Source organism: Stegostoma tigrinum, chromosome 7, assembly GCF_030684315.1.
Source record: "Stegostoma tigrinum isolate sSteTig4 chromosome 7, sSteTig4.hap1, whole genome shotgun sequence".
Lineage (NCBI taxonomy): Eukaryota > Metazoa > Chordata > Chondrichthyes > Orectolobiformes > Stegostomatidae > Stegostoma > Stegostoma tigrinum.
The window spans coordinates 34,911,470-35,039,422 of NC_081360.1; the positions used below are offsets into that span (position 1 = coordinate 34,911,470).

Genomic DNA, 127,953 nt, shown 5'->3' on the forward strand with positions numbered 1-127,953 from the left:
TGCCAAGCATCTACACCATATTAATGGTCACAACTGAGTTAGACTGGCCATGGATAAGTATGTCTGACAATCGTTTACCAAAGCAAATCTTCTATGAAGGCACTGAGTCTGGGTGGACACTCATGGTGGTTAAAAGGACATGCTAAAGACTTTACTTTGAGCTTTAATAATAACATTGAATTCTGGGAGAAGTTTCCCAGGCTTATTATATCTGGCATAACCAACCCATCAACAATGGAGCTACCCTTGAAAGCAAGTGTAAATCAAAGACAGAAAGAAAATGCAAAGAGAGGAAATCCCTAACCAGTAATTCCTCCTGTATGCATTCATCTGCATTATCTTCTGCTATCTGAAGCACAACAACCCAGGTGCCGATCAGCCTTAGCAGTCATTTATGTAATTATTAAATATGCTGCTCTTTGCCTTGAATAAATAATAACTGTTCTTATATAGAAAACAACTGCCAGTTTTCACACTGCAATGTGATAATGACCAGTTAAACCTACAAAAGAGAATTCAGCCATTTCAGTCTGCCCAAAATAAAAATTGGCAACAAGGTGTAAATATTCTACATTGGAAAGACATGAAATGGGTCTACAATAGTTGATTGAAATGAGTGCACAGTGAAATGAAGCATTTATTCTCATTGAAGTTAATAGTAAGGAAAATTAATTCATGTGTAAAAAGATGTTGTTGTTCTATTTTGAGTCTATGATGTGCCACTGAAATAAACCAGTTGCAAACCTGTCACAAACTGTTCTCTAGCCATTAACTCTAACCCTTTCATGGCAACCACCTGGGGCTGAATTTTTCAGATGGAGACGGAGGAACTGAGAGAATGGGATGGAGTCTTTACATCATGCCACTAATATCCATTACAAACCCACCGACTCCCACAGCTACCTGGACTATACATCCTCACACCCCACTTCCTGTAAACACTCCATCCCATTCTCTCAGTTCCTCTATCTCCATCGCATATGTTCACATGAGGCCAACTTCGACAAGGGAGCCTCCGAAATGTCCAGATTCTTAATCAACCGAGCAATCCCCAGCTCCGTTGTTGACAGGGCCCTCATTCAGATCCGACCAATCTCCCCCACTTCTGCTCTCACTCCTTCGCTTCCCTCACACAACAGCGATAGGGTTCCCCTTATTGTCACCTACTATCCCACCAGCATCCACATCCAGAAGATTATCAGACGCGATTTCTGCCACTTCCAGCAAGTTGCCACCACCAGACACATATTCTGCTCCCCTCTCTTGTTCGCCTTCTGCAAGGACTGTTCCCTCCAGGACACCCTGGTCAATACTTCCTTCATCCCCAACACCTCCCCACGGCCCTACGGCACCTTCCCCTGTAGGCGGCGAAGGTGCATTTACCTCCTCCCTCTCCAGTATCCAAGGGCCCAAACATACCTTCCAGGTGGAGCAATACTTCACTTGGGCTCCCAACAATCTAGTTGACTGCATTCGCTGCTCACAATGTGGTCTCCTCTACATTGAGGAAACGAAGCATAGATTTGGTGACCACTCTGCAGGACATCTACGTTCTGCTCGCAAAAAAAAATCCTGAATGACCTGTTGCCAGTCACTTCAATGCACACCTTGCTCCCTGGCCAACATCTCTGTCTCCGGCTTGCTACAGTGTTCTAGTGAAGCCCAGAACAAGCAGGAAGAACAACACATCATTTTTCGCTTGGGGACCCTACAGCCCTCTGGATTCAATACTGAGTTCAATAATTTTAAGGCCTAAACTCTCCCACATCCCAGCCCACCCAACCCCATACATCAGGCCTTGTTACCACATAGCCTGCCACTACACACCCCCTGTTGTTAGTCACTAACAGTCTCCATTCACAACTATTCACCCTACCAGCCTGATCATTAGCAACTCCTTTGTCTGTCCAACTGTCTTTCCGTCTCTTTCGACTCAATTCTATTGTTTACTCTCTACCCCACCCACCTCCTTATTTTCTGCATATAAGCTTTGACATTTTCCCAGCCACAATCAGTTCTGAGGAAGGGTCACCTGACCTGAAACATTAATTCTGTTTTCTCCTCCACAGATGCTGCCAGACCTGCTGAGCTTTTCCAGCAACTTTGTTTTTGTTCCTGATTTACAGCATCTGCAGTTCTTTTGGTTTCCAAAGAAGAAGTGGCTGTGTGCTTATAATGAGAATGAGAAGTGGCATAATGTCATCTTGTGAAGGAAGAGAGGGAGTTGTTGACAGCACTGTGGAGAAAAAGAGTAAACATTTTTGTCATCAGTCAAGAGAGATACAGAAAAAGAGGAGATGTGCTCCCTTTTTTGTTGCTATCATGCCTCATACACTAGATACATATTTTAAGGCTACTACCCCTGATGCTGGCAGTCTCAGCAACTTCTCTCTATACCTTGGGAACTATGTTTTTTCCAGATCTGCCTGGCCTGGTGGGAGACACACGAGAAATTGCACAATGGAAGTGAACAGTTTTCTCAGCTGGACAGAAAGTGGTGTGGGAAAATGATTTCCATTTAACCACAAGAGTTAAAATTTCTGTTGCATAGGACAGAAAGTTAAGTTTGCACTCATCCTATTATACAACTCACTAATCCTAAAAGGCTTAAAATTATGCCCAGAATCTTGACCTTTTGTTTTTCATTTTACTTATAGGATATGGGCATCACTGGCTAGGCCAGCATTTATTGCCCATCCATAGTTGCCCTTGAGAAGGTGGCAGTGGGCCACCTCATAAAAATCATAAGGTGGCACAGTGACTCAGTGGATAGCACAGCTGCCTCACAGCACCAGGGACCCAGGTTCCATTCCAGCCTTGGGCGACTGTCTGTATGGAGTTTGCGCATTCTCCCTGCGTCTGTGTGGGTTTCCTCCAGGTGCTCCGGTTTCCTCCCATTGTCCAAAGATGTGCAGGTTAGGTGAATTGGCCATGATAAATTGCCCTAGATTAGGTGGGTTACAGGGGTTTGAGTCTATCTGGGATGCTCTGAGGTTCAGTGTGGACTTGTTGGGTTGAAGGGCCTGTTTCTACACTGTAGGGATTCTACGAAGTAAGATGAGATTCAACATTAGAGTTCTCAAATGTAACTAGGTAATGAGCTCATCCAACTATATGTCATATTATTCAACTGGCAGCAATATTCACAACCATATTTGCACCTTATATTTTCACAAATGCCTTCTAGCATTTTAATTTGAGGTTTATCAAATTGTGAAAAAGGACACTGGTGTAACTGATTTTGGGTCACCGTTTACAATGATAGAAAAAATGACTGAGGCAGTAAGAAATGCTTCTAAATTACGGCATTATCATTTGCACAAGATTATATTTCACATTCACACACTTGCCATGAGAAAACTCAAAGTTACACTTTCATTTCAAGCTTCAATATTCCATTCTCCTCTTCATATCTAGTCACCTTGGTCTGAACCAACCACTTAGCAGCTGAAACCTGAGTAGCTATAGTTCCTGAACTTTGCGGCTCAAGGAAAAATATTTGTCCACTACTTCATGGAGGAAAGTTTGATATCAATTTGTAAGATCTTTACTTAGATTGCTAAGTAAGTTTGGAGTCTTCAGTTCTCATATATGCAGTTCTCACTCTTGCAGAATGATTGTTAGAATCACCATTTTGGGGTGGTCAGTAGCAATAATCCAACAGCACATTTCACGAATTATTTCTTGCTTTAAATGTCTCCTTTCCTCTCCAATGTTGGTTTATGGTGTTTACTTGGAAGATTAGCTCAATAAACAAAATTAAGTGGTTATACCAAGTATCCTGGAACAACCCCACCCCTCAATTCTCCTTATGAATGTGAGAATGAGGCTCCACAGATGGTATCAGCAATTGAAAGAAAGTTTAAAGATCCTGACAACTGAGTCACAGCCTCATTCATTCATTCATTCACGGATGTACACACAAATTATTTGGTCAGGTTTTACATTAGACATCCTAAACCAAGTGGGCATCTACCAATTATATTTAAACTCGGGCATTGTTATGGTTACAAGATCTATTTTAATTGCTGGAACGTGTCATTTGTCAGTCAATTAAGCCACAAATCATCACAACAATACGAGGGCATGATTTTCTAAATCATTTGAAAAAATCATTGATTGGTTTGTGCACATCACTGGTTAGTTCATTTGAATTGCAAATATATTTGCTTTGCTGTCTTAACGCGAAAGTGTGAGCCAAAATGTTATCTAGATGTATACATTGGAATTTTGGCCAACGGCTTCCAGCAAAACTTCCAGTTAGATTTATGGGATGCCATTATTGCTGGACGGGGAGGTCGGAATCAGCACGCAACAGTCAAAATGCTAAATGGAAAGAGAGAGGCACAAAGACTGGAGCTCAAAGGAAACTTTACCCGATAAGAATGCTAAACCAGGAATTTCGTTACTGCAGGGGCAGTGAGCAGAAGTATGTGAGAAGTTTCCACTTTATCAGGAAAGCCATCAGAGTTTGGTCATCATCTGCAAAGCAAATGCAGCACATAAATTCAGTGTATTTCATCCTTTCCTACAGTTTTGATATGCATGGCTTAGGATTTTAAACTGGAGATCATTCTAGGTGTTTCAGGCGGCATCAGCAACATCAGTTATCTGTACTGCATGTTTGCAACATGCAGGTGAGGGATATGCTTCTTGCCAGAATCAATCTCTGCATCTCCTTCATTTTGAAGGATACAAAGTAGAAAATCAAGACTCTCAGCTTCGCCATGACTGCAAGCTTCACCCAGGTGCACATTGCCTTAAATGCTCTCAATAAGATCTTGAGCTATGTACAGACAGGAAGCACTTACATACATGAATTAAACAGATGCAATGACAAGCAATACAGGTATCCTTGCATAATGAGATAACAAGATGTAGAACTGGATGAACACAGCAGGCCAAGCAGCATTAGAGGAGCAGGAAAGCTGACGTTTCAGGTCAAGACCCTTCTTCAGAAATTATCTCAGATTCTCCAGTGGCAGCAGTTCCTACTATCTAAGGTATCCTTGCAATTGTCATGTACATAAATCACACACCAGACATTGGTTCCCTAGCTCACTCTCATTCATACAGAATTAGGTCAGAGACTGGCTACTTGGGATGTTTCCTAAAATAGTGATTCATGACATATATCTAGAATGTGTGCACAGAGGGCAAAATGAGACCCAACACCAAAGCTCTGATAGGTCTTCAAGCAATGGTTGCAGATATTCTGGAGTACCGCATCCGGACATATTCCAGGATAGATACTTCTGCTAAACTGCATTGCTTGATCTATAAATAACACCAGCTAAACTTAGCACACCAAGAATTCCGTTACATATTCTAAACATTCTTCTAGTTATTCTGGAATATCTAAAATGGGATAGACGAGAAGAGAAAACAATGAGAAGGCCAGAATTGCAAAAATAGCAGCTTTGTTCTGCAGCCTTGCAGCAATTTACTTTTTTTTCTAAATCTGCAGTTCTGTTCTGGAATCTGCACTTGAACATTAAATCTATTTAAAAGTTAGACAGTCAGAAAACAATTGCTCTTTGTATTTTCGTTTGTTCACTTATGGTAGATTGACATTGATATCTGGATCGACTGGATTCATTTTTCTGCATCATAAAGTGGCAGAATAAATCTAGATTTTACGTAATATGTGACAATATGGCTGTACCAAACTAGAATTAATAATCTAATACTAATTGCAGCATTCATCTCATCAGGCAACATCTTATTTTATGCAAGCTGACTGCCATTGGAAACCTAACTGGTAAAGAGGCCAGCGCACTCCTACATTCAGGCAATAACAAATCTCAACAATAATGGTCTCAATTATAAGTCAGGTTGTAAATTGAAGTCCTAAGAAATGTGAGCATCAACCCTAATCTAACCATTCCAATGTAGTGCTGAGGGAGTGTGGCACAATTTGAGGTGCCAACTTTCAAGTGAGATGTCAAATCATTCCTTTTTCAGATGGATGTAAAAGTAGACATTATATTATTGAAAGAGCAACACAGGTATTCTGCCTATTCTGGTAAACACTTATCTCTCCAACTTTATTAAAACTGATTATCTGGCAAATATCACTTTGGTGTTTTTAAGAATGTGTGTGCAGGTTGGCTTCTGTTTCCCGGAATAAAGTAATAACTGTGCTTCAGAAGTATTTGATTGGCTGTTCAGCTCTTTTAGAAGTCCTGAAATAGTGAAAGGCATTACATAAGTGCATGATTTTTGCCTCTCAGTTCAAATTTAAATATTTTGAGAGTATGGGTAGTAATTTCTACACTCTATAATTAAACCATAATTTTAGAAAATTCTTAAGTAAGGTCTGTGAGCCAGGGTTCTATTTTGCCATTAAAGTATACTCCGTGCTCAGTCAAACACAGGCACTAATAAACTGTTCTCCTCCAGGGAGTTTTCAACAGCTTCAATTCAACATCAGGTTGAAACTCTAAAGTTATACTATAACTTCAGAATAATACAAAAGCAGAAATTATTTGGCAGTGATGTTAAAGTTGCAACATGAACATCACCTAAGTGACTGACACAAGACAATGATGTTTTGAGAAGTCTTCATTTCTGTTTGCTTTGTTCTTTGTATTCAATTTAATGAAAAGAACTTTAAGGCTGGATAAATTTCTTCCCCATCTGCAGCAGGCTGACCAAACCTCAAGGGAAAACTCTCCTTTGGTTTGGAAAAACCTCCCCTTGTACATTTGGCAGTCATACCCAATATCAACCACCGCCTTCCCCAAATAACAAGAACTGGCTCTCCCAGCATCTACAGTGGCCTCTTTGTCTCTACAGCATTCTTGTCATATCAACATGCTTGCATGTGTCCAGGATAGTTTTCTGCAGCAGTATTTCCTAGAACAAACAACGGAGCAGCCTATCTTGGATGCGGTAATAAGTAATGAGCCAGGTTTAGTTAGCAGCCAAACAGTGCACAAACATTTATTCAACACCATCATAATACAATGAAGTTCAACATAGCCTCTGAATGACTAAAACGTGAAACAGCTATTATGATACCAGATTAAGTTTGGCTAACCTGTATAAGATAAGGCAGAGATCCTCCGTACTGGATAACACAATGCAAAAACCAGTGGAAAGCATTCAAAAGAAATCCAATGTAATGTGGAACCAGCTAGTAACCCAAAAGACCAAGTTTCCTACTTGCCAAAAAAGATGCCATGATAGTCAATCCAAGCAATGTACACTCCAAGTATTGGGTTATTCAAGAAGGTAGCTCTCTGCCACCTTCTCAGGAGAAGTTAGGAATGGGCAATAAATGATATATGTGTTAGAATACCTAGATTCCTCTGCAACACAGAATTCTGCCATTATTCTCCATTTACTGCTTTTTAAATTTTCTTGCTTCCCACATTACACTTCATCTGCTGGATTTTTATCCACTCACTGAATCTATGTTGATCTCTAATCCCCTCATATCCACTTCACAATATACATTCCCATCTATCTTATATTATCTGCATTTTAGCAAATCTTTAGTCCCCTTATCTATGCCTTTCATAAAGTTGAGGCCATGGAATAGACATCTATGGTGTGTCACTTGTTGCATCAAACCCATATAAAAATGTTTATACATACACTCGTTTCTACCAGCCAGTTAATCTCGTATCCCTGATAGCACATTACCCTCTACATCATGTATTTCTAAGTTGTGCAACAGTTTTATGTGGCACATTGTTAAATGCCTCTGGAAACCCAAGGACAGCATCAACAAGCTCTCTTGTTTTCACAATGCATGCTACTTCTTCGAAGAACTGCAATAAATTGGTCAAACACGATTTCTCTTTCACAAAACAATGTTGACTCGTCCCGACTGCCTTGAATTTTTCTAAGCACCAAGCTTTAATCTCCTTAATGATCAATCCTAGCACTTTTCCCATGACAGACATTAAGCTAACTGACCTATTGTTTCCTGCTTTTTTGCCTCCCTCCTTTTTGAATAGAGGGGTGATATTTGCTGCTTTCTAGTCTAAAAGAACCTTTCATGGTTCGAGAAAATTTTGGAAATTTAACACCAAAGCATCTATAACCACATGAATCACCTCTCTTGATACCCAAAGATGAAGTCTATCAGGTTTCAAGAATTGTCAGTTCACAGCTCCGCTGGTTTGCTGAGTTCTGTTCTTAGCGATTGGAATTTCATCAAGTTCCTCCCTTCCTTCCACATCCTGATTTACAGCTATTGTTGGGAAATATTTTGTGTTCTCTCCAGTGAAGAAAGAAGAAACATACTTGTTCATTTCATCTACAACTTAATTCTTATCTACTATTAGCTCTCCTTTCTCATCCTTCAGAGGATCAACTCCCACTTTATTTAAACATTTTCCTTTAGAAACCCAAACATTTCAAGCTAGTTTCCTTTTATTCTGTAATTTCTTTCTTTCTATGGATATTTTGGTCACTTTCTGCCATTCTTTAGATTTTGACTAATTATCTGACCTGCCAATCATCTTTCTGCAATTTATTTATTTTTCATTAAGTTTGATGTATTTCTAAACTTATTTTTAGCTAACCGTGAATGGTGGGTCTTCATCTTGGAATTTTTCTCAATAGTATGAATATACTCAACTGAATATTCTGATAATATCGATTTAAATTCTGTTACTGATTCTCTATTGATCTATCTCCAAATAAAATGCAAAAAGAGTGCTGTTTTCATATCTAAAGGAATAGAATACACAAGAATAGAAATCAAATGTCAAAAATGAAATTTAGAATTCTGCAAGTGATTCTAAGCATCAGACCTTAGAAAGAACATATTGACTTGGAGGGACTGCAGTGTACATTCTATATAATCATTCGTAGACTCAAAGAATTAAGCTGTAAACAAGAGATTTAACTATGGTTGTTTTCTCTGGAATTTAAAATAGTTACAGAACAATTTAATCAAAAAAATCAAAGTATTAACAGTATAGAAAGAACTATTTTTGCTAGTTAGGGAAATTTCGGACTAAGGACAGTTAAACATTAAGAATGATATTAAGAAATACTTTTTCACACATAGGGTGGTATACATTTGGAATTCTTCTACAAACAGCAATTGATGTTTAAAAGTGAGACTGACTGACAAAAATCTATCAAAGACCTAAGGGATGTAGAGCAAAAATGGGAGTTAGTTCACAAGTCATGATCTGTTTGGATTACAGAATGTACTTGAGGGGTAAATGGCCTTCTCATGGTATTCCCTCCCTAATAGCATTGTGGGTCAACCCACAGCTGGAGGACTGCAGTGGTTCAAGAAGGCAGCCCACCACCACCTTCTCAAGGGCAACTAGGGAAGGGCAAAAAATGCTGGCCAGCCAGCAATGCCCACATCCCACAAATGAAAACAAAATTAAGTAATATTTCTCAACAGCATTATTTTCAGCTTCCACTGTATCTGCTGTTGCGGCCTTCAAGTACTTAGAAGTGCCTTTTGCAGGACCTGAAGTTTTTCCTCAGTATTTGCAGCTGCAGTAGCCTTCCTCAATATCTGCACCTGGCGTTCCCCATATTTACTTTTGCCTTTCTCAGTATCTGTAGCTACCTTTCTCCGGTATCTGTGTTTTATATTCACTCGTGGGATATGAATGTCTCTGTCTGGGCCAGCATTTATGGACCTCCTTAGTCACCTCTGAGAAAGTGGCATGAGCTGCCTTTTTCAATTATTGCAGTCCACGTGCTTTAGGGAAACAAACAATGCAGTTAGGAATGGAATTCCAGGATTCTGACCCAGTGACAAATGATGGAATGGCAATATATTTTCAAATGAGTGTGGTGTGTGGCTTGGAGAGGACCTAGCAGGAGGTGATAATCCTGTATATCTGCTGCCTTTGCCTTTCTAGATGGAAAGGTGCTGTCTTAGGATCTTTCACAATTTTTTGCAGTACAGCTGGTAGATCCAGTCTGACTACTAAGCAGTGGTGGTAGAGGGAGTAGATGTTTGTGGATATAGTGCCACTCAAGTGGGCTGCTTTGTCCTGAATGGTATCAAGCTTCTTGAATGTTGTTGCAGCTGCACCGATCCAGGCAAGTGGGGACCACTCCATCACACTCACAACTTGTGCCTCTCAGATGGTGGACAGGCCCTGGGGAGTCAAGTGGTGAACTCACTGAACCAGTCCTAGCCTCTGACCTGCTTTTTTAGCCATGCATTTATAGGGAAAGTCCAATTCAGTTTCTGGTCAATGGTAACTTGATGTTGACAATCTGGGTTCAGTGATGGTAACAATATTGAATACACAGGAACAGGTTATCTCTTCTTGGTGGTTGTCATTGCCCGGCATTTCTGTTGTGCAAATGTTACTTGATACATTTCAGCCCAAGCCTGGATATTGTCAGGTCTTGTTGCATTGGGACATGGATTGCTTCAGTATCTGAGGATCACGAGTGGTGCTGAACATCAGCAAACGTCCCCATTTCGGACCTTATGACAAAAAGGTCATTTATGAAACAGCTGAACATGATTGTGCTGGGGACATTACCCTGAGCAACTCCTACAGAGATATCCTGGACCTCAGGTGGCTGATCTCCAACAACTACAATCACCTTCTAATGTGCCATTTATGTCTCCAACCATCAAGAATTTCCCCTTTAACTCCAGTTTTGCCCAGGCCTCTTGACGTCACACTCGGTCAAATGTAAGCTTGGTATCACTGTCACCTCACCTCTGGAATTCAACTCTTCTGTTCATGTTTGAACCAAGGCTCTAATGAGGTCAGGACGTGATTGGTCCTAGTGGCATCCATATTGGGCATCAGTGAGTAGGTTACTGTTGATCATGTGCTGTTTGATAGTCCCATCCTTTATCACTTTACTCATGATTGACAGTAGACTGATGGGGCAATAGTTGGCTGGGTGGGATTGACTTGCTTTAGTGCACAGGATATACCTGGGTAATTTTCCACAAAGTTGAGTAAATGCCAGTGCCGTAACTGTGCTAGGAGGCTTGGCTAGGGCTGTGGCAAGTACACGAGCACAAATCTTCAGTGCTATTGCTGGATTTTCATCATGAACCATAGCTTTTTCAGTATCAAGTGTCTCCAAGCATTTCGTGACGTCATGTGGAGTGAATTGAATTGGCTGAAGACTGGCATCTGTGACGCTTGAGACTTGTGGCTGCAGATTATTGAAAATTCTTCAGCCTTTTTCTTTTGTAATGATGTGCTGGCTCTCCCATCATTGAGTAAGAGATATATGTGGAGCCGCCTCCTCCAGTGAGTTGATTAATTGTCTGCCACTATTCACAACTTGGTGGTGGCAGGACTGCATAGCTTGGATCTGATCTGTTGGTTGTGGGATGTCTAATCGGTTGTTGTTCATACTGTTTGGCATGCTGTTTTGTAACTACACCAGGATAATACTTCATATTTAGGAATGCCTGGTGCTGCTCTTGGCATGCCATCCTACATTCTCCATTGGACAAGGCCTGGTGATAATGATTGAGTGGGGCGTTTGCAGGCCATGGTATTGCAGATTGTATTGGAGTACGATTCTGTTGATGGCCCACAGCTTTTCATTGATACCCCATCTTGAGTTGCCAATTGCACTTGTAGTCTTTCACATTTTATATAGTGATAGTGCAACACAACACAATGCAAGACATTAACAATGTGAATGCAGGACTGTGTCCCCGCAAGGACTATGCAGTGGCCACTCTTCCCAAAACAATCATGGACAGACATATCTGTGGCAGGCAGATTAGCGAGGATGAGGTTAGGTAAGATTTTCCCTCTTGTGGTTTCCCCTACCATCTGTTACACACCCAGGACAGCAGCAATAGTCTTTCGGGCCCGATCAGCTCAATTAATAGTGTTGCTGCCAAGCCACTCTTGGTGGACATTGAAATTCCCTGTTCAGAATATATTCTGCCTCCTTGCCACCCTCAGTGGTTTCACCAAGTGTTGTTCACAATGGAGGAGAACAGAGTTGGCAGCTAAGAGAAGACGTCCATAGTAATCAGCAGGAGATTTATTTGCCCTTATTTGACCTGATGTCATCATAAGAATTTATGTTGTCCAGAGTCAACGTTGAGGACTCCCAGGGTCACTCCATCCCAAGTGTATACTACTGTGCCACCACTTCTTTGGTAGCTGTCTTTTTTGTGGAACAGAACATTTCAGGAATGTTTATGGTGGTGTTTGGCACATTATCTGTAAGGTATGATTCCATGAGTATAATGATGTCACGCTGTTGCTTGGCTAAGCTGTGAAACAGCGGTCACAATTTTGGCACTAGCTCTTAGATGTTAGTAAGGGGGGCTTTGAGATTTGACAGAGATATTTCTGTCATTGTCATTTCCTGTGTCTACGTCAATGCCAGGCAGTCTGTCGAATTTCATTTCTTTTTTGAGTCTTTGTATCAATTGTTACAACTGAGTGACTTGCTTCGCCATTTCAGAGGGCAGATGAGAGTCAATAACATTGCTGCGGATCTGAAGTCATATGTAGGCCAGACCAGATAAGGATGGCAGATTTACTTCCAAGGCACATTAGTGAACCTAGTGGTTCTTTCTGACAATCAAGTGGCTTCATGGTCATCAGTAGGCTCTTAATTCCAGATATTTATTGCATTCAAATTCTACCATCTGCATGGTGGGATTCAAAGCCAGGATTCTAGAACATTACCCGAGTCTTTTCTGGATTAATCATCTAGTGATGATCATCACTTGGCATCTACCTTCCCCTAGAACCTATCACAATCTCCTCCAAATGTGTCCACCAATCTTCCAATTATGTATGGCAGTCATCTCCAGTTTACGGTAGCCATCCAGTATTTCGGGCAGGCGTCTCTTGTATCAGTCTCAGTCACGTCTATCAGTTGTAATGCTCTCCCAACAACTGGAGCAGGTTACTACATGATACTGACATTCTTATTTTAAACCCTGCTTCAGTGTCTGAAATCTTCGCACATCTGATCGAATATTTAATATGGATCATATAGAAATACAAGGGCATTGATTTACTCAGCCTCTTATTTTACTCTATCACTTCCTTAGTTAATTGTTTTGAATTATTTCACCAAATCCCACTCCTGAATTTGATTGCCTGTCACACATGTGAAATATATGAGGAAGAGGAAATAAATATTCAAAAACTACAAAAACAAAAAAATATAATTTGCTGAAGCATTAAGAATAGATTAATAGCATAATTTGGCTATCCATGGATAATGCAAAAGAATACTGCCTCAATGGAAGGTCATACCAACACCCTTGCAGCTGAAATATAGCTTTTGTTTAAATGTATCAATTTATACTGACTTTTCAGTGTGGTATTGAGTGACTGTTGCACTCTCAGAGGTCTTATACCTGAAGACAGCCTTCTTAAGTAAATAGAGTCATAGACTCATACAGCACAGAAACAGACCCTTCAGTCCAACCATTCCATGCCAAACATAACCCCAAACTAAACAAATCCTACGTGCTTGCTCCTGGCCCATATCCCTCCATACCTTGCCTACACATGTATCTATCCAAATGTCTTTTAAACATAATTGTACCCACATGCACTACTTTCTCAGCAAGTTCATTTCATGAGTGAACTACCCACTCTGTAAAAAAATTGCCTCACATCTTTTTCAAGTCTCTGTCCTCTCACATTAAGAAATGCACACTCTAGTCTTGAAATCCCCATCCTAGGGAAAAGACAACAATCGTTAACTGCATCTATACTTCTCATTATTTTATAAGCTTTTACTGGGTCGACTTTCAACCTTCTACGCTCCAGTAAAAAAAGTCTCAGCCTTTCTTTATAACTCAAACCATCCACACCCAGCCATATCCCGCAAAAGCTTTTCTGAACCCTCTCCAACTGTAAAACATCTTTCCTATAACTGGGTGACCAGAACTGGACACAGTATTCCAGAAGAGGCCTCACCAATGTCTGTACGACCCCAACATGGCATCCGAACTCCTATACAGAAAGGGCTGAGCAATGAAGGCAAGTGTGTCAAACACCTTTTTAAAAAAAACACCCTGTCTATATGTGATACAAACTTCAAAGAATTATGCACTTGCATCTTACATCCTTTTGTTCTACAACACAATTCAACACCCCAATTGTGTAAGCCCTACCCTTGTCAGTTGTACCAAAACGCAATACCTTATCACATTTATCCAGATTGAACTCCACCTGCTTTTCATCAGCCCATCAACCAATTTGATCAAGATCCCTTTGTAATCTTTGAAAACCTTCTTCACTTTCTATCACGTCATCAACTGGTGTTATCCGCAAACCTACTAACTATGCCTTCTATATTCTCATCCAAATCATTTATATAAATCACTGAAAAAAGAGGAGCTAGAACCAATTCCTGTGGAACACTCCTGGGCACAAGGCTCCAGTTCTAAAAGCAACCCTCAGCTATCACTCTGTCTCCTGCCATTTAGCCAATTATATATTCAATTGGCAAGCTGACTCTGAATCTCATTTGACCTAATTTTACTAATTCGTCTACCACACCTTGTCAAAGACTTTACTAAAGTCCAAAAAAAACAAACGTCTACCACACTGCCAACAAACGTTTTGGTAACTTCCACAAAAACTCAATCAAGTCTGAGAGATACAATTTTCCTTGCACAAAATTATGCTGATATTTCGAATCAATTCTTGCCTCTCCAAATGTCTACAAATCCTATCTTTTAAAATCACATCCAACAATTTACCCACAATCCAAGTCAGGCTCACAAGTCTATGGTTGCTTGGTTTCTCCTTACAACTTTTCTTAAACAAAAAGGTACAACATTATCCAACCTCCAGTCATCAGGCACTTCACCCGTAGTTATTGATGATGCAAATATTTCTGGAAAGGGTCTCACGATTTCCTCCCTTACTTCCTACAATGTTCTGGGATACAATAGATTAGGTCCCAGGGATTTATCCATCTTCATAATCTTTAAGACATCCTGAATTTACTCTTCTGTAATGTGAACTGTTTTTAATACATTACTTTATTGCTCTGCATTCTCTAGACTCCATTCCTTTCTCTACAGTAAAAGCTGACATGAAATATTAATTTAGTACCTGTCCCATCTCCTGGGGTTCAATATAAAAATGATCTCCTTGATCTTCAAGAGACTCTACCCTCTCTAGTTACTCTCTTGCTTCTAATGTATTTGTAGAATCTCTGTGGATTACCCTTAACTTTATCCCTCAATGCTATTTCACATTGACACTTCCTGATTTCTTTCTTAAGAATGCCCCTACACTGCTTATATTAATAGATTCAATTGAACCAAGTTGTCTATATCTAAAATAAGATTCTGTTATTCTTGATTAGAACGTCAATATTTTTATTCATCCATTGTTCTTTAACCTTACCAGCCTTACCTTTTACTGTAACTGAAACATAATGCCTCTAAACTCTCATCATCACACTCTTGAACACTTCCCACTTGTCAGGCATCCTTGACCCACAGTCTATTCCAATCAACTTTTTCTTGTCTCATACTATTAAAATTTGCCTTACTCGAATAAAGAACATTGAAGATTCCATATGCATCTTGGGAAGAAGAGCAGGGGAGTTCTGCCTGGCCAAATTCTATTCTTTAACAAATAATAATACAGATTACTATGTTGGGGGTAACTCATTGACACACATAGAAGATTGGTTGGCTTGCAGGCAGCAGAGAGCAAAAATAAGTGGGTCTTTTTCAAAGATAATGGGAACTGCAGATGCTGGAGAATCCAAGATAATAAAGTGTGAAGCTGGATGAACACAGCAGGCCAAGCAGCATCTCAGGAGCACAAAAGCTGACGTTTTGGGCCTAGACCCTTCATCAGAGAGGGAGATGGGGTGACGGTTCTGGAATAAATAGGGAGAGAGGGGGAGGCGGACCGAAGATGGAGAGAAGATAGGTGGAGAGGAGAGTATAGGTGGGGAGGTAGGGAGGGGATAGGTCAGTCCAGGGAAGACGGACAGGTCAAGGAGGTGGGATGGAGTTAGTAGGTAGGAAATGGAGGTGCGGCTTGGGGTGGGAGGAAGGGATGGGTGAGAAGAAGAACAGTTTAGGGAGGCAGAGACAGGCTGGCCTCGTTTTGGGATGCAGTGGGGGGAGGGGAAGAGCTGGGCTGGTTGTGTGATGCAGTGGGGGGAGGGGACGAACTGGGCTGATTTTGGAACAGCAACTCATATTCTGCTTGGGAGCCCTGCAGCCCAATGGTATCAATGTGGACTTCACCAGCTTCAACATCTCCCCTTCCCCCACCGCATCCCAAAACCAGCCCAGCCTGTCTCTGCCTCCCTAACCTGTTCTTCCTCTCACCCATCCCTTCCTCCCACCTCAAGCCGCACCTCCATTTCCTACCTACTAACCTCATCCCACCTCCTTGACCTGTCCTTCTTCCCTGGACTGACCTATCCCCTCCCCAACTACCCACCTATACTCTCCTCTCCACCTATCTTCTTTTCTCTTCATCTTCGGTCCGCCTCCCCCTCTCTCCCTATTTATTCCAGAACCCTCACCCCATCCCCCTCTCTGATGAAGGGTCTAGGCCCGAAACGCCAGCTTTTGTGCTCCTGAGATGCTGCTTGGCCTGCTGTGTTCATCCAGCTTCACACTTTATTATCTTGGGTCTTTTTCAAGCTAACAGGATGTTTTGAATGGTGTGTCACAGGGGTTAATGTTGGGTTCCCAACTCTTTACAATTTATGAAAATGGTTTGGATGAAGGGCATTGGGTAGCTAAATTTGCTGGTGATACAAAGATAGATAGGGAAGTGAATTATGAAGAGGCATAAGAAGTCTAAAAAGGATAAAGATTTGCCAAATGGAGCGCAATGTAGGAAAGGGGGAATTTATCCAGTTTAGCAGGAAAAATAAAAAATGTATATCATCCAAATGGTGAGAGGTAGCAGAGTTCAGAGGCACAGCAAGCTCTGGGTGTCCTAGCGCAAAACATTTAGAATGCAGGTACAGCAAGTAATAAGAAAAGCTAATAGAATGTTGTGTTTATTTCAAGAAAAATTGAATGCAAGAGTGGAGAGGTTATTCTTCAGTCGTACAGCCCATTGGTGAGACCACATTTGGATTATTGTGTATAACGTTAGTCACCACACTTACAGAAGGATGTTGATGCTATGGAAGCAGTCTAGAGAATGGTAACTGGCAAATACTTGGAACAAGATAAGATTGCTTTATGAAGAAAGGTTACATGCTGGGCCTGTATCCTCTGGAATTTACAAGTGTCAGAGATTACTTAATTGAAACATAAGATGTTGAAGGGATAACAAAGTGTAGAGCTGGATGAACACAGCTGGCCAAGCAGCATCTTAGGAGCACTTGACGAGATGGACATAGTAAGGACTTTCCCTTTTGTGGAAGAGGCCATGACTTAAAAATAAGGGATCACGAATTGATGACAGAGACGAGGAAAAAATAACTTCTCCCAGAGGATATGAGTCTTCAGAATTGTTCTTCAAAAGGTAGTGAATGCAGAATCTTTAAAATTTTGAAGGCAGTGATAGATTCTTGATTATCAAGGGCTGGAAGATTATTAGGAGTGTGAACGAATATGGAGTTGAGGTTAAAAATCAGATCGGCCATGATCTGATTGAATGGGGAACAGTCTGGAAGAGCTGAGTAACCTAATCTTGTTCTTTATGGTTCTAAGTAAAAATAAAACTCTCAGTGTTTAAATTTTGAAATAGAAAGACAGAAATAGAATCTGTTTCCATTGGAAAGTCATATTCAACTGAAACGAATCCTGTTTCTCTCTCTACGGATGGTACTAGACCTGCTGAGTATTTCCAGTACTTGGTGCTTTTAATAAAACGTCGTCATTTATCTCGTTGCCGTTTTTGGAATCTGTGCGTAAATTCACCTTTATCTGTCCCACATTATAACAGTTTCTAGATTTTAAAAGTACTTTCTTAATCGGAAGACCTGTTGAGACGTCTTGAGGTGAAGGGCGTAAATGCAAGCTGCTTCCATAATTGTAAATTTCGCTTAATTTTAGGGCTGATGTAATCTGCTAGTAAAGGGGGGTGAGGGTGAAGCGGAAGGCAAAAGAGTAATGTTACTTCGGACATAATTTAAGTCATGCACAGTATAATTTATTTTATAGAATACAATTTAATCGTTTCAATAACCCTTTCTGCTAGAGATGTACCTGTCAATTTCGGGCCAATTTCTCATCCTCTCAACTCGGCCTAAGTGATTGTCGCTTTTCGCTGCGCGGAGTTTAGAAGTACTGCCATCAAAAATAGATCGTGGCAGTAAAACGTAATTGCTTTTTCCTTAATGATCAGAGTGACACGCGTAATGGAAATTTAAAAATGAAACATCCGATGTTCTTTTGTCGCAGTTGGAAGGAGATGATGGTAAAGCCCTTCGGCCCTCGATGTTGTGCCGACCTGTCATACCGATCTGAAGCCTATCTAACCTACACTATTCCATGTACGTCCATATGCTTGTCCTGCTTTAAACAAAAGTTGCCCAACAGCGTTTCACTATGTACTCATATGCTAAATGACACCCCAGACCAGCCAATGCCCTAAAGCAATGGCAGACGATCAACTTGTCTATTTTTTTTAAGGTTTTGTTTTAATGCTTCATTATAACTTCTCTCGATCACACAACCTACAAAATCTGCAAGGCAGGTAGCGTTTTACAACGAGATCACATGGTTGCTTAATGCAAGCAGCCCACGATTGAAATGAACCATAATTTTTCATTCAAATATTTACTTATCCACATTTATCATTGTTTCATATTCGATGATCAACATCTTGTACCAAAACCGAATCGCAGTAAAAAAAAGCCAGATCATGTTTAATTTACTAACGGGAAGATGAAGCTGAACATATTGTACATGATGTTGTAATCAGCTATTAAATAATCTTCGACACAAATTCGACATATACTAATATACACATATTGATGATGGCTACCGTGTATGATGTATTGGAACGTACTAACACAAAACACATTCCAACATATACTATAAAGGAACAACACCGAAGCCTATTAATATCTTCATTGGCCGTCAATAATTGTGGAAGTTAATGGCTGTGATGCGCATTATCTCTATACGGTGTTTAAATCACTTAATATGCACGTTACTTTGACGTTGTGACCAATAAATCTGGATGGAGATTGTCAATGTAGCCTAAGAGTTAAGAAACCAGCACAGGGTCCATCCCAAGATCTGCGGTGACACAATTTCCTAATTAGACACATCAAAGCCCGGCTGACAGACCTCGCGGATTTCGGGAATTTTCACAGTGCACAGCGCCTACCATTCAAAACTCAGCTTCGTAGTTTTCAAAAACGCGTTCGGATCCTGAGCTAGGAAGGAACCGTCCTTCGCGTTTTGGCGAGAAGGACAGCCCACTGAAACACCATTTACAAAGTTAAAAATGTTAAAATGTTAATTCCCACTCACAAAAACAAAACCATTTACGTCTCCTTGTAACTGCCGTCCTTATATCTGTGCATGGATGCTTTTCAAAGTGTCAGAGAGCTTTTAAAAAAGCTCCAGCGACCTCATTTGTTGCAACGTATGCCTATGTAATTCCTTAGAGTATTGGGATTGGATGTTAAAGGAAGCGGTTCATTTTCTCAGAGGCGGTAGCATAGGATGCAAATCCGGTCATTAAGGCTTTTCGATTAACAGGGTAAACTATAGGCTGGTGAAACGATATCTTTTTCGAAACGGCTGAGCATGTGACGTGGAAGTAATTATATCCCACAAAAATGAATAACTGTAAATCATCCTAATTCGTTCCTAATTCGATGGTTACGGAGTCATAAAGAATTCAATAGGCAGACCAGATATTTCACCGAAATAAACACATAAGAAAGTGGTACCAATCATTTTGAACTTATTTGGACACCTATTGTTCGAATATTCTTTTGAAACAGTTCATTTGAACATGGCAGTATTACTTAACCATGATTCGTGGCAGAACTCCTATCTTCGAGTCGGAGACAATAATGACTGCAGATGCTGGAAGTCAGAGTCCATGGTGCGAGGCTGCAAAACACAGCAGGTCAAACAGCATCCAAAGAAGACGTTAGTCAATGTTTGGGACCAAAGCCCTTCAAAAGGCCCAGGGAGGGGTGGGGCTGCGATGCAGGAGCGAAGTTCTTGTGATTGGTCAGTGGGAAGGGTGGAGCAAATACGTGTTTGTTTCTGGGCTCCCTTACCCCTCTCCAGTCCTGAAAAGGGTTTCGGCCAGAAACGTTGACCTACCTGTTCCTCGGATGCTCTCGGACCAACTGTGTTTCTCCTATTTTACGTCTTCTGATTTAAGTCCAGCTCCAAGAACTTAAATAATTAAGTCTAAACTCAGGTTCTGAGAAAGCGCTGCATTGTCAGGCGAGCCACCTTTGAGATGAGAGATTCTCAGTGACCACTGCACTGTGCGAAGTGCAAACTTTCAGATCATAGATAATAGATTCCCTACGGTGTGGAGGGTAGCCGTTCGGCCCATCGAGTCCACACTGACCCCCTGACGAGCATCCCACCCCCACCCTAGCCCTTAACCCTGCATTTTCCGCGGCCACTTCGCCTAACCTGCACACACTTGTGGGAGGAAACCAGCACACCCAGAGGAAATCCATGCAGACACAAAGAGACTGCACTGAGATCGCCTGAGGCCGGAACTGAACCAGAGTCCCTGGCGACGGGAGCTTCTAAGGGAATGTTGCACTGTTGGGGGTGCTGATCTTCAAGCTAGAGGTTATGAAGGAGTGCTACACTGGTGGAGGCGCCATTTCTGAGATTATAGGTTCTGAGGGAGCACGACGCTACTAGGCATGCCATATTTCAGTTCAGAAGTTAAACGGAAATTTTCTCTGTTATTTTGGATGGATGTTAAAGATTCATGGACACTTCAGAAAGAAAAGCAGAGTAACTCTCCGAGTCACCCTCAAAGCAATTTCTCTAAAATCTGATCAGACCACATTGCTATATGTGGAATGTTAGTTTGATTTGATTTATTATAGTCACATTTACCCAAGTACACTGAAAAGTGTTGTTTTGCATGCAGTACAGGCAGATCATTCTATGCAAGGTCATACAGATCATAGAGTGATTGAACCGAACCAGGCATACAAAGTTACAGCTGCACTGAAGGTGTACAAAAAGCAAGATCAACAGTTTATTTGAAAATTGAGAGGTCCATTCAGCTGTTGAATAACAATGAGGAAGAAGCTGTTCTTAAACCTGTTGGTACCTGTATTTAAGCTTTTGTATCTTCTGCCTGACTGGAGAGGTTGGAAGAGATTATAACCAGGAATGGGAGGGGGGCAGCTTTGATGAGTTGACTGCTTTACCTTGGCAAGGAGAAGTGTAGAATGGAATCAATAGATGGGAGATTGGTATGAGTGATAGACTGGGCTTGTTCACAACTTTCTGTAGTTTCTTACAGTCCTGGGCACAGCCGTTGCCAAACCAAGCCTGATGCATCCAGATAGAATGTTTTCTATGGTGCATCAATAAAAGTTGGTGAGGATCCTTATGGACATGCCAATTTTCCGTAGCGTTCTGAGGAAGAAGAGATATTGTTGAGCATTCTTGACTGTCACATCAACAAATGTAGTCCAGAACAGGCACTCCTCTTAGACTGACCCTCTGGGCCATCTCCACCTCAGCTCCAGTGATGTGGTTTGGGGCCTGGGCTCCTCCTTGCTCCACGAAGTGGATGATCAGCTCTTTAGTTTTTCTGACACTGAATGAGAGATTGTTTTCTTTGCACAACCACACCAAGTTTACGGAATGGTAGCAGCTTTACTTACAGTACAACGCGCAACATTGAAACTAGGAGCAGGGACTCTTAAGGCCTTTAAGCCTGTCCCGTTTTCTGTATGATCATGGTTGATCCCCATCTCAACGCCATATTCCTTTTCACTATCCCCCACATTCTACACTTCAAAAGTTTAGAATTGATCATTAAACGTACTGCGATTGAGAAAAGCTAAGTGAATTGGAAACATAAGTTTATTAGGTATGTTTTTGTATTGTTACGATTGTTAAAACTTTCTAGATCTGTTCACGGTTTTAACCGTTCAGGCAGGGTTAAGGTTTAAATTGTGCAAATGAGGTTAAGTTGCGACTTTTAGAACTATTTTCAGACCACAGGGTTTTGCTTCTCAATTTCAACACCAACAAAGTACTTAAGTTAAAAAAAATGTACATCTCGAATGATTGTTAAAATTATGTAAGTGTCTAGTATTTAAAGTATTGCCGAAATGATGCATTTAATCTACAATGATTTTCCTATCATACAATCAGTTTCTTATTTAATGTTAGTACAGTTCAATTCTGTGATGTATTCGTCTGGTTAGAAAAATGTAGTCTAGACTCCGGATTCTTCTGACACGTTATGACATGAGAATGATACCTGATGAATCTAAACTGATGTAGTCTATCACATCTACGCCGCACCTCGCCTCTTCTTCAAGAATGACACTAAACACCATGTGTTGTTCAACTCGAACATTCTTCAGTGGAACTGATAGTTTACTACCTGCTATCCCTTCTACTTGACAATAAAATGAGGCGGAACCAGTTTTTCGGACGGACAACGTTTCTACCAGTGAGAGGAGAAAGGGTTAGATCCAATACAGTTTCGCACACAGCCCGTCCAGTCTCCTCCGCATCATTCCCTCGCACTACATATCACAAAACTGATGCTGTCAACTGTGGATAAATCCTGCGCGAAAGTCGCGGTCTTCCCCAATGATCTCTCTATTTTCTAATTCCACAGATGCTGTTTTAAATAAAGTGGACAATCCGAACAATGGTGGACAAATTTAAGATGGATGTGCCCAAGGTTATCTCCACTGAATAGTGGTGATTTGTGATTGTTTTTACCGTGGTTTTCTAAAATAGCTGTGATAAGATAAATTTTCCTCGTTGTTACTTAACATTAATAGAAAACGAAAATGGGAACAAAGGTGTAGTTATTTGTTTTCCTTGCGCTTCACTCCGTGTATTGTAAAGCACCAAAAATGTGCGGCATGAAACGGTAATGCTAAGTGACTAAGTTGTTCAGATATTCTGGCAGTTTTAGCTAATGCAGCATAATTGCATTGATGTGACATAACCGTGAACTTTGAAAGGAACAAGGAACAAGGAAAGGACCTGTGAGCACTATATATTACATTGTTATGCTTTATAATTTTAGCAAAGAGCCACTTAGATAATGCACATTCAAACAGATTGTATAGCTTGGAATATGAATATAGAAAAAAATGAACAAAAGTTAGTGACAAAAAAAATTCTCCTTCACAGGTAAGTTGGTCTTTGCAACTGCCTCCCAACTAATGCAGATCATCTTTTCTTTGGAATTAAAAAAATTCCAGGTCTAACAATAATACACATTATTTTTGAACTTTAGTAAAACAAACCATTTTAACATGTTTTATGCTGAGGATTAGGCCTAAATACAGGAAGGAGGATAAGGAGAGTGTTCCATAACCAAAGTTGGGTCAACAGATGTTGAAAAGGGTTTTAAAGGTTAACAGGGATGTAGTAAACCAGAAAGTATTTAGGGAGACAAAAGTACCAAAGAATGGGCAAGATGTCCAAAGGTTTTTCTACTACTAGTGAAACAAACCAGAAAGAAGGAACATGGTGTAGAGTTGAGTGCTGAGCAGACAGAAACATCAGTCTTGACCAAACTGCTTATACGAGAATAAGCATGCCATGGAGGAATTTCAAAATTACTATGAAGATGTTAAAATGAATACATTGAGGAACAGACAGCTAATAGAAATCATAAAGACTAACAACAGTAGTTGAACAGGATTTAGTGTGGAACAGGAAGTGTTTGTACCTCAGAACAATATGAAAGCATAGAAGAGCTCATTCGCCCCATTTTGTCTGTGCTAGCTCCTTAATACAGTAATCAATAACTAATCCCACTGCCAGGTTCCCTTTCTCCCTGTGGTCACAATGCTTTTCTCTCATTAAAGTTTATCCATATTTTATTGAAAGAAGCAATGGTCTCTGTCAGAATGGCAAGTTATTTCTACTACACAAGCTGTGATGATTTTCAACTTTTAAGTTTTTTTTCTCACTCATATTGATGAGTTCTTGTCACTCAGACAGAACCAGAACAATTCATTGTACAGTATCTAGTCACCTATTTTTAAAGACTTCTGTTGAATCTCCTCTTAATCATCTTTGTTCTTGCTGAAGTAGGTTCACCATCTCAAGTTGGCTAAATCAAAATGGAGTTGGAAGGAGAGATAAAGCACTCCCCGCCCCACTTCCTCACCCACCCTGGAGTGCCCACCTTTCTCTAAAGGCATCATGATGATCTCTTTTAATTGATAACGCCTGTAATTGCTAGAATATAAGAATTAGAAATAGGGTGGTCAAAGCAGAAAAAATAGGTCACATGACAGACATGATTCTTGCGAAGACTGATGTGGAAATAACAGCATGTTAAATTAACGACCCTCTGATGAAGGGTCTAGGCCCGAAACGTCAGCTTTTGTGCTCCTGAGATCCTGCTTGGCCTGCTGTGTTCATCCAGCCTCACATTTTATTATCTTGGAATTCTCCAGCATCTGCAGTTCCCATTATCTCTGATGTTAAATTAACGTCTGGTTTTACCAATCCTTGTGAGTTTTTTTTAATTGGAAAGAAATTCATGAGGGAAGAGAACTGGCATAGTTTCTGATATGCACTCCTAGAAAGAATGTCACTTCACTACAAGCATTTTAGATGCTTTTTACATCATATTGTGATTTGAAGCTGGACAAAAGTTGAATTAGGATGGTTAGAGAAAACACAGGGGCCACAGGAAGTTAAGGCAGCTGAAAGGAGTGCTTCCATTTTGGAGATTAAAAAACTCAAGAGTTTTGCAACTGACATAAATTTGAAAATGATGGGTACAAGTGGCTTGATTGAGGTGCTTAATCATGAAAATATTTGTTTTAGATTTTTTTTGTGTCCAGCATGATTCCCATTATGAAATAACCATAAGGCTATGATGCAATTTTTTTGTGCAAGTACTATGATACTACTTAGTCTCAATTTGCCTTATTTGGTTGCATTTTTCTCTCTGGATTAGAATGTTGTGTTACAATTTCATTCTAGGGCTTGCACATTTAATTTAAACTGACTATTTCAGTGCAGTATTGAATGAGAGTCACTTTATTGATAGTGATGTAGCAGTAACCAAGGCCATGTTTAGCTGTTCAAGAGAATGCATGGGATCACATGGCATAATTCGACAAAAACATCAAGAATAAATTAATTGGTGATTCACCTGATTTGTTGTTTGTAAAAACTTCTTGTGTGAAAACTATTCCTTTCATTTGCCTAAGTAATACTTTATATATATTTCAATGTGGAAGATACCAGAGTATTTGTTAAATGATCAGAAAATAAAATATCATGAGATGAACAAAAGGACAAGTTAGTCACCATGGTTTTCTAAAAGGTCATGCTTATTTGATGATAGACCAAAGATGATCAAGTGGATGTAATGTACCTGGATTTTCAAAGACCTTCAATAAAGTACCACATGACAGCAGATTATCTGTTGTGTGGTATTGCTGATCTGCATGCACTAAATACAAGAAGACATAAACTGATTTGCAAAGTAGGTGCTAAATGGCAAATTAAAATTAATGTAGTAAAATGTTCCTTAAATCATGGAAACACAGTTGAGTTTTTAAACATTAAATTATCTAAATATTGTAGAATGTTACATGACTTATCTTTGAAAGATGAGTCAAAAACATTGCTAAATATTTCATGGAATGAAATGGCTTGAGGAGTCCGGTTAAAATAAATTGTGCATAGTCCATGAATGGAACAATCTTAATAAGTCAAAACATATGCTCGACTTTTTTAATGCTTTACATTGATCTAATATTATCCCCGATGCTGTCTAATCTCAAGTCTCCAGGAATTTGTTGTCCCAGTATCCAGTTTCATATTGTTAAAATTACCTGTTCTCCATTATCTAGTTGCAAGTTCTCTGAATTCACTGTTTCCTCATACCTACACCTATGTCTTCAGAATTTAGTCTTCTCTGGTTTATATTCGTATGTTCTCTGAATTTACTGTACACTGTTATTCAGTATGCTGTCCTCTGAATTTACTGTCCAGTCATCCAGTGCCATGTCCTCTGAATTTACTGTCCAGTCATCCAGTTCCACATCCTCTGAATTTATTGTTCACTGTTAGCTGATCCTGTCTTCAGAATTTACCGTTCTTGATTTCAATTCATGTTCTTTTTTTTACTGTCCCCTACTTTGTAAACCTTTGCTTTCATAATTAATTGACCTGTTATATAATTTGCATAAAGCAGTCACCGGTGCGGGTATCGTTTCCTCGTTTCTAATCTAATGTCTCAGAATTTTCATTCTTCTGGTGCCTAATCCTGTGTACACCTCGGCGTCCACACCGGTTACTGGTATCTAAAACAATTTCCCCAGCTTTCAGCGGTCGTTTCACACAGCATCCTGTGTTCAGGGTAGCTGGGAGATGCAGTGAGATTGAGAATTCTTTCTCCTCCAGTGCTCTCAGCGGGGGCATGTGACAGCATCAATACTGATTTGGTCTATCGTATTTTAATCCAATCCCTCGGTATATGGTTTTATTATATCTGGCCTCTTCGTCAGTAAAAATAAAAAAAACAATAGTCTCATGTAACTTCTGGTAATGCCACCGCTCTGGAAGGCGTTCGAGCGAATATGTATCTCTTACATTTCGCTCTTCTGAGATAGAAATCGAGGTTCGATCTGATGTTAATCTCTTGCCGTCTTGCATCTTTAGCAGTGAAACTTGATCTGCTCCGAAACAGTGTCAGAAAATTCGGGTTGCAGTGTGGCTAGCACTGAGGGCGCAATATCTCCCAGCCTCGGACATCAGATGGAAGGAGCTTGGATCTGATGGGAGTTTTCCCTCCCGTTACCCGCTGAGCTGTGCTACCTGCGGCCGCCGCCGCTAACCGGGTTGAGGCGGGCATCCTGGCTGTGAAGACGCAGGAGGGGAGATGCCGACAGCTCATTCTCTCAAATCGCTTAGAGGGGAGGAGGGCACCGGCATCGGATGTTTGCTCTCCCCACCCATTCTCGCCCGCCCCCGCTCTAAATCCAGGAGAGGACAGCTTGGCGCTAACGTCGGGATGTCTTACGCGGTATGCATCCCAGTCCAAACCGAGCCGAGGGTCCATGTGCATAGATCATCCGCGCGGTATCTCGCGCTCCACGGCCGAGCTCCTGGGTTTGAGCTGGGTCCGGATTTGTGGGGAGGAAAGGGGCGGAAGGTTTGGAGGTTCTCAACTTTGTTTTGGGGAGCGGGGGAGATGGAATCTCGGTCCAGTACGTGGGGGTGGGGCAGAGATCCCGGCCGTTCACGCCGCTTCAACCTCTCTCGTCGTTTCCAAACCCCCAAAACCCCCCACCCCGCGACACACACACACGCTTACTCCTTCCCCCTTTCTGTCCCACTCCCTCCTCACCTCCTCTCGCCGATTTTCCTTGCCTCGCTCGCCTCGCCTCTCAGCCGCCAATATCCCGGCGGGCCAATCAGAGGCGGGCGCGGAAGCCCACGTGGCGGCCCCGGTGTCGGGGCCGCTCCAATCAAAGGCGAGCAAATGCCTGAGAAAAAGCCGGCGCGCGCCCGGGCGGCTCATCAATAACAAGTTTCCGAGCGCGAGGGGAGACACAGACGCAGAGACTGGGGGAGAGCGAGCTGCCAACCGACCGCGAGAGCGCGAGCGCCCAGCCCAGCCCGGCCAGCCCCAGATTCACTGACAACTACACACACACACACACACACACACACAGGGAGAGACGAGGGGCTAGAGCCGCGGAGGAGCCTTCGCCGCAACCATCACCGCCGCTGGACACACATGTGGTGGTGCTGCTTGCTGCGTCCAGGATGCGTGATGTGCCCTGTGTAAGATGGTGGGGTCGGAGAGCCTGGGATTGAGCCGAGCTCCGCGATCCGCCGCTGCCTGTCGACATGGTGGAGTCCCACCCGCCAGGCTGGCCACCTCTTCACCCGGACCACCGCGCGGGCTTGCTGCTGGCGATGCTGACCCTGTCCACGCTCCCCGTTCAACTCTCTGCTTACCCCACCTCCCTGAGCGACTGTCAGACACCCACCGGCTGGAACTGCTCGGGTAAGGGCAATGTATGGTGCCAACCGGGATGGAGGGGACGGGGGTGAGGGAAGGGGACGGGGGAGAGGGGATGGAAGGGGAGGTGGGGGAGATGGAGAAGTCTCCTTTTAACTTCCAGTCACCAGCACGACCCGGGCACTGATGCTGAAAGTTAGTCTGTGGTTGACTGGCTTGCTGATGGCTTCAGGTGAAGTATTGCAAAGATGTTGCAGACGAGCGTCTGGGTTTGGGAAAAAAAATCTGCAAGCGGAGCATTTCTACCCAGTGTTCCGAAAAGTGCACAACGTTTCTCCGCGCATGTTATCTGATCTAAGAATTTCCAACGTTTTCCTTTTGTTTTACTGAATTCGATTGATTCTGGGGATTTTTATTCGGGGTAGTGTGATTGTTCTCCCGCAGCCTCCACCTTTGCGCTGGTCATTTTATATGTGCACGCTGCCTGTTTCTCCCCCATCCCTGAACTTAAAAAAGAAATTGATTGCGGGGAGCGAAAGCCCTGGGTGCTACCCTCGAAAGCATCCAGGCACCAGCCGGGTTTTAGCGACTGCTTCTTGCAGCAGATCTTCAGCGCCCCGCCGAAGCCGGAATGTGAGAAGGATGGAGTGATGTGAGAAATAAACTGCATGTTCTAATGCAAAATAAATTGGTTCTTCACCCCCACCCCCCGTAGTTGATATTTTATGTCGCAATCCCACAAAAAAATTGGGCTGCTAGCGATTTTTGTCTGCGGGTTCAGACTTGCGATTAACCACATCTCCAGTGGCAAGATTTAGGTCATCAATATTCGTTAGAAACAGACAATGACAGCCTTTCACTTAAAAAAAAGCCTTCTCTATCTTGTTGCAACTTGATCATGTCACCTCTAGATTCCTGCCCTTGCGTGGATATGTTTGTGTACGTATGTGTGATATATTTGGGTGTAAATGAAGCATTTATTGATTAAGAATTAGACACCGAGAAGGCGATCGGATAAAGCGTGAGGGAAGAGGACCGCAGATGTGGAGTGGTGAAATTCAATTTAAAGATACAGTGGCGTGTTCAGAGGAAACTGCAATTTTTGGGCTTGAATGATGTTTCCGAACGCTGCTGTGGGATTGTTTTTCGCAACTCTTGGCCGTCACGACAAGGCTGCAAATCTGCCCAGTAAAATCTCTAACATTCAAGAGGGAGAATGCCCCCTTCCCCAGCAAATACTCGGGAACAAAGTAGATGACAAACCCTTTCCAGCTACTTATTTTATACACCGATGCCTTCCATCTGCTAACGAAAAAGGTTGGCGTCAGATCTTCAACAGCCACCCAAGTTCTGTCAGTACTTGTCTTTTCTCTTTCTCTTTTTAATATTTCAAGGTTTTGATGACCGAGAACACGACTTGTTTCTTTGCGACATTAATGCGTGTCAGTTTGGTGGGGAGTGTTTGCGGATCGGTGAGACGATAACCTGCGACTGCCAACTCAAGGTAAACGAACAGCATCGCTGGTTCTGCTTTCTTTTGGCTGCTGTTTTAATGGGGCTCCGTTTAGTCTGGGTGAACTGGGAGAGTCTACAGTCTGTCCTGTTGGAAATGTGTGCAGCGTGGACCTTGCAGAAAGTCTGGCAGATCCTTATCATGAATTGTTTTTATTTCAGTGCAACACTGATTATGTACCAGTGTGCGGCTCCAATGGCTATACCTACCAGAATGAGTGTTACCTGCGACAGGCTGCGTGCAAACAGCAAAGTGAAATAAAGGTGCTGGGGGAAGGATCCTGTCCCAACGGTATGCATACAATATTGTGCATTATAACAACTACCACACGCTTTTAACCTTGGTTTTTTTTATCAATTCATAAAATAATTCAGTTTATTTGGCGTGATTTTATTTGCAAGGAGTTTCTGCATGGACAGGCTGAGGCAACAGCCATGGCTCGTTATCACGTTTCAAAGCTATTATTGAAGCATACTGAACGGAAATGGGATCTGGAAGTACACAGTATTAGGCACTTAATCACCAATCCACCCACAATGAAATACATTCGTGTTACTGAGAGGGCCACCGTTGGTATTTGGACATTTGTTCTTCAGTTTAATTGTCGCATAGTGGACAATAGAAGCTGTATGCATAGATTTCAACAATAGACTATAACCAGTATGAGAATGAAGAAAAAAATCCTGTAAGTCCCTGTCATATTACTGTGCCTTCTAATTAGATCTTTTCTCTCTACAGATATGGGATCAGGTTCTGGAGATGGAGGTAAGTGCCTGTCGTAAATGTATTTTTAATCTAATCATAGAATTGTTATAAACGCTACCATGTCATCTTTAAATGATGCATCTTATGATATCAAGTTATTTTCTCCGCTACAGTTTTTCTCCTTTTATTTTACTTTAGATCCTGTTTGCTTTCTGGCAACCTTCTTTAGCTGCAAGGGCTAGACAGTCTGAGCCACTCTGCAACAACAGGCAATGTTACTGCATAATAGATGGACAGGAGTGGACCTGAATTGGGTAGATCTGAGTGACAGTTTTGTTTTCCTTCCCTTCATTCACTAAATGTTGAGCACTGCTGAACAAAACTGAAGCACATTCCAACGCGATGCTCAATTCTGAGACTTTAAGCCTCAGCCCCTGAGTTTAGAGGAGGCTGTTCTTACACTTATACAATGTCCAGTGAAGTATACAGGTGAAACCTTGCAAAATTGACTACTTATTGAAAATAGAAAACTGAAATTTTAGTATATTCTCAATGACAGTTTGCAATATGGCAATAATTCTGTGGCTTAATGCTATCATAGAACAACCAAGCACGGGAGGAGGCCATACAGCCCATCGTGCCACTGTTGATTCTTTTGTAGACCTGTGCTATTTATCTCACCCCCAGGGGTTTATTCATAATTTCAAGTTTTCCGTATCTTTGGTATTATTAGTCTGAGGAGCAATGCTCCTTTTATATTACATTCTACTGCAAATAAATCTATTTATGTGTATATTCATTATTTGAATATTGGATAACACTCATAAGAAGACATTCCTCAGCCTTTGGCATTCTGGAGGTCTAAGCTCCATAGAGATCTGTGTGCTTTTCATATATCAAAAATGAACTTTGATCATTTGAATTTTGGAGAAATATAAATACGTATAAAGTTAGTAGGAACAATCAGAAATGAATCTCCAGGATCAACTACGGATGTACTTACACGAAAACATCTACAAACAGATTCTGCCATTCACATTCAGATTAAAGGTGAGCAAAGACTAACTCAGCCTCCTATATGAACATTTTATTTATAGTACAAACTTTATTATTTAGTTTCTGTCATATGGTTGCCTCAGTTTATTTTCAGAAAATGTCTACTAAATATTTTTAATATTTTAAAAACCTACGAAGACTGAAGGGTGGCTTGATGGAGGATTTAAAATTGTGAAAGTATGGATAGATTAAATGAAGAATATGTCCCCATGACTCAAGTAATACAGCATAGTAGCCATAAATATAAGTTAGTCATTAGTAAATCCAAAAAGAAATTCAAAAGAAATTTATTTTTTCAAAGTGGCTAGAAAGTGGAACTTGCAATCTCTTGCAGCCATTGCATTAAATGGCATAGTTGGATTTAAGAGGAAGATAGAAAACACATGAGAGACAAAGGAACAGCAAATGATGCTGATAGATTAACAGGATGTAAGAAGACTAGAGTGAAGCAGAATGACTAGTACAGACTAGCTGGGCACCATTATCTATTTTTAAGCTGTAAACCGGTGTGTAAAAGATGCAATTTAGTATATGACATCACTTCATAGGCTGAAATTTTATTTTTACTACTAATAGCCAGACAAGCTATTCAGCATTCTTAAGTAACTAGTGCATCACTATTGGTATATATTCTCAGTGGTTAACAATTGTATTGTGAATTAGCTGAATGGCTAGGTATTGAGGCCCAATGAATCAAAAGTCAAAACCATCTTGGTGGACAGAAATAATTCCCACAACATGACAAGTAGTGTCGTTTCTTGGAGTTAATCATAGCAAGTATGAACTCAGTTAATATGGCAGCTTTTCACAATCACTCTGGTAAAATAGTGGCAAAATTGCTTCCTTCTGCCATTCTTTTCCATTTGTGTCTTATATTATTGCATCCATGCTTCATTTATAATTATAAAATAAAGGAAGATCATCTGGCTCATCTTGGTACATCCACCTGGAATAAGGGAAGAATACATGAATTTCCCTATTACAGTATCTGTCTCTAGATGAATATAAAATTTATTGGCCGACCAAGCTTTCCAGCAAACACCCAAGAATCAATCACTGATTACACGAAGAATTTGCTACTGCTATCTGTTCTAAGTTTTCATTTCACCAGTTTTGCCTAAACTGCCTTGCTTGTATACTGTTCAACGCATATACCACTCCTAATCCACCCATTGTGTTTGATCATCCCTTTTATCAATTTGACTACAGTGGTCAGGGAGCTAATGAGAAAGTGGTAAGGATAGGGCTAGAGTCTGTTATGTTTATTGTCTTTCTGAATTGTCTCAGAAAACACAACTTTGTGTGTCTACTTCTGATAAACAATGTTAAGCACTCACTTTTTTCTCTGGATTTGCAGTAGTGAAGGATGATATGGTTAGTTGAATGAATAGTGTGTGCTCTCGACAACTACTAAGCAGAGATAAAAATTGGTGATAGAAACAGTGTTGCCTTTGTATTACTGGTAGCATGATAGTTGATTCCTTGTGTAACCTCGCACTATAGAAAATCACATTATAGAAAATTGCGTTACAGGGAAATTGCTATACCTGTACAGCAGAAAGTTTGCATTATCCACACAGTGTCCACTGTTCATCAATCGCGTTACAGCCAATTCACGTTAACAAAATGCGTGTTAGGACATAGAGAGCATAGAACAGTACAGCACAGTACAGGCCCTTTGGCCCATGATGTTGTGCTGAACTTTTACCCTAAACCTAAGGATTATCTAACCTCCACTGCTACGTTACACTATCATCCATCTGCCTATCTAATAGCCACTTAAATGCCCCTAATGAGGCCGACTCCACTACCCTCTCCAGCAATGCATTCCACGCCCCTACAGCTCTGAGTAAAGAACCTACCTCTGATGTCTCTGCAATATCTACCTCCTTTCACTTTAAAACTATGTTCCCTTGTAAAAGCTACCTCCACCCAAGGAAAAAGTCTCTGGCTGTCTACTCTATCTATACCTCTGATCATTTTGTACACCTCTATGAAGTCACCTCTCATCCTTCGTCGTTCTAAAGAGAAATGCCGTAGCTGTCTCAACCTTTCGTTGTAAGACCTTCCCTCCATTCCAGGCAACATCCTGGTAAATTTCCTCTGCACCTTTTCTAATGCTTCCACATCTTGCCTGTAATGAGGTGACCAGAACTGGTGTTATAGCAGAACTACCTGTAGTATTTATTGACAAAATCTTTTACTATGCTATGCTGTCAGTAAACTTAAACAGCCTTTTTTAATGCTCTAAAGGATCAGTGGATAGAAGTTCATTTCCTTGTGAAATGTAAATTGGTGCAATAACAGCCTGTTGATGCTGGTGTTATTTCTGTGTCATCCTCCAAGACTGAAAGAATTCAGTTGTGTAAACATCTTTTCAAAGAAGATTGAGAGGAAGTTTACTGTACATGCTCAAAATTGAAGCATTTTGGTAAGATAAAGAGGAAGAAATTGTTTCCAGGAGAAGATGAATTAATAAGGAGAGGTACCAACCAAGATAATTGGTGAACCAAAAAGTGGAGGAATGGACAAAATGTTTTTTGGTAGATCAATGAGTTTGATGTGCATTGCAATGTCTGAAATGAAGCAAATCCAAAAACAGTTTTCAAAGAGGAATTGGATATATACTTAAAAGCAAAATCTGCAGAGATATGAAGGCGAAGTTTGAGAATGGAATTAATTAGGCAGCACTTACAGGGAGCTGGCACAGACATGATAGGCCAGATTATCTCTTCTCTGATTCTAGATGGTTGAGTCTCGAACAGCAAAAACATAGCAATTCTACGAATGAAAATTCATTGCACAGATGTAGGGAGATTAGTTTGGTTATAGATAACTATATTCCATACAGCTCACCAGTGGATTGAGCAGCTGTGCACAGTCTCAGAAAGGAACCATTTTAGTTTACCACTTGCAGGATTAAAACACACCATTAAACACATATTATCAAGTAACAAATACATTGAATTAATTTAATACTTATTGCAATTTGTCATTCATTTACCTTCGAGAAAATAAACTTTGCTTTTCAAAGGTAAGAGAATACAGAATCATATGCTTAATTCCAGGTAATGGCAAGTCAAATCTGAAATTCAATAACTGTGGTATAGAATCGTACAATAGTAACAGCACAGAAGGAGGCCATATGGCCCATAATGTCTGTGTTGTTGTCTCTGCAAGAGCTAGCCCAAATTCTTTGTTTTTTTCCTACAGCTCTGAAATTTTATTCTCCAGTGCTGATTCAATCCCTTTTTGAAAGCCGCAATTGAATCTGCCCTTACCATGCTTTAGTAGTGCGTTCTGTTTTCTGATGCCTCACCACATAAAGTTTCTCATCATGTCATCTCTGCTCTTTAGTCCTTCCCCTTAAATTGTTGTCTTCTGATTCTCTACCCTGTTACCTATCTACTGATGGAAACAGTTTACGTCCTTTTTCTAAGTCCAGACCCCTCATGATTGTGAAAAGTTCTATCAGACCCCATCTTCAAAGGGATCAATGTCAACTTCTCCAAACTAATCTCTCAACTGAGGTCCCTCACCCTGGAGCCATTCCTGTTAATCATTCTTGCACCCTATTTAAAACTACCACGAGCATCTTTAAAATACAGTGCCCAGAATTGAACACCATATCTTCTTAAACCAGAGCAGTAGTTTTTTAACAAGAATTTCTCACTATCATCTTTGGTTTTGTGCTGTTGTGTCTCTATTTATTACAGCATGGTATTCTGTATGCCATTTTCATCACTTTCTCAATTTGCCCTTTTTCCACCAGTTATTTTCACATATATACTCCCAGGTCTCCCATAAAATGCATTCCTTTAATTTATATTGTCACTCATCATTCTTTCTACTAAAATATAACACTTCTTAATTCTCTACATTATATTTCTTTTTCTATCATTTTACCAGCTTCCCTTTGTCTACTGAAATCTATAACTATCCTCCTCATATTTCACAAATTTTGATAATTTGCAAGTAATGAAATTATGCCTTGATCTCCCCTGCCAAAGTAACTAATATAGGTCAAGAACAGCTGAGGAGCCTCACTGTATAAAATTCACTAGTCTGAAAAACAACTGTGCCTTGTAAACATTATAACCATATTGCCATAGCCCCTTTTATTCCATTGGGCTGCAACTTTGGAGTCAAACCTATGATGTGACACATTTCCAAAGGGCCTGTGGAAGTCCATGTAAAGCACATCACCCTCATCAGCCCCCTCCATTATTAAAAAAGTAGTGCCATTAGTTAATCATGATTTACCTTTAACAATTTCACACTGATTTTCTTTAATTAATCCACATATCATGAAGTGATTACTAAGATTGTCCCACCATCGATGTTAAACTAACTGACCTGTAGGTGCTGAGTTGGTCTTGGCTGTTATTCTCAATAAGGACATATTATGTTTAATCGTTTAGGATTCTGAAACCATTTTTCCAGTTTATATAAAATAATAGTAAGTACCTCCATAATTTTCAGCCTTACATCCTGTTCAGTCCTGGCGCCTAATCAACTTTAGTAATATTATTCAATAAAGACAAATGAAAATTACTCACTTACGACCTCAGCCAAGCCCTCTACCTTCCTGTGTTGTCCCCTCTTTGCTCCTAAATCAGTCACACTCTCCTTACCATCATTTCAGCATTTTTATGCCTATCAAAGACTTTTGGGTTCCCTTTTATGGTGGCTGCTAGCATTCTTCCCTCATACTCTCATTTTCTCTCTTCCTGTTTTAGGTGTTCTCTGACCTTTCTATAGTCAGCTTATTTCTCACTTTGTTTTACCAACCTGCCATCTGTCATGTTCCTACTTGTGCTGTTTAATATTAGTTTCTATCTCTTTTGCCATCCGGGGAGCTTTGGCTTTGTTTGTAGCTTCTATGCTAGAACTGTGTGTATGTGCTTGAAGCCTCTGTGTCTATTTTGGTTCCTTTTTTTTCACTTTTAATAAGCAAACCAGAGTAATTCTAAAGTTGTAGATTAGTACACGATAGAAAAAGGTCACTGACCTTATCATTCCTGCGCTATGAAAGAGCTACCTAATTATCCTCATCCCTTGCAATTTTCCATTACTCTGCAAATATTTAATTTTCAAGGGTGTATGTATGGTTTCCTTCTCAATCATGATTGATTCTTATTCTACCATATTTTTTAGCCTGTGCATTATAACTTGTTACATTAAACAAAATGTTTCTACAGCTCCTTTGCTGTTCTTAAAATCATAATCGTGCAGCACAGTAACAGAGCCTTGGGTCGAACTGGTCAATGCCATCCGGGTTTCCCAACATAAACTAGTTTCATTTTGGATGTGGTGAGTAGAGCTGAGTCTCATAAAGATCCGCCATGATCATATTGAATGGCAGGGCAGGCTCGAGGAGCCAGATGGCCTATTCCTGCTCCTAGTTCCTATTTTCATTTAGTTGAGAAATTGAATGGACTAATAAGAAATGATATCCCAAAGGTTAGTCATTACTAAAGTTGATTAGCTACCAGGACTGGACAGGATGTAAGGGTGAAAATTATGGAGGTACTTAACTATTATTTTATATAAATTGGAAAAATGGTTCCAGAATCCTAAACAATTAAATATAATATGTCCTCTAAACTTTTCCTATTCATGAACCTGGCCAAATATCTTTTAAATGTTGTAACTATACCTGCATCTACCACTTCCTCTGGCATTTCATTCCATATACACATCACCCTCTGTGTGAAAAAGTTGCTCCTCAGGTCCCTTTTAAATCTTTCCCCTTTCATCTTAAACCTATGCCCTATTGTTTTGAACTTCCCTACGCTAAGAAAAAGATCTTTGCTATTCACCTCATCTATGCTTCTCATGATTTTATAAACCTCTATTTGGTCACCCCTCAACTTCCTATAAATCAGGGAAAAACATCCGAGCCTATCAGCCTCCTTATTACTCAAACGCTCCAGTCCTGGAACATTCTTCTTAAATCTTTACTGTACCCTGTCCAATTTAAGAATTTCCATCCCATAAGAGTGACCAGAACTGTAGACAGTACTCCAAAAGTGGCTTCACCAACAACCTGTACAGCTGAAAAATGATGTCCCAACTCCTATACTCAATGCACTGACCAATGAAGGCAAGTGTGCCAAATTCCTTCTTCACCACCCTGTCTACCGATGATGCCACTTTCAAGGATTTATATGCCTAAACCCTTTAGATCTCTGTGTTCGACAACACTCCCCTGGGCCCTACCATTAACTGTGTAAGTCCCAGCCTGGTTTGTCTTACCAAAATGAAATGCCTCACATTGATCCTTCTGCCATTCCTCAGCCCATTAGCTCAGCTGATCAAGATTCCATTGTACTCGTAGATAACCACCTTCACCGTCCACTGTATTACCAATTTTGATGTCACCCACAAATTTAATTAACCATGTTTCCTATATTCTCCAAATCATTTATATAAATTACAAACAACCGTGGACTCAGCACCGATCCTTCTGGAACGCTGCTAGTCATAGTCCTCCAGTCTGAAAATGACTCTCTACTACCACCTTTCATCAGATGATGAAGGGTCTAGGCCCGAACCATCAGCTTTTCTGCTCCTAAGATGCTGCTTGGCCTGCCGTGTTCATCCAGCTCTACACTTGTCTGTGACTAACACATGCATCCTTCAGTTTCTGGACCAGAGCCTGAACATCTCTAGTCATTTGGTGATCCCTACTCCTGCCAGCTTTGTCCTTTCCTCTAACAGGGGCTTGCTGCCTCTAAACTCTTGTTAATTAATCCTTGTTAATATTGTTAATTATCTTTAACTTGTACCCTCTAGTTGCCAACCCTACAATTGGAAACAATCTCAATTATTTTCCCCTCAGAATTTTGAACACCGTTATCAAAATGCCCCTATATTATCTTTTCTATTACACAATCTCAGTATCATAGTCTTTCCTCCTTCTTCCTGGTAGCATTCTATCTGTCCGTTTTGCACCCTCTCCAAGATCTTGAAAGGCTTAAAGTTCTAGAGTTTTCAAGCTAAAGTTGCCATCATTCCAGAGACCATAGAGCTGAACTCTCATTAGGGAGAGATGTTTAGTGGTGAGTTTAACCTGAAGGTCACCATACTTTGAGCAAGGGATGAAGTTGAGAAGACAGCACCTTCAGTGTAACCTCAGCCGATATGAGTATTAAATCTGCACTGTTGTTAGTACAGTGCTGCCGACCAGCTGTCCAGCCAACTGAACTAACTGACTATGGAAAGAAATCCTCGTGTCTCCACCAGTCAGCAAATGAGCTATATACTCTTAGATAACAAGGTGTAGGGCTGGATGAACACAGTAGGCTAAGCAGCATCAGAGGAGCAGGAAAGCTGATGTTTCGGGCCTAGAATCTTTGTCAGAAACTTCCTGAAGAAGGTTCTAGGCCCGAAATGTCAGTCTTCCTACTCCTCTGATACTGCCTGGCCTACTGTGTTCATCCAGCTCTACACCTTGTTATCTCAGATTCTCCAGCATCTGCAGTTCCTACTATCTATGTACTCTTAATTATTTTTCCAACACTTTGTTCCCAAACTTATATTCTGTGGTGATCATTTAAATACATCCTAAGTGTTGTGATGGTTTCTGCCTCTACTACCATTTTAGGCAGTGAGTTTCAAATACCCATCACCCTCTGGGCAAAAAATCTCTTTCATAAACTCCACCTAAACCTCTTGCCCTTTATCTTAAGTAAACGCGCCTGGTTTTTGATCCCTCTAAGGGGAAATTCCTTCCTTTCTACCCTATTTATGCCTCTCCCCATTTTGTACACCTCAATCAGATCCCTTATCTCCCACCTTCCCTGCGCTAAGGAAAACAACCCCAGTCAATTTACTCTTTATTCATAGCTGAAACACTCCAGCCCAAGGAACCTCTTGGATTTCTTCTGCACTCTCTGAGTGCAATCACTTCTTCCTGTAGTGAGGTAACCAGAATTGCACACAGCACTACAGCTGTGGTGCAGTTAACGTCTTGTACAACTCCATCATAACCTGGCTGCTCTTTCCTTTATTAGTCGAGGCATTGACTACAGGTACCACACATGCTTTCTTAATCAACTTATCCATGCAGTTCTGTTGCCTTCAAGGATATATGGATAAGAACGTCAAGAACTTCTTGGGGTCCTAACTACTTGTGTACTCCCTTTAGTAGCGCTCTCAGAATGCCATAATCTTGCACTTTTTAGGATTAAATTCTATTTGCCATTGTTCTCCCTATCTGAGCAGTCCATCTGTATTGTACTGTCATCTAAAATGTTCCTCCTTACTATTTACGACACCACTGATTTTCATGTCATTTGTGAACTTGCTGATCAGATCTCTGACATTCATGTACACTACAAACAGCTAAAGTCTCCGCTCTTATCCACATGTAAATATATTCAGTAAAAGCTGCTAGACCTGATCTCTCACTGACAAAGTCCTGATGCCAATACCCTCCAAGTGGAGGCTAATTTTGTCCCTCAGATTTTTGTTCCAATAGTTTCCTTGCCAAATGCATTAAACCTGTATTTACCTGGTTTATCCCCATCACTCTTCTTGAATAAGGGTAGTCTATTACCTGTCCTTCAGACCTCTGACACCTCTCTCCTGTCCAGACAAGATTTGAAAAGTAATGTCAAGACCGCTGCAGTCTCCTCCCTTGCCTCAAACAGTTAGAGATACATTTCATCTGGACCTGGAAACTTAACCTGTAATATCTCCTCCATCTCAGTTGTAATTTGTTCAAGTACAATATAGACTTTTTTTCCCTGATTTCTGTACGACCTCGTTTTTCTCTATAATGAATATAGATATAAAGTGCTCATTTAAAACTTCACCTACATATTGTTGCCGCATCTGCAGTTTGCATTTGGATCCCTAATGTTCCCCATGTTTTCTATGGTTATATTCTTGCCCATGATACAATTCCTGTGTTTCTCATGCCCCTTCCTCCCTTTCCTAATTTCCTTTCTAAGCAATATCCTGCAGTTTCTATATGCCACTAGGGCACTGGTGTTCTGAGTCCTTGGAACCTACACAAGTTTCCCATTTTTTCCATATCCAATCCTGTATTTTTCATGATATCCAAGTTCTCCAGAACCTTTTATCCCACCCTTTACCGTTCACAGGAATATTTTACTCCTACACTTCCACTTTTTTTTAAGTACTCCCACTGCTTCTTTTTCTACAAGCACCTGCACTGATCTATCCTATTCCTTCTACTGCCATAGATTTTACTAAATTATGATTACTATCACTGAAATGCCGTCCCACTGACACGTGCACCACTTGCCCAGCTTAATTCCCTGCATTTGTGCCCAGCACTGTCCTGTATCTTGTAAAACTTTCTGAAAAGCTCTTCTGGATACTTTTCAAGAACTTCACTCCTTTTGATTCTTTCTTATGTTACGTATTTCAGTTATTATTGGAGAAGCTGAAATAACTTACCATTATTATCATTATTTTTACACTCCTGAAATTTACCTACATAAGTTCCTTTCTATCTCCCAGGAACTTTTGATAGGGCCTGTCGTAGATTGCCAATAATGTGATTTCCCCTTTTTTATTTATTAAGTTGTTCCCATATGGCCTCAATTGGGAAGCCTTGTAAGGTATTATCCTGCTTATTGTAATCAATGGCTCCTGGATGAATATTTTGACACTACCCCCTTGAGCTGCTAATATAGTCCCCCTCAACTATATCTGTTATAGCAATGATGTCATGGCTCCATTTGTTAATCAGCATCTTCATCTACTGTACTCTCAAAACTCCTTGAATTAAAATAAATTTCATCAAACCATCCTGAGCTCCCTTGTGTCATAACTTGCCAGTATATGTTCTGCCTGCCAGACTGACTTGGCTTTTCTTCTACATTTGTCTGTGCATTGCCCCCCATTATACCTTGACTCCATAGTCCATTCCCTTGCCAAATTACTTTTAACTTCCACCTACAACACCAACAAGGTGTTCCCTATCCCCCAGAAAATAGTTGGTCCTATTTTGGTTCACTTGCAACCCCATGAACTTATACAAGTCCCTGCTTCATCGGAAATAGAGATAGTAGGAACTGCCGATGCTGGAGAATCTGAGACAAGATGTAGAGCTGGATGAACACAGCAGGCCAAGCAGCATCTTCCGAAATAGAACATGTGTTCCAAGAATATAAGCCCTCCATCCTACATGTTTTCTTCAGCCACACATTCATCCCTGCTGTCTATCCACACTTACTCTCACCAGCATGGTGCACTGGGAGTAGCCCAAACATTACAACCTTTGAGATCTTGCTTTTTTCAATCTGCTACTTAGCCCCCTAAATTCTTATTTCAGGGCTTCATTCCTCTTTCTACTTAGGTCGTTGTTACCAATATCAACTGTGACCTCAGACTGTTTGCCTTTCCCCTTCAGGATGCCCTGTAGCCATTGAGTGACATCCTTGACCCTGGCCCCAGGGAGGCAGAGTAGAAAGTTTATTGGTCCCAACATTTCTGATTTCTCTGCACAGATACTGCCGGATTGGCTGTGTTTCTCCAGCAATTTCTGTTTGTTTGGCTCTTTAGTTCAATGGATTTTGATTTTGATAAGTTAATTATGTCGTACTTTAACATCTTTTCAAAGTATATATACATGTTAATACTGTTTAATTATTTTATTACAGAAAAACTATCATCTTTGCTAGTCATGGCTTATCATTAACAAATATGTGTTGACTGTGAGTTATCCATGTTTCATTCAGTGAAAATTTAGTTTTATAGCATATTATATATTTCTTGCACCCACCATTGACAGTTAGCTGACTTGACTGTAGTTTATCCCTCTATGCTACCTCAATTACATTATAGCATTTTTAATCCTCCAGTCCTCTAGCACCACTTGCAAAGCCATGGAGGAGTACAACCATATCCACCCCTGCTGTCCTCAGCAACTGAGGATGCAACCCAACTGGATCTGATGTTATTTCCAGTTTTGATTATTGCGAGCAGCTAAATAACCTCTTCCATATCTGTTTTTATATTATTTAATTCCCCCAATACAATGATGTCAACAGCATCACCTTTGTGAAGAAAAATATAAAGTGCATACTCATTTAGTAATTGTTAGGTGCTCTGTATCCCAAGAATGTCTTCAAATGGTTCCATCCTTCCTTTGGCTCTTTTTAAATTTTGTCTAAAAACAAATTTTGTGTTCCTTTTTTCATGAAGTCATGAAACTATTATCGTACGCGGGGTTCTGCTAGAATGTGATAGTTGCATTCCTATTGCATTATAGAAAATTGTGCTCTCGAAATAACGGCACCTGTGGGAAAAGCAGGCTTAGGGGTAGACCACCAAAAAATATGGCTCAAAAATCACTCGAAAGCCTAACACAAAGGATAGCACAGTTTGAATAAATGTTTAATTCATATCTAATAATGAAAAAGAAGTAAATTTATCACCTTTATCTTGAAAAAATGTCAAGATGATGTGATGGGGGAGAAGGTTTTGAGGATGCTCTGTCATTAATGCAGGGGCAGAGGGTCATCATCTTTATCATCATCGCCTTCAGATGCAGTTGTGATTACAGGGTTAGGGCAAAAAAATAGTTAATCCAGAAATGGATGGCTGTGGTTCATTGTCTTCTGACTCTTTCTTGGAGGTTGACTTACAAGAAGATGTCCATTTTTGCTGCTTTGCCCTTTTTCTTCTTTCATGAAGAAGTGGTTCATAGGATGCCAAATAAGATGTTTTATTCCATAAACTGCAAACCCTGCTCTGTTCTGCATTGTAATTGTTATCCTCTAAGAGTTGCAGCTGCTTCTCAATTTCCCCGAGGATAGAAGACAAAACAGAAGTGGAAAGCTCACATAGTGCTGCATCCTGGACTTCTTAATCTTCATCACCATCTTCCACTTCCCCCTCAGCAACAAACTGTAGATCAGCTGTAGAGAGATCTACACAATGGGACTCAAGCAATTCTTCAACATCCTCACTCCCCACTTCTTCAAATCCACTTGCTTTGCAAGAACAACACAATGTTCTTTGACTCTTGGGAGCTCCTCTGACAGATCAAAGGTTTTAAAATCTTGGAAAAGATCTGGGAGAAGTTTCCGCCAAACTGCATGCAAGCAGTCCTTACTGACATCACCCCAGTTCTCTACAATTATGTCATTTGCATTCCTGATGTTAAAACTCTTCCAAAATTGAAGAACACTGGCCTTATCCCCCTCAGTAGCAACAATCAGTCTTCTAAATGTGTGCCTTAAATAATAAGCTTTAAAAGCTACACCCTGGTCCATGGGTTGAAGGAGAGAGATTGTGTTTTGAGGTAGAAATAGCACTTTTTTGTTTTCAGAAAGCACACCAATGGTGGGAGGATGGCTTGGTTCATTATCCAGATGAAGAGAATCTTGAAATCCAAGCTACACACTCCTCCACACACCAATGGAATTGCATCATAGCCAATATTGTTACCCTGTTCGTCAGTCACGTTATAGCCAGTTCACGATGCCAGAACATGTATTACAGCAGAACCCTCTGTATATTCTTTATCGTTTCCTTTCATAAATTCTGTCTGTACTTAGTGCTTTTGGTTCTTGATTGTACGAGGAACCCAATATCAAATGCCACCATGTTGATGTTTCATTTTAATGTCCATTTCTTTAGTCTTCTAGGATACTCCCAATTTTCCATACCCATCATTTCGCCATCTTGGGAACATGTTTAATCACCCAAACTACTTTCCTCTTTAGAATTTTCTTCGTGACAGGGTAAACAGTAAATGAGCAATGATTCACAGAACATTGGTGCTCTTCTAGTTGAAGATGTTCACTGTTGGTTCTCTGTTCCTCTTAGTAAAAATACTCATATTGTGATCACCTGTAAACATATTCAAATAGTCTTGTTAGTTTTCAAAGTGGTACCATAGCAAGTTTTGCTTGTCTTTCTAAAATTAATTGGCTGGGAAAATAGCCTATAGACCATATCAGAATAGCAAAAGCGCTGATTATGAATTGATAGTCATTATTAGGACTAAAAAGCAGCAAAAGCGTAACACTAGGAACAAATAATCAGTACAACTGATACCAAATGATTCTGCTCCTGATTAGTTATCCCTATAATTGTGTTCATTACAACATAAGTGGTCAGGAAGCTCATCAGTCTGGGTTCTCAGAAGCATGAACTTCATCATTATGGCCATTTATACAAGTCTGGTGTGCTGCTTAGGAAGATAATGGAGACTAATTTCTACTTGGATTGCATAATTATTTTGCAAATACTGATTGAGTTAATCTAGTTTGTATCACTGATTCTGCTTGCAGAACTTAGTTCAATTTTTATGTCCAAACAATATCATTTTCAATTTTCTAAATGTTGCTTCTAAATATATATTGGCATGGCCTTGAAGGCAAAGAGGATTTGATAGAAGGGTGTGGAAAAGCAGGAGGAGTGCAGAACTTCTGGGACATGAGAATTTGTTAACATTCTAGTTATTGAAATCAAACGGTGGATGGAAACACAAAGTATTGCTTTGGTTTTAACAGTATTAAATTGAACGTAATTTTGGCATGCCCACTTGCTCATTCTAGGGAGATTCAGAAATAACTTTGGATCAAGGTTAAGTGATTGGAAGTCACGTTATTATCATATGAGGGAACGTGATGCCTCACCACCTGATGATTTGTATGATGAGGTAGCATGCAGATGGTGACAAGAAGGAGACCAAGGATGAGTTCTTGAAGTATACTATAGGGGCATGTGAAGAAAGGCACTGGAAGTAATGTAGAGGCTAAAATTGTGATCAGAGATAATGGGAACTGCAGATGCTGGAAAATCCAAGATAACAGACTGTGGAGCTGGATGAACACAGCAGGCCAAGCAGCATCTTAGAGGCTGTTCTTTTTCATATTGCAAACTAAAAAGATCATTGCCAAAAAAGTGGATTGCAAGGAAAAGATGTTGGAGAACTACATTACCAATTATGTTTAAAATCAGTTTGAAAGGGTGCATGCACAAAGAAGATGTTTCTGATAAAAGATCATTTTATCCACCACAGAATGTTTGTGATTTTGAACCACACATCTTTTTCTGTTAGCAAGGCAGCTGTTAGATCAGCGAATGGCAGCGGCAATGATGAGAAAAGTTGGGTGAGTTGCTGCAATGCAATAGTGCTTTCCAAGTTTGAAAATAGTGAAGTTAGTCAGATGAAGTAGAGTTAATACTAATTTGAAAAGGTTGCAAATTGCAACCTTGAAAAGGTGTGCACCATGCCAGAGAACAATGCACATACGTTTTATCAAGGTTGTTAAGAGAATTCATTGACTATTTACATGGATGCACATAGCAAATCAATAGTATGTATATACTACATGAAAATGACAGCAGGACACTTAAAATGGTGACAGTGGATAGCAGCATCACAACGTCCAGTATTTACAGTGAATCAGAAATTCCCCTATCAATTCCCCTAAGAATCTTGTATGTTCCAATAAGGCTGCTTTTCATTCTTTTTAATTTTAATGATAATAGCCCCAACCTGTTTAACCACATTTTGTAAGACAGTGCCTGCAAACCTGATTCAGCCTTCAGTGATCATTTTCTGAACTGCCTGCCATGCCAGTATATCTTTCCTTTGATAAGAAGCCCAAAACTATTTACTTAAGGTTAGTTAAATCCTAGTTGTCAATCACTTTACTGTGAAAGTGTGTGCCAAAGTAAAGGTAACGAATGCCTGTATGCAGACTTATGATTCAGTTGCATTATCAATGACTGATTGATTACTGGAGTTTTTGGGGGAAGAATATGCTTTACTTCATTGGAGGCTCCTGTGGTGCAGTGGTAGTGCCTCCATCTCTGAGCGATGGGTCCAGTGTTCAGTTCACACCTATTCCAAAGGTGTATAATAACATTTATGAACAGGTCATTTAAGATACTACATGGATACCTTCATGTGTTTAATGGGTTTGACTTTGCTGTGCTGAATTTTGTTAAGTAAAATTACGTAGAGATAGTGTCAAAATTCGTGAAATGATCTGAGTGACAAAACTCTGAGCTGATATTTAACGAGCTGTGCATTTTATCTTACCGGTGTGGGAATCGAATCTGAGAATTGTCTGGTCAGAGTAATAGAGGCCATTACTAATGAACCTACGAAGAAGCTTGCCAATTATGCTAATAATCATACTTTAGCCTTGATTTTTAATACAGTATGGCAGGGAAAAACTAAGACGAATCAGACATTCAGACTTGAACTTCAGAGCTCCCAGGAGAAAAGTTGTAGATTGCCACTAGAAATAATACATTATATTACACTGAATAAGTAAACATTTCATATCATTAGACAACAGCAGAAAAATCATGATCATTAAAGGAGTACTGTCTTGCAATGTTTTTACAGTTTAAAGGTGTTATGACTAAGTAACTTCTGAGAAAACATTTGAAATTTATTTTCAGGAGTGAGGGCAGCTGGAAGAATTACATTCAAATGTATTGCAGTGGTATCTTGGACAAGTGACAGGGGGATGAAATTGTGAATTTTAATGTACTTGTATGAAATCCATTGTCTGTGGCTGTAATGAGGGTGTTGATGCATTAATTTGCCAGTCTCTCCCAGCATGATTTGATTTTGCACTTCCAATGTGATTCAATATATTGAGAAAAAGAAACATTTAAGACTTTCATAAGTGCTCATTTAAAGGCAAACAAATAACATATTTTAGACTGTTATGAATATAGAACAACAGATTTTCTTCAGAATATCTTAACTAACTTAGCTATTGCCTAATCAAAAAAAATCCAGGGTTTTTGCAACTTATTGATTAATTTAGTGTTCAGTTATTTAACTTGTTATTTACTAAAGCTATTATTTAACATTAATTTTTATTAATATCCCCAGTGTCAAAATAGCATTTGATTTTGTCTATTCAGCGTCACTGTTATAATTTTCTCCATTGCCATGTGATTTCTGAAAACTGAATACTAATGAGAAAAACAAAAGTAATTTTGAAAGCAGCTCCATGTTTTCATTTCAAAATCAAACTAAGGAATCTAGTGTTTATAAGGAAACAGGTTTCCAAGGGTCATTGAATTTTGTGCATTGTGAATATCTACAGTGGATTTTACTTGTGATTTGAACTAAAAATTCCTGAATTACTTTCTGAATTTCTTTCAAGACTCTAAATAATGTTGAGGAGATGATTTGATTTTATGGCCATTCAATTTTTTAAGTTATTTTCTGTGTAAAATCATTTGTAAATGAGAAACTTGTGCCTGTTTTAATATTTACTTCCTTGCCTGCCAGTCAAACATACACTTATAGCTGGTAAATTGGTAATGGAATAAAACAGGAACTGTTAAGATTTCTTTGCCATTCACTACAATTCTTCGCTGTTCACCACAAAATGTATAAGATTTATTCTGCAGCTTTTTTGTGAGTGATTTCCATTTTTAAATTTTTGAGTTGTATTAATGATTGATCATTCCTATGATTCCATTTCCAAAGATATCTGAGAACAATTCAGCATATCCTTTAAAACTCCAAGTTCAGAACGTATGTCATTTCCTTTTTATTATAAATTTTATTGAAAATCTGACCTATCCTTGAGAAATTTGTTGTCCTTTCAGCAAGATGAAAGTTATATTTGGATGGGTCAGGGTGGGGCCTAAATTGATAGCTGCCGAAAACAGGCACAAGGATCATAATACACATTATAATTGATTGCGTGCAGCCTGCCAGCCTTGTATTGCTTACTTACTTGAATGTTCTTTGTGTCCCGCAGTATTACATGTGTTGTTCATTGGCTGGGCAATCAGCAGGGGCCAATATGATAGCCTGTACATCTAAAATCAAACGTAATGTCTCTTATGGTGCAGTGGTGGTGTTCTTACATCTGGGCCAGAATGCCTGGGTTTAAATGTGATATGCCGAGGAGGTGTATTGTAACACATGCAAATAGACTGGTTCAAGTACTGTAGTCTGACTGGAAGGACTCATGTGGCACAGTAGTATTGTCCCTGTCTCTGAGACAGATGGCCTGAGTTCAAATCTCACCTGCCTAGAGATGTCAGGACCTTTCCAAACAGGTTATTAAAAATAATACATAATTAATTTAAAAAAAGGTTCTGACTGGGAGGATCATGTGGCAGAGTGGTGATGTTCCTGTTTCTCGGACAGAAGAAGTTTCAAGCTTCACATCAGGATGTTTTAGCTCCGAACATACTCTTAGGTTTTGATTTAAAATGTACGTATCCTAACTGAAAATGTCTTGTGGTGTCCCTTACATTCAGGATTTACCTACTAAGGCAGTGCAGCATAATGGTTGATTAAAAATACTGGTATTCTGACTGGAGTAGGCCCTGGCAGTTCAGGTTAAAGAGTATCTGACCAGGGAAAGAATGAGGAATAACATGACGGGAGAGAGCGAGTTTGAAGATTGTCAGATACCACACTGGATGTCTTTCAAAGGAAGTCAAAAAGAGCAGAAAAGCCTGCATCTTCCAGGCAGGAGAGAGGCAGCCTTCCAAACACAAGATCTAAAGACAATGGAGGCAGACAATGGGAGGTGAATACCAGGAATTGAGCACAGGTTAACTGGATGGGGTTCCACAACAAGTTCAAGGAACCTATGTGTGATTATGGCTAGTGAATGCATTTTCAGATGCTGTATTACATCAACTGGACCATTAACAATAAATACTCTCAATCGGTAACCATCCATCTCCTACCTAACAAGATTTCTATCAATTAAGTCTCATAGTCGGCATTTCATATGCTTCATGTCAAACTCATATTTGGCACTGCAATCTGTGCTGTAACAGGTAATTAGAATTTCAGAGGTGCCACATGATGGAATGGCAGTGGCTGTGTGGAACTAGTGTCTTTCTCAGAAAGGCCCCATTCATCCTTGAAGTACTGTTACTCTGCTTTGCCTTTGCTATTATCTGTTAGCCAACCAACCAGACTGCTTTTGCCAATACTGGGTTGACACAACAAAACCTGCCTGATTTTAAAAAAAAGTTGTTTGGAATTTTTTTGTAGTAGCTTTTGTTTTCTCTTTGTCATCAAGAGGAAGTTTATGATGGTCAGTTAAAGAGAGAAGATTGGGTGTAGAACCGTTAATGAATAGAGAATTGAGGTTGCAGTTACAGATATCAAATGATTTTCATAGAGCCAGCAAGAAAAGGTCAGCCTGGGCTGCTTCCTTCTTTCCTCATTCTACTTTATTGCCAACTATTCCCCAGTAAATATGGTGACAAGTGCTAAACCTTCATGATTGTGATTTTATATGGCAGACCACCATGATTTTGATAGCTACTTCATTGAGGACTGTACATCTTCTCCAGTATGGTCCAGGCCAGCATGCCAGTGATCTGATGTATGACATTTCATACGGTATCATGGTTTCCGTCGTAGGTATGCTGTGCATAGTTTACATACTAGAGTTTGTTTCTCAATTTATGGTCACTCATCAGCTGGATGTTGAGCGAGTTCACTTTTTATTCTAGTAGAAGGCAGACTTTCAATGATACCCAGAAAACTGCGTATGCTAAGTCAGTGACACTCTGCACTATGGGGAAAGCCTGCAATCCTAACAGAGCCAAATAAACGTTCACTGGACAGAGTGACTAGTCAAAGTCTTTTTGTCAGGGTAAGGGTGTCCAAATTTAGAATGCATAGATTTACGGTGAGGGGGTAAGATTTAAAAGGCACCTAAGGAGCAATTTTTTGGTGTAAAGGATGGTGCGTGTATGGAATGAACTGCTAAAGGAGGTGGTGGAGGCAGGTACAATTACAACATTTAAAAGGCATCCAGATGGGTACATCAATAGGAAGGATTGAGAGGGATATGGTCCAAATGCTGGTAAATGGGACTAGATCAGTTTTTTAAGATATCTGGTCAGCGCAGACAAGTTGCACCGATGGGTCTATTTCCGTATGGTGTAATTCTTTATGCTCCTGACTAGGGAAGATGCAGTTATGTCTCTTTAAAATATATCTTTTTGACCTTCTTGATGCAATACTGGAAAAAAATTGTGAGATGTTACAGCAAACTTTCGCTCCAGACTGGAATGAGACAGATGCATAAAAGTTCATGATTATGCTTTACCTTCACAACCACTGGCAGTGGAGTTCTCCCCCTGCTCTGAGGTTACAGTCTTGATTGCAACAAGTGCCAAATTTCAACGCATACATCCTTATGGAAGCACACACGTCATACATAATTCCACACTTTGGTTCAGGCAGGACAGTTGCTGCTAAATACCATGATGTAGCGGTGTAGGTGTTGGACTGGGGGAGACAAATGACACCATGGTTATAATCCAACAAGTTTATTTGAAATCACAAAGTATTGGAGCATTGTTCCAAAAGCTTGTGATTCCAAATAGACTTATTGGACTGTAACCAGGTGTCATGTGACTTCTGATGCTGCTGAACACCTTTATGAATATTACCTCCTGCTGATTTGTGAAGAAGCCTCAAACTCAGTAAAACTCTTCAGCATCTGCCACATTTGTTGCGAATGTTTGCAATTTGAAAGAGTAATGGAAAATACCAAACACTTGTAAAATTCTAACCACAGGGAAAGCCATCAACAACTAGAATTAGGTTTATTGTCACATGTACTCAAGTGCAGAAGTACAGTAAAAAGTGTACAATCACCATTACTGATGCCAACCCAAGTATAAAATAGAGAAGTAAAGAAGGAAGTTACAAGTTCAATAATTACAGATCTTCATAGTACAAAGTAGAAAAATAAAGACATACAGTTAAAGTTCAACAGTTAAATGGTTGCTAATCCTTTTAAATTGAGTTGGAGGGAGGCTTTTTGGTGCTGAACAGGTGAGCAGCTTTGTTTGCTGTAAAGCTGAGCATCAAACAGCATTGCTGGTGTTAAATCAGCATCATAAGCCAATTGACACCACTTGGTGACTCTGTGTACTCAGGGCAGGAATGTCCACTATCTACTCCCTACTTTGGCAACTAGTATGATATAATGCTTCCGGTGTGTGTGTTAATGCTGTGGATCCTATTTGCAGCGCCAGGACATTTGTAATACCCAAATAACTACTAATGAGCCCAATTTGTTACCCCAGACATCCGTCACAGACAGGGGCATGAGCTTTTTGTGCACATGTTTTCGTACATGATTTAATTCTATTTTTGTACACCTTTCTGTTTTCTGCTAGAATATGATTCCACAGACTCCGCCACCCCTTTAACATTTAAGTCATGCTATTTTGCCTTGATGATGCTAACTGACGCATGCCCCACTCCTGGTGAGACCAGTTTCTTGAACTAGGGGTGGAACAAAATATTTCCAAAATTGGACACCAGTTAGTGATCAGGAAATGAAACCCTCGTTAGTTCTTCTTTAGTTCAAGGAGATTGAAGACCAGATTGTATTCCCTACTATCAAATATGGTCTTATCTGTCCTGTGGTTAGATAGATATTATGGTCATTTGATATTTTTAATCAATTTAAGATGTGTTATGACATACCTCTGAAGCAAGTGGGACATGAAATCAAACCTTCTGGCCCAAGAATAGGGATACTTCCACCATGCAATAACAGGCCTGTTTAGTCATTATGTACATGGGGATCGTTCTTAAAAATCTGACAGTCAGTCAGTACAATCTTAATGTTTATCACCCTTCAACTGTAAACTGACCAATTAAGAAGTAGTAGTCACAAGGGTCACGCTTTGAAGAAGGACTGTAGGAGCCATGAAGTGGACAAGAGGCCAAATGAATTGCATCAAGTTTCATCAAATATTAAAGAAATATTGTTTCCAAAAATAGTACGATCAATAATCCAAGAGCAGACAAACTGAGTTATAATCTCTGATATTTTCTAGGTGATTGGATGCATGATGACAATTCAGTTTCAATAAAGAATAGTTAACTAAAAGCTCATTATACATTGCAAGCCATCAACTACATGCATATCTGCTATAAAACAAGGGAATGTGTACTGCAAGGGGATGATTTATTAGCACAATTTATCCAGGAATCGCATTCAGAATAGCACTACAATTATTGGGTTTATTGTTGTATTCATCACCTCTGTTGTGTTAGCTCTCATCAAACCTCAATGGAGTTTTAAAATTTTTTTTAGTGTGAATTGGAGTAATTTTCGTGTACTGGACTGTGAAATTTTAATTGGTAATTATCTATGACAAAGTTTTAATAAAAATGTTAACGCATTAAAGATTGTGTGAGAGTCTAACTCAATTAAATTGAATTCATAGTTATAATCAATTTGTATTTAATAAATTAAAAACTGACAAATTTCCTTATAACTAGACTTGACTATAACTAGTAACCAATAGTATTAACAGATTTATCTGCCTAAGTATTAACAACTAGATTGAATCAGATTTGTGCATATATATTTCTGGCAGAGTCAGTTATATGGCATTTTCGGCTTCTTAATTTTAAAAGATATTTGTAAAAGTTTTAATTGATCACTACAATGTCTGATAGTTGAGATATCACTTGAAAGTAGCAATTATTTAAATTTTTATTTTATCTGATAATACCAGCATTTCATAACTGTGATTAGCTCTTCGACACAAAACCATTCTTTGTAAAATTTGTGGATGAAACAGCATTAAAGATCATGATCACAACAGATTTTTCACTGTTCTTCAACAATTGACACATAAATGCTGTTCACCTTAGGTGGATTAAGTAACAATGAGCTTGCAAAAGAGAAATGAAAAAATGCAATGTCCTATATCATTTAGGGGTTCATTTATATTTAAATTGGCTTATGGGAACTAGTGGTTCTAAACTGGCTTTAGGTATTTATAATAGTGAGTCTGGATTCAGTAGACTGGTGCCATATTTAGATCCAGTTTTACTTGATCAAGAAGAATTGGCTTAATCTTGTTGATTGATCTTAACTGTGTGATGGACTACTGATGCTGTCGCCTATTCATCAACTGTTGGTCTTGCCAAGCTTGTGCAATGTGAACATGTCAGTTCTCCAGTCATTTAGTTTAAGTTCAAAACAATAACTAAATAACTGGAGAACTGATATGTTCACGATGCACAATGCCGGCAAGACCAACAATTGATGAATAGACAACAGCATCAATAGTCCATCACACAGTTAAGATCAATCAACAGGATCAAGCCAGTTCTTCTTGGAAACTCGATCAAGTAAAACTGGTTTGAAATATGGCACCAGTCTACTGAATCCAGATTTAATACTGTAAGCACCTAAAGCCAATTTAGAACCACTAGTTCCATAAGCCAATTTAAATATAGGAGTATAAATATAAATAATATTGAACATTACATTTTTTACATTTCTCTTTTGCAAGCGCATTGTTTCTTAGTCTTTCTATGTTTTCTGTAGAAACATGAACTATATAATTTTGTCTCAAAATATGTTGCATTTTATATTTTAGCATTTAAATAGTATCTGCAGCATTTTGTTAACAGATTAATCGTTAGACATTGTATTTATATTTATGTAAATAATTGCCAAGCATAACTCAAACATTGAGTCAGAAATAGAAACAGAAAGTACAAAAAATGATTAGAGGTCTGGCAGCCTCAGGAGGGAGAGAAAACCATAGATGTTGCAATTCAGCGACCCTTCATCAGAATAACTGCTTAGAAACATAAGTTTTTTTGAGCAAGTGAAAAGAGGAAGCATCAGATGTGAAAGATTGTAATAGGGTTGAAGGCAGCAGAGATTAAATGACTAAAAGAATGATACAAGCTGGTAAATGGAAGAGATAATTGGGACAGTTAAAAGATGTCTGTAGTAGAGGCATAAATTTTTAAAAATCATCAACACCAACTGCCCCCACAAACAAAAAGGTCATGATCTGAAATTGCACTCAATGATTCTGTAAGGCTGTAAAATATCTAGTCAAAAGATGAGCTGCAGTTTCACAAGCTTATATGAATCTTCATTGAATAGTGTCACAGGTCAAGGACAGAGGTCAGGGTAGAGAGGAAAATTAAAATGACAAGCAAGTAGAAAATCTTGAGTTGACCTACACGTTGAACTATGGCATTCTAATCACCTAATGAACTATATAATTTTGTCTCAAAATATGTTGCATTTTATATTTTAGCATTTAAATAGTATCTGCAGCATTTTGTTAACAGATTAATCGTTAGACATTGTATTTATATTTATGTAAATAATTGCCAAGCATAACTCAAACATTGAGTCAGAAATAGAAACAGAAAGTACAAAAAATGATTAGAGGTCTGGCAGCCTCAGGAGGGAGAGAAAACCATAGATGTTGCAATTCAGCGATCCTAAACTACCCAGAAAGCCGCACAATTTTTCAGCTGAAAGCAAAATAGTTTCATTATCCCCAAAACTAAATGCTACAATTCATTATGCATAATCAGGTCAGCTTCAGCCTTATGACAGCAAGTACTGTGGATGATAGAAACCTGAAATGAAAACAAAAACAATAGCAGGTCTGGTTGCATCACTAAAGAGGGAGAATTAACATTTCAGCTCTGGGAATATTAATATTAGATGGCAAATATGCAGCGGCTCAGAACACAACTAGTGCAAGCAATGAGGACAGTGCATCTGTATGTCAAAGCAGAGCATCTAAAAATAGTTGTAATTTTCCATCTTTGTGTTGGTCAGAAAGGGCATGAATTCCTCTGTTTGTCTAATGTCAGTGGAAAAGAAATAGGTGGAAGGAAAAGGTCTGTAGAGTTGTCAATAAATTTTAATGGACTAAATGTATACATCCACCAATAAACTGAGAAGTCATCATCATTTCAATGTAGGCAGAGGTCATTCAACTTCAAGTCTATGCCAGCTCTGCATCTCCAAACGATCTTTGTAGCTAAATACCTTCATTCCCAGAACCATTCTGGTCCCCTGCACCCTCTTGAGGAATGTCTTGTTCTTCCAAAAGTGTCATGACCAAAACAGGATGTAACATGTTTTTAAAAAAATACTAAAAAACTGAAAAAAACTGGGAGTCAGAAACAAAAACAGAAATTGCTGGAAACACTTAGCAAGCCTGGCAGCATCTTTGGAGAGAAAGCTGAGCTAGCCTTTCTTCAGAACTAAAGAACGGTCACTAGTTGATGGAATATTTTGTTATTTCTAAGAAAACTTTTGAAATGACTTAGAAAAGCTGTTACAGACTTATGAATTGATGTATACAAGTAGGCCAGTAAATACAATAGCACTACTGACTTTGACCTCAAACTCACTTTCAGACCCCAGGCTTTTCTGGTGGACAGTCTGTAACTACTGGGGTACCACAGAATTTAGTCAGCAGACCCAAACTGTTTAGAATGTGTACGTACATTCTAAATAGTTGGGGTCAAGCGATTGGCTAACGTTTTCCAAAAAAAAGACATACAGTTGGTTCTGCTGTAACACGATGGTTGCTGTGCAACATCGCATTATAGAAAATTGCACTATAGAAATAACAGAGGGGTTGGGGCCGACTACCAAAAAAAACACTCAAAATTTCTCAAAAATCACTGAAAAGCCTAACACAAAGGATGGCGCAATTTGAATAAATGTTTAATTCACATCTAATAATAAAATAAAAGTAAATTTAACACTCTACCTTGAAAAATTTCAAGATAACTTGATATGGATGTTGTACTGTACCTCTCACAGAAAGTACGTCATGACAAATCCTGTGAAATGATCACGTGGTGTTGGTGCAAGGACTCTTTTGGTGCTAATATTGCATGTATTCATGTCAAAGCCCATGATGTGATCATGTGATTTCAACATGTAATCCTCCACACACTAATGGAAATACGTTATAGCCAACACAAGTTTGCATTTTAGAAATTGCATTTCCCTATTCATCAATCACATTATAGCCAATTAGCATTGACAGAACATGTGTTATAGCAGATCAGACTATATGACCTACGCTGTCTGATTTCTAATCCAATGTACTTAAAAGCCCTTCAGAGATAGCAGAAACTGCAGATGCTAGAGAATCTGAGACAACAAGGTGCAGAGCTGGATGACCACAGCAGGCCGAGGAGCAGGAAGGCTGACATTGATGACTGTATTGGCACTGCCTCGTACTCCCACGAGGAACTCAAACAGTTCATCCACTTCACCAACACTTTCCACCCCAAGTTCACCTGGACCATCTCCAATGGACCTCTCTCTCCTTCCTGGACCTCTCTGTGTCCATCTCTGGCAACCACCTAGAAACCGATATCCATTTCAAGCCCACCGACTCCCACAGCTACCTAGAATACACCTCCTCTCACCCACCTTCCTGTAAAAATGACATCCCCTATTCCCAATTCCTTCCTCCGCCGCATCTGCCCCCAGGATGAGGCATTCCACTCCCGTGCATTTCAGATGTCCTCATTTTTCAAGGACCGCAAGTTCCCACCCCCACCCCCCCCAAGTGGTGGAGAATGCCCTCAACCGTGTCTCCTGCATTTCCTGCAACTCATCCCTCACACCCCCTCCCCACAATAACAACCAAAACAGAATCCCCCTCATCCTCACATACCACCCCACCAACCTTCAGATCCAACACATCATCCTCCGACACTTCTGCCATCTGCAATCCGACCCCACCACCAAAGACATTTTTCCCTCCTCACCCTTATCTGCATTCCGGAGGGACCACTCTCTCCAGGACTCCCTTGTCTGCTCCACACTGTCCTCCAGCCTGACCACACAGCAGGAAGTGCTATACCTGCCCCTACACCTCCCCCCTCACCCTCGTCCCAGGCCCCTAGAAGACTTTCCACATCAAGCAGATGTTCACCTGCACATCTACTAACATGGTACACTGCATCCGTTGTTCTCGTTCTGGCTTCCTCTACATCAGGGAAACCAAGTGGAGCCTTGGTGACCACTTTGCAGAACACCTATGCTCGGTTTGCAATAAACAACTGCACCTCCCAGTCATGAACCATTTCAACTCCCTCTCCCATTCCTCAGATTACCTGTCCATCCTGGGCCTCCTGCAGTGCCACAACGATGCCACCCGAAGGCTGCAGGAACAGCAACTCATTCTGCTTGGGAACCCTGCAGCCCAATGGTATCAATGTGGTCTTCACCAGCTTCAAAATCCTCCCTCCCCTACCACATCCCAAAACCAGCCCAGCTCATCTCCCCGCCTCCATAACCTGTCCTTCCTCCCACCCCAAGCCCCACCCCCATCTCCTACCTACTAACCTCATCCCGCCCCCTTGACCTTTCCATCCTCCACAGACTGACCTATCCCCTCCCTACCTCCCCGTCTACACTCACCTCTACTGGCTCCATCCCCGCCTCTTTGACCTGTCTGTTTCCTCTCCACCTATCTTCTCCTCTATCCATCTTCTATACGCCTCCCCCTCTCTCCCTATTTGTTTCAGAACCTGCTTCCCCTCCTCCATTTCTGAAAAATGGTCTCGGCCCAAAACGTCACCTGTCCCAGCTCCTCTGATGCTGCTTGGCTTACTTAAAAGCCCTGGCTGCTTGACTTCCAATATTGAATACTTTTTAATGTCCATTTGTGATAATGCTTAAATTCACTTCTAATTTCACAAGAAATCATCTGCATGCATCATAAATATATCTGAAAGCTTCCCCTTATTATGCCAGTAAAACATGGCAAGGTTTGCTTTTAACTGAAGACAACCCAATTTTAATTAGACAGATCTTACTAAGGATCAAACTCTGGAGGCATAATTTAGGCAATACATTCATTCAATTTCTAGAGAATCTGTACTGTATTTAGGGTATCATTTGGAGGATGATGAAATACTTCGTTTTTAAGCTGATCTCCCTGCAAAAATGTAGCTTTAATATCAGTTGATGTATACGTCAAAGCCAAAAAAAGTTACAACATTGCTTTTCCTACCACCAGTGAATCTACCCTGTATCTTGATCCTCTAGTTTTAAATGGTGCTACTAGTCTTGATTTAGCCTCAAAACCTATCGGGACATCTTTTCGCTATATGTCCACCTATTTGAGGGGGCTGATTGTCCCCTCTCTAGCACCTCGGAGAATGGTCCAGATTCTGTCCAACTTTGTAATTCATGTTGTTTTGATATCTTTTATTAACTTGTCTTCTGGCTTGCTTTTTGCCACTCAGACTTACTGAACACATGGGCTCCTGCAAGTGTTAATATTCTTGGTTTATTCTATTCTGGTTAAACCACACACTGTATCTTGACTTCTGTCTCATACTGTTTAAACCATGTCATCTTATTTATAGGGTTTCTTTCAACGGCTGATGATTTCTTTCTAATGACACATTTTGTTCCTTTACCTTGGCCTGTTGTTTGATCTTATGCTGCACTTTTTTTGCCTTCCATCTTTGTACTCGTGTTCCTAATCTATTCACCTAACCTTCTGTTTCCCAGCCTCAGCATTCATGGAATTTTTATATATTCCAGTGGTCTTCTATGCTGTACTTAAAAGTCATATTTCTCCATCGACTAGACCCTTCTAGCAAATATTTGACTTTAGAACCCACTTCTGGCAGTTGTCCTTTGGCACTAATTGTCCATCAGAACCGATGTGTCCATCATCAGACAAGTTGTAAATTGCAGCAGTTCGACTCTTATAACTTTGCAAAATTTTGGCATGAGTAGTGCTTGGCTCCTGACTAGTTTTAAAAACTCCTTCAGAATCTGCAAGTTTGTAATCATTGCCAAGGAATCTTGAAGAATATACTCAAACAGTCTAATTCCCATGCTGTTCAATTCAGACTTATTGAAAGCCTTTCCCCCGATATTCAGTGCATTCAAATGCTCTAAAAGATATAATCAGATTCTAACTTTTTCCCAAGCTAGAGGCTGATCACTCATTACTGATGAAACTTTAGGATTCTTACAAAAAAATTAAGTGATACACACAATACCCTCCCACCATCTGCAACCATAAGACATAGGAGTGGAAGTAAGGCAATTCGGCCCATCAAGTCCACTCTGCCATTTAATCATGGCTGATGGGCATTTCAACTCCACATGGACCTTAATTCTCTGCGAGATCAGGAATTTATCAACCTCTGCCTTGAAGACAATTAATGTCCCGGCCTCCACTGCGCTCCATGGCAATGAATTCCACAAGCCCGCCACTCTCTGGCTGAAGAAATGTCTCCTCATTTCTGTTCTAAATTGACCCCCTCTAATCCTAAGGCTGCGCCCACGGGTCCTAGTCTCCCCGCCTAACGGAAACAGCCATGCTAGTTTTAGATGGTAACTTAAAATTTAGGCAGATGATCCAAACTGCTGCCATATTCATAACTTCTATGTTCATATTCGTACACATAAGGGGAGGTGATGGCCTTGTGGTATTGGTGCTGGATTGTTAATCCAGAGACCCAGGTAACGTCCCAGGTTCCAATCTCACTCAGGCAAATGGTGGAATCTGAATTCAGTAAAATCTGGCATTAGGAGTCTAAAAATGACCATGAAACCCCATCAGGTTCACTAATGTCCTTTAGAGAAGGAAATTAGCATCCTTAACTAGTCTGGCCTACATGTGACTCCAGACCCACAGCAATGTGGTTGACTCTTAACTGACCTCTGGGTAATTAGAGATGGGCAATAAATGCTGTCCTGGCCAGTGATGCCTACATCTGGTGAATGAATTTAAAACAAAAAATTGTCATCAACAACTTTCAACCAGATACACACACACACACACACACACACACACATATCAAAGTTCAGTCTGTATTACATCGTCCACAATTATTTTCTTATCTTTACTGTATATTCTTGTTGACTGATAGACAAAATCTCAAGAGCTGTTCGCTTAAGTCTGCATTGCTCCTCCCTATCTTTTCTGCCAAAATGTATTGGACCATTCTGCTCTATAATGATCATCCTATTCCATGAGACTCACGAAGGCAGTTCACCACCACTTTCTCGAGGGCAACGAGAGATTGGCCATGAGCCCGCATACCATGAATGAATTCTTAAAAATTCTGTTTAACTTGTTAAGCATTAAATTCATGCCATCTGTCTGTAATTAACTCAAAACTCTTCACATGCTTCTTCATTTTCCCCTGTTTATTGTTTCTAAAACCTTATCTGCCACTGATTTTGTAAATACAGACCAGTTACTTTACCAGGAATTTTCCTACCCGCTTGAACAATTTATCACTCCAGTCCACTTGCATCTCCCTTGTATCAAGGGAAGATCAGAAGATTGTGACAAGCTACCTCAATCCCTACTTCCTTGAGAAACCTAGAATGTAAACTATCCATACTAGGCAATTTACCCAATCTGAGCATAGCTATCCTTTCCATTATCTCTCAATCTTTCAACAATCTATTATTTCTGCCATCTTGGCTTCTGCTTGGAGGGAGAGACTGGGGAATTAATAATGGGAAACAAGAAAATGGAAGAGGCATTACATTAGTGTTCTGCATCCACCTACACATCAAGAGACCCACAAAGCACCCCAAAAACCCCTGATGGGGTTTCATGGTCATTTTTAGACTCCGATTACCAGATTTTACTGAATTCAGTTTCCACCTTCTGCCTTGGTGTGATTGGAACCTGGGTCATTACCTGGGTCTCTGGATTAACAACCCAGCACTAATACCACAAGGCCATCACTTACCCTTATTCAGAGATATGTGTATGAATATGAACGAGGAAGTTAAATCAAGCAGGTGAAGGAATTCAAGAGAAAAAGTCATGCAAATATTATTTAAACCTATGGCTAAGTAATTAAGTCTCCTGGGTCTAATGGGCTGGCCCTGGAGATTCAAAAGAATTGCCTTTGGAACTAATGGACGTATCAGTTACAATCTTCCAATTGTCCCTAGATTCTAGAAAAGTCTGTGATTGGAAAACCATAAATACAGAAAGTAGCAAACTATACACCAGTTAGCCTAACATCTGATGTTGGGAAAATGCTGGCATCTATTATTAACAGGTTATTATAATAATCATGTTACACTTTGGCAGAGTCAATATGGTTATGTGAAATTAAAATCACGTTTAACATATTTATTGGAGTTTTTGAAGGCTGAAACAAACAGGACAGATAAGGGAGAAATCTGATGTATTTGGAATTGAAAAGACATTTGAAAAAGATGATCCATAAGGGCATACAACACAAGATCTCATGATATTGGGGCAATCTATTAGCATGAATAGAAGAGGGGTAACTGGAAAGTATCAGGAGAAGCAAGTCATTTTCAGGTTTGCAAACCATGCTAGAAGGATGCTACAGGGATCAGTACGAGGCATAAGCTATTTGCCGTCAAATTAGTAAGTAGTGACCCACTATATTGTCTATATTTGAAGATGATACAAAGACAGGCCCAGCCTCTGGGTGAAGGGATAACCCTTTAGAACTAAAATGAAGAGGAATTTCTTCAGCCAGAGGGTGATGAATCTGTAGAACTCATTGTCACAGAAGGCTGTGGAGGCCAAAATATTGAGTGCCTTTAAGACAGTAAAGTTCTTGATTGGTAAGGGGATCAAAGACCATAAGATATAGGAGCAGAAATTAGACCATTCAACCCATCAAGTCTGATCCACCATTCAATCATGGCTAATAAGTTCCTCAACCCTATTCTCCCGCTTTCTCCCAGTAACCCTTGGTCCCCTTGACAATCAAGAACCTACCTATTTCTATTTTAAATGTACTCAGTGACCTGGCCTCCACAGCCATCTGTGGCAGTGAATTCCATAGATTCACCACTATGACTGAAGTTTCTCCTTACCTCTAATTACAAAGTCTTCCCTTTACTCTAAAGCTGAGCCCTCTGGTTCCCAGTTTCTCCTACCAATGGAAACATCTTCCCAACATCCACTCTGCCCAGGCCATTCAGTATTCTGTAAGTTTTAATTAGATCCCCCCTCATCCTTCTAAATTCCATCGAGTATAGACCCAGAGTCCTCAAACATTCCTCATATGTTAAGCTTTTCATTCCTCGGACTATTCTTATGAACTTCCACTGAACCTGCTTCAGGGCCAGTACATCCTTCCTGAGATATGGGGCCTAAAACTATGCACAATACTCCAAATGTGGCCTGACCAGAGCTTTAAGAGCCTCAGAAGTACATCCCTGATTTAATATTTAAGTCTTCTCAAATTAAATGCCAAACTTGCGTTTGCCTTCCTAACTATTAATTCATCCTGCAGGTTTTCCTTGAGAAAATCCAAGACTACAACTCCCAAGTCTCTTTGCATTTCAGACTTCTGAACTTTCTCCCGAGAAGATAGTCCACGCTTCTATTCTTCTTACCAAAGTGCATGGAGAGTAGTCAAAAGAATGGATTGAGAAACATGTCAACCATTATTGAAGGCAAAGCATTCTCAATTTGCCAGATAGTCTAATTCTGCTTCAATATTTTATAGTCTTGAAAGCACATTGTAATAAAAATGCAAGCTCTATTGGGGATTGGGTTGTCTTGTCTCTTTTTTTGGCAGATAAGAGTACAATGTAGAAAAATTAGACTTTCCACTTTTTGCAGGAATAACAAAAGAAACATTCATTATAAACAAAGAAAGAAATGCTGTGGTGCAAAGGGGTCTGAGTGTTCTTGTGACTGAATCACGAAAAGTCAGCATGTTGATACAACAAGCAATTAAGAAGTCAAATGGACTTATTGCAAGGAGAATGGAGTAAATGTCTGGAGTACGTGTACATAATTGATCACCTTATTTAAGGAAAGATATGTTGGAGTGGGTTGTTGTGGTACAGGGATATTGACCTGCTTCTGAGCAGGAAGCCTGGGTGAAGTCCCACCTCCTCCAGTGGTTTTTAATAACATCTCCGAACAGATTGATTGCAAAAATATCTATAAATGTGTCAGAGACAGTTCATAGAAGCTTTACCAGGCTAATACCTGGAACAATGCTGATTTTTTTGTCACTTATATAAATAATTTGGATGTGGATATATGGTTAGTAAGTTTGCAGATGACACCAAAATTGTTGGCATAATGGACAGCAAAGAAGGTTACATCTGAGTATAATGGGACCTTGATCAGATGGGCTGAGGACTGGCAGATGCAGTTTAATCTAGGTAAGTGTGAGGTACGCAATTTTGTTAGGGCAAATATTATACTATTATATTATATCATTTTGTACTGACTCATATGGCAGCCTCTGACCATGGTGGCATGATTGGTGTTGTAACCTCTGGTGTTGGTCCAGGAGAAAGAAATGTCTTGTGGTTGCAACACCCCATCAGCAGGCCCCACAGGTCCCTACTTGCAAAGGGGGTGGTGATTTCCTCCAAAATGACTGGGACAAATGTCAGAAACCTTACAGGGCAGCTGTGGACTGACTGTACTTGCTCAAGTGTACAGTGCACTTTTAAAGATGGCGTGGTGTATGGGATGCAAGCCATTTCGTGGATATCCGCCGTAAGACCATAAAAAGTAGTAACAGGAGTAGGTCATTTTCCCCTTTGAGCCCACTCCATCATTCCATAGAACCATGGCTGATCCAACATGCCTAAAACATACACAAGCATTCTACCACCGCAGCTCTCTGTGGCAATAAGTTCCAAAGACTCTTAACTCTGAGAGAAGAAATGCTTCCTCACCTATGTCTTAAATTGGCACCACGTTATTCTTAGACTACACCCTCTGGTCCTGGATTCTCCCATGAGATGAAACATCTCATCATTTACCATGTCATGTCCCTTAAGTATGCCCCATTCAATGATATTACCTCTGATTTTTCTAAATTCCAATGAGTAGAGTCCCAATCCATTTATTCATTGTCATAAGATTATCTCTCCATTGCCAGCATTATTCTCGTGAAACTTCCGTGAATTGCCTCCAATGAAATAATATTTATTCTTAAATAAAGAGACCAAAACTGCTCACAGTACTCCAGATGTGGTCTCACCAGTACCTTGTACAGTTGTAGTAAGACTTCACTAGTTTTTTACCCAAACCCCCTTGAAATAAGGGCCAATATTGCATTAGCATTCCTGATTCAATGCTACTCCTCTGTGCTAGCTTTCTGCATTTCTTGTATTATTACTGCCAAGCCCTTTGGTGTTGCAGAATTCTACAGTTTTTCTCCTTTTAAGTAATACTGTGTTCTTATGTTCTCCCTTCAACAACTTCACACCGTTCGCAACAATGGAACTTGACAAAAAAATTGACATTCATATTTTCCCACATTATATTTTATTTGTCAACTTTTAGCCCACTTACTTAACCTATCAATATTTCTCCATAAACTGTTTAAATCTTTGTTGCATCCTGCCTTTCTACCTATTTTTCACAGGTATAGATTTGATACAGTACATTCGCTTCCTTCCTCCAAGTCACTAACGTATATTGTGAACAGTTGTCATTCCAGCATTGATTCTTGTGGAACCCAACTGTTTACAGGTTGATAACCTGAAAAAGAACCCTTTATCCCCCACTCATTGTTTCATGCCATTAATCAATGCACTATCCATACCAATATTGTGCCTCCAATACCACAAGCTGTTACCTAATTACTTAAGCATTTGAGAGATACCTTATCAAACACCTTCTGGAAGTAAAATACTCGTTCCTCACTAATCACCCTGGTTGACTCTTCTTTGAAAAATTCTTATTAGTCAGACACAAATTCCCTTTTGTTGAAGCTCTGCTGATTAAATTGTGATTTTCCAACTGTTCTGCTATTATTTCCTTAATTGATTCCAGTATTTTTGCAACAATAGACCATGCAATTTCTGAAGAAGGGTCTAGGCCTGAAACGTCAGCCTTCCTGCTCCTCTGATGCTGCTTGCCCTGCTGTGTTCATCCAGCTCCACACCTTGTTATCTCAGATTCTCCAGCATCTGCAGTTCCTACTATCTCTGGCCTACAGTTATCCACTGTTTTTTCTCCCTCAGTTTTTGAATTGGGGTTGTTTAACATACAAACGTTGGCAGTTTTCCAACCCTTTGAAAACCTACGACCAATGCATCCGCTATCTCTGTATCTACCTCTTTTTGGATCCTAGAATGCAAGGCATCAGGACCAGGGGACGTCTCTGCCTTTATCCTCATTAGTTTGTCTAATACTACTTCTCTAATGATGGTAATGACACTTAATTCCTCCCTGATATTTAGTATTAATGGGAAGTTTGTGGTATATTGCACTGTAAAGACTGATGCAAAATATTTGTTCATTTCCTATGTCATTCCTAGTACCCAAAAACTGTTTCTCATATGCATTAGCGAGTTTTGAGAAGATTTGGGACGCGGACAAGAAAGATTTCTTAGCAGCGTTAGAAACAACACTGAAAGACAACAAACTCACAGAAGAAACCCAGCAAACCAGACAGACAGTCGCACCAACATTAAGCAGGAAAAAGGAAGAAAACACACTCAATACACAAGAAAGGAAAGCCCTAAAAGGACTCAAAAAAGATAAAACATCATTATCCTACCTGCAGACAAAGGACGCTTGACAGTCATTTTAAACCGAACAGACTACATTGAGAAAGCGAACGCACTGCTTGCAGATACCGATACTTACTAACAGGTGGCGATAGACCGACCCCACAACGAGAGAACCGAATCACAGCCTTACTCAAAAAACTTACAAAAATCTGGAGAATTAAACAAGAGAGACTTCCAAAAAAATGAAACCAGACGGATCCAACACACCACGCTTCTACGGACTACCAAAAATGCACAAACCAGGGGCCCCCCTCAGACCCATAGTCTCGCTACCTGGAACACCAATTTACAGATTAGCCAAGGAACTACACCAAAGACTAAAACACCTAGTAGAAGACTCACGCCACTCCACTCGCTCCACCCAAGAATTCCTGAACACCAAAGACACCAAGACAGAAGAGGATGAAATAATGGTCTCCTTTGACGTAGCAGCCCTGTTCACATCCATCAACATCAACCTGGCCAAAGAAACACTGACTACACTATTAGAAGAACCAAAGACACATACACCAGACACCACCAACCTCATCAGCAAGGACAACATCATCAAGCTAGTGGACTTATGCCTTACCACCCACTTCACTTCCAATAACACAACCTACAGACAAACCAACGGTACACCCATGGGATCTCTGATATCAGGGTTCTTAGCAGAGGCAGTAATACAGAGACTCGAACAAACAGCTCTGCCAATCATCCAACCCAAACTTTGGGTCCGCTACGTGGATGACACCTTTGTCATCACTAAACAAACTAATTGGAGAAAACCTTCAAGACCATCAATAATACCCTTTACTGGCATAACATTCACAAAAGAGGAGGAAAACAACAACAAACTGCCATTCCTAGATGTCACGGTAGAGCGAACTGTCAATGGAGAACTTCAAACCAGCATCTACAGGAAAACAACACATACGGACCAAATACTGAACTACAGGAGCAACCATCCCAACACCCACAAAGGAAGCTGCATTAGAACATTATTTCAACGAGCCACCACACGCTGCAGCACAGAGGAACTACGAAGAGCAGAAGAAAATCACTTGTACAGCATATTCAAAAAGAACGGGTACCCAATGAACACAGTCTGCTGATTTCTCAGCAACAAACCCAAACAAACAGACAAAACGGGCCCAGAAACTATAACCACTCTCCCCTACATCAAAGACATTTCCGAAATGACTGCCAGACTACTCGGACCTCTTGGCATCAGGGTAGCCCACAAACCCACCAACAACACTAAAACAGCAGCTAATGAACTTAAAAGACCCTATACAGACAACAAGCAAAACAAACGTCATCTACAAAATACCTTGCAAGAACTGTGACAAACACTACATTGGACAAACAGGCAGAAAGCTAGCCACCAGGATACATGAACATCAACTAGCCACAAAACGACATGACCCACTATCACTCGTATCCTTACATACAGATGAGGAAGGACACCACTTTGATTGGGACAACACGTCCATCCTAGGATAAGCCAAACAGAGACACACACGAGAATTCCTAGAAGCCTGGCATTCCAACCAGAACTCCATCAACGAACACATTGATTTGGAGCCAATCTACCATCCTCTGAGAAAAGGAACAGGAAATGACATCACCAACCCAAGGAAACCTAAACAGATAAATAGAAAGCAGGACATAACACCAGCGCTTCATTGGAGGCTTACTGTTGATGTTACCTAGAATGGTGATGAAATGTCTGAAAACTAACCTTCAGGTCAGCGAGCAAACGCACATCCAGAAATCTCATATTCATTCTCTAAGGGGCGTATGTTCACTTTCACCACTCTCTTTTTATATATTTAAATAAGCTCTTATTGTCAGTTTTTGTATTCCTTGCTAGTTTGGCCTCAGAGTTTATTTCTTTGTCTCTCTATTAATTTTTTAGTCCTGTTTTGCTTCATTCTGAATTTATCCCAATCTTTGGGGCCATCACTGATTTTTGACTGCTTATACGCTTTAAATTTCAACTTAATACTCTCTTTAACTTCCTTGGTTAGCCATAGCTGATTTATCCTTCTCTTGAATTCCTTCCTCCATACTGTGATATTTTTGCTGGGAGTCATGAATTACTTCTTTAGATGTCTGAATGGTGAGTTATTCTGGGAGCAGCATGTAGTGAGATAAGAATAGGTTTGAGGTGAGGGTGGCCATAAAGGCAGGGAAGTTAGTTAACAAGGTGGATTTGGTAACAAAGGGTAAGAATCTTGCTTGGACTCACAATGAAAAACCTTCCACAAAATTCAATGCAATTTGCTTTAAGTCCAAAAAAGGAAACTTCAACTCCTTGAATATTTTTAAGGCAAAGTTCAGTAGATTATTTTTAAACAAGGAGATGAATGATCATCAAGAATAGACATGTGTGCAGGTTTGTTAATTAGAATTCTATCAGCCATGGTCTGAATGGTAAAGCAAGCTTTATGTACTGGATGGGGTACTCCTAACCCTATTCCTTATTTGTATATTTATACAGAAGTAGGGAGGTCTTGCTACAGCTGTACAGCACATTGATAGACTGCACCTAGAGTGCTATGCCCAGTTTTGATCACTTAATGAACTACATACTGCAGTTAAAGGAAGGTTTATTGGGTTGATTCTTCCGATGTTCGAGGGTTGCCTTATAAGGAAAGTTTCAGCAGCTTGGCTGTATCAAGTTTAGAAGAATGAGAGATGATGTTATCGCAACGTAAAATTCTGAAGATGCTCAATGGGGTAGTTCCTGACAGGATGTTTCTCCTGGGAGAGAATCTAGAACTAGGGACCATAGCTTCAAAATAAGGGGTCTCTCCTATCAAAGGAAAATGAGGAGGAATGCTTTCTTACAGAGGGAATATTCTCTGTCTCTCCATCTCTCACACACGCTATTTTGCTCTTCCTCCACTCTGATCCCTCCCCAGCAAACAGTTGAGCTAGATTATGGGATATATTTAAGGGTGAGTTGGACAGATTTTTGATTGACAAGGGAATTGAAGGTTATTGAAGTTGGGCAGGAAAGTGGAGTTAAGGGCACTTCACGTCATTACAAAGTTATCAAAAAGCCGAATAGTGTCAAGGGACTGAGTGACAATCATTTATGTTCTCTAATCCGACCTCTTATTACCTATTTATTACTAACATTGTTGGTAAACCGTTTGGAGGTTACTTTCTATGTTAGCTGATTTTCTACTTCACTTTTCAACAGTATATTTCTTGTGGTTTTCACTTGAAATATTTGCCTAAGATTCTACTCTTTCAAAGATGAATTATGTAAGGTCAACAAAAAAGTCCTTGTTAAAAGCAAACACTAAACTGTGGAACAGCATCATTTAATCAAGAAAAATGAAAAATTAAATATTTAATTCCAGTCAGAGCTGATGCTAGTGAGTCTAAGATAGGAGATGATTCTCAGAATCCTCAGAAGTCAGAGCCTAATTTGAACAGCAGAATCAAGGTTTGATGATACCCTGTGAACGTGCTCATTTGGCTCAAAGTCCACGCTGACCATCCCACCCAGACTTAGCCCACTATCCTGTCCTTGTACCCTGCATTTCCCATGGCTATTCTACCTAGTCTGCACATCCCAGGACACTATGTGTAATTTAGCATGGCCAGTCTATCTAACCCGCACACCTTTGGACTGTAGGATGAAACTGGAGCACCCAGAGGAAACCCACGCAGTCAAGGGGAGAATGTGCAAACTTCACACAGACAGTCGCCCGAGGGTGGAATCAAACCTGGGTCCCTGACACTGTGAGGCAGCAGTGCTAGCCATTAAGCCATCGTCCCACCCACAGAAATGACTCTAATTCTGTGACTTTTCAATTTATTATTCTCTCCTCACCCATAAATTTGCAAATATCTTATCGGGGACGATTTTTATTGGCCTCCACATAGATTTGACCTGTGCTTGCAACATCAGTGTAATTCCGATTGAGTGGGAACTTGGTGTTGGAGCGTGTAAATGAGGCCTGGGACTTAAAACATTAGAACATATTTCAGGAAATTCTTAAAGGTTGATCAACATCTGGAATACAATTTTCAAATGGAAGTAAAAACACTGAAATCATTCCAAAAAAAAATGTGGCAGTCGTGGAGTTGGATATGGGTTTATAAATTCCTAGTAGATGAATCAAAGTGCACTGAATAGCCTTCCTCAATCTCTATCTTGTAGATAGGGTCTGGAGGGCCTGAATTGGCTGTCTGCCATCAGCTGTAACCTACATATTTCCAACCTTTTTTGCCAAATGGTTCTTCTGTTTTCTGACAGGATCTCCAGAGTGAACTCAACGGGTAAAGCCTGTTTCATGTCAATTTTCATTTATTATACATAAACTAATGCATATTTTGAATTTGTCAAAAGTATCCCTTAAAATAAGTTTCAAATGGTCTGATAAATGATGATTACATTACATTTTACACAACATTGCTATTAAAAAAATTGCAGTGGAACATGTTGTGCAGAAGCCAGTAAACAGCAAATTAAAAGGAGACAGGTACATTAGGGTTTCACATTTCATTTCTTCCAGTGGGCAGTGCTATTGGATACTAATATGTCCCGTTGAATATACTTCAGGGATGCAATTTTTCTGATTTTACCAGGTATCTCTTTTTCATTATGAGAACCACACAAATTCTCCAGTGCTCAGACTAATGCGCTATCATTCCCTTTACTGCTTCTCCAATCACAGAATATTTCTCTTGTACACTTGCTGCTAATAGGCTCTTCTGTGTCTCACTAGTGAGCTAATGTATTAGCAGCAAGTGTAGGAGAGAAAAACAGCTTGAGATTAAAAGATCTGTGGGACAGTGAGTGACAGCACTTTTAGTCTGAACATTGGAGCAGCAATGGGGAGAGAACCTGTTTTGGTGTTTTGAGGAGAGGGAGGGACTACAGATACAGAGTGAGACTGTCTGTATGCTTAACTTAGTGTTTACTACCTGTGTTAAAATGGGATTGAATCCAACCACTATTGGGATTTACCTTTAAACTATGGTATGTTACGAAATAGGTTTGAATTAGCTACAAAGGGAGAGGGGTTTTAAAGTATTGGATCCTTGAAATTATATTGGACACAAAGGAATTGGTCAGTTTGAAGCATTATCATTAAATATATTTTGATTTTGTAGTTGATCTTTTATAGTAAGTGGTAATGATATGAATATTATATGATTAATTTCAAGCTAAACTTTGTCTTATCAAACTGGTAGATTATTTCTTCAATGTTACTAAAGTAATACATCAAAGACCCATTTCTATGCAAACATCTGGAAGTCTCTGCACCATAGAGGAGAATGCCCAACGTCCTTCCTCCACTTGGTCACTTCATTTCCTTGCAGGAACAAGTTTCAGGTCCTTTTTCATTGACTCAGTTACACCCCTGATACTTCCAATAATACTTGCCTTACCTGAGGTGAAATTATTCCTTGTTGCATCTACTTAATGCACTGACGAAGTGTCAAGGACCAATGTCACAATCCAAAATATATTGGTTTGGGCCATTTTTTAGATGTTCCTAATGGCTGCCTCAAATATATTTTGGTTCCCTATTCTATAAATGAGGAGCATAATAACGTTTTGGTACTCTTCTATGAAATTGGATAGTGATAATTGCAGCATGAGGGTGTGGTTTCCAGTTTTGTTTTGTTCTCCAAGCAGAAGTAGGATGCTTCCCTTTACAAAACCCACCCACTCACATAACTCCTATTCCATGGCATTTGTGGTCACCATCTCCATCCTGAAACTATTTTCAGGCTTTCAGGAGGCAAAGAACCTAATATTCACCTTATTAAATTGGGTGAGCTACCTGTGGTGCATAAAGGAAGCAGCAGCTAATCCATTGAAAGTTGGAGGCCCCGTTTTAGGTCTGAAATCCAACTGAAAATAATTTCCACCTCCACATTATTCTGTTAGATTAGCTTTGTGATATCCATAACTTATTTCCTGCACAATGGGAGATTAGGAGATAACATTAGAGTGAATTCATTTTATTGAGTTATACAGAGCTATTTATTTCTGTTGAATAGGCATCGATCCTGCATTTGTATCTTGTGAATTGTGACCTTTCTGTACATTTGTTAATGTAACACATCAAATGTTGTGCAGGTCAAATGTAGTAAAAAGTATAATACAGCTCAGCAAGAGGCCCTTCAGCACCTCCACACCTGCATCTAGTAGCACAGTGAGAATGACCGCATAGGCAACAGGCAAGCTTCAGTAGGTTACCAAAGGCATGTTGCCTGAAAATGCTTCGAAATGTTAATAATCATCTTTGATGAACTGGATGTAGGATTGTTGTTTCCTGAGATGGTTCCAGATAGGCAGGACTACGTAACAACATCATGACGACCTGACAATTGAATGCCTTTCGAGCCACTATTGCTGATCTAACTTCATGCACGGCACTGTTGGAGAACATTTTCTCAGGACACACACTGCTATAATTATTCTTTAAACCCTTCCTGGCGCTTGCATGTAATTTGAAATTGATCAGTTGACAGCCCTTCAATCAGATGGTTATGATTTTGCTCTTTGACAAGTATTTGTGCTGAATAGGTATATCTATATCAAATTGAGTTCACTGTGGAAAGTGTGAAGTCATTCATTTTGGATCAAGAAAAGTAAATGTAAATAATGGTGAGCTGCTGGGATGAAAAAAGGCCTTTTAGTATCCATTTAGGTAACTGACTAATACCTACTTTTCAGTTTAGAAAATGTAATGAAAGAATAATGGAATGTTGGATTTTATCTCAAAGAAAATTGAACTCAAAAAGGAGAAACTTAATTGTGTAAAAGCTTTCATCAAAATTGGGTTTGATTCCTGTATTTATTTCCTGTATGTGAGAACCACATCTCAGGAACAATATTTAAAAATTTGTTCATGAACAAATGTTCATGGGGTGGCATGGTGACTCAGTGCTTAGCACTGCTGCCTCAAAGCACCAGGGACCTGGGTTCAATTCCACCCTCAGGTGACTGTCTGTGTGGAGTTTTCACATTCTCCCTGCCGTCTGTGTGGGTTTTCTCCAGGTGATTCAGTTTCCTCCCACAGCCCAGACATGTCCAGGATAGGTAGATTGGCCATGCTAAATTGCCCATAGTGTTCAGGTATGTGTATATTAGGTGGGTTATAGGAGAGAGGCCGGGTGGGATACTGTCAGGGTCAATGTAGACAATGTATATTGAAGGGCCTGTTTCCACACTGTAGGGATTCTATGATCTGTGAACTGTGGCCATAGCTGACTAGGCCATCATTTGTTGCCAATCTCTGTTATCTTGGAGAAGGCGGTGATGAGGTACTTGCAGTCATTGCAATATATCTGGTGTAGTACATTCAGTTGCGGGGGAGGATGTTCCAGAACTTTGACCCAGCATAAACAAACACTGCTACATTTCCAAGTCAGTATGCTGTATGACATGAACAGGAACCTGCAATTACTAGTGCCCCTATGTGTCTGCTGCCTGTGTTTTTATTGGCAAAATGATCACTGGTTTAGAAGGTACTGTTGAACAAGTCTTGGCGAATTACTGCAGTGGACTTTGGTGCACAATGATATCCGTATACTATCTATAATGGCAGAGGGAGTAAATCTTCAAGGTGGTTAGCAGCATGCCAATCAAATAGATTATTTTGTCCTGCAGTGTTGACAATGAGGGCAGTCCAGGTTCAACAGAATTGACACCAGCATTTAAAGACTTAAATTATAAGCACAGGCTGAGTTAACTTGACTTGCATTCTCTAAGTTTAGAAGATTTAGAAAAACTGTAACCAAGGTGTTTACAATTATTTCATTGATTTGGTGAGGTAAATACAAAGAAACTATTTCCACTCATGGAGAATTCAAAATAAGGATTCATGGTTTGTATATTTGAATATTTGAATTTTAAAAACGTTCAGAAAACACTTTTTCATACAAAGTAATGGGAATTCTAAAATCGCAAGTGTTGGAGAAACTCAGTACATCTGGCAACATCTGTGGAGAAAGAAACAGAGTTACATGTCCAGTATGATGATGCTTCAGACCTTTTGAAGAGTGTGCCAGACCTGCCCTATTTCTGCAGCACTTTGTTCTTATTTCAGATGTCCTGCATTCATAATATTTTGTTTTTTAATGAAATTCTGAACTTGCCCCCACGCCTTCCCCACAAAAACAGCTGTGGCTTTTGAGCCAACTGAAGCTGTCAAGACTAATATAAATGGGCTTTTGTTGAATAAGATTATAACTAGATTCAAAGATGACTTAGAGACCAGTTGCCATTTGGGTTAAATCAGGAATTAAATGATCTACACCATCAGACCTACGTTTAAGTAAATGTTAAACAATATATTCTGTGAAGGGGAAAATGGGTGTTCTTAGGCATAGTGATGAAAGCTATGCTTCTATTAAGGCATTTCCTCCAAATGTCTGAGCTCCAGTCACACTTTATTGGCCATTTGGACATTTTATAGAAGTTGTATCTTTTAAGCTACCCACATGTAATTTACTATATATTACTGAAGGTCTAATTTCAGTGAATCATTGAATTATATAACACTAAAGAAGGACCTTTGGTAGAGTTATCTAATTAGCCCCTCTCCTCTGTTCTTTTTCCATAGCCCTGATACTTGTTATTACTCCTACAACAAGATAGCTTTATTAGGAAGCATTGACTTCATAATCATTGCATCAATTTTTATTTTGAGGATAGATGAACATATGTTTTAATATAAAATGGCTTTGCTTTCAAGGGACTTGAAATTTAACTGAGTGCTATTCATAACACATTGGTTAATACACTTTGTAAATTTCCTTAGTTCATCTGTGAAAATCTGTTTAAATAGCTACAATAATAACTGATGTCTTTAGTGTACTAAAGTATCCTAAGATGTGTCACAGGATTGAAATCATAAAAAAAAGGACCCACCCAAAGAAGAAGACATTAGGACAGGCAATCAAAAGCTTGATCAAAGAGATAGGTGTTAAACAGGAAACAAAAGTGAGGAGGGGAAGAGATTGAAGGAATGATCTCTTGAGGTTTAACAGCCTTTCCTTCAGTCCTAAGTACCTTATGCTTGTGCAATAGAAGTTCAAGAAGCACTAAACATTGCATATGAAGGAACTTGGTGTTCCTGAAGGATTTTATAGCGCTGAAAGATGTAAGAGATGAGAAGGGCGAAGTCGTGGAAAGATGTGAAAATGAGCATAAGGATTTTTAAATTGAGGTCTTTCTGGACTGGAGCTACTATAGATCTGCGAGTACTGAATGTTTTTTAATCATTTCTGAGATATGGCCATCACAGGCTGGGCCCGAATGTACTGCCTGTCCCTAGTTGCCCTTGGAAAGGTGGTTGTGAGCTGCTTCTTGAACTGTGATCCATTTAGTTTACATAAACCTACAATGCCTTTAAGCTGGGAGTTCCAACATTTTAATTCAGCAACACCAAAGGTAGATAGATATAATTCCAAGTCTGGATGGTGTGCAGCTTACAAAGGAACTTTTCATGTATCTACTGCCCTTGTCCTTCTAGGTAGTACTGGTTGTGGATTTGGAAGATTCTGTGTAAAAAACCTTGATGAATTTCTGTAGTGCATCGTGTACATACAGCTACTACTGAGTGTTGGTGATGGGTGGACTGGAAGTTTGTGGATAAGGTGTAACTCAAATAGGTTGTTTTGTCCTGAATGATGTCAAGATCCTTGATTATTGTTCGAGCTGCACTTACCAGTCAAGTCAGGACTATTCCATCAGGCTCCCGATTTATGCCTTGTAGATGGTGGATCTGCTTTAGGGAGTCGGTGAGTTACTCACTGCAGGATTCCAAGTTTCTGATTTGCCCTTGTAACCACAATACCTGTCTGGCTATTCCAGTTCAGTTCTTGGTTCGTGGTAATTCCCAGGATATTGACAGTGGGTATTCAGTGATTGTATAATAGTCATTGAATGGAAAGAGATAATGGCTACATTCTATCTTATTGGTCATAGGCATTGCATGACATTTGTGTGGGTTGAATATTACTTGTCATTAGCGAGTTTTGAGAAGATTTGTAGCCCAGGTTGAGGTTCTGGATGTGAGTTTGCTCGCTGAGCTGGAAGGTTAGTTTTCAGATGTTTCGTCACCTTTTTTTTTATTTGAAAAAATATACTTTATTCGTAAGATGTACAAAAAATAAAACATATTTACACACCTACCCAGTCATGCAAGCCGCTCCGGGTCACCCAGGGGGTACATACACCAACTAAAGGAAAAAAACAAAGAAGGAGAAAAAAAAAAGCAAAGAAAACACCCCGGCAGTCGTCACCCCGCACAGTCCACGTTGGCCCCCTGACCAGTTGGGGAAGGCGCCAGCTGGGCCCAGTCACCAGATAGGGTTCTTTTTTTCTATTCTGGACGAGGGGTTTCATACGGTGGTCTTTCCCCACCGTGCCTTGGTGGCGGCTGCCCCAAGCTTTAGTGCGTCCCTCAGCACGTAGTCCTGGACCTTGGAGTGCGCCAGTCTGCAACACTCGGTCGGGGTCAGTTCTTTCAGCTGGCAGACCAACAAGTTGCGGGCAGACCAAAGAGCGTCTTTCACCGCATTGATGGTCCTCCAGGTGCAGTTGATGTTGGTCTCGGTGTGTGTCCCCGGAAACAGCCCGTAGAGCACGGAGTCCCGCATCACGGAGCTGCTCGGGACGAACCTCGACAAATACCACTGCATCCCCCTCCAGACCTCCTGCGCATAGGCACACTCCAGAAGGAGGTGATCGACAGTCTCATCCCCCCCCGCAGCCACCTCGAGGGCAGCGTGCGGTGGTGCAGAGATTCCGGGCATGCATAAAGGATCTCACTGGCAGAGCCCCTCTCACCGCCAGCCAAGCAATGTCCTTGTGCTTGTTTGAAAATTCTGGCCATGAGGCATTCTGCCAGACGACTTTGGCAGTCTGCGTGGGGAACCACACGACGGGATCCACCCTCTCCTTTTCCCAAAGGGTCCTGAGGATACTACGTGCTGACCACTGCCTGACGGCCTTGTGGTCAAAGGTGTTTCCTTTCAAAAATTTCTCCACGAAGGACAGGTGGTACGGAACGGTCCAACTACTCGGAGCGTTCCGCGGCAACGAGGCCAGGCCCATCCTTCGCAACACCGGGGACAGGTAGAACCTCAGTAAGTAGTGACACTTGGTGTTTGCGTACTGAGGATCCACGCACAGCTTGATGCAGCCGCACACAAAGGTAGCCGTCAGGGCGAGGGTGGCATTCGGTACGCCCTTTCCCCCATTTCCCAGATCTTTGTACATGGTGTCCCTGCGGACCCGGTCCATCCTCGACCCCCAAATGAAGTGGAAGATGGCCCGGGTGACCGCAGCGGCGCAGGTCCAGGGAATATGCCAGGCCTGCGCCACATACAACAGTACCGAAAGCCCCTCGCACCTGACAACCAGATTCTTACCCGCGATGGAGAGGGACCGGAGCGTCCACCTGCCCAGCTTCTGTTTCAATTTGGTGATACGCTCCTCCCAAGTCTTAGTGCACGCCCCAGCTCCACCAAACCAAACACCCAGCACCTTCAGGTAGTCTGTCCTGACGGTGAAGGGGATGAAGGAGTGGTTATCCCAGTTCCAGAAGAACATGACTTCGCTCTTACCCCTATTGACTTTGGCACCCGAGGCCAGTTCAAACTGGCCGCAGATGTCCAATAGTCTACTCACCGACCGACGATGGGTGCAGAAGACAGCAACATCGTCCATGTACAGGGAGGTCTTGACCTGAAGGCCTCTGCTGCCTGGGATAGTCACGCCCTTCAGGCTCACGTCCTTCCTAATGGAGGCGGCGAAGGGCTCCACACAGCACACGAACAAGGCAGGAGAGAGCGGGCAGCCCTGCCTGACTCCAGATCTAACAGGAAAACTGTCTGATTCCCACCCGTTAATCGAGACTGCGCTAACGATGTTGGCGTAGAGCAGCTGGATCCAATTGCAGATGCCCTCCCCGAACCCCAATTTGGAGAGGACGTCCCTCATGTAAGCATGAGACACCCTGTCGAAGGCCTTCTCCTGGTCCAGGCTGACGAGGCAGGTGTCCACCCGCCTGTCCTGAACGTAGGCGATCGTATCCCTGATGAGCGCGAGGCTCTCAGCGATCTTCCTGCCCGGCACAGCACAGGTTTGGTCAGGGTGAATCACTGACTCCAGGACAGACCTGACCCGGTTGGCTATGACCTTGGCCAGGATTTTGTAGTCCACGTTTAATAGTGAAATGGGACGCCAATTCTTAATTTCTTCCCTCTCCCCCTTCCTCTTGTAAATGAGGGTGATGATGCCCTTCCTCATGGACTTGCACATTTCCCCTGCCCGAAGCGCACTATCATACACCTCCAGCAGGTCCTGGCCGACCAGGCCCCACAAGCGGAATACAGCTCGACCGGTAAGCCGTCGCTCCCGGGAGTCCTATTCCTCTCCAAGGACTTGAGGGCTCTAGTCAGCTCGTCCAGGGACATCGGCCGGTCCAGCCACTCCCTCATGCCGTCATCTAAGACCTCCGTGATAGACGACAGGAACGACTCAGAGGCCGTGCTGTCCGTGGGCTTCGTGTTGTACAGTCCGGCATAGAAGGATCTGCTGATCCTCAAAATGTCGGGCCGAGACGACGTCACCGAGCCGTCGTCCTCCTTCAGCCGGCTAAGCACAGAGCTCTCTTTGTGCACCTTCTGAAAGAAGAAACGCGAGCACGTCTCGTCCTGCTCCACAGAGCGGACCCTGGACCGGAAGATTATCCGGGAGGCCTCCACGGCGAAGAGTGAGGCTTGCTGGCCCCTCACCTCGCGGAGGTCCTTCGTGACATCGACCCCCATCAATTGCAGAAGGAGCAGGTTCTGCACCCTTTTCTGGAGTCGCGACAGCTTTCCCCGCCTCTCTCTTGCCTTCTGAACACCCTTGAGGACAAAGAACCTCTTGCTGTTCTCCTTCACCGTCTCCCACCAGTCGCCTGGAGACTCAAAGAGGGGTTTCACGGTTCTCCAACCGGCGTACTCCCTCTTCAGCTCCTCGATGTTCTCTGGGGTCAACAGAGTCGTGTTGAGCTTCCACGTCCCCTTGCCGGCTGGCTGGTCGTCCTGTAAGTGACAGTCGGCCAGCAGGAGGCAGTGGTCAGAGAAGTACACCGGCTCGACGCCGGTGGACCTGACCAAGAACGCCCGTGACACAAACAGGAAGTCTATCCTTGAGCGGATAGACCCGTCTGGCCGTGACCAGGTGTACCTCCGCTGCGCTCTGTCTGCAGGGGTGCTGAAGACATCGAGCAGCTTGGCGTCCTTCACCGTGCCCATCAGGAATCTGGACGTGACGTCCAGTTGACTCCCCCCACCCGCTGCCCCCACGCCGGATCTTCCATCTGCATCGATGATGCAGTTGAAGTCTCCACCTAGGATGACCGGCCTGGACGTAGCCAGCAGGGGTGGAAGCCGCTGCAGGACGGCCAACCGCTCACTCCGTACCACTGGGGCGTACACGTTGATCAGCCTCAGGGGAGTGTTCCTGTAGGTGATGTCAGCCACTAGGAGGCGCCCCCCCCCCACCACCTCCTGAACTTGAGAGATGGTGAAGTTGCGCCCCCACAGCAGAATAGCCAGGCCCGAGGAGCGACAGTCGTTACCCCCCGACCAGATCGAAGGCCCACAGGTCCAGGCGCCGGACCATTTCCCGTACCTGCCGAGGTGCGGTATCCCGCACTCCTGCAGAAACAGGAGGTCCGCCTCGATGGTGGTCAGGTCGGCCAACGTGGATACACATCTTGCGGTGGACCTGACACTGCGCACATTAATGCTCGCAACTCGTACCCCCATTGTGGGCAGTGACTGCAGTACCCTCCCCAAGTCCAAGGTCCAGCCCCTCCATCTGAACCTTCATGCCCATTGCCCAGGCTAACTGCTGGACGCTCTCCGGGCTCAGGAAACCGTCCGTGCTGCCTTCCGGGTGGCATCCCCCTGTCAGGGGTGCGGAGGCAGGAGGGTCTGGCTCCGGGTCAGGCTGGGGACACGCTGTTTCCTCCTTCCCGCCTGGAAGTTCCGAGGGGCCCTCCAGTGCCCCAGCGGCACTTGACTGGAGGGAGGGAGCCTCAGGACACCTCCCGTCACCTGGAAGCGGGGTCCTGCTTTCCTTCTCCCTCGAGATCTTTAACTTCTGCTTCGGGGGGGCCCTCTCCGAATCCCCCTCGTCAGAGGAGCTCTTATAGCCCCCCTATAGCTGCCTCTTCCCGCCTGATGGTTGCGGTTCCTGGGACCGTCGACGCACCTTCCTCCTCGCTTTCCGGACTGTTGTCCACTCCCCTGGGTCGCCTGTCGCCGCCTCCATCGACTCCGGGTTGTCGGGGGGGAGCGGAGCCTGCAGGGGTGCTTTGCTGGCCTCGGGCCCATCCTGCGGGGCTGGGCACTCCTGCACGGCCTGGCCCTCCTGCACATTAGTGGGGTCCTTGCTGGGCCCTGGTGCCTCCTCTCCTCCGGGGGGGCTGGCCCCGCCTTGCCGCTGCCGGCGACCGGCGTATGTGGTCCCCCGCTGCGGGCATGCTCTATAGAGGTGGCCCGCTTCCCCGCAAAGGTTGCAGCTTTTCTCTTGTGGGCAATCCTTTGCAAGGTGTCCCTCCTCCCTGCAGTTCCTGCAGATGGTGGCTTTGCAGTCGGCCGCCACATGACCTGACCTATCACAGGCATGGCAGACTTTAGGTTGCCCTGCATAGGTCAGGTAGCCCTTGCTCCCGCCGACCACGAAGCTGGACGGTGGGTGTACGACATTCCCGTCCGCGCCCATCCTCAGCGTCACCTTGACCTGCCTCTTACTCGTCCAGATGCCAAAGGGGTCCATGATGTCAGTTAGGTCCCCTTCCACCTTCACGTACCTTCCGAGGAAGGTCAGGACATCAACTGCTGGCACACGCGTGTTGTACATATGTACAGTCACCATACGGCTCCTCTGCACTGGCATCACAAACAGCGGGACAGCGGTCAATACAGAGAGGGGACCCTCACCTCCTTTCTCCTTGAAAACCTCCACGAAGCGCTCGCAAAGCTTGGCACTCCTGAAGGTCACGTCGTAAAAACCTCCTCTGGGGAAATCCTGCAGGCAGTAAATGTCCGCAGCAGCGAACCACAACAGTCCAACAGGACCCTCTTCACGAAGAAGGTGCGGTCCAAGGGTGCACCTTCATCCACCACCTTTACGGAAACACGGACGGTGTTCCGGACCCCCTGACCTGGGGCACGAGCACTTGCCGCAGCCATCGTTGCAGGTCGGCTGCTCCCCTGAACCAGCGTTAGGCCGAAGCCAGCATTAAGCTCCACCGGTCGCAAGGGTGCACAGCCAACCCAACATCCTCCTTTCACCTCCAAGACAGCACTCTCCTCCTCTCGGTCCACAAGAGAGTGGTTCTTTATTTTGTTCCAGATGTAAGCTGGTTCACTGAGCTTGAAGGTTTGTTCCCAGATGTTTTGTCACCATTCTAGGTAACATCAACAGTGAGCCTCTGACAAAGCGCTGGTGTTATGTCCCGCTTTCTATTTATCTGGTTAGGTTTCCTTGGGTTGGTGATGTCATTTCCTGTGTTGGTGATGTAATTTCCTGTTCCTTTTCTCAGAGGATGGTAGATTGATATGGAGCCAACGTGTTTGTTGATGAAGTTCCAGTTGGAATGCCATGCTTCTAGGAATTCTCATGCGTGCCTCTGTTTGGCTTGTCCTAGGATGGACGTGTTTTCCCAATCAAAGTGGTGTCCTTCCTCATCTGTATGTAAGGATGCGAGTGATAGTGGGTCATGTCGTTTTGTGGCTAGTTGATGTTCGTGTATCCTGGTGGCTAGCTTTCTGCCTGTTTGTCCAACGTAGTGTTTGTCACAGTTCTTGCAAGGTATTTTGTCGATGACGCTCGTTTTGCTTGTTGTCTGTATAGGGTCTTTTAAGTTCATTAGCTGCTGTTTTAGTGTTGTTGGTGGGTTTGTGGGCTACCCTGATGCCAAGAGGTCCGAGTAGTCTGGCAGTCATTTCAGAAATGTCTTTGCTGTAGGGGAGACTGGTTATGGTTTCTGGGCCCGTTTTGTCTGTTTGGGTTTGTTGACTGCCAGACTGCTCGGACCTCTTGGCATCAGGGTAGCCCACAAACCCACCAACACACTAAAACAGCATCTAATGAACTTAAAAGACCCTGTACAGACAACAAGCAAAATGAACATCGTCTACAAAATACCTTGCAAGAACTGTGACAAACACTACATCGGACAAACAGGCAGAAAACTAGCCACCAGGATACATGAACATCAACTAGCCACAAAACGACATGACCCACTATCACTCATATCCTTACATACAGATGAGGATGGACACCACTTTGATTGGGACAACACATCCATCCTAGGACAAGCCAAACAGAGACACGCACGAGAATTCCTAGAAGCATGGCATTCCAACCAGAACTCCATCAACAAACACATTGGCTCCAAATCAATCTACCATCCTCTGAGAAAAAGAACAGGAAATGACATCACCAACCCAAGGAAACCTAAACATATAAATAGAAAGCGGGACATAACACCAGCGCTTCGTTGGAGGCTCACTGATGATGTTACCTAGAATGGTGATGAAACGTCTGAAAACTAACCTTCCAGCTCAGCGAGCAAACTCACATCCGTTACTTGTCATTTGTCAGTCCAAAACTGGACATTGCCCACATCTTACTGCAGTTGGCCACAGTGTTTATCAGTATCTGAGAAGTTGAAAATTGTGATGAGCATTGTGCAGTTATGAGCGATCATCCTCACTTCTGCTGTCATCATAGTGGGAAAATCTTGGATAAGCCAACAAAAGGAGGTTGGGTGAAGTTCACATCTTGAAGCTGAGATGAATGACCTCCAACAACCACAACTATCTTCTTTTTGCCAGATATGACTCCAGACAGCAGTGAATTTTCCACCTGATTTCCATTGAATTCAATTGTTAGTTTCTTGTTTCCACACTCAGTCAAATATCGCCTAGATATCAAGGATATTCACGCTCAGTTCACTCTGGAATTCAGCTCCTTTGTCCATATTTGGGCCATCTCTGAAATGTGATCAGGATCTGAATGCCTCTGGTGAAGCCCAAACTGAACATCAATGACCAGGTTATTGATAAACAACTACTGCTTAGTAGTGTAGATCATACCTTCTAGCACTTTACTAATGATGAAGAGACTGGTGCAATGGGACTTGGTAGGGGTGGATTTGTCCTGCTTTTTGTTACAGCATGTACTTGGACAATTTTCTAGATTATCGGATAGATGCTAGTGGTGTTGCTATAATGAAACAGCTTGGTTAAGGACACAGAATGTTCTGGAGCACAAGTCTTCCATACTATTGCTGGAATTTTGTCAGGGCTCATAACCTTTGCAACATCTAATACCTCCAAACTTGTCTTGATATTTCATTGAGTGAATTGAATTGTCTGATGACTTGCATCGGAGATGCTGGGAACCTGTGGAGGAGGCCACTTGGTATTCCTACCTGAAGACTCTTGGGAATACTTCAGCCTTACCATTTGCACTGACGTTCTTGGCTCCATCTGAGGTGGGATACTTTCGAAGTTTCCTTCAGTGAGTTGTTAATCGTCCATTCTTGTCTGTATATGGCAGGCTTTCAGAGCTTGCATTTAATCCATTTATTGTGGAATTTCGTAGCTCCATCTATCACTTAAGGCTTGTGATATTTGGCATATGAATAGTCCTGTTGGTAGATTCACCAGATTGACACCACATTTTTGGGTATGCCTGGTGCTGCTCTCTGGCTAGATGGTAATGATAGAATGGGGGATATGCTAGCCATGAGATTGCAATTTATGTTGGAATACAATTTTGTTGCTGCTGATGGCCCACATGACACTTCAGGGATGCTCAGTGTTACTAAATCTGTTCCAAATCTATTCACTTTAGCATGGTGGTGATAATGTCACAGAACACAATGAGATATTCTCCACGCAAGGATCGGACTTCATCATCACTGGGACTGTGCAATGGTCGGTCTCACTAATGCTCTAAAAGACAGCAGGCAGATTGGCAGGATGAGGTCAAGTTTTTTTGTTTCCCCCTCTAGTTTGTTCCAACACCACATGCCACAGACACAGTCTCGCAGCTATGCCCTTTAGGATTCGACTGGCTTGGTTGGTAGTGGTGCTGCCAAGCCACTCTTTGTGATGGATGTTGAAGTCCCCCGTGCCTAGAATATTTTCCACCCTTGTCAACCTCATTGTTTCCTCCAAGTACAGTTCATCGTGTACTTTTTGATGGTGTTATTACATTTTGTAATAATTCCTATCACAACTTTCACCTTTGATGTGCATCTTGCTCTCCAACAGCAAAGCAATTACATTTTTTAAAGAGGATAAAGTTGTTGTATTTGTCAAATCCTCCATACAGTGTGAACCCAAGTGATGTAACCAGCAAAGTCTTCATTTTGATTTGATGTCTGAGTGATCTAATGTCAGCCAGGAAGTTGGTGGGAATCCAACAAGTAGCATTGGTGAGCTGGGGAAGAGGGGTGTGGATGGGTGCAATGAATGAATTGGAGTAGCCTGTCCCTGTTTCTCATCCGCTGTATGTACTGCACAGATGAACTGAGAAGGATTTAGCGTGAAGCCTTCTGTGATTAAATAGCCTGCTGACACTCAGCCAAATTTCATGAAGAATAGTCACTTGTGAGGGTTATCTGTGAAACTAAGTGAAATGGATACTTTAGGAAATTTGGAGAAAGGACCACTGAAACAGTTACAATTTATGCTAAATGACACTTAGCATTATTCAGTTTCATCTTGCTGAGTATATATCCACCAGTTTCTTCTCTTTCAAGTTTAAACTGCCTATTTCAAGCACATTTGAATTTGCATCACATTTTAATTGTCATCTTCCCAAGATGTACAAACACAGCAGGATTTGAACAAATACCAGCATTTGGAATAAACAGGGTGCAAAATTTGCAAGCAATTAATTGCATACGGTATGTTTTGTGGAAAGATGAATGCAGCAACTGAATTAAAGAAAAGACTCCTGCAAAACAGTGTGCAATTTTGTAGACAATTTCAATGCTCCTGCTGTATACCTACACAATGTTGTATATCATTTTAATGAGGACGGTTATTTGAGGGGAAAATACTGCCTAAGGGAAAATAAATACAAGCATCATTGCTATTGTGACACTGGAGACATGAAACTTTACATGGTAGAAGGGGGCATTAAATATTTATAATCTAGATTTCTTTTCTGTTCCTCATTCCATTTATAGCAGCTTTGTCAATAGCAGGCCAGTTTTCAGTCATTTCTGCTTGGATGACTCAGTGTAAAATAGTGGGCGGTTCTGTTCTGCTGACACTGATACTTTATATGGTGCAGATTTTTAAAAAATAGGATTTACATTGAAAAATGCAGAACTGTCTTGTGCATTTAATTAAAATAATCTCATCAGTATAAATTACTGTTGTAAAGTTTTGCCTAGGGGAGCTGTTGAAGACATTTTCTATCAGACTGTCTACAGATCTACACAAGAGCAGCTTTGTAGCACTTCCGTGGGGAATGCTGTATTGAAAGAAACCATCAGAATTTTCTGGATAAATTAAGTCACTGCTGCATGTCCTTTCCTTTTTTAAAACTAAATGTTGTATATTTCTTCAAAAATTGTTAGAAGTAAATTAGAGAAGTCAACTGTATTGATCATCTCAGACTCTAATTAAACCATAATTTAATTTATAATTGTGCGGAGCTTCACTACAACTAATGACTTGTTGACTCAAACCATTTCTTAAGAGTTACGAGCTTGCCTATGATCTATGTAACCTTTGTACAAAAGGTATGTTGATTGTTGGGTGAAATAAAACGTTTGGTTTTATATTTGGATGGAGGAGCTGGGAGAACAGTTTCTTACAAATGGTGTAACTAAAAAGAATGCATCCCTTGAAGGAAAATCAACATTATTTTCTGTTAACCTTCAAGGCTTTAAAGCATGATAAGAACATGAATCCTTTTGCAGTGCTGATAATGTTTACCAGGTCTTCAAGGAAAGAAAGTGGTTCACAGTTGTTGAATGCCGCTGAATATGTGTATATTGTTAACACAAAACAGTCTAACACAAAAGAAACATAGACACTTAAAACAAAGACTAAAATAGCAATCAGCACAGTGTTAAAATTGCTATACAAATGCATTTGTAATTCATATAATTTCCTGCTTCTGTGCAACTGCTTTGAGAGATTATTTACCATACACCTAGCATAATGGAAAACACACCCAATTCTATTCTAAATCTTATTCATTTCTAACATCCGACTATTTGAGAACAGCTGGAGAGAAGCAACTGTAGAATTACTTGTAGCTAGTAATAGATTATTTCTGAATAATTGTGATATAGTAACAGAGCTTTTACGCCTTAAATCCACACGTGTTCAAAACTTGCAATCACCTCACCCTTTCCATTCTCCTCCAACCCTAAATCACTCCAAAAACACTTGCATTCCTTTAATTTTAGCTCCTTGTTTTGACTTCCTACCTTACCATTAGTGGGTAGACCTTTAGCTGTCTAAGCACTTGGTCTGTGATTTCCTCCTTACACCTGTAACTCTACTTTGGTTTCTGTATCTTCCTTCTTACTGCCTTTGGGCTTCTTTTTAATGTCTGTCTCATTGGCTAAACTTTTTCTTATCTCTTTGTCCAAATGTGCTCTGGTGAACTGCCTTGAGATATGTTATGACATTGATTCCATTGAAAGAAGCTGTATAAATGTAAGTAATGTTGAAGACAAAATCTCTTAATTAGCTAAAATAGAACGGTTTAGAAGGCTAATGAAAAATTGACCTTTATCTGGAGGATTGAATCCAAAAGAGCAGAAGTGCTAGGCACCTTAAATCAGGAAGGATATGTTGTCAGGGGTGGGGAGAGGGAAAGGGGGGGGCGATGTCTTTGATTTACAAATATACAACTTACGAAGGCGAATATGTACAAAGATGATTCAATATATACATTTTGTTCTGAGATAATGGGAACTGCAGATGCTGGAGAGTCTGAGATAACAAAGTATGGAGCTGGATAAACACAGCAGGCCAAGCAGCATCTTAGGAGCACATTTTGTTCTGACTTGCATACAAATCTATTTCCAAACAGACTCCGGAACAGAATCTGTTGGTCTTGATTTCCTTGTCCTTGGCAAACTAACGAAACCAATCTCTACGGCAGCATGAATTATATGGACCATGTATTTCGGTAGAAATACTAATTAGCTATCCATGAGATCTCAAACAACAAGTCAATAAGGTCTTCCTGATTCTGTGCACTAGCTTTGGTGACACAGACTTACACAGATTACTGATATTTCTAACCAACCTGCTCACATATGTTATGACCAGTATCCTCTGTAATTTTTTGACCAGCTTCCTAGGGCTTCGAGTCCCATGCATGGCAGCGACTTCCACAACTGGATGTCAATATGGTGATGAGCATACCCACACCAATCACCATGCACGGAACATTGGAGCAGCTGTGTGTACGCCCAACTGTGCAGCTTAGAGGGAACGAGTTAAGACACACATCTGGAGCAGGTGAAACTTGAACCTAGACATCCTGGCTCAAAGATAGTGTCTTCTCTTCGTTAGCCAGTATTCTATCCATGCTCCCTTCAAGTGTCTCCAACTCAAAGAACAGTACAGCATAGGAACAGGTCCTTCAGCTCTCCAAGCCTGCGCTGATACATTTTGCCCTTCTGTACTAAAACTGTCTTCACTTACAGAATCTGTATCCTTCTGTTCTCTTCCTGTTCATGTATCCATCCAGGTGTTTCCTGAATGCTGCTAACATGTCCGCTTCCACGAGCTCCTCTGGCAGCACATGGCAGGGACTAACCACTCCTTCTATGAAAAACCTACCTCGCCCATCTCTTTTAAGCATCCCGCAAACCCCTCCCTCACCTTTCAAAACCTTGAACCTGTGTTCCCTAGTAATTGTCCCCTCCACCCTGGAAAAACTCTCATACTCTTCACTCTATCATGCCATTCAGAAACTTATAAACTTCAATGAGATTGCCACTCAACTTGTTGCATTCCAGTAAAAACAAACATAATTTATCCAACCTTTCTTCAAAGGTAAAATCTCCCGTGCCAGGCAATATTCTGGTAAACCTTTTCTGTACCCTGTTCAAAGCATCCACATGTTTCTGGTAGAGTGGTGACCTGAACCATACGCAATATTCTAAGCATGGTCTAACAATCCTATAAAGCTGCAGATCACTTGCCTTTCCTTGTACTCCATGCCCGTTCCAATGAAGGCAAGAATGCCATAGGTCTTTTTTACTCTCTTATCTACCTGCTGTGCCACCTTCAGTGATCTGTGGACCTGCACGTCTGGATCTTTCTGCATGTCAATATACCTAAGGGTTCTGCCATTCACTGTATAGCTTCTGCCTGTATTTGACCTTTCAAAATACATCACCTCACATTTGTCTGGTTTAAACTCCGTCTGCCATTTTCTGCCAATGCCTCCAACTGATTTATGTCCTGCTGTATCCTTTGGAAATCCTCCTCATTATCCGCAACTCCACCAGTCTTTGTGTCGTCTGCAAACTTACTAATTAGACCACCCACGTTTCCTCCAAATCATTTATTTAGAGGATGAACAGCAGAGGTGCCAGTACTAATCCCTGTGGAACCTTGCTAGGCACAACCCTCCATTCTGAAAAGCATCTTTCCGTCAGACAAGGGCAGCTTAATAAATGGGCACGCCACTACCGACAAATTCTCCTCCAAGCCATTTACTGTCTTGACATGGAAATACCATTCCCTTTGTTGCTGGGTCAAAACTCTGGAACTCCCTCCCTAACAGCATTGTTGGTCTAACTAAACCAAATAGGCTGCAGTGATTCAAAAAGGCAGTTCACCACCACCTTCTCAAGGGCACCTAAGAAGGGGCAGTAAATGTTGGGCCATTAATGAATTGAAACATATCCCTAGGTTGTGCAAAGAGGTATCCCACAGCACAAAGAAGAAATCAATGTGGAAACCCAGTTGACCAGACAGTGTGCAGTCTGACAGGTGAGGTGTGCGCAGCAAATTTGCACGCTGACCATCTTGATCAAGCCCTGGGGAATAGGTTGCAAATTATGACTCCTCACCCAAAAACAAACCAGAAAATATAAAGCTAGAAATATAAAGTACATTGAATTAACGTACAGCAAACAAATGTGATGAACAAAGGAAGACTAAAGGCAAATGGGAGTACTTAAAAAAACTTTATAAAATCAACATTAATTTGCTCCTGAGGAAGGAAGATTCCACATCATAAATTTAATTTTGAACATCAGAGAGGTCATTCAATTAACAACTTATTGTGGAATTACAAGCTTTCTGTCTAAACTCCCTCTCTCCTGCTCTCTCTCTCTCTCTCTCTCTCACTCACTCACTCTGCCTCTCACTCCTCTGCATGCACAAGTCCTAACTTAGTCCTTTTTAGCATGGATTAAGTGGATAAGAACACTGTGTTCTTGCATTGTTGTTCAAATGGCTGGGTGTATCAATAAGAACTGTAGCTGTACACCCTGCGATAGAACACGGTATTTCTGACAATAAATTCCATGTGTTTCTGTTAGCTCTTGATATTGGCATACAATGTGAAATTCACTATTAATATTGCAGCAAAATCTGGGTCAGCATAAAACCTTCCCTGTGAAACAATGTTGATCACTATATGAGGAACAGAACAAACTTGCTTTCGAGCCTGGAATTGCTCTCATTTTTATCAGGCAGACTAGCTGGTCTGCAGAATCATTTCCAGCACAACTCTTAGAAGCTATAGTTTTCCAAATTTAACTTGTGATTATTTAAAGATGCACAAATGCAGTCAGCATTTATATAGCAACTACTCACAACATCAGGACTCAATTTAAAAGCTTCATAACCAGCTAATTGTTTTTCTACCATTTTCATTTTTTGTCAATGTCCTGGAATGATGATGTAAACAGCGTGTTGTGAGAATATAGCAAAGAAGAAAAGCTGCTATTGTTACCAAGAATGGTTGATAATAAAGTGGACTGTTACTTGAACAATTATAATGTAGCACATACAGGCTGCGAAGTGATAGGTTAATTGAATATCTAAGAAGGGGTAGATAGTATATGACATGTTTAAGTCAGAGGTTATTCGCTTTTGCAATAGGAAGAGAAAAGAATAGATTTCAAAAGGTCTGAAACTCTTAAATGTTGATGCCTAGAGACAGTCTGCAGGATTTTCATTGCGGCAATCAGGACCAAGACAGATTCTAGTGCAAGTCTAGAGCACTGTGGTGAATAAAGGTTCTTCTTGAATGGCCATTTAACAGCCAGAAGGCAGACTCTCTATTTCCAATTAAGGATGGCAGATGGGTCTTGAAACTCGATGGCAAATAGGCTCTCCAGTACAGAAGAAGCAAAAGGTTCTATTTTCATTTAAGTGAGAAAATAGTCATCCCATCATCGGAAACATTCTCTCTCCAATCAGGAGCCAGGCAAGTAAACAGAGACTGAAAAAGTCCTTTTGGAACACTGCCCCTGTTAAGCTGCCACTTGAGGGGCAGCAACTCCTGCAGTTGGGGGATTCCCTCATACCTTGGATACTAAAAGGAAAATTCTTGTCAAGTATCTGATAATATGTTGTAATAGTTCTTTAAACAGCCATAATTGACCATGCAGCTTGCCTGGGATGGGATTTTGGGTTTCTGGATTGTGCCAGGAAACCAGCATGCCAGCCAGTAGTGTGTAATATGACAAAGTTCACAGGTGATACTAAAATAGGCAGGAAAGCAGGCAGCAATGAGGAGATAAAATAGTTTACAGATGAATATTGATAAGCTAGGACAATGGGCCAAAATCTGGCAGATGGAGTTTAATGTGGATAAGTGTGAGACTGTCCATTTTAACTAGAAAAATAGAAAGACAAATTTATTACTGAAATGGAAAGCAGACTCAAAGTGTGTTAATGCAGAGGGATCTGGATGTCTTTGTGCTCGAATCACAAGACGTGGGTATGCTAGTGTAGTATATAATAAGAAAGACAAGTAGAATCCTGATATTTATTGCAGAAGGACAAACTGTAAAAGTAAAGAAGTGTTGTTACAATTACGGGCAGTTTTGGTCTCCTTGCTTGAGGGAGGATATTTTGGCACTGTAGGCAATTCAGAGGGGGTTCACCAGGTTGATTCCAGAGATGAAAGGGCTGTTATATGAGGAGAAGTTGAATAATTTGTGCTAGTATTGGTGGAATTCAGAAGAATGAGGGGGATCTGATTGAGGTATATAAAGTGCTAACGGGGATTGATTAGGTAGATGTTGAACAGATATTCCCCCTTGTGGGACAGTCTCAAACAACACATCGTAAAGTGAGAGGAGATAATGGGAACTGCAGATGCTGGAGAATCCGAGATAACAAAGTGTGGAGCTGGATGAACACAGCAAGCCAAGCAGCATCTTAGGAGCACAAAAGCTGACGTTTTGGGCCTAGACATTTTTCCATCCCCTCCCTTGTCTGCCTTCCGGAGAGACCACTCTCTCCAGGGCTCCCTTGTCTGCTCCACACTCCCCTCTAACCCCACCACACCCGGTATTTTCCCCTGCAACCGCTGGAAGTGCGACACTTGCCCCCACACCACCTCCCTCACCCCCATCCCAGCCCGAAAGATGACTTTCCACATCAAGCAGATGTTCACCTACACATCAGCCAATGTGGTATACGGCATCCGCTGTACCCGTTGTGGCACCCTCTACATTGGGGAAACCAAGCGGAGGCTTGGGGACCACTTTGCAGAAAACCTATGCTCTGTTCGCAATAAACAACTGCACCTCCCAGTCGCGAACCATTTCAACTCCCCCTCCTTAGATGATATGTCCACGCTGGGCCTCCTGCAGTGCCATAATGATGACACCCAAAGGTTGCAGGAACAGCAACTGATATTCTGCTTGGGAACCCTGCAGCCTAATAGTATCAATGTGGATTTCTCAAGCTTCCCCCACTGCATCCCAAACCCAGCCCAGCTCATCCCCGCCTCCCTAACCTGTTCTTCCTTTCACCTATCCCCTCCTCCGACCTCAAGCTGCACCTCCATTTCCTACCTACTAACCTCATCCTGCCCCCTTGACCTGTCTGTCCTCCCTGGACTAACCTATCCCCTCCCTATCCCCCCACCTATACTCTCCTCTCCACCTATCTTGTCCTCTATCCATCTTCGCTCTGCCTCCCCCTCTCTCCCTATTTATTTCAGAACCCTTCCCCCATCCCCCTTTTCTGATGAAGGGTCTAGGCCTGAAATGTCAGCTTTTATGCTCCTAAGATGCTGCTTGGCCTGCTGTGTTCATCCAGCTCCACACTTTGTTATAAAGTGAGAGGAGGTGGGTTCAAAACAAATGAGAGGAAACTACATCTCTCAAAGGTTCAGGAATCTGTGGAATTCACTCCCCCACAATGCAGTGGACACAGAATCAATCAACAGATTCAAGAAAGAAATAGATATGTTTCTGATGTAAAGCAGAATGAATGCAGGCAGGAAAATGGAGTTGAGACCAGATAAGATCAGACATGATCATGTTAAATAGCAGAATGGGCTCAAAGAGCTGAATTGCCTACACTTGCTCCTAATTCCTAGGAAATTTCATGCCTGCCTTTCTCCATGCTTGCTGGTTTTAAAAAATTAACCTTGGCGTTTACATGAACAACGAACACCAGGACTGGATTTTCAACAAGGAGACATGAAGCAAGAGAAATTTGATAACTGCGCATTTCTACCTTTGTCCTGGAGGAGCTGCCTATCCTGTTTTCACATTGGACTGTACATAACCCTACTGCCAGGAGAAATGGATGCAGGCATTTGGTGAGACCAGGTTAGAAGGCCCTTCATTTACTGGTACAATACCTCAGTTGTACACATGGTTGTTAGATCCTCATCTCTTGCCTCTTTCTTCCATGCTCCTACAAATGCCCACTCATCCATTATGGAATGGTAGACAACCAGCCAATCTGCTACGGTAACAGCATTTAAAATATTCATGAAATAAAAGAACACTACTCATCGTTATCTGTGAACAACATTGCCATCTTACTTTCCCATAAACCTGCCAATCAAACATAAACATTGCATATCATTTTGAAGAAACTTTTAATTGACTTCACATCATTTTTGCTGAGCAGAAATATACTTGGGCTTTTTAAAAACAACCTTAAAGTAAGACCAAGTTATTATGAGATAATGTCAATTAAACCAAGCTAGCATTCCGCTCCTGGGCCAATCCCATTAGTAATTCTTGGATCTCAGACAAGCATTCATAATGAGAACATCTGGTAAATCAGATGCCTGGCCATCTGTTCCACCTCGTTTTGCTGATATGGTGCAGGCGCTACGTAGATTGGGGAAGAAGTGAAGGTTTCATTGACTGACATTGTTACAATTGGGCCAATGTCCCAGTAAATGAGGGATGCCATTCAAACTTGCCAGCTTTCCATCCATCTGCCTCTGGTTTGAAAATGCTCACATCTCATGCCAACTCAGTGAAATAGAGATATGGCAGGTGGGGATGTCCTTCCTGATAATTCAACCCAACATTTCAGGTTGATGATCTTTTTCAAGTTAAAGGTCATCAGACTGAAATGTTGATTTTTTTTTCTTTTCTCAGATGCTGCCAGATGTGTGAGTATTTCCTATTTTTATTACTAATCCAAATTGCTCTGATCAGGGCAGTAGTCTTTTGTCTCCTTCGGTTCATATGTTTATTTATTTGCCTTGCCAAAATGCATTGGTTTTTGTCTGAACTATTCATGTTGTGAAAACATCTTATGACAACTCTCTGTTAAAGAAGTTTCTTTAAACAGATCTCTTCACTCTTTACTGATTGCCCAAACAAAATAAATAGTATTTCCCTATTCACCTAATTAAAACCTGTTTTAAAACAACCTTTTTTTCTTAACCTTCTTATTTCATGGGAATTAGTCCTAGAAATGTTAAGTCTCACTTCATTACTAGTTGAAATCAACCTGCTAAAACCACATTGGATAGACTAGCTTTAATGACCTTTCCATAATAGGTTACTCTAAATGTAGATACCCTGTCTTAATTGTTACCTTGTACAAATATCTTTTTACATTCCAATACACTTTATTAATGCCTATATTTGCAAAACCAGTATTATTACTGGTTTTTGTGATGATTTGATCCGCACAGTCATGTGTAAGGACCCAAAATGAGTCCATGCAGAAAACCCCAGTGATGTAGACACTACTCCTGACTGAATCAGAAGGTTGATCACAGTTGGCAACATATTCTAAGCCAGCATTTCACTGCTATACTGAGGGAGTACTATATAGGTGGACGTACTGTGTTCTGAGTGAGGTGTTTGCTTGTCCATGTGAGCATAACATACCTCATTAAACCATCCTAGGAAGTGTAAAAATTTTCTCCAAGTGTCCTAGTCAGCCTATTATCCCTCAACCAACAATAAAAACATTAATTTTCCACTTGGCACATTCCCAGATGTGAAGTCTTGCTGTGAGCAAATTAGTTGCCATGTTTCATTACAACACTGGGTTCACTTCAAAGGTAATTTATTGGCTGTGAAGCATGTTGGGACATCCTGATGGGGTACTGTATAAACTTATGTTCTTTTCTCTAGCTGATAGATTAACTGCTCGTATTTTTCTGCCTTCTTGAATGTTGCTTGCAAAGTCTCCTCTTCAGTCCAGAAGTATCTTAAACAAAGTCTGTCAGCTTTACATAGGCTTGAAGCAGACTTTCAGCCTTCCATTTTTGTCTTACTCATTTCCATAGTGTATGTTCCCGTACACAGGAACAACGGAGGGAACTTCTAGCAGTCTATATTTAAGTTAATTCACCACGTAAATTCAGGGATCCAAAAATTAGATCACCCTGAACATAACCCAGCTTCACATAAGGTGAAGAATAATACATGATGTAAGCATACAGTAATAGCATAAGTTGTAATTGATTACACCAGCAATATATCAGTCGAGGTCCAGTTTTTTTGGTTAAAGTCTTCAGCTTTTTTAATCTGATTGTTTCAAATGAAATCTTGATTTTATCTTTTTAAAATTTTATCTTTTTAAAATGGCATTTGAGTGAATTATTCTGTTTACAATATTTCCATTTTAAGTGCTGTTTCTCACAGGTTTTTAAATTACATATTCGCTTTAATTTTGCAGTTGTTGTAATATACTGCTGTGCAGTGCATTCATTTTATATTTTAAGGGAATTACTGTGAGTGTGATTTGAGAGTTTCTTCTTGCCATATTTTATGCTGACTCACTTAGGGGTAATGAGTTACAAAGATGTATATTCCTCCAAATGATTGGTAAATTTTGCAACAGGTATAGTTCAATTGAATAAAATTAGCTTCATTTGAATAAAAGTAAAGGAGGGGAGGATATAAAAAGATCTTAAAGTGTGCAGTCATATTTCTCAGAAAAAAATCATCATAAAGCAGTCACCTATGAGACTCCGCTGACCAGAAATAAAAGACTCTGAAATACTTAAAGTATTTAAATGCACAAAAGCAAGAAATGTGAAGAATTACTCACAAATTTATCTTAACACCTTGTCAGAGTCAAATGTAAGAGATAAATAAGAATTTGGGGAGACAGTAGCAATGTTATTGGACAAGTAATCCAGAAAAAAATGTTCCTCAGACATAGATTCAAAACCCAAATCTTAATTCTGGAATATAAAACTAGTCTAAGTAACAGTGACAATGAAAACATCGATTGTTGTAAATCCCATTTAGGAAACCTGCTGGCCTTACCAGACTTGCCAATATCCCATAAAAACAGAACAAGTTCCTTTTTGAGGAAGGCTCACAGGACCCGAAAGGTTAACTCTGTTTTCTCCTTCACAGATGCTGCCAGACTTGCTAAGTCTTTTCGGCAACTTTGTTTTTGCTCCTGATTTACAGCATCAGCAGTGTTTTCAGTTTTTATTACACATCCTTTTTGGATGGAACATCATGTAACCTGAATATTTTTAACTTGCCCATTTCTAGTATTCACCAGAAAATAAAAATAAAATCACAAAGTCATGAGAATATTTTGTTTTTTTTTTAATTTCTAAATAATATTAACCTGCAGGAAATGAAGGTTCTGGAGAAACCATTCTGAAGAAAACCTCATCATGTGATATCTGCCAATTTGGAGCAGAATGCGATGAAGATGCAGAAGATGTTTGGTAAATGCATTCCTTAATGGCAAATATTAATTGTTGTTAACATCTACAAACTGTAAATGCAACAGCATCACTGGCACACTTTATTAAATGAGACGTTCTTAGTGAGTCAACTGAGGCTTTTGTGACCTGGATTTAAATTCAGGCCCTCCAATAAGATGAAAGTCTATCGACGTCGCAACTTTGAATCTTCGTGGAAGTGTGGCCTCTGTTCTCAGCACGTGTTTTGACCTGCATCCAGACATTAATAATCAAATTGTAATTCTTAAGGTTGGAACTTAGGGAGATAACAAGGTGTAAAGCTGGATGAACACCGCAGGCCAAGCAGCATCAGAGCAGCAGGAAAGCTGACGGTTTGGGCCTAGACCCTTTCTGAAGACAGGTCTAGGCCTGAAACGTCAACTTTCCTGCTCCTCTGATGCTGCTTGGCCTGCTGTGTTCAACCAGCTCTAGAACTTGGTATCTCGGATTCTGCAGTTCCTACTATCTCTGGGACCTGGGATGTTGTATTCATACAGTTGGAATACTTTTCTAAAATTTAGGTGGCTCATAGGCGGTTTTACCTGTACCTGATCGAGCTGTTTGATACTGAAATCAAATGTAAAGTGGTGGGATCTCCCTCAAAACCAACACGCCTTCAGGATGACCGAGAATTAAAAGGTCTATAGCCATCTCATAGCAAACTCCAACTGTTGTGAGCAAAAACAAAAGTTGCTGGGAAAGCTCAGCAGATCTGGCAGCATCTGTGAAGAAAAATCAGAGTTAACGTTTTGGGTCTAGCTTCTGAGAAAAGGTCACTAGGCTTAAAACATTAACTCTGATTTCTCTTCACAGATGCTGCCAGACTGGCTGAGCTTTTACAGCAACTTCCGTTTTTGTTTCTGATTACATCATCTACAGCTCTTTAGGTTTTTATCCAACTGACATGAAACTATGTTCACATTGAAAGTTTTTTAGTAAGTTCACTCAACTGTTTTAAAACTTGCATAATGTTGACATGTGTGCTTCCTACTGTTAGTTTGCCTTTACATTGTAGTCACTGCAGGATCCAAAAAAATACAAATCTATGCAAGGTTATAAAATCCTCAAAGCACTCAAGTCCAACTGAATTGTAGTTGTTCCAAAGAGGAAAAAGGAACAAGTTGCATACAATAAATGGGTATTCATCGCTGTGGCTTTAGTAATTTAACTGTTAAAAATCAATTGGGGGAAATCTATAAAATCTTAGTATGTGAACATATGATTTGCTTGCTAAAGCAACAGACAGACATTGGACATTTGTATGAATGCAAATCACAAAGTTAATCTGTAGCCTAATTCAGTACATAGTTCACATAGAATGCAACATTTCCATTCAAAGTTTAATCTCAAAACCCTTGAGAATAACCAAGCATGACTGAAAAGACATGCATCCAGAAACAATCCAAATGCTTTGTGACAGGGTTGCTAGCTCTCCAGAATTACTTTCATTTCTCCTGGAATTGAAGACTAATTTCCAGAACACTAGTGCCATCATAACTGGAGAAAAAAAATCACAAGGTTATTAAAAATGTACTGTTTGTATTTCTTTGAACACTTTTGTTTATTAGTTATAAAACCATGAAGACAGGACAAAAAGCTGTTTAACTGAAGCCAAGAATCATCCAAACAGATTTCAAAACAACTGTGTTGCAATTTGTGTAGAAAGGCAGTATCTGTACTGCATTATCTATAAATACTGCATTGACTTGGTCATTGACAGCTGAACAAGTTGAGAATTTGAGGGCTCCCAGGAATGGTACAAAGGGTAAAGATTTAATCAAATTACTCAAAGCTTCAATTTTCCCGTCTGATCAACTTGGGTTAACAGAGAACCAGCTTTCTTATACTTAACCAGAGACTACTATTTATTTCAAATAAAGCAGTTGTAACCATATACAAACAAAATATTAACTATCAATCTTTAACTCTTTAATATAATTTCTCCTTCTTAAATGCGTAAACATATATCAGCCAGACATAAACAAGCAAAGAAATAGATGTAATGAGTGGAAAAAGAATTTGGGAACACAATGCAAAAACACAAATCCACGGGATTCAATGAAGGGTCATTTTTCCTCTTCCAAGCCCTTCTAACCTTTAATCTTCATTATGAGTCCCTGCAATTCTTTCCTGCTGATGCACTGAGGTTGGCATTTCAATTGTTTAATCTCTCAGTCACTTGTTACTGAGAATAGCTGGCTGTTATGTTATTGTTTGTTGTTTTTCTGCAAGAAGAGAGAGATGCCATCCTTACAGAAGTTTTCGATGCCTGTGCAGATGCAGTCCAACTGCCCAGGACCCAGTCAAAGTTGTTGTCATGCTGATGACTTCTGACCCACATAACTGGTACTGATTGCTTTTTCAATCAACAGTCTAAGTTGTCGTTCAGGGTCTTGGTGAGTCTGCAGCATCTTCCCCACTGCTTGAGCACAGAAACAGTGTAAATACAACTCACAATGACGTACAGTAACTTGCTTTACAACTGTAATATCTCCCTTCACATTTTCCTCGATTTAAAGCAGTATCTTTTTCCCACTTTGGTTCACAGTACAGAAAAAATTTATAAAATGATTTTTCCATTTGTGATGCATCATCTGTATCAGTCAGTGCCTATCCTTTAAGATCACAGCAACTTAAGAAAGACTTCTGGATTTGCATACAAAGCTCAGTAATTGTAACAAGGTCAGCCAAGTAGATCTCTCAGAATGAGTTCCCTGATTGGGGCTGTTAACCAGGCCCAATCAGGGAGCCCCAGCTGACAAATAAGAACAGGAGTGTCAGACATCCTGTTCTCTCTGAGAGCTAGATCAACGTCAAGGACTCGCAACATGTAAATAAAAGGTGACTTGAATTGTGATGAGATACTATCCTTAGTGCAATTATTTCACAAAGTACCAAAAGCAATCTGTAGATTTTTTTAAAATGTTGCAAGATACGGTACCAGGTGGCTAAATTTCTTGTCCACTTCTGACAGTTCCAAATATTTTAAAAATGAAAGATCAACACCAACCCACTCAATTCTTATTTTAACATAAACAGGAGACCCATACATCCTCAGGAGTTGGTTATGTCTTCAAATCATTTTTAAGGAAGCTGAGTGCATTCATTTTTAACATCACTTTTAATTTTTAAAAGCCACCAGGCTAGCTTAACAGGTTTCATGAAATGCATCATCTGAAGGGAGCCCCAGAGGCCAGGTGAAACAGGTGTCTGTATTGCCTGCCCGCAAAAATGATCAATACTGTATACGCCATCTGCCCCTCAGACCCCAACCTGACAATCTTTCTGACCTGCTCCCAATATCTAATCTCCTAATGCTACAGTCCCTATTTAATTTGCCTGGCTTTTTAAAAATTATTTTATTTTGTTTAAGAAAACATCAGGTCCGACTCTATGATCTCCCTAACTGTTTTTTAATCCTCCAAGTTCGACACTTTGCAGCGGTTTCTGCATGTGGAATTCAATGTGTCAACTTGCCAGTCATGGCCGTTTAACTGAGAGGAAATATTAGTCCTACCATTAGGTTTAGTATAATCTCCAGAAAACCATACCTCTGAGTTTACTAAATGATTAACCATCCTAACAACCTTTCAGCCACTTATCAGTATTGGAAATAAAGTCCCTAATTTTGTTAGCATTTACATCTTGCCACTACTCTTATCTCTATAAAATATCGTATAGCATTCTCAGCATAGGAGGCTTTAGAATTTACACAACAGGGATCAATTATGAACGAAGAACTTAGAGGTTCTGAACAACATAACCACTTTTTTTTCAGAACAACTGATCACTCAATTCTGTTATATCATTTTTCCCCACATACATCTATAAATATTTTCCAAACCATTTGTGGACCTTCTCAAAATATACTTACTATCTTAAGTATAAATGCAGAAAAACCAATAAGACTGCAAGTTTTGAAAACTTATCACAGTACTCTGCCTTTTCCCAGACTATATCTCTCCTCCCTGCCTTGAATACTAAATAATATGCCAGATCTATTTTTACTCCACAGCATTCATGTATTCGCGATGACATGTTTGAACAATTATTTCTACTTGCAAATATAAAAATCCATGTATACCAACCTATCATCACATGTGTGCATCTACTCACAATCTTGTTATATATGAAAACACATGTGGACATGTTTCGTCATCTATATTTTCCTGTGTTCTTAGATGATTTCAACTCTCAGTAAGAGGATTGTGAACTTCAATAAATAGACAGACATCTTAATAGCTTTTTTTTGTGTGATGAAATTATAATTTGTTAAATGTACAATAACCTAAAAAATGTGATTTATTGTTTAAGAGTCTATTAAAGAAAAGGATGTGAACACATTTATAAGGTTGGGTACATGATACAGTCTTTGATCCCTGCCATAAATTTTCTTTTCCTAGCTACTAACTCTAGCCATCTTACCGGCCACTCTGAGAAAAAACCAACTGTTCACAACAGTTCTGCAGGGTTGAGCCTCGGTGTTGAGCTTCTGACTTTACATCCACATTATCAGAAAGAACATGTTTTTATTTATTTGTCCCTGCTTCTGCATAGCTACTGCTGAAACACTCATTCAATTCTCTTCTTTCTTCTAAACTATTCAATTTTATCCCAGCTCGACTCCCATCTTTGTCTCTCCATAGACTAAAGCCAAGCTAAAACACAGGTACCAGTATCTCAGCTCTCAGCACATTTCACTCACCCATCACCCCTATGCTGCTGATCTACACTATCTCCCAGTCTGACAAAACCTTTTCAAATCCTTGACTTCCTCCATCTCTGCAACCTTCTATAATTCTCTAATCCTGGCCTCTTGAGTATCCTGCATTTTAATTGTTCCACTCTTTGGCCCCACTTTCCTACCTCACTTTACTTCTCTAAAACATAGTTCATGTTCCTCAATATGCCTAATTTTTTTATGATATGCTTGGTATTAAATATTACTCAATAATGCTAATGTGAAATACCTTTGGACATCTTGCTACATTAATTATTTTATACAGATGTTGTCGTGAAAGAATTTGATTATTTAACTAAATCAGTACAATATTCTAAATCCCTGTTTGTCAATTGAATTGGCTGTAATATGCTTGCTTTGCTTGTTTCACTGTTCATCTGAACTCTAATAAATGATGACTAGCTTGTCAGGAAATACTCTGCTTAAATCAGAATTGTGTTCAGATCAAGATCCTATGAACTGCAGTGAAAACAGCAAATCACAAATCTTTTAGCACACCAGCAATTCAATTCAATAGAAATCATTTAAGGTGCTTAAGAAAATATTAATTTTTTACAAAGGATTACGTATGACATATGGCCCAATCACTGCTTGCTGGCTTTCTTCTTTCCTCCTCTAAATCTAATGCTGTTTCCTTCTTCTTCATATGCTCAAGTAGCTTCCCTTTAAATGCATCCATATCATAGCCTCCTTTGCTCTGTGGGTTTTTTTTAAGTTTGCACTGATAGTATCACACTCAAACCCAACCTTATCCCCATAACCCCGTTTACCGGGGTTAATCCACCTAACCTATACGTCCATGGATACTGCAGACAATTTAGCATGAACAACCTACCGAACCTGCACAACTTTGGACTGGGGGAGGAAAGCAGAGCACCCAGTGGTAACCTATGCAGACACAGGGAGAATATGCAAACTCCACACAGTCACCCAGGGCTGGAATCAAACTCAGATCCCTGGCATTGTGAGGCACTAGTGCTAACCACTGAACCACCATGCCGCCGTGCACATGGTTCACTTCAGCTACTCCCTGCAACAGCAAGTCCCACAGTCTCATCAGTCTTTGGATAAAGATGTTTGTTCCGTTTCCTCCCACGTGGGAAAATTTTCCCTGTATAATTTTAAGACCTCAATTAAGTTTTGCCTCATCTTTCTAGTTTTTTTTCCCAAAAGCAAAAGAAACCTCAGCCTTTAGTCCTTCCCTGTGTACCCATTCATTTCTGATTACATCTTTATAAATCATCTGTGCACTTCCCCATCATTTTATCGTATGGTAATTAGTCTGCATGCAGTACTCCCAAATATGGTCAAACCAGCGTTTTCTAAAGGTTTAGCAGAACTTCACTACTTTTCCATTCTAAAGCTATGTGCTCCTTGATTTAATAATATTGAATGCTAGTAAATATACTCATGAAGCAATACAAAACTTATTTTTGAACTGCAAACCTTATAAATGTGCTGTTTCTTGTGACTCTGAGCTATCATTTGTAGCCTGTCTGGTTTGGAGGTATTCTTTGCGTAGCAACCGTGTGTTGCTTCATCGTTGTATATTCTCTCAAGAGAAAGAAGGCAGCAAAATAATATTGGTGAACCACTACTGAGTTCCATTCCAAGAAGCGCAAAATGACTTAATGTGGACAATTTAATACAACAGTTGGCCTTTTTTTAAGCTCTTTATTCTGAGACGTGAAATACCTGACTGTCACTTGGAGACTCCCAATGATACCATTACAGACATTGTTGTGGAAAGAAATCAAAAGAAGACATATTTCTAGTCATTTCATGATGCAGCATTTTATAGAATCTGCAGTGTTCTCCTTTATATTGGTCCTGATTGTGGCCCTCAGCAAAATGTTATAGCACAATATCATGGGGCAGTTCAGATAACCATGATCACTGATAATGAAGGGCTGATAGGTCAGGTTGAGTGGAGTGGCTTCATTTGCTGTTCTATCTTCACCAATCTCCATTTTAACACAGTTAGTTTTGTTTTAACAAAGATCTGTAGCTTGGGTTGCGGTTGGAATTGTTGGTTGGTTCGCCAAGCTGACTGGTTTTCACGCAAATGTTTCGTCTCCCATCTAGGTGACATTGTCAGTGCTGTGTAGCCTCCATTGAATACCATTGCTCTGTCCTGCTCTGAATTTATATGGCCCAGTCTGTCATGGTGGGCAGCCTTGTTTCTGGTTTTGTACTGTAGTGGTATGTCGTTGGGTTTATTTCAACATGTTCGTTAGTTGCATCAGTGGTTAAAGAACAGTTAGTTTTGCTGAAGGATAAAGCTTCCACTGCACTGAGGTGACATCCTTGTTAATCAATATGTCAGTGTTATGTAATATACGTGATAACTCACTGGAATTTTAACTGGTTTCAAAACGGGATCTGCTGTGGAAGTTCTATGAGATAACCTGTCTGGAACCCATGATGCATGCTTAGATAAATTTCAAAACTACTCCTTAATGATTCTAGGCGCAACAAGAGCACTCCTCTGGGTCACACAGTCTCACCCAATGGCATTCTGAATACAGTATTGTTGCATTTCAAAGATTTGTCATTCAAAGAATAACTTTTCAAACATCAAGGCTTTCTATGCTAAAGTTACTTTTATATTTTTGATTAAAAAATAACTACCAATTGTCAGATATAAGTATTGCGTCTATCTATTGCTTAGCACATTACATTCAGGAGATTAATTTAAGGGATCACCTACTTTTCGTTCAAAGCTTCTCAGCAATGACAAGGAATGCGGTACAGTCTATAGATTTGTTAAAGCAATTCTTCAAACTGCACTCCCAATAAAAGCAGTTCCTCATTTGGAGCTGTGGATATTGGAATGTTAGCAAGAGTTAATTAAAGCTTTTGTTTTTTTCTCATCTAGGTGTGTGTGCAACATTGACTGTTCCCGCATCAGTTTCAACCCTGTATGTGCTTCTGATGGTAAATCCTATGATAACCCTTGTCAGGTTAAAGAGGCATCTTGCCAGAATCAGGAATTCATAGAAGTCACTCATTTGGGAAGATGTCCAGGTAAATGAAACAGTTTAATTGCTCTATTTGGTATTTAAAAAGTGCAATTTCCTGATTGTTTTTGCAAGATCTCGTGAATATTCTGTTAAAGTATTCATGCTATTTCAGTGTCCAATGACGTAAATTCAATGATCCTGTACTAAGGCACTTGAAACAAATGTGGATTAGAGAGTAGGCTGCAGCATTACTGTTTCACCTCTGAACCACACTTAAAATGTAGGATCAGAAGTTTATAAAACAATTAAAAACCAAAAGAACTGCGGATGCTGTAAATCAGGAATAAGAGTAGAAGTTGCTGGAAAAGCTCAGCAGGTCTGGCAATATTTGTTCTGAGGAAGGGTCATCAGACCGAAAACGTTAACTCTGATCTTTTTCTTCACAGATGCTACCTGACCTGCTGAGCTTTTCCAGCAACTTCTGTTTTTGTTTATAAAGCAGTTATTTGACATTTTTAATTCTATGCCGTGATTTATTCCAGAGTATCTGATGTTTAATCCTTGTGGTAATATTCCATCACCACAGCTATTAGCATTTGTTTACAAACAATAAGTATAATGATCATTTTACAAAACAAAATGAATTAATTTGAGAATACCTATATAAGAAGTAGCCAAACTAGTATCCAGCTCTTCTACTGGTGAAGTGCAATTTGTTTACTCTCAATTAATTTCACCCACAGCCCATCAAGGAAGCAACACAGCCATTACTGCCATAAGCACAAACAATCATCACAATACTAGACTCTCTAGCAGAAATCAAGGCAGCTGAATGTAAGCACTGCTGCTGATTTACCATAACATAGGTTATGCTGCATGGCTGTCCAGTTCGATGGTGCAGCTTGCTAAGTCCTTCACTGGTAAGGATAGCACACATATGACTGAAGTGAAGAAGAACTGAAGACACAATACTGGGTTTCTCCTTGAGTTTGGGAAGAAATCTTGCATTGCATCTGCTCGTTTTCCTTCAAATGAAGAACACAGACTTCAGAGAACAAGAGTCACCCTTTCAAACTTGTAACAAAATTGATCATTTATTTACTGTTCAGTACATGAAATTAGACAGAGAAAGAGAGAAAAATGGGGAAAACAGAAAAGGTAGAAGGTGCAAGAATGAATAGAAAGCAAAACAAGAAGCAAATCAGAAAAGAACCAAGAGAGCACATGATTGGTAATGATAGGAAGAAAGACAAGAAACAATGAATGAAAATGGGTGAAACAGTGGCTCGGTCATTGGCACTGCTGTCTCACAGTGTCAGAGACCCAGGTTCAATTTCAGCCTCTGACAACTGTCTATGTGGAGTTTACATATTCTCCATGTGTCGGTGTGGATTTCTTCCGACTGCTCTCGTTTCTTTCCACAGGCTAAAAATGTGCAGGTTAGGTGAACTGACCATGCTAAATTGCCTGTACTGTCCTGGGATGTGGATTAATCATGAGAAATGTAGGATTATGCGGACAGAGTGGGGGGGGGGGGGGTGGGGTTGGTCTGGGTGAAATGCCTTTCAGAGGATTGGCATGGATTCAATGGGTTGAATGGCCTGCTTCCAGGCATAGTGATTCTGGGAATAAAAGAGATGAAAAGAGGGAAGTGAGATAGAATGACAATATTAGATGACAGAAAAAGTAAATAAGGAAGGGGTGTTAGGGAGGAGATGGAATGAGAACGAGAAAAGGTAGAGACAGAATGAAAAAATTGAGAGAAATACAGATATCAAATAACTAAGTGAAGGCAAAGCATATTTCAACAGCCACAGTGATGAATTAAGTTTCAAAATTACTCACATACTTTAATTACAATTTTAACCGATGAAACGTAATGGGCTATATGCACGTTTCTCATTCTGCTCCCTGCAAGTGCCACTCCTCGATGGGAGCATAAAAATGTACAGTTATCCCCATCTATTTAATATTTGTTACTGCTTGACAGTACACAGTTTTTTTTTCAACCTCTTGAAAAGTTGACCATCTGTGACCTATGCCTTCTGTTCAACTGCAACTGCTAAAATCATACAAAGCCTAGTAATACAACCCCAGTTATTCAGTAATATAGTGAGTTTTCCCAATTAAGCATTCTCCTCACATCTGCATCACTCAAAGACTAGAATTGAATCTCGAAATTCTGATGTTGCAATATTATTGGAAACTATACTAAAAAGTGGATTTATATAGAATAACAAAGTTAGTACACTATAAAGTACCAGTTAATTCTGTATTCACAGTAATGTTTAGCTGAATTTTAAAAATGATCTATGTACAGAAATGCTGATGTATGGATGCTCTGAATATCTTGTAAACACTGCAGGTACATTAGATTTTCCACTCCCAAGGTAATACACTTGAACTTTATTGTTGACATTTTCCTTATTATAACTTATTCTTATAATTGTGAAGTTTTATAGTGCAAGTACACACACTGGGCCAAATTTCACCAAAATTGGTCAAGTTACAATTTCAGGGAGTTCCATGGGAGGCTTCCTTGCCAAAAGTTGCAGTGGACTTTTATGCAGTGCTTCACAGCTTGCTTCATTAGCTTTGCACTGTGCCTGTACAGGGCGTTGCTTGTACTATCATGTGTTCACCAGAACAGAAGTAGTTACCACTGCTGGGATTCCTGGAGCCATATTTAAAACTCCATACCACACAAAATGAGGTATTGCCAGCCAACAGCTGCCCTTCACACGCACATTGCAGGAGGGAAACTAAAAAGAAACTCGAGGGCACACTGGTGGCTGAAAATGTTCACTTTTACAAACAGCAAAAGCAAAGAAAAAGTAAATAAAAATTAGCCACATTTGCTTCTGGGAAGAAACAGAGCCCACTCACCTTTGAATCAATGACAAATTTACAATCAATGAATAATCACAGTACTCAACTCCTATCTACAGAAACCAGGTGCCGGTTAAGTCCTGTCTGACTTGTGCCTTACATTGCCCTTCTTTATCAGGCTGTAGGTGACATTACTCCTGTTCACTATCTTCATCTTCCTCCTTAGAAGATTGTTGGTCCTCTCTCCCAGCTCCTCAGCATCTATCACATCCCTTTTCAGCCTACTTTCCAGACTGCAGTCAGGCAGAGCCCTTGACTGTGACCACCTCATTTTGACGACTGACCTTGTCGCAGCCCCCACACTCAGATCAGAGACTGCCCTTGACTGACCAGCAGGACTTTCTGACTGATGACAATCTCCTTTGACTTGACCAAGGAATACTCCCCTTAGACTCCGATCTGGCCATTGGATTGAAGAAAATGCAATTTAATTGGTGTCCAAACAGGTGGCGTGTCCTGTAGGTTGACAGTGACATAGCATAATGCTAGACAACAACATGTGACACTCCTTGAATTAATACCACTAACAACCATGACAAGGTCTTGGCTTTGTATCTGCACTGAACAGCAAGGCAAGACAGAAGTACCATGAGCCTTTAAATTCTGAATGAAGTGACAAAATGCAAAGATGCAGTCCAAGGAAAGATGCTGTGAGCATGCGAAAAAGACCAGAGGAAGTGTGTGATACGAGAGCAAACAATGAGCCCTAATGCACCCGGGTCCAATCCATGACATCGATAATTGTCCCTGCAATGCAAAGTGCCATGGCAGGAGCATTACTTTGAAGCTGTTAGTGCATTCTAAACTGCAGCTTTGAAGTGAAGTGGAGAACTGTATTGTACGGGAGTCGGATGTAACATGATGTGGTAAGACTGGTGCATGTACAGTATCAGTCTGCATGGATGTGGTGTTAAGACAGCCACTGCCTATGAAACATAACTGAGATGTTATTGACTGCTGCCTAAGTTGGAGGCTGAGAGGTGCAAGTAGTGAGCTGGAGTCACTACGTACCACCTCTGACTTCCATGTCGGGAATTGTCACCTGTAGTTTCTCTCTGGTGCATGAAAGAATATGAAATTTCATATCAATGAGGCATAATCAAGCACTAATAGTGGGCAAATACATGTATGTTGCCTGTCACCACTCACTAACGAGATTCTGGTTCATAACTCAGTTGCAGAATCAGACATTTTTTCCTACCTCCTTTTAAGAACCACATTTTCTCTGATTTTTGCCAGATTTTTCCAACAAACTCACCATTATCCACATTGTTGAGGGGCTGGAAAGATTCCACCCATTGTGACTGCAAGTTTATAATATGACAGTGAACCATGTGATACCATTGAAAAGTATGCGGTTTTCTCAACCGATAGGACAAAAATTCTTCGTGAGAGATGATGCAGTCTGTGTGCTGGGTTAAAATCCTTGAATTTTATGACCTGACAACACATTTTGCAGTACTCTAAAATGTAGAGATTGTACCATGTCCAAACTTCTTTATGAATCTCAGGGGTCAACTGCATAACATGCATAATAATGCTAAATACTTTATAATACGAGACAAAGCAAGAGGGGCTTTCATTTTCACTGTGAGAGCTCTACTTTCTACAGACACCATTGTTTTTAAGAACTTTTTGTAAGCGAGGATTCTGCAAAGGTAAGAGTGAAGTTACTTTCAGTGAGGAGAAAAGCAAAGCATGAAAACTAAAGAAAATCTATGGTTTAATTTGTCATCAGAGATATCCGTAAACTACTGTGCTCTTCCCAATCAACAAGGGATGACATGGAACTAACCTGCAAAAAGAAAATACCATTTGAAACAATTGTCTTTATATTGAAACACACAAAACCTCAAAATGTGCGTAGCATCCTTTATGTGAAGTTAATGGCCCTTCTTTAAGGAAAAAAAAATGTTCTGGAAAATTACCTTCTGTAAACTAGCAACTCTAATCTTACTAATTTGCACATGACCCAGAGGGCAGCACATTCCACACCAGGATAATTAATTCCAGAATAAGCCTTAGAATGAAATGCCTTTGCACAAACGCTTAATTAACACATTACGTTAAGTAAAATGCTGGTTATTCCCTGATGATTTTAGCAGGAAAAAAATGTACAGTTTCTTCTCCAACTGTTTCCCTGTAGAACAAACTGATGAAAAGAGTCACAGGACAGAAGAAATGTGTGTCATACAGGTTGCCTGGATAACTTAAGTCATTTTAAAACAATTTTAACTTTTTGAACAGACAACGCAACCACAGGTACGAAAACTGAAGATGGGCTTTATGCAAGAACTGATTACACAGGTAGCCATTTCTAACCTCTTTGAGAAATTTGGTTTTTTTTAAATAAGGATAAAAATATTAGGAGTTTAGTTCTTTGAAGTTCCAACAAGTTGTGTTTTTTCATTCTGGAGGCCCTTATAGAATCTCACTTGTAATATTTTCCTGACTCAATATTATATAGTTCCCGATTGTTCGTCACAGTATTCAAACACAGTCTTTTGTGGTATGGTCTGTAGATGAAACAGAAAATTTTTCTGTTTTAGGAATTTTTAAAGACTTCTTGCTAATTGTTTTTCTTGGTCAGAGTGATTACTGCACAACGTTGCTAGAGAGGAAGAAATACCAATGGGTCTTCTGCTTCCAATAGCCCTTTAGTGATTGTTTTTGAAAACGTGAAGACAAGATCATTGGATCTTCATTGGTGAAGAAGGCTGCCTAGTTCACCAAATAGGTTTACATTAAAATGGCTACTTGGATGAGACATTTGTGAAGATAGGGTAAATTATCAGGACTTTCAGGACAACAGCAGAAGAATCAGCTGGCCAAGAACATCAAGTTGGATTGATATTGTAATCTCAATTTATAAATTAGATCTTGTTCGACTGCTATTTCTCTCTGAAGTTCCTTCACTGGAATTCATTATTCTCATGCTACGAGCAATCTAATCTTGATGTCATAATTTATAAGATGACATTCATATAGAACCCAACTCCACTGGCACTTATACTCTTTCCTGAAGTCATTAAACATTTTTCAATATTTTATTTATTATTCAATATTTCCCTCCATTTTGCATTTTATATTACAGAAAAAAATGCCAATAAATTAGAAAAACCTGCCCGGGGACTATTTATCCCATGTCCCAATCACTTGGATAATCTTTGTTTACATGGAAAATGTGAATACTTGATTAATAAACAAGAACCATCTTGCAGGTAAATGTTTAGACAAGACAGAAACAAATCAATTTGTTTTAAAATTTCTATGTAAATATTACTGATTTCAATATTGTATCAATGCATTTGCTGAATAATTACTCTCATCTTGCAGCTGTGAAACAGGTTTTAAAGGACCACGCTGTGAACAAAAAGAGTTTAATGTTTTGTACGTAGTTCCTGGAGCTGGAAAACTTCAGTATGTCTTAATAGCATCCATCATTGGAGCTGTGCAGGTGGCCATCATTTTGATTGTTGTTCTTTGCATAACAAGGTAACCTTACTTATTAATAATTGGTCAAGGTATTTGATTAAGGTAGTCGGTATTCTGATTTCCACTGCATCATCCTGTGCTACTTGTTAATCATGTTAATTTTAAAAAGCAGTATCTCATTTTTGGCACCTGGGACGTCAGCATCAAGCCTTCATTTGCAAGAGGAACAAGTGCTCTGCAATGTTATTTATCTGAGAGACTGGGCAGATCTTGTGTGATCTTTATGACAATAAGCAGCATTATGACAACATTAAGTCAAAATTGGCAATACTGAGGAAAGCAAGGTTCTGAGGGAGTTACATGGAGGATGGGCAGTGTCAAAATTGGTAGCCTGTTCACCACATGTAAATATATTAACAGTCAATTAAACTTGACCCCAATAGTACACTGCCTTTGCCATAATATAGTTGGGTCAGAATGGTCAGCTGTTTTTTTGGAAGTTTTTAAAAGGATGAAAGAGTGGATATTGTATTTGGTGATGCCCTTTGTCTATCAGGGGTTTCTGAGTATAACCTCATCCCAAATCGCCTTAGGCAATTTGAATAAGAATGAAATAGAACTGGCATCACCCCAAGGTCAGATATAACACTGTCAAGTTGATCTCCATCAGTCTACCTCGCTAACATTTGCGTGTGTATGAAAATTGGTGACCTGTTATACAGATAAAAATCAAGCAATTGACTGGCACACAGTAAAATCTTGATCAGTTGAATCATATTGTACACAGTCAGGCTATTGCAAAAGACACTGAAAAACAGTGAGTCAGTGCTGAAAAAGCTTATAACCTTTCTCTGCTTATGGTGCTGTTCTAGATGAGCCTCTGTTTGTCTAGCATCAGTGCAATCAGAAACATTTTCCATGTTTTTGTGCTGCAGTGTGAAATTCTGGAGCATCAACATAGCTTTTGCAGCTTCAGCTGAGGTGCCAACCTGGCGGAGCTAAACACAGGGCTACTTTCTTGGACCAAACAGGGCTGTTCGCCTTTTGAGCAACAACAAATTTACAGTCAATGAATGATGACTTCACCTAACTCTTATCTATAGTATGCAAGTCAATTAAATCCCATCTGACAAACTGCACCTGATGCTGCCCTGCTGTATGATGAAGGTGATGTTCCTCCTACTCAATGTTCTCATTTTCCTCATCAGAAGACTGCCAGTACTCTTCAGCACCTATCACATCTCCCTTGTCTCCTCTGGTTGTACAGGTCATAACATACAATGGTTTAGCACACATTTTGACTGGAGTGAACTGCCAAGGTCCCCATCAGACCAATCCAAGCATCAGAACCTCAACTTCAGAAGACCTACTGTCTGCTCGGACTGCATTGTATCCAAGCTTAGCCTCAGTTGGGGAACTGCATATTAGAGTCTTTAGCCATGATTGCACGATTATAGCCCTCATCTCCCAGCAGCTATCCTCAGAAGACATTTTGCCCTTGAAATGAAGCTGGAATTCAAGTTAATCTTGGATATAGGACATTATGACAGCTTCCACAATACCTAATTCAGACCTCTAAAAAAGTGTGGTACTGATGATCACAGATGATTTTTACATTCACCAAATAGAACTCTTTCATGGTGAATTCAGCAGTGTTATCATATGGTGCACACTGTAATGCCCTGCATCTGGGGAAAGCCAGCTAGTTGGCAAAGTTTACTGCATTGGCTACAGCAGTTTCCTTGTGATTGGGAAAAGAGATGAAGCACTGTGATCTGGCACAAATTATATCAGTAACAGCTTTGATAACATTTTAGTTGGAAATCACATTCAAGTTCTCAGCTGATCCTTGGCAGTAACCATTCACATAAAAATGTAGCACAGCTATCACCTTGATGGCCATTCACTCCTTTGGATCACAACTCCTGTTCCAGCAGTTGACATAGTTTGGATACCTGGGACATCTTCATTTGGATGAAATGGCATCTAGAACGAAGGAATCTGGGCCTCCTCTGCATCCTGAAGGATCCTTTGCTGTGACTCATTCATGTGGCACTGTCCAGCAGCTCTGTTCGCTGGTCCTGGGCTTTCTGACACATTTGTTCCTCCTTAATATCTTTGCACTTTAGTTGTGCAGTGCCCATTTGGTTTGATTTGATTTCATTTCATTTCATTGTTATCACATGTACTGAGTTACAACAAAAAGTATTGTTTTGCATGCTATCCAGTCAAATCATTCCAGTATATAAGTACTTCAGGATAATAGAACAGAATACAAATTAAAGTGTTACAGCTACAGAGAAGGTGCAGAGAAAGATCAACTTTACTATACAAGAGGTCCATTCTTGTATCTGTTGGTACAAATTTTTAAACTTCTATTGTCTTCTGCCCAATTGAAGATGGTGGAAGAGGGTGAAACCAGAATGGGAGGCGTCTTTGATAATGTTGGCTGCTTTCAAAGGGCAGTGGGAAGTGAAGATGAAATAAATGGATGAAAGGCTGGTTTGCACGTTGGACTGAGCCGTGTTCACAACTCTCTGCAATTTCTTACGGTCTTAGCAGAACAGTTGCCATACCAAGCTGTGATGCATCCTGATAGGATGCTCTCTATGGTGCATGTATAAAAATTACTAAGTGTCATCGTAATAATGTAGAATTTCCTTAGCCTTCAGAGGAAGTAGAAAAGCTGACTTCCAGGTGCCATGTAGTGTCAACATGGATAGACCAGAACAAATTGTTGCTGATCTTCACTTTTAGGAACTTGAAGCTGTCAACCATGTCTACCTCAGCATTGTTGACACAGCCAATCGTCCACTCCATTTCCTGAATTAATGACCAGATCCTTTGTTTTGCTGGAGAGATTGTTTTCTTTACACTGTGCCATTAAGCTCCCTGTCTCATTATTGTTTGAGATCCAACCGACAACAATGGTGTCATCAGCAATCTTGTAAATGGAATTAGAGCAGAATTTGGACACACATTAATGAGTGTATAAGGAGTATAGTAAAAGGCTGAGTATGCAGCCTGGAGGAGAATCAGTGTCGAGGAACAGTGTGGAGATGTTAGATAACAAAGTGTGATGCTGGATGAACACAGCAGGCCAAGCAGCATCTCAGTGTGGAGATGTTGTTGTCACCAATCCTTACTGATTGAGGTTCGTGGGTCAGGAAGTCAGTTGGTGTGTGTGTGTGTGTGTGTGTGTGTGTGTGTGTGTGTGTGTGTGTGTGTGTGTTGGGAGATGAGCTTTATTGGAACTATAGTGTTGAAGGCAGAGCTAAAGTCAGTAAGTAAGAGACTGCTGTAGGTGTACTTGTGACCCAAATGTTCCAGGATAAACATAAGGCCAGGCAGATGACATCTGCCATGGATCTGTTGTGTCATTTCACTGAACATTTGTTCAAAACAAGCACAGAATGCATTGAGTTTATTGGGAGGGATGCACTGTTACCAGCAATTCTACTCGACTTCGTTTTGTAGCCCATTTAATTGTGTAAGCTTTGCCACAATCGACAGATGTTTCTGTGATTAGTCTCAGACTCTATTTTTGTCCAGTCTGTCTCTTGACATGCCCAATGGCTTTGCAAAGGCCATACCTAGAATTTCTGTATAGATCAGGATCGCCCAACTTGAACACCTCACACACCTGGACTTCAATATGCACACCCATGCTTTCCAATTGAACACTCAGATTAACTGCTTTAGCATGGAGTCCTCTACACACTCACTGATGAGGTCTGTGACAGTAGTGGCATTTTCATTTTGGTTGGCTACCAAGTTCTTCAATATGGACCAGTTCACCGACACCAAATTGTCATATGGGAACTCATCTGTTGCCTCAGACCAGCACTATGACTTTCTGTACCGGATCTTCAAGCTTTAATTTCTGTTAGTAAACCAGAAAAAGGAGCATAGCCTTATGGTCTGATTTTTCACAATGGGGCAGGGGCTGGAGTAGTAGTGTTTTTGATGGTAATGTAGCAATGGTCAGGGGTGTTTGGGTCTCTGGTGGTACAGGAGGAGATGTGTTGCTGGTATTTTGGTCGCACATTCTTGAGGTTGGCCTGGTTGAAATCACCTGCTATGATCTAGAAGGTCTTAGTGTATTCCACCTCAAGGTTATTTGTAGCAGTGTATATTTCATAACTCTTCACTGCCACATGGGGTGTGATGTGAACTGTTGTCAGGATAGCAGAGGTGAACTCCTGCAGCAGTTGGTAGGAATGGTATTTACTGTTTGGTACTCTAGGTCTGGGGATCAGTAACTTGCTAGGGTTGTCACATCTGAGCACTAAGAGGTGTTGACTAGGAGGCAGACCCCTCTGCCCCTTGCCTTGGCCAAGAATGTCATGCAGTCCACCCGGTGGATTGTGAAGTCCTCAGGGCATAAGGCACAATTAGGGGAAGTAGAAGTGAGCCATGTATCAGTAAAATAGACCACACAACAGCCTCTCAATTCTCTTTGATAGGTGAGTCTAGCTTTAAGATCATCCAGCTTTCTTTCAATAATTTGTGCATTTGCCAGGATTAAGCTGTATAGGGGGATGATTTGAAACCTCGTTGTTTCAGTCTCACCTGCAGGCCAGCCTGCCTCCCATGTTTCCCAACACGTAGCAACAATAACATCTGCTGTATCTGGATCCATTGGGGAATGTTCCACTGAACGTATGTGGGAAATATCAGAATCCAAAGAGCTCCTTATAATGTCAACAGTCACATTTACACACAAATGAGTGTCTGCATATTGACATATAACATTTTAAACCTTATTTTGATGGATGCAACCTAAACCATATCAAGCAAATACCAGAAGAGACTTTAAGTGTGACAGGATTACTGAAACATTGTTCCCTCCACCTTATATTACTCAAGAAAATTATATTATTGTTAAGTACTTCAGAGAAAATGTAATTTCATTCCCTTTTGCCAATGAGACCTAGTCAACACCTCTTAGTGCTCAGGTGTGACAACCCTAGCAAGTTACTGATCCCCAGACCTAGAATACCAAACGGTAAATACCATTCCTACCAACTGCTGCAGGAGTTCACCTCTGCTATTCTGACAACAGTTCACATCACACCCCATGTGGAAGTGAAGAGTTATGAAATATACACTGCTACAAATAACCTTGAGGTGGAATATACTAAGACCTCCTAGATCATATTTCTTTGTGAATTGTGCTCCTCAAGTGACATTTTAAAGATCGCCTGCGATTACTTCTGCTTCAGAGATGAGTAAGATCAATTTATAATCACCGATGACGCAGTCAGGATTGTTTGTAACAAAAACTGCATCCAACGTAGCTGACACTGCATGCAGTTCACATGCAGAATTTTGTGATTAGAGACATCTTTAACCTATATGTGCAAGTATCTGATTACCACAACTGCCCTTTGAAGGGCCTCATTTCATTCACAATTGGGGCCTACCCCTGACAGAAAAGAATACCTACTCCACCTACATTGAGTGTGGTCACAATCATTTTTAACTTCCATTATATATTTGCAATTCAGATCAGGATGGAAAGCAACAAAAGAAGCAGTTCAGAATGAGTTGCAGGCTCAGCCCGTCAATTTTGCAACATCTTTTTCTGCCTTGTATTCTCTATCAATACCATCAGAATTAAGTACCGCAATGTTCCCACCTAACTATATTTATTAATTTAGGTTTTCATCTTGCTGCTTTCCCCTGAACCCCAAGCTTACTATCCAATCATCATGTTACATTTTCATCCCCATCAAAATCAGCATGATAGTGACTATCAATGATCACCCTTCCCCAGGAACCCATGTCTCTCAGTGGTCTATTATTTCAGATCCTTACTATCCCCTCCACATCCAAATATGCTGTCTGCAGTCTCCATAAGTGACCAACTCCCCAACTTGTCAACCACAAAGATGGCCGTTTAGTGAACCCTGATAATAAACCCCTGCTTGACTTTCAGTGAACGACCCCGAAAATGACCATGACCGTGCCCACTGCCCTGAACCTGAAAGGACATCCCTGACTGATAAGTGACTGCACCCCTGGATGTTTACTGTGCAGTTTCCCATCTGACTTAACACTAAACCCTGGGATAATTGCATTAGACTTGTAGTACTTACAGTGGTGCACTCCCTGGGTTGCAATGACACAGAACTCCTGACCCCAAACAGCCCAAGCATCTGACAGACCATGCCAAAATCCCCAGACTGAGATCAGAGGATGCCCTTGACTGACAGTAGTAGGTCCTCCTGACTAACGAGATCCCCTTTACTGAGGACAACTGCCTCATAAGATGTAGAAAGAGAAGTAAACCATTCACTCTATTGAGACATTATCATGACTAATCTAGGACTAAATCATAATACACCAGCTTTTCACAGTACTTTGGAACTTAGAAACATTTTACATTGCAGTGATTCTGCCAGGTCACTGTGTGCAGCGACATACAGCCAGCTCACCCACCTGCACAGGATGCGTATGGGTGTTAGCTTGCTCTGTCAACACTCACTCACTTTGAACTTACTTGGCCATTCATATTATATCTGATTTGCCTTGCGTTTTTGCACATTGCTACCACAATGAGAACTTACAGCCCCACATGATTTCTTGCTTGGCTTGCTTACGAGAGCAGACAGAATGACAGGCAACATGATTGGTAGCACCAAATAATCAAGGGGTACACCTACAGCATATGATCAGAGGTTTGAGTGGCATACTTCAACCAAATTGCCTTGACTAGAAGCCAAAGAAAGGGGTCACACCTTAGAAAAGTGAAAGGTTCTACAGTCATGCAGGGATTGCTGCAACACAGTTAACAGCATCATCTGATCTCAGTCCAGGGGCTTAGTAATGATCAGTCAGGAACTTAGTGTTACAACTGGTCTCCAGGCGAGGTTTCCCAAGCTGTTGCGGTTCTAGACAAATCTTTCAACTCCTGGGTGTGGAAGGATGAACTGGCTCCCCTTTTTATTCATGTGCTCCCTCAGTTGGGCACAAGGTTAATTTAAAAAGGATCCCTTCCCTTCCGTTCTTGATTCCTTTCCTCCCAGACCAAAGGAATTTGGGCTTAAAACAAACTATCAACATCCTGGAAATTATCATTGACCAGAAACTCAACTAGACACTCCATATAAATACATTGCCTACATGTCGAGATCAGAGACTGGGAATACTGTGGCAAATAACTCGAATCCTGACACTGCAAAGTCCATTCACCATTTTCAAGGCATAAGTCATGAGTGTGATGGAATATTTCCTTACTTTCCTAAACGTTTGCAGCTCCAACAACGCTCAACAAACTTGACACTGTCCAGGATAAAGCAGCCCATTTGACTGACACCACATCCTCAAGCATCTACTCCTTTCACCACTGACAGTAGCAACAGTGTGTTCCATCTACAAAATGCACTGCAGAAATTTGCCAAAGATCTTTAAATAGTACCTTCCAACCCCACAACCACTTCCATATGGAAGGACAAAGGAAGCATGGGAGCACAACTCCCTGCAAATCCCGCTGCAAGCCACTCATCATCCTGACTTGGAAATATACTTATTCATTCTGTGGGATGTGGACATCGCTGGCTGGCTGGCCGGCCAGCATTTATTGCCCATTCCCAGTCATCCTTGAGAAGGTGGTGGTGAGCTGCCTTCTACAACCACTGCAGTGTACATGTTCTGGGTTGACCCAAAGTGCCATTAGAGAGGAAATTGCAGATCCTTCAGTGTTGCTGGGTCAAAAATCCTGGCATTCCCTCCCTAACCATTGTGGATCTACCTACATTACGTGGATTGCCGAAGTTCATGAAGGCAGTTTGCAACCCATTTCTGGGCAACAAAGAACGGCAATAAATGCTGGCCGGCCAGCCAGCAATGCTGACATCCCAGGAGAGAATAAGAATAATTAAGCAGATTTTCTTTAGTTAACAAAGAAGTGCATTTGTTAGTTAGTAACAAGAAGAATTAATAATGCAAACATTGTATTTTTAATCTAAAACTGAACTCCATTGGATAGTTTAAAAATGAGCAGAGGCAAAGCCCTAATACAAGGTAAATAAAAACCAAAAGTACTACAAATACTGTAAATCAGGAACAAAAATGGAAGTTGCTGGAAATGCTCAGCAGGTCTAGTAGAAGAAAAAAAATCAAAGTTAATGTTTCGGGTCCTGAGTTCTGAGGAAGGGTCACTGGACCCAAAACATTTACTCTGATTTTTTTTTTCTCCTCAGATGCTGCCAGATCTGCTGAGCTTTTTCAGAAACATATGTTTTTGTCCCTCATACAAGTTGCACAGTATTACCTTTGGCCTCCACGATCACCACATTAAAGTGCTAAGACTTGGCTGCACGGGTTGAACAATCTGCTATCCAGGCTGCTTATTGAAGATGAGTACTACCTCAATGTAACTTCTGTCTTCCTTCAGACAAATGAAGAGACTGGTTAACTCTGACTTGGTAGTCATATAAGTAAGTGTTATAAGAAATAACACTTGATCAGATATATGACAGGTGAGAGCACATGTGTATTTACAGAAGTCAAAGCGGATTTACAATGATATGTCACTTCTGCTGCCTATATTTCCTCAGCGCTTCTTTTCATTACCCTCCCACGAAAATCCAGGTGAAATCCTGGATTCTGCAGTTCAAGTGGAGGGAGTCTGCTGTGTCACGATCAAGCTTGATGATCAGCTATGATGATAATGAATGGCAGAGTAGACTCAAGGGATTAAATGACCTACTCCTGCTCTATCTTCAATGCAGTTTTTCCATTGATCCTATTGATCTGGAAGATTTAGGCAAACAATTCCAGAAGCTTTTGTGGCCAGAAGTCCCTAAGAAGTGAAGAGGATTCTACCCAATTGTAGGCTCAACCTCCGCAGCTGCATCATCTATGGAGTTGGGGATCGTAGGCGGGGATAGCTGGTCAGGCCTGGCCCCTCTAGGGTATCCTCAGAGGAAATCTCTGGGCTTAATGGCACCACCTTGCTGAAGGAGCATCCGGAGTGAGGTCAAGTTTACTCATCAAGTTCTCGCCCTGCTGCTGATGCTGAACTCTAGTGATTAAAGTCATGGATTGCAGATCTGCTTGTATCTCAAGTGGCCATTGAGCACTCTGCACAACCTAGCTTTCCATGGTGGCTGAAAACCTGTGCATAGATACAGCAAGACACACGTGTGGCAAAGCCAGCAAGGTAAAAGTGATATTAGTGAACTCGTCTAATCTTTCAATCCAGTCTATTAAGTGTCTTCAACAAACCTGCTTGCTGTTTCTGTGACTGTACATTGGCAAAATATCATTAACAGCACACTATGGGTCACCTTCTGCCTGGAACTGAGTAAGTGCCTGGTCTCTAGCAGTCTTTGGAGTACCTCACCCAACTGTGGAGATACGCCAATGATGTGTTCATCAAATTGATTCATAAATGACACTGGTTCTTTGTCCCATAGACTGTTAAACAAAACCAAAGGATGGCCCTCTTCTCCACCAGCCAGTCTGTCAGTACCTCCAGGAGCCTTTCTTTGAAGCAAAATGTAAACTTCCCAGCGCATCAGGCACTACCAACACTGCTGGTGCATGAGAAGGGCACCATGGAGACTAAATGCATGATAAGATGCACTGCAACAACTCGCTAAGGCTCCATTAGCACTGCCTTCTGAATATTGTTGTTCATCCTTTGTCTTTGAACCTGAATTTTCCCTTGAAAAGCACTGGGTGTACCTAACACAGCAGTTCAAGAAAGGCCACTCACCACTACATTTTCAAGGGCAATTGAAATGGTTAATGAAAGTTGGCTTGCTGACAATAACCACATTGTGTGAACAATGAAAGAAAATGGCAGATTTGATGCAAACGTAGGCAACTGATCTGAAGATCTATAGTTTCTGATTATTCACAGTCCAGTGACAAAAATTTGAGACTTATTGCAAATTTATTCTTAAAATGTCCAAAAGATCGTAGAGGTGAGAACTTACTTAATGAAGCTTAAAATTTTAGAACTACAGTGTATTTGCATAGCAAGAGAAACTGGTTCGGATGCACACTCAGAAGCATGTGATGGAACTTGTTTTTCCTGTTTTCTACTTAATGGCCATTTTGACATTCATGAAAGAAAAGTCACTATGTACCTTGGCTGTACACATTTTAGCTAACGTAACATACATAGGTCTTTCTGAAGCAGGGTCTAGGCCTGAAACGTCAGCCTTCTGCTCCTCTGATACTGCTTGGCCTGCTGTGTTCATCCAGCTCTACACCTTGTTGTCTCATACATAGAGGCTGATTGTTTTTTTAAACAGATGACCAAATCCTATCTCTAGAGCCCACCTCAACTTTGGAATGACATGATCTGAGGACACATTGTCTGTGACCTTTCTACTGTCTAATTAACGATTTCCTTCCCCTGAACTGCATCCCCACCCCCACAAAAAAGGCTGCTATCCCAAACAGACAGCTAGGACCTCAGTATTTTTACTGCTAACAATGACACTGAGACAGCAACTCCTGGGAGATGATACAACAATGGCAAGAAGCCCTTGAAGAGATTAATTCACTTCAGAAATGTTACGTCCAGACAAGCAGGATATGGCAATTCAAGTTGTGGGGACTGGGAATCTGGTGCACCAGCAACACTGTTGACAATGCAGATGGTCAATGATACTAAAGGGTGCCACCATGGACAATGGAGTGCCCATCAACGAGGAACCTTGCCCTAGAGCTTGCTGCGTCAGCAAATTGCCAGACAGGTCTCTGTCTTGTGGCAGCATAGATGAAATGGCTTTGGGTGCAGGAAGTGGCCCTTAATTGGCCATACAAGTGTTAAATTAGCTAGGTTGCCTGCTGCTGGTGATGTGGTAACCGGAAGATGTCAGAATCCCATCCTGTACCATCTGTGCAATATTGTCAGCATTTCATTAACGGGCTGGAAAAACACAGCACAGTAAATAAAATTAATAAGCCAAATTTTGTTTTCCTTTTCATCACTATGCAGTGATTGGTGTTTGCAATACTCCTATTTGTGCATTGTGACAAGATTTTTTTTGTTTGATGTGAAGATCAGATCATCAGCACTGAATATTGAGGCCCTTATATCAAGGATTAACAGTAAGGGAAGGCCGCAGAGGATATTTATTTCCTCAGAAAGGTATAAAGGTGTACTACACTATAGCCCTTGTTATTTTTTATCTAGGTTTCAATTATTGAGATTACTAATTTAGCTTAACAGGTGTTATTTCCTACTCTGTCTATTTAAACGGCAACCATTGATGAAAATGGAAAATATATAGCAGTGAATTTTGATCTGTGACTTTTCAAATATATATAAAAACATTCAGACTATTTTTATAATACAGTGGATTCTTGGCTATTTATTCTTATGTTGCAGAAATGTATAAACTGCTTTGAAGTAAAAGATAATCTTCCTATTCTGAGAATTAGTAATATTATTCTCATCTGCAGAAAATGTCCCCGGGGCAACAGAATTCAAAGACAGAAGCAAAATGCAACACATTACAGTTCCGACAACACAACAAGAGCATCAACAAGATTAATTTAAAAAAAAGCATGATTGTACAGCTGCAAAAATAATTACACAGAGTTTGGACTAATATCATACAAGATGGAACAACACATGTTGCCTTGCATTTGTGGTATACTACACCAATGAATACATATACTACAGTTATATTTGATTATGTCTGAATATATTTCAAATAGTATATAGTGTCTTGATGTGTTTTTCTGTAATAAAAATAAATGGTTAACGATTTATATCACGATATTGATTTAATTTGCACATGAAGAACTATAAAGCTGGACTAATGGAAAATAAATACTTCTGTGATGTTTCTGAATTTTTTAAAAGATAAAATGTGCTTTGAATTTTTTTTAAGAAGCAAGTAATTTGTATGCTCAGTCAGATATTACCTATGTTAAGTAGAGAAAATAAGATTCTATACTGTTAATTAAAAAATTAATTTTGGCAAGTTATGAATTAAGCAGGGGTTCTACCATAATTTTTTTTTACTCACTTGTTACCAAGGCCAGTTAGCTTAAAAAGATCCAGACATTTATAAAGAACATTGCTATTTATCTGACTTCAGTAGTATTGTATACATAACAGTGTAACACATCATGACAAAAAGGATCAGTCAACAAGGCTCTCTCAATTTAAACAGATAAACTACAATGTGTAATTAGTGAAGTATCCTATTTTATATTGTGTGTGCTTTTGCACTAACCTAATTCAAAATGCACCTTTTACATAAACACAAGAACGTACATTTTAAAGCAACTTTTACCAATTGCTTACAGGTCACCCTTAGTCAAAAACAATGATTAAATGTGTTGCATTGACCAAAGTGGTAGTAACTAGAGGATCACACATGTACTTTTTGATAATGACAAAGAATAGTTAGGGCATTGTTTTGCTCTGTTATGGATCCTCATTTGAAATATACATTTCCAGTGCTAACGTTTCATAATAATATGAAAAAATAAAAATATTACTTCAGACATAGGCAGTTTTGAATGGTTTTCTTAGTCTCATCACCATTACTGTGTATCCAATAACGATTACATGCCCTGATCCCAGAGTTGTCAAAGCAATTTTGTCAAACTAAAAGTTGGAAAGTTAGACAAATTGCTGAGCAAATTCAGCCAACTAGATTACCTTTGATCAAGCACAATGCAAGCAGAGTTTAAACACAAAAACATATTCAAGTGTATGCTGAATAATTCCCATATATTACACATGGGGTCAAGTGCTGATCAAGATTTCCTCTTTTCTGTAGTAAAGGGAACAAGCATTATTTTTCCTATGTAAGAGTCATGTATGAGGAGAGCAAGACAAAAATACATCATAGCCCATCTACTTTCTTACTTAAGTGTGTGTGTACATTTTAAATCTTATATGTGCTATATGCAGATACATAAATATTTGGGTATTTTAGGTTACCCATGAAATTACGATCCAGATTTTGTTGTAGAAACAATGGTGAGGCAATGGCATTCGCAACATTAAAATAAATCAGAAAGCAACCTTCAATAGAACACAATCTCACCAAGGGACTGAACAATGAATTATATGAAGTTCCTATACTTGTGTCACTGATGCACACTAATTTCTCTAAGCAAACGCTCAGGGCTTTCCATTCAAATATATAATTTCTTAACGATGTGATAAATCCTAACTTTTGTCAAACAATCACTCTGGCCCTGAAAATTAATTTTTAACAAGTAAGGACTCTTATTCCATAATATTTTAATCATAGTTGTTTCTAATTTCCTTTTCAATAATTACTTTTTTCTTCTCGTGCTGGTTTTCTTTATCTCTCTTGGTTTTGTTTTATGTACCTGATATACTGTATTTCATCCTGAGTTGAGCTTCTGATCACACTTTCACAATAGCTGCAACCACCTATTTCCACCTCTATACTTTCATCTCTTTCTTGACACATCTACTACTGAAATTATTATTCACTCATTTGTTGCCTCTCGACTATACCAACCGACTTCTGACTGATCTCTCATAATCTACTCCCCCCACTGCTCGACTTTGTGTTAACTTGAGGTCACCCAAGGCTCTGTTGCTGTGTTTTAACTTAGCCAAGTCCTCTTCTTTCACTATTGTGCTTGCTAACATACTTTCGCTCCAAGTCAAGCAAATGCTTTGAAAGAATATCAAAATTTTTTTTTATAAAAAAAGTCTCCCCCATATTTCTGTATCTATCGCAAGCCACACAACATTCTGAAATATTTATGGCTGGAATAGTGTAGACAGTTATTGACCCCTTTCAAAAGATATACTGGCATTAGAGGCCAAAGAAGGTTCACCAAGTGAACCTTGGCTACAGAGGAATTTCCTTTATGAGAAGAGGTTGAAATTGTACATGATGGAATTTAGAAGAATGAGAGACATTTTTCAAACATACAAGATTCTTAGGGTGTTTGACAGGGGGTAAATGCAGACAGGAAGAGTCTAGGACCAGAGGACATAACGGTGTAAAGGGTTGCCCATTAGAGATGAAGATTGTCTTTTCTCTTTAAGGGTAAAGAATCTGGAACAATTTACTGCTGAGGGCTTTCGAGGCTGGGTTTTTATGTACATGCAAGGCTGATATAAATAGATATCTAATCATTAAAAGAATCAAGGTCTGTGGGAATTCAACAGGAGAGTGGAGTTTAGGATTGTCAGGTCAGCCAAGATCTCACTGAATGATGGAGTGGACTCAGTGAGCCAAACAGCCTATTCTGGTCCTATGTCTTTTGATCACCTCTAACTTTTATGATGACCATTCTGATTTTAAAAGTCCCTCTAGTTTTTGTGGCTGTGCCTTTAGCTGCGTGGGCCCAAAGCCATGGAATTCCTTCCCCATATTTTTCTACCTCCCTTACCTCATTTAAGGCTCTGCCATAATGTCAACTGTGGTCATCTGACAATAGGCTGGATTTTTTTGGAAGTGGCAATTTCAAATAAATTGCCCATCTGTTTTTTTCTGAAAGAGAGATCCACATTTCTACAATAAGTATCCGATTGAGTTTCCTTCAGAAATGCAGTGCCATACTTCAATTCTGGCAGTTCTTTCACAGCATGAAACTGTCAGAGAAGGATAAACCATGCCCCTTTTCACAACATTCAGCTGCTGTATTATGAAATTTAAAAGAGACTGACAGTCACTTTGACAACTGCTGTCAAACAGTAAGTACATAAAGGTAAGCGGTAGGGTGCCAGTGGGATAGAGTACCCAGTAAGAAGGGTGTCTGCTGGGGAGGGTGTGGGGTGCCAAAGATTGGATGACAAATTAGGAACTGCTGGATAGGGGAAAAGTGGGTGTCAGGGTAGGATGCCAGATGGGTAGGTCTAGTAGTTTTTGGGAGGTGTAGCTCAGCGTGTGTGTGAGAGTTAGCAATAGAAACCCCCAAGATCTGATTTAAATAGCAACTTTCAGAGGGTTCCAGGCATATAGAAATTGCCCAAAAAAAAATTTCAGCTTCCCAAACAATTCCTTCAGTGCGCTATGACAGGAGATTCCATGAGGTCCTCATATTCAACTCCCATCTACGCTTGTGTAACAACTGTCTGGGCCAACTGATTTCCTATTGCTCAGTAACATGTTTCATAATGGCACCTGTGACTTGCTTTGGGACATGGACGAAGTTAAAAGTGCAATATAAATTGTTTTGTTTTTTCCCTTCACACTCATTTATGCCCCTTTGAGGAATAGTAGGGAATGGTGGAGGGATTGGCAGGCTAGTTACAAATTAATTGAACTATGCAATGAATACTCTCCATGGTCAACAAGTCCTGAAGAGATTCTTACACCTGGAGCTACCTATCAAGCCACAAGAGCTCCTGCTATACAAAAATAAATTGTTGTTGATTTGACATTGAGTGAGTTTTTCTACTTTACACTTCCTTATTCAAGATTTGCATTGCACCTTAAAGATTATTCAGTCTGATTGGTTGGGGAGATAGACAAGTGTTTGACCCTTTCATAAAGGTTGCTATGCAAAAACTCGCCTTCTAGTCACAAAATAGAGGAGTTCCAAGCTACAGTGCAAAATCCCATTGACAGTTTGTGGGGCAAGAGAGGCTGAAATTAATGGTTGATGGTGATTGTTCTCTACTAACAGCAAAATCCAGTCTATTAGACTCGGTTACCATTAGTACAATGTAGTATTACTATAGTGAATAATCCAATTTTTTCAATTTATCACAAGCAATTTAGCATTTCTAACCTTTCATTTTAAAAGGCATAACAATTATGTACATGTTCACAAGAAAAACACCTCTATTGTAGTCTTTACACAAAGTATTTTATATGATCTCCAGTCAAAGTTTTTGATCGGGCAGTGTTTATTGCTTTTGCAATTTTATCACTACATACCATGGTGCATAGCAATGGGACATTACACGATATGCTTGCAGTATAGATTTGCTTAATAATTAGCATCTTTTATTAATTAGATTTATGATTTTAAAAGTTATTTCATTGTTAAAATTAAGACCTATGCTGCAAATAAAAAATGAACTTTGTGTAACTGAAATGCTTTCAATTACCAATTACTGTTTTCATACTCCTGTAAACTTCCAGTCTCTGCAACTATAGTTGTTCGTAACCATTCTTAGTTTAAGATCTACAATTTAATAAAACATGGGTAAACAAAACATCTTTGAGGTTTGTGGTGTTCTGTTACAATTGACATCCACATTCACAGGGTTATGGAAAAGAAAATTGTTTTGTATTTTTGCTCCTGTTACTTTCTTCAGCTACTGCTGGGAGACAATTGTGCAAAGACAACATTGATGAAGACAGCATTGGGCTCAGTTGCCTCAGAAGCATGATCAAATAACCTTCCAGTTGTCACTGTCTACGCTCTTAGATAATTAACATTATCATTTAGGAACAGTACCAGACTACACCAACACTCATGAGCTTGTATCTGCATTAGTTATCAATTTCAGTAGAGGAACTGAGAAACAGCAATTCTATCACTATCAGCTGCAGTCTAGATTTTATAATCATGAAAATCTTTCTCATGTTTTCCCTCCCTTGCCTATACATGTCTTTCACTTAAATTCATTTGCTCTATTGCTTTAATGAAACTGAAACAAAAAAAGTGAAGTCCTTCAAGTCACAGTTGACCAACACAGGGCTTGAATACATTAAGGGACAGAGATAGGTAGATGCACACTTGCATGTGCACATACAAATCAGAATCTTCTTATAGTACCAAATGATCTGAAGGATTTGAGGTGAATGGGACTCCTACTTAGAGGCAGGACGGAAGGTCCCATGTAAATCACACAGACAGCCAATTAGCTACACACAGTCAAGAAGCCCAGCTAATTGTGTGGCAGTAGTAGGCAGCAAGTCACCAATGCTGCTATTATCTTATAGTCATCAATGGTTCTTGAGCCATAATTAAATAGCAACTGGAAAGGCATCTGTTCCCTGCAAACCAGCATACCATTCTGCTATCTGACAGGTGGATTTTTGCCTTGAACCGCTCCCAGTCCACCCAACCTGTCAAGTTTTACTTCCTGAAGCTACAAGCCATCTTTCTGTCCATCCTGCTGTCACCTTTGACCTGCCTTCTATCACACTTGATTCTGCTTTCATCAACCCTCAAGCTACCCGCTATCACCATAGACCAAATACCAACCTAGAGCTGCCCATCTATCCCTAGCATCTGACTCCTGTCAATACACATCCACAATCCTTCCCATCTCCTCTTGAGCTGCTCTTGGTTACACTTCCCAGCACACAACTGGCCAGGACTCCTATCACCTGTCTATCACGTTTGGTCTGCCTTTGGGAGCAATTTAACTTCCTTGTGTCATCCAGTTCCCTCCCTTTTCACTCCACAACCCAACTTCTCTCTCTTGGACAGCCAGGTCCAAACTACCTAGACACTGCTACCAGCGTTTAATGCACCTAACAGTTCAACTTCTTCTCTCCAATCCAATGAAGTTTTCTACACAAGTAAAAGAGCTCCGTCCTCTCCAAATCCACCAGGAAAACTAAAATATTGCCTGATGCAGGCTAATTAACCAGTCATTAATCTGAAGACACATGATTCTCATTTGCTACTGATTTAATCATAAAGAATATAACTTTAATCGGTGAACATTGTGTTTTAATAAATTAAAAATAGGTCCCTGCTGATTGCTTCAGAGACAGTAGGAACTGCAGATGCTGGAGAATCTGAGATAACAAGGTGTAGAGCTGGATGAATGCAGCAGGCCAAGCAGCATCAGAAGAGCTGGAAGGCTGATGTTTCAGGCCCAGAAGGGTCTAGGCCCAAAACATCAGCTTTCCTGCTCCTCTGATGCTGCTTGGCCTGCTGTGTTCATCCAGCTCTGCACCTTGCTATCCCCACTGCTTGCTATTGGGAATCTTTATCAGTCTTTGATCTGCCAATTCTCAACTTCCATCCTGGTGTAAGAAAGTTAACAATCCTGCATAATTGTTCATACCTGCCTCATTTTCCTTTCCTGGGTGTTTTAATAATTTCCACCCACAATCATGGCAAACACATATGCACACATGTTCAGGGACAGCTGGATAAACATTCAAAGTCACAGTCAAGGACAGACAGACAGGC

The 127,953-nt window shown here is 40.6% G+C and overlaps 1 protein-coding gene across 2 annotated transcripts; it reads left to right on the plus strand.

The window, feature by feature from the left end:
* The first annotated feature begins 27,592 nt into the window (after positions 1-27,592).
* On the plus strand, positions 27,593-121,614 carry tmeff2a (transmembrane protein with EGF-like and two follistatin-like domains 2a). Of its 2 annotated transcripts, XM_048535175.2 has the most exons (10): positions 27,593-28,100; positions 29,450-29,559; positions 29,730-29,859; positions 30,307-30,333; positions 95,730-95,826; positions 103,464-103,612; positions 108,685-108,744; positions 109,532-109,658; positions 109,774-109,932; positions 121,303-121,614. In XM_048535175.2, the coding sequence occupies exons 1-10, from the start codon at positions 27,941-27,943 to the stop codon at positions 121,397-121,399; spliced, it is 1,116 nt and encodes a 371-aa protein (XP_048391132.1). In that variant the 5' UTR covers positions 27,593-27,940; the 3' UTR covers positions 121,400-121,614. The 2 variants fall into 2 exon arrangements, with proteins under 2 accessions (XP_048391132.1, XP_048391133.1); XM_048535176.2 differs by lacking the exon at positions 108,685-108,744.
* The last annotated feature ends 6,339 nt before the right edge of the window (positions 121,615-127,953 follow it).

Excerpts from the sequence above, each read along its gene's own strand:
- tmeff2a (XM_048535175.2), top strand. The coding sequence starts at position 27,941 with ATGGTGGAGTCCCACCCGCCAGGCTGGCCACCTCTTCACCCGGACCAC. Across the intron at positions 103,613-108,684 it reads TCATTTGGGAAGATGTCCAG|ACAACGCAACCACAGGTACG; the intron begins GTAAATGAAACA and ends CTTTTTGAACAG. Across the intron at positions 109,933-121,302 it reads GTTGTTCTTTGCATAACAAG|AAAATGTCCCCGGGGCAACA; the intron begins GTAACCTTACTT and ends TCTCATCTGCAG.